The sequence below is a fragment of the Neovison vison genome, chromosome 9 (assembly GCF_020171115.1).
Source record: "Neovison vison isolate M4711 chromosome 9, ASM_NN_V1, whole genome shotgun sequence".
Taxonomy (NCBI): domain Eukaryota; kingdom Metazoa; phylum Chordata; class Mammalia; order Carnivora; family Mustelidae; genus Neogale; species Neogale vison.
The window spans coordinates 26,304,992-26,409,954 of record NC_058099.1 but is presented as its reverse complement, the minus strand read 5'-3'; the positions used below and the strand labels follow the sequence as shown (position 1 = coordinate 26,409,954).

Sequence of the window (104,963 nt, the reverse complement as noted above, 5' to 3'; positions counted from 1 at the left end):
ATAATGATTTATTCTTTTGTTCTTTTAAACACAGCCACATTGTTGACCTTCTGAACAAAATTACAGCACTTCCTTAATATCATCTAATGGCTCAGTCCATATTAAAATTTTGTCTCAAAATTTCCTTGTTGTTTTTTTTAGAGAGAGCAAGCGTGAGCTTGAGCTTGTGGGGAAGGGACAGAGAGAGAGGGCAAATCTCAAGCAGACTCCGCACTGAGCATTGAGACAGATGAGGGGCTCAATCCCACCACCCTGAGATCATGACTTGAGTCTAAATCAGACTCTCAAGCAATTGAGCCACCCAGGCACCCCTCAAAATGTCTCTCTTATGGTTGCTTTCTTCAAATCAGGATCCAGACAAAGTCTATACACTGCCTTTGGTTATAGGTCTCTTTAGGTTTCTGATTTTGTAGTATTTTCCTCCCTCCCTCCTCTTTAAATTCCATTGATCATTTATCTTGTAGAATATTGAACATTCTGGGGCATTTATCTTGTAGAATATTGTACATTCTGAATTTAGCTGATTGCTTCTCTATACCTGGGTTCAATTTTTAGGCAAGAATCCTTCACAGATCAGGTGGTGTGTGATTTCTGTTGCATCACATCATGAAATTCACGCCTGGTTGTCCCAGACTCAATCATTAATCAGTGGAGTGGGTTCAGGGGGTGCTAGACTAATCCACCTACAATAAGTTCCCTATGAAGAAGATTACAAAAATGTTTTAAAGTTTCCCACCAACATTTTAGCTTAATTTTAACATCTATTGATGAATGTTGTATCTTGCATTATCTCATCAGGAGTAGCAACATGGCAATTGTTCTGTCACTCATTTGCTAGCTAGAATTCTCATCAGCATGTTGGCTACACTGAAATGCAGTTCATGCAAGAAAGGATAAATGCTTGATGTTTTTCTCTTGATCAAGTTTTAGAATAGTGATTTGATGCCCTGGCAACCTTCAGTCATGACTAGTGTGTTTCACTTTTAACGAATTATTATGAAGTCAAGAAATTTTATGTATCTAGTGTTTCAATCAGTAAGTTATTCATTTTGGTGCTCAAATTTTCTCATCTTAGGTGTGTCAAGTTAGCACTTGTGTCCCAGTGATCCCTTTAATCCTTGATAACTTCCTTCCTTTGGGTGTTAAATTTTTTTTTTAAAGATTTTATTTATTTATTTGACAGAGAGAAATCACAAGTAGATGGAGAGGCAGGCAGAGAGAGAGAGAGAGAGAGAGAGAGGGAAGCAGGCTCCCCGCTGAGCAGAGAGCCCGATGCGGGACTCGATCCCAGGACCCTGAGATCATGACCTGAGCCGAAGGCAGCGGCTCAACCCACTGAGCCACCCAGGCGCCCCAGTGTTAAATTTTTTGATTAATCTACCAAGTACTACTACTAAGTCTATAGAACTAGTTCTAAGTCATAAGAGGACTTCTACCAAATAAGCTTGTATGTACACAGAAAGTTTCTAGAAGGAAATGAAATGTTTCTTTATATACTGTTCCCAAAAAACAAAGTTTAGAAAACTCAAATATACAAAAGGAGTATTTTTAGTCTTTACTATGGACTAATAGTAATTTTTGTAGAAACAACTTAAAATTACAGTATTTAGTGCTTTATAGTTTTCAATATTCACGTCAAAATGGATACATATCCGATGCTTAACAATCCTTTGGATTACACTGTGGATCCAGAAAGCCAGGGCCGGAACTGTATGCGTGTTTATTTCCAGACGTAAATCGGGCTAAAATGGTCCTCTGGAGCTTGGATGTCATGCACCTCAACCTCACGAGCAATATTAAATGCAGCTGCTATTTCCCTCTACATCATCCGTTCCCCTCCCCACCCCATCTGATGGGTGTACCCTAAACAGAATGCAGGGAGTTATTCTGAATCTCTCTGCGTAGCACACGCACTAAAAAACTATTCGTTGTTTATCTGACATTCACGTTTTTCACTGGCATCCCATATTTTATCTGGCAAATTCACACTCTTTAAGAAACACGGTTCAGGTGGCGCCTCTCCAATTCTTGCTCCCCTTCCTGAAATTTCATGTCGCCTCAGTGCGCTACTGCAGTTGTTACGTCGGCAAGCGATGAAAGGACTTTGGAAAGCTAGGAAATCCTCAGGGATCCGTAAACTTCGGACGGTGAAGAAGAGGCAGGAGACCCGGCCACGTAGTGTCCCAATCAGTTAAACGTGATCGTCTCCGACAGCAACCAGAACCACCGCGGCTCTGCACTTGACGGCACCTTTTGCAGCAGTTGCTGTGAATGCCGTAAAGCGGAGTTGCCGCCTCTCTTGGGTGAGGTAAGGGGTAGAAGGTTCCTTTTGGTTGCGGGGGATGAGAGGGTACCTTCAGACAGGCATCTCCGGTGGCTCGGGTCCCCTCAGCGGGCATCCCCCAGCATTCTGGTCACCTACTTCCTCCGCCCCCCAGGACCGAGGCGGGCCAGAGGCTGAGTGCGCTGCGGGCGGCGGGGCGTGAGGGTACTCAGTGAGTCAGTTCACCACTGGGGCGGTCCTTCCCACGCTCCTAGTTGAGTCAGCAAGTAAAATCCGCATCCTGGGACAAGTTCAGTTTTGGAGGGCGATCGAGACCCTCATAGGACTTTGCTTGGAGTAGTGATGTTTGAGCAGGGTCGTGAGAGCCATCTCAGGATTTGCCAGAGGACAGGCACTGGGGTGGGGGTGTGGAGAGCATTGCGTATTGTAGGACCAGTGTGTGCAAGGGTGCAAAATCATGAAAGGAACGACCGGGTTTGGGCAGCACCGCGTGCATATTAGGGTAATGGCTGGAGGAATGGGTGTCGAGAAGTGAAGGCTAGGAATGCGCTGGCAGCTGACGTTGGGTCTCAACCGGGAAGGACCTTGATGCTCGAGTGTTCGGTTCTACGGGCATTGGAGAACTACAACAGATTTATAGTGAGGGATAATTTAATTAACCATCGCTCATTCTGATGCTTTCCCCGTGGGTTCAACTTTTAGTTCATTTGGAGGACTATTTACTGAAGCAACCCCTTTTTGTGCTTCATAACGGATGGACGCTACTAGCCATGCTAAAGTTTCATATGGCTTTGATGTCTGCTTTTTGTTTGCACTGTCAGTTGGGGGATGTCGGGAAAGACTGGGTATGCGTAGAGGTGGTTGTTAGAAGCTTTGAATAGCAGTGAGAACTGTGTTCAGAATTCATCACCATCAATTTCTCAGGTAACATGAGGCAAGTCCCTTTTCTCAGGGCCTTGGTTTTCTCAGATGTGAAAAGAGGACCTCCATGATACCAGATTCTTTTTACTTTTGAAGATAGAAGATTTCCAAAGAATAAAGATCAGCCTATGAACAGATGAACAGCCTATGAACATGGCTCAAAATGAGTGATAGAGCATTGCATTAAGAATTGGGAAAAGAGGGACACCTGGGTGGCTCAGTCAGTTAAGCCACTGCCTTCTGCTCAGGTCGTGATCCCAGGACGATCAAGTTCTGCACCAGGCTTCTTGCTCGGCAGGGAGCCTACTTCTCTCTCCGTCTCTGCCTGCCACTCTGACTGCTTGTTCGCTTTCTCTCTCTTTCTCTGACAAATAAATAAAATCTTAAAAAAAAAAAAAAGAATTGGGAAAGAGGGGTCCCTGGGTAGCTCATTTGGTTGGGCTGCTGCCTTTGGCTGGGGTTATGATCCCAGGGTTCTGGGATCGAGCCCCGCATCAGGCCCCTTGCTCAGCGGGGAGCCTGCTTCTCTCTCTCTGCCTCTGCCTCTGAATGTCACTCTGTCTTCTGCTCTCTGACAAATAAACAGATTAAATCTTGGGGGAAAAAAAAGAGAGATTGGGAAAAGAGAAGCCTTGTAGAAAAGATTGGGATACTCTGGGGATGGATAAAGCTTGAGGGTTTGAATCATCAGGAACCATCTCAGTTGAACACCTTGGGTAAAGATAGAAAAGGCAGGAAGAGGCATTCATATTTATTTATTTATTTATTTATTTATTTTAGAGAATGGGGGAGGGTCATAGGGGAGGGAAACAGAATCCAAAGCATACTCTGCACTGAGGTGGAGCCAGTGGAGGTGCTCAGGGCTTGATCTCATGAGCTGAGATCGTGACTTGAGCCCAAACCAAGAGTTGGATGTTTAACTGATTGAGAGACCCAGGAGCCCTGAGGCATTCATATTTTAGAGTCCATTTCTGGTGGTAGGTTTCAAGGGCATAGAGGACTTGGGAAGAATGGCACTGGATATCAAAGGAATCCTAAGTGGAAAGAAAGTGCAGTATGTCTGAAAAGGAAGAAAAAGGAATAAGACATGTCAGCAATATGCAGGACTTGATTTCTTGGATCTACGTGATATTTAGAACTTGAGTTTTGAAAAACTGAATTTAAGTGTCGTTGACAAAAATGAGCATTTTATCAGAAATCCAGCATGTAATAGTGTTTTGGCAGTATGGAGATTGGGGTTGTAGCTCTGGATATTGCCAATAATTAGCCTCTTGGGCTGTCATTTAATTCTTCTAGAACCTGGTCTCTGTAAGATGATATTGTTGGACGAGGTGGTCTCTCTCCTCTAAGACCTGTAAAACTTGAGTCTAAGAATGGAGAGCAACCTTTTCTGAAATAGGGGAGGGAGATGTTTGATGGAGAATAGAATTGTTACTTTTTATTTTTTTTTAAGATTTTATTTATTTATTTGACAGAGAGAGATCACAAGTAGGCAGAGAGGCAGGCAGAGAGAGAGAGGAGGAAGCAGGCTCCCCGCTGAGCAGAGAGCCCAATGTGGTACTCGATCCCAGGACCCTGAGATCATGACCTGAGCCGAAGGCAGCGGCTTAACCCACTGAGCCACCCAGGCGCCCTGAATTGTTACTTTTGAACATACTGAATCTGAGGTGTAGGAGATAGAGTTGGAAATACAGGCAGATGGAGCTCATAGACTGGAACTTAAATAGTAAGTTTTCTCTCAGAGGTTGCAGTTAAAAATCTTGAAATATTTGCTTTATTTGCTTTGAGGGATAGATTCTAGAGTAACTAGAGGATGTGCCTATAGGTGGGAGGCTAGAAAAATGTGGAAAGAGCCAAGATGCCTTTCAGCAGACAAATGGACGAAGGAGATGTGGTCCATATACACAGTGGAATATTACACAGCCATCAGAAAGGATGAATCCCTAACTTTTGCATCAACATGGATGGGACTGGGGGAGATGATGCTGAGTGAAATAAATCAAACAAAGTCAGTTTTCATTTGGTTTCATTTATTTGTGGAGCATAAGGAATAGCATGGAGGACATTAGAAGAAGGGAAAAATGAAGGAGGAGAAATCGAAGTGGGAGATGAACCATGAGAGACTACAGACTCCAGGAAACAAACTGAGGGTTTTAGAAGGGAGAGGGATGGGGGAGGGGTGAACCTGGTGATGGGTATTAAGGAGGGCACGGATTGCGTGGAGCACTGGGTGTTATATGCAAACAATGAATCATAGAACACTACATCAAAACCTAATGATGTACTGTTTGGTGACTAACGTAACATAATAAAAAAAAGATGGGAGGCTAGAAAAATGACTAAAGGAGACACACGGCTCTCAGAGCAATGAGCAAGGACTCGTTTTAGAAAAGATTACACGTAGCCTTGGTAGATTGTTTAGGCCAACATTTTATTAAAATAATTTGATGTATTGCAGCAAATACTAAGCACCCTTTTCTAGGAGCTCTGGCAGAAAATAAATAAATATAATCTCCACTGTCTTTCTAATTGTCTACTCAGAAGTAATATCATTTACATATTTATTCAACAAATATTTATGTGTTTCATAACTGGGTCCTAAGGAAGTACTGATGAACAAGACAGATGTGATACTGTTCTTATTATTCCTGCTTGTAAGGGTCTTAGCTTCTAGGTCAGTGCTTTTCAGATTTACACATACATAGGAATCGCCTGAGGATCTTGTTAAAATGTAGATTCCTTTTTTTTTTTTAAATTAACATATAATGTATTATTTGCTTTAGGGGTACAGGTCTGTGAATCCTCAGTCTTGCACAATTCACAGTGCTCACCATAGCACATACCCTCCTCAATGTCCCGTCACCCAGTCATTCCATCCCTCCCACCCCCCTCCCCTCCAGCAACCCTCAGTTTGTTTCCTGAGATTAAGAGTCTCTTATGGTTTGTCTCCCTCCGCGGTCCCATCTTTTTTCATTTTTTCCCTCCCTTCCCACACAACCCCTTGTCCTGCCTTTCAAATTCCTCATGTCAGAGAGATATGATAATTCTTTCACTGATTTATTTCACAAAGGCAGATACCCTCTAGTTCTATCCACATCGTTGCGAGTGGCAAGATTTTGTTTTTCTTTTTGATGGCTGCATGGTATCCATATATATGTGTATATATTCACACATATATATGCATATAAATAAAAACATAAAATACTATAAAAATAATAAATATATAAAATAAATATATGTACATATGTATATGTATAAATATATATATGTGTGTATATATATATATATCAATCACATCTTCTTTATCCATTCATCTGTTGATGAACATCTAGGTTCTTTCTATAGTTAGCTGTTGTGGACATTGCTGCTATAAACATTCAGGTGCACGTGCCCCTTCAGACCACTACGTTTGTATCTTTAGGGTAAAAACCCAGTAGTGCGATTGCTGGGTTGTAGGGTAGCTCTATTTTCAACTTTTTGAGGAACCTCCATGCTGTTTTCCAGAGTGGCTGCACCAGCTTGCATTCCCACCAACAGTGTAGGAGGGTTCCCCTTTCTCCAAATCCTCTCCATCACCTGTCATTTTTTTTTTTTTAAAGATTTTATTTATTTGACAGAGAACACAAGTAGCAGAGAGGCAGGCAGAGAGAGAGAGAGAGAGAGAGAGAGAGAAGCAGGCTCTGCACTGAGCAGAGAGCCCGATGTGGGGCTCGATTCGAGGGTCCTGGGCTCATGACCTGGGCCAATGGCAGAGGCTTTAACCTGCTGAGCCACCCAGGCGCCCCCACCTGTCATTTTCTGACTTGTTAATTGTAGCCATTCTGACTGGTATGAGGTGGTATCTTACTGTGGTTTTGATTTGTGTAAAATGTAGATTCTAAATCAGTAAGTTGTTATGTATTGTTTTAAGTACTTAATACATTCTGAGCCCTGTGTTTGATTCTGTTATACAATTTTACTAAGCTCAATATCCACATGTTAACCAACCAATCAAGTACTTGCATTTTTTTTTTAAGATTTTATTTATTTATTTGACAGACAGAGATCACAAGTAGCAGAGAGGCAGGCAGAGAGAGGGGGAAGCAGGCTCCCTGTTGAGCAAAGAGCCTGATGTGGGGCTCAATCCCAGGACCCTGAGCCAAAGGCAGAGGCTTTAACCCACTGAGCCACCCAGGCGCCCCAAGTACTTGCATTCTTGAGGGGAAGACTCTACTCAATTAAAAATAACTTGGTTTAATAGCAGTATGCTTCTCAAAAAATGGGAAGAGATTAACAAAATTAAAGCTTATAACATGTAAGCTGTAGTAAATGAGTACTTGTTAAATGACACAAAATGAAAGAAAACTTTTAAAAGTTAAAAAAAATTTTTTAATATTTGAAAATCAATTGATGTTCACATAGGATAAAGAGAAAAAAATACCTTCACTCCACCCAACCCAAAGATTACTCTGGAGTGTATGCTAACTAAAGTAGCTCTAAATGATCCCAAGGAATAGCCTATATATATAATGGTTGGGTCGAAAAAAAAAAAATTCCTTGGTTCCTCAAGTTTCCACTGCCTTTGAAATAACCATAATCTTTTGTCTATGTGACACAGAGTCTTGTGACAGGGAACTGCTAGCAGCTTGCCCAGTGTCTAGTACATGGGGTTCAGCAATATCTGTGAAGTTAATGGAAGAATGAATGAACGAGGTAGCACGGCAAACTGACCTCTGTCGTAAACTCTGGCTGTCACTCTTCACCTGCACCTGCTTGCATTCATCTCTCATCTCATTCTTTTGTACTCTCCTGGCCACACAGAACTCTTCTCTTCTGTAAAAAGTTGCTTTTAAAATCTGTGTTTGTGCTTAGATTCTATTGTGGAAGAGTTGGAAATGCAGAAGAATACCATGGGATAAAAAAGCATGAATGATAGCCTCTTGTCTCAAGGGACTGTAATTTAAGACTAAATCTGTACTAAAAATAGTACAGATATACAGTGGTGTGGGAATATGAGAGAGGGGGACTTTAATTGTGTGAGAGCAAAGGAAATTATTTGAGCTTTAAGATGGCTATTATTAATTATTGCTGGCATTACTGTACACTCTGATGTTCTAGGTGCTGTTCAGTGCTTTACATGAATTGATGTGTTCAATCCTCAGAAGAGCCTTTTGCATCAAGTACAATTTATAGATGCACTCTGAAGATAGGGGCACAAAGACGTTAAGTAACCTTCCCAAAGTCCTACGGGTTGCAAGTGTCAGAGCAGGATTTGAAGAGAGCAGTCTGTGTTTAAGCCTGTACTTTTAACTACTCAGTAGACCGTGAGAGGGGCAGGGGGGTGAAGGGAGAAAGCATTGTAGATAGAAGGAATAGCATAGGTGAAGGCACCCAGGTGAGATGGCACTGTATCAGCAGATTCGTATAGAAGAATAGTACAGAATAAGCCATAGAAGGTCTTAAAGCAGCGGAAGTGACACAAAGAGGTATGCTAGAAATAATTTGACTTTGATCCCTAAGATGAGTATTTTGAGGAAAGTCTGATAGGATATTCATGTAGGAGGCTTTCTATCTAGACAGAGGTAATAAGGCCTTTAAACGAGGCTAACTATGTGCAAATGGAAAAGAAATGATAGCTTTTAGAGGCACTGAGGATACACAGTTTGTTGACTCATTAGATGCAGAGTTAGAACCGCAAAAACTATTTTGTTTTGAACATAAGTAATTGAGAATATAGGGATACTGTTAACAAAATAGATTGTCAAATTGTGGAGGAAATTTAGTGTGAAGGTGGACAGTGATTCGCTTTAGGTGGTAGTGGTGTGTTCAAGAAGAAATAGCCAGCAGTCAGCTAGAATATTTATAAGTCATAATTAGCCAGTAGATTAGGGAAGTATCCCTAATAAAATGATTAAGAGCAAGAGAAGGGGTGCCTGAGTGGCTCAGTGGGTTAAGCCTCTGCCTTCAGCTCGAGTCATATCTCAGGGTCCTGGGATCGAGCCCCGCATCAGGCCCTCTGCTCAACGAGGAGCCTGCTTCCCCCTCTCTCTCTCTCTCTGCCTGCCTCTCTGCCTGCTTATTATCTCTCTCTCTCTCTCTCTGTCAAATAAATAAAAATCTTAAAAAAAAAAAGAGCAAGAGAATGTAAAGAGAACATCCATCTGGATTTTATATCCAGCAGAGAATCGTAGGCATATTAAACAACACCACTTCCTTCACCTTTTTACTTTGCCCTTGTAATATCCCCTCCTATCTTCACTTCCTTTCTCAGCTAGACTTTTTTTTTTTTTAAGATTTTATTTATTTATTTGACAGAGATCACAAGCAGGCAGAGAGGCAGGCATAGCGGGGTGGGGGTGGGGGCAGGCTCGCTGCTGAGCAGAGAGCCCTATGCAGGGCTTGATCCCAGGACCCTGGGATCATGACCTGAGCTGAAGGCAGAGGCTTTAACTCACTGAGCCACCCAGGCATCCCTCAGCTAGACTTTTTTTAATCTAGGTTTTTCATTTCACACACTCTTTGCAGAACCTTATCATTCCCTAGTCATTTAGAAAAGAGTCACTATATATTTGCAATTTTTCTGGAGTATCAGATCGACTATTTTTTTTAATCCCACGTGTCAGCATGTTGAATTAGAGGTTATATTGCAGAAGGTTAAGAAGTAAATGAGTGATAAGCAGATAAAGAGAATTCTTAACTCTGTGCAGTCTAACAACTCCCAGGCTACTGATAACTATTAAGAAGTTAGCTGTGAAAGAAAAGGAAATGAACAGCAAGAAAGACTGGCAGTATTTAGGGAAGATGGGTAGCATCTTTTAGTTATAGCAGCTGGAAATGTTGATTTTTTTTTTTTCATGTCTTACCTTGAATACATTTGCAGAAGCATTTTCTCTTTGAGCTTTCTAAAATTCTACCTCAGCTCTTTAATTGTGCCTTTGCCTAATTACACTGTTCTCTTTTCTGTGGGTTAGTCTGTTTTATTTTGCAGGGCAAGCCATATTTGAATTTCAGTTCTTTCTGATTCATACCAGCAATGCCTCTCTCTCCTTTCCCTCATGTCCCTAAGAAGTTGCGACCTAGCAGCATTGAGGGGAACAGGCTAACACACATCATCTGTGAACCTAAATTAAGTGTCAAGGCTGACATTTCTTGTTGGAGGGCCTCTCATGTCAAGAGAAATGATCCAGAAGGCAGGAATAAAAAAAACCAAGGCACTTAGACATTCTTTCAGGCAGATCCTTACACAAATGATTCTCAAACGAGTGGTGGTGGTGTTCATGGGATGTCAGGTAAGCCGGGTGTCAGAGTCTTTCATTGCCATTACCTGCAAAAAAACAAATAATGTAAAATGGGCAAATGGGAAGCTGAAAGAACACGAAATACTGCTCTTGGCTATAGAGAGAGCCCGAGAATTTGTCTTGAATTTCCCATCTTTTGTATTTCCCTTCACATTTGTGTATGGCTTTGATCTACCACCCATTTTTTCCAAACTGTTTCATGTCTTGACACATAGTGAAAATGATAATAAAGGATATAAGAATGTGTTTATTCTTGGCTGGAGATGGCCAATTTTTGGGCTCGGGCTACCCCAGGCCCAAAGACAGAGGATTGATAGCTCTGATGCCCATAACCCATTAAAGGTCCGTTGGGAAGCAGATCTACCTAATCCTTTCATTGCCCATTCTCAGTTTATGGCACTAGGGATGGCAAGCTTCCATGTCATCGGAGCCACATTCTTTAATATACCATACTTACATTAACCTTCTCATATTTGCATTAGATCTTGAAGAACCTTGAGTTGCTTAAACCTCCTAACTCCCCTTAGTGTCTGCATTATATATTTTTCTTTCTTTCTTTCTTTTTTTAAATTTTTTTTAAAGATTTTACTTATTTATTTGACAGACAGAGATCACAACTAGGCAGAGAGACAGGCAGAGAGAGAGGAGGGGAAGCAGGCTCCCTGTTGAACAGAGAGCCCGATGCGGGGCTCCATTCCAGGACCCTGAGGTCATGACCCGAGCCGAAGGGAGAGGCTTAACCCACTGAGCCACCCAGGCGCCTCTGCATTATATATTTTTCTGAAGACATTTGCTGTCTTTTCCCTTTATTTTCCCCTCATTTTAATTTATTAACTCTATAATACTCATCTCTTTTTCATTAGACATGATATCCTGTCTTTTTTAGGAAGCTTTCCCTAAGTATAAGTAAAAAAATACATTACTTATCCTCCCCAGAGCTTTTATTATGATAGGTAAAATGTCACATATAAAAAGAAATGTATACACAAAGAATGTTTTTATTTTGCTTCTATGCTATATTTCTCCATATGATATTTTTAAGTGTTTCTTCTTCAGGATTGTAACAAAGTATGGTCTTTAAATTCTAATAAAAAATCACTCTTTCATATTTCATGTTTTGTTTTAACATAAAAGTTCCTGCAGGACAGAGAACTTCTTAAAATAAAAACTTTAAAAAATAATTTTGTGTACTTGAGTATTATGCAAAGTATTAGTATACTAAGCATACATGTTATTTCTTAATTCAGTCAGTTTTAGGCTGGTGAGGGGAATGATTCATCTGTACTAATAAGTATCATCCAAAATGGAAGGTAGTTAAAGCCCCTCCTTGTGCTCCCATAGTAACTTGTGCCTACGCCTTCATAGCAATAACACCGTTTACATTGCCTCCATATTTGCTTCTAATAGAGTCTATCACAAACTCGATGTGGGGTGGTAAGGAATGAGGTTTACATTTTGGAAAAAACTTCCCATGCTGTTCTGTAGATCCATCACACCTTCCATCACCATCAACACCATTCTTCTGAGAACTTCTGTTCATCTCTAAAGTCTTAGAAAATAGGAAACTATCTTACTTATCAAACAGTAAATGTTCCCAGAAGGAAGGTAAAACTAGGGATTTAGAGATAGGAGAGATTAATTTTGACTCAGAAGAGCATGAGAAACTTTATACAAGGGTTACTTGAGAAGAGTTATGAAAAGAGGTGTTGAGCTAGGTTTATGGAAATGGATGAGAGCATTTCATGCAAGAGGGAATGAGCAAAAGCAGAGGCAGAAAAGTGTGGTATGTATTCTAGGGATTCTTGGGCAAAAATTTCAGGGTGTATGAAGTGGGAGAAGCCTACAGAATTTGCTTGTGTTCAGTCGGATTGTGAATTCTCGTTTGGAATTGGAACTTTATTTGTAGGTGGTAGAGATTCATTGAAAAATTGTTATCGTGGCATATCTTGATTCATCTATCAGCAACTTGGTGTATCTGTTACTGTGTAAGTGAGGTTATGGGTAGGTAGAAAGTGGAGACTAGGGGTTCATTTGAAATTGCAACATTAGGTACAATTAGAGTCTAAGTTAAGAGTTACAGTGAAGAGAGAAGAGGGAGTTGATGCCAGAGATATTTTAGAGGTAAATTCAATAAGCCTTGGCCTCTCTTATACGTATCATATTTTTCATTTTAAAGTGGTAAACATTCCTAATAAAGAGATCGTGCTAGCGAAAAGGAGGTTTTTTTTTTTTTCTTAAAGATTTTATTTATTTATTTGACAGAGAGATCACAAGTAGGCAGAGAGAGAGGGGGAAGCAGGCTCCCGCTGAGCAGAGAGCCTGATGCAGGGTTTGATCCTAGGACCCTGAGATCATGACCCAAGCCGAAGGCAGTCGCTTAAACCACTGAGTCATCCAGGCACCCCAAAAGGAATGTTTTGAATACTCTTCCTTTACAATTGAATTGCCTTGGAATTTATAGAAAATAATAAAGTTAACTAGATATCATCTTGATAACAGTAGAATTAAGTGATTGATGATATGTGTTGGAGGTTTGTTTTATGTTAAGAATTAATTATAGGTTAGAAACATGTTGTAGTAGTATATATAGGCCTTTTATGCTTTCTTTCTGTTTATTCAGGCATAGAAGAGTCTCAGTTATGGCACACTCTGAATATCACTTTAGAAAATTACATAGGAATCATTATACAATATGTTGGTGCATTATTATTATTTTTTTAAAAGATTTTTATTTATTTATTTGACAGATAGAGATCACAAGCAGGCAGAGAGGCAGGAAGAGAGAGAGGGGGAGGCAGGCTCCTCGCCGAGCAGAAAGCCTGATGTGGGGCTCGATTCCAGGACCCTGGGATCATGACCTGAGCCGAAGGCAGAGACCCTAACCCACTGAGCCACCCAGGCGCCCCTGTTGGTGCATTATTTAATATAACTACAAGAAACTGCACTGAAATATTGAAAGTGAAGGATATTCTCCTTATTATCTTGTGAGTTACTTTTATCAGACTATTTGTTTTATTTTAGCAGATTTAAGCTGACAGCAAAAACTAATGTCATCATCAATGTTATTTTTTTTTTAAAGATTTTATTTATTTATTTGACAGACAGAGATCACAAGTAGGCAGAGAGGCAGGCAGAGAGAGAGAGAGGAGGAAGCAGGTTCCCTGCAGAGCAGAGAGCCCGATGTGGGGCTCGATCCCAGGACCCTGGGATCATGACCTGAGCCGAAAGCGGAGGCTTTAACCCACTGAGCCACCCAGGCGTCCCTCATCAATGTTATTTTATATGTGTTGCTAGTTTTTATAGTTTGAGGAAACCGAACATGATCATGATTTACTCATTTGTTTTTGCTCTGTACATTATCTGTACATCAAATGGATTATTCGTATTAGTGTTGGTATCATTTGTCTTTTAAATAGTGGTGTTCTTTTTAAGATTTTTATTTCTTTATTTGACAGACAGAGATCACAAGTAGACAGAGAGGCAGACAGAGAGAGAGGAGGAAGCAGGCTCCCCGCTGAGCAGAGAACCCGATGCGGGGCTCGATCCCAGCACCCTGGGATCATGACCCAAGCCAAAGGCAGAGGCTTAGCCCACTGAGCCACCCAGGTGTCCCGGTATCATTTGTCTTAAGTAGTTTGTTGACTTTATATAATACCATGTTTGCTTCATGTAAACTTTGACTCTGGAAGCTCATTTGTGGTTTGTTTGTTTGTTTGTTTTTAATTAATTAATTTATTTATTTGGCAGAGAGAGAGATCACAAGTAGGCAGAGAGGCAAGCAGAGAGAGAGAGGAGGAAGCAGGCTCCCTGCTGAGCAGAGAGCCCGATGCGGGACTCGATCCCAGGACCCTGAGATCATGACCTGCACCAAAGGCAGCGGCTTAACCCACTGAGCCACCCAGGCGCCCTCATTTGTGTTGTTTTAAAACTAAGCCAAGACTTTTGATTTTTAAGATGGCAGAGTAGAGACATTGGTTCCCTCTTCTATCTGAAATTACCCTGAAACAAGGAGAATGAGACACAGAGATTACGTCTTTGATGAGACCAGAAATCCTATAACCCCAAACCAAAATATTTGAGAAATATTGTCCAATGTAAGCAGGAAGAGATTAAAAGAGGGAAGTAGTAGGAAGAGATCTCAGAGCTTGTAGAGCAACATGAGAGAGATCTGTTTACAGTGGGATCAGGATGTATAGGAGGGCAGTGAGAGCTTCCTTGGATCGTTTGGCTGCATGAACTGCCTGGAAAGGAAGAGCAAAGGAGAAAACAGAGATAAACTGTCTTTGCAGAACACACTTTCTTGGTGAAGCAAGAAGTCATGGCTAAATAACTTTATCTCATTTGTTCTCAGACACATTCTCTTTGTCTCTTTTCTCTCACACACACAGGCACAAAACACTCTGTCATAAAATGCTTTCTTGTACTCAACCAAGTCTAGAACCAAGCCTGCTTCTTCCGTCCACATCCTCTTGCAAATAACCGATCCTAGTAGAGTTCACATCATTCATGGGTAAATAATAAAAAGGAAACAAACACAGTATCTACACAAAAATGCTGTGAGAAAAAGGAAAAAAGAAACGGAAAAACAAGTGACATGAGAAACATGAGGAAACTGTATTGGCCTAACAAATTTAATGAAACAATCACTTCTTTAAAATAATAGACAAGGTTTATTGGTCAGGGAGAAATAGTAAGTTAACAGGAGATGATAAATCATATTCTGGCAGAGCTCAAGAAAGAAAAGGAAGAAAAATAATCAGAAATAAATGGCCATCTTGGAAGCAAAAGGGAGAATTAATACTGTTGAAAAGTCAGTAAGGGGCATGACAACAGGCTTTTGAAAGTTGAACAAAGTGAAATGAGAATGAAAAGAGATGAAACGAATGCTCAATTTTGTTCTGGAAATGGAGAATTCAACATTAGAACAAAAAAATATTGAAACATCTAACTTAAGAAACTTCCTAAAAAGAAATCTTAGTTCTACAGATCAAAAGGGCAGGTAATAAAGAAAAATTAGTATACATTAACCCTTGAACAGTGTGAGGATTAGGGACACCGACCACCCCCCCAATGCAGTTGAAAATCTGTGCGTTAACTTTTGACTCCCTAAAAATCTTAAACAACTGATAGCCTACCATTGACCAGAAGTCTTATTGATAACATAAACAGTTGATAACATAAGTTATTGATAACATTATAACATTAAGTTATTGATAACATAAACATAAACAGTTGGCTAACACATATGCCAAATGTATTATATACTGTATTTATATATATGATATATATATAAATATATATATAAATTATATATATACTGTATTATAAGGTAAGCTAGAGAGAAGAAAATGTTATTAAGAATACCATAAGGAAGAGAAAATGAATTTACAGTACTGTACTATAAAAAAATCTATGTATAAGTAGATCCATATACTTTAAACCCATGTTGTTCAAGGGTCAACTATACAGTCATCAACATCATTATGTGGCCTAGTTTTTAAAAAATTGGATTTCAGAGGTAAGGAATGCATTCTCTGTTCATCCCATTAAAAAGGTTAATTTACCTGTAGGGGAGACCTAGGGGAAGGATCAGATACCATGAAGGGAATATTTAGCATTATAGAACAGTGGTACAAAGCCTACAAGTCATCAGCGGAAAGAAAGTATCATCTCAATCCAACTATCAGCTGACTAGTTTATTAGAACAATGTAAGAACTCAAGGTAAATAGTATTTGTAAGTTTTTTGATTAACTGCAAGAAGATGAATATCAGCCATTCAGTAGATGAACAGAGATGATTCAGCAAAAGGATTGACAGGGAAGATATAGCAAAATAGTTGTGAGATTTGTAGTAACAGAATATGATAGAACTGTAACATGGTAGAAATAACTAATAAAAGTCCAGATTGAAGGAGGAGAAAAAGCAGGAGGGTAAGTATAACTTTGTTGATTTCCTCTTCTTATTCAGCTGGAGAACAAAGGATAAAAAGTTTAGACATCAAGTTATAGAGGTGTTAGTATATTTAAAGGATTAAAGATGAACACTTGAAGACTAAATATAATATGTTTAACCAAAATCAAATAGTGCATAGGAGGTTCAAAGAAGTAGAACTGTTTTAAATTTCTTATCCTAAATAGTCAGATGCAGCCAAAGATGAAGGAATAAAATTTTTTATCTTTGCACATTATTTACATTGGCAAAAAACTGAAAACATATATGGGATACTTATCAAGACTGTCTATATCCTAGATCACAAAAAACAAAAAGCTATCATACAGAGGAAGTTTCTTGACCAGAAGTTTTCTCAATTTCTTCTATGGAAGTGGTTCTTCATGTGGTCAGCAACATCAGCAAGGCATGGCCACTTGTCAGAAGTGCATACTTGGAAGCCCCATACCACGGCTACTGAATCAGAAACTAGGTGAAGTCCCCAGATCTCTGTTGGTCAGGTTTTACAGATATCCCATTTATGTTTATTATTTGCAGTTGTTGTTTGTAGAATGCCATGATAAATATTTTTGTTCTTTCATATTTGGTCTTGTATGTGTTTATTTAGGAGAGGAAATTAGCAAATCAACGAATGTTCTGTAGAACTTTAGGTAACTTTCTTTGTTGTGCTGGTTATTAGAGGTGAAAAATTGAAAGTAGGTTTTTGTTTCTTTAGAAATATCTTTTTTGTTTACAGAAAAAAAAGAGTGTCTTCTTTTCCAAAAAAGATGAAACGAACACGGTTACTCTCAAAAGACAACCAAGTGAGCACCGCAGACTAATGAGTAGAATCAATAAGAACGTGATTTTGGCGCTTTTAACTTTGGCCAGTTCTGCATTTCTGCTGTTTCAGTTGTACTACTACAAGCACTATTTATCAGCAAAGGTAATATTTTTTCTCTTTTCTCATCATTAGGCTTCATTTTAACTGTATATTTTCCGAACCTAGCTCCCTATTTCAGTATATAAAAATAATCTCAGTTTTTCAGATTCTTGCAGAAATAGTTCCTACTGAGATTCTCATCTTTGTGAAGTGTGGCAAACAATTTACCATTGCAGTTAAATGTTACTATAATAACATGCTATTCAAAGATGCCAAGTTTCAGTAATGTTTAATCTATTGAAATTTTTTTCTGATACAGTTATATAAAAATTGTTACTCTTCTAAACACATCATCCCTTATTGGAAAGAACTGAATAATAAATAATTTTTATAAAATACCAAAATTAGTTTATTTTAGTACAGTGTACTTCTCTCTCCCATTCTAGGGGAGGATACTTCTCTGCCCTAGTTGACCTTGACCATGGACTTACTTTGGCTGGTGGAATGTAACAGACATATGCACAAATTTCAGAGGGGCTGTTATATGACTTCCCCTTTGTTCAACCCTGACCTACCAGGAGAAGAATGTGCCCTGGGTAGATTCTGCCCCTCCAGTCTGGGCCCTGGATGGAATGTATGAAGCAGACCAAGGTGTAGCTGCCTGGCTGACTTGCAGATCTGACAGAAAGTAATGTGTATTAGGCTTTAAGATTGGTCAAGTTAATTATGAAGCATTGTTATGTGGGATTGCTGGATGTCATTGTACAGATGAGAAAACCAAATAACAGAGATGTTAGCTAACTTACCTACACAAATCACCCAATTTCTAATATCTAGGGCTGACAGTCTATACTTTACTCCATTCTTTCCAGGCTTAATTATTTTTAAAAAAAATTGACAAATACTGAGGCTACCAGCTATCTTGGGTGTTTATCCAACGAATGTCTGTGTGTGACATCTCTTATCCCTTTCTGATTATTTTCTTAGGAAAACGTCCTAGAGTGGAATTTCTGGATCTCATATGCATGTGTTAGGTTTTGTCACATATCGCAGGGTTATATTCCTTAAGGATGAGTAGTGTGCCTGATTTCCTGTACCCTTTCCAAATATGGAAATAATAGCAATAGTAAGGACAGTAATGGCATCTGTATTAGTTAGAGATGCTTTGGATGACTACTAGTAGCTTAAACAAATAGAGGGGTATTTGTATTTTCTACCTTTAAGTTCAGAGCTTCTAAACTTCTCTTGACATTTTCCTTGTGCTAGACAAGGCTGGAAGAAGAAATATTGCATTCTAGAAGGCTTCTACTTTTGTGACATTAGCCAGCAGATTTCCAGATATAAAATAATCTGGGAGAGCAAGGTTTTACTACCGTGTTGTTCTTGTTATTTAGCTTTTCCACACTTTGTAATAGAGATTGCAGAAAAAAAGTGTGAAAGTGGGTGTCAGGTCAGCTTACACAGTGTCTGCCACAGCAGCTAACATCTTTTTGTTGCTTAGATGCTTGGCATTGTGCTAAGCATTTCACATACATTTAATTCTTATAACAACAAATTGAGTATATCTTGTGCTTTGTTTTCCCAGAGAAAAAAACTGAGGTTTGTTGAGATTTATTAATTTGTCCAATGTCACATAATTATTAATTTCTTTTTAGAGAGAAAGAGAATAAGCAGGTGGAGGGGCAGAAGGAAAAGGAGAGAGAGAATCCTAAGCAGCCTCCTTGCCCAGCGTGGAGCCTGATTCAGAGCTCGATCTCATAACCCTGAGATCATGACCTGAGCCAAAATCAGGAGTTGGACACTTAACTGATCCACCTAGGCACCCAATGTCACATAATTATTAAATGAGGGAGATAGAATTTAAACATAGGGAGTCTACCCCAAGAATCTTGTTCCTAATACTAAACTCTATTAGTGGTCATTTATTTGATTACTAATGGGGCTAAACATCTTTCCATATGCTTATTGCTTCTTTTTATTTCTTTTTATTCTTATTTCTTTGTATTTCCATCTGCATATTTTTCTGGTGGTGTGTTCTATGTTGTTTTAAGGATAATATACCTTTATCATATATATCTCAAACATTTTTCCTGGTTTATTAATTTGCCTTTTAACTTTATATTCATGTATAACTCTCCCAATACATTTGTATTTAATTTTTTGGTAGACAGCTTTCTTCTTTAGGGGATCTGGTTTTTATGTCATAAGTAACCCAAGACTGGAAATAGTCATCTGTATTTTCATCAAAAATTATTTGTATTTATTTTATTTTTAAAGATTTTTTTTTATTTGACAGAGATCACAAGTAGGCAGAGAGGCAGGCAGAGAGAGAGAGAGGAAGGGAAGCAGGCTCCCTGCCGAGCAGAGAACCCAACGCGGGGCTCGATCCCAGAGCCCTGGGATCATGACCTGAGCTGAAGGCAGAGGCTCTAACCCACTGAGCCACCCAGGCGCCCCATATTTATATTTATTTTTTTTAACTAAATAGAATTTACTTTAGGATAAAGTATGAATTTAAGTATGAATTTAATTTAAAAACTAACTTTAAGTTTTTCCCAGATGGTTAACAATTTGCACCAATATCACTTTTTGAATTCCCTTCATTAACTTAGAAATCCCATCTTAATTATACATTAAATTCCTACAAATAACTACTATCCTGACCCCTTCCCCTGAATGTATTATAGCTTTACTTGTCAAAAGCACAAACTCAAGCCTGGGATTAAACCTATCTATACTGTTTATTAGCTGTGGGATCTTGGGTGAATTACTTCTAAATGCTGTTTCCTCATCTATAATACAGGGAAGATAACAGTATCACCTTGTAGACTTGTGAAGCTTAAACAAATGAATGCATGTAAAACATTTGGAACATTGGGACGCCTGGGTGGCTCAGTTGGTTAAGCAGCTGCCTTCGGCTCAGGTCATGATCCCAGCGTCCTGGGATCGAGTCCCACAACGGGCTCCTTGCTTGGCAGGGAGCCTGCTTCTCCCTCTGCCTCTGCCTGCCACTCTGTCTGCCTGTGCTTGCTCTCGCTTCTCTCTCTATGACAAATAAAATAAAAAAATTAAAAAAAAAAAAAAAACATTTGGAACAGTGCATGTCACATACAAATCAGGAAATATGGGCTTTTTGCAGGGGGGGTGCTTTTTTTTTTTTTTTAAGGAAAGATGTCACCTAATACAAGGTTTATTTTTTTTTTTCAAGTAATGTCTTTCATTCATTGATTCATTGATTCATTCATTGATTCGTTTCATTTTGCTTCAAGTTTTAATTTAAATTATAGCTAGTTATCATATAGTGTATTACTGGTTTCAGGAATAGCATTTAGTGATTCATTACTTATATATAACACCCAGCGCTCATCAAAACAAGTGCCCTCCTTAATACCCATCATCCATCAAGCCCATCCCCCAGCCACCTCCCTCTATCAACCTTCAGTTTGTTCTCTATAGTTAAGAGTCTCTTATGGTTTGTCTATGAGCTATTTCTTTTTTTTTTTTTTTTTTTTGAAATTATAAAGCCCTTTTATATTGCCTCTCATTGTTTTTACCACTCAATGAGTCTTTGTCTTCTCCCACCCTTATGGAAAATTCAGGCACACTTCAAGACAGTTTCGGCAAAATTCTTAAGTTATAAAATATTGTTTCAGCTTAAGAACTGAAATGTCCACTTCCATGTGTGTTCAAAATCCCAATGCTCTTTGGGTTGAAACATGAGGAATAAAGAGAGAAAAAGAATTAAGGATGGTCCTTACTGGACGGATGGCTTTTCTCCAGAACTGGCAGATGTCTGGACTGATCATTTCTCCAACGGTGTTCTCATGGAGTCTGTGGGGGCCATTCTGGGGTCCCTTGATCTCTGTTCTTGTTCATCTGTCCACGTGTTCGATCTTCACCCTCTGAAAATTGGGTGATACCTTCAGTTTCTCTCCGTGGATAGCTCTACGTCCCTCCAGGCAACCCTCTGACTTTTCCCCAACTCCATCTTATCCATCGCTGCTCCATGAGAAATAAAGTCATGCATTCTTCCCCCGATGTATGTTGGGGTGCAGACGACTCAGTGTAGTCATCTCTAGATCTCCTGTCTGCAAGAGTCAGACCATGTCTTACACTATTCCTCGCTCAGGCAGGAATTAGACCTCGGGTCAGTGTGTGTGTCAACTCTCTGCATGGACCTAGTAAGACTCTTTCATGGGCACAAAGTGAAGGGCAGGCACAGCCCAGCCCTTTCCTCTGAGATGGGTAGGAGAGATATGAGCTATTTCTAAAAGGTTTATTTGTTTATTTATTTGAGAGAGAGAACACCAGCAAGGGGAGGGTCAAAGGGGGAGAGAGAGAGAGAGAGAGAGAGAGAATCCTCAACCAGACCTGCTGAGCACAGAGCCTGACATGGGGCTTGATCCCAGGACCCTGAGATCATGACCTGAGCCAAAACCAGGAGTTGGACGCCCAACCAACTGAACCACCTAGGCACCCCATGAGCTATTATTTTTATTAATTATCTTCAATTTTATAATCAAAAGTTGTATTTGTTATATTGTGTCCATGACATACAAACTCCTTTAGTAATAAGCACCATATTCATTAATTACACAAAATAAGGCATAAAATTAAATAAAGTTCACTAAACCTGTATACTGTTAAATTTGAAAATTTCTATTATTTGTACTAGAGTTCTTATTTTTTAAGTTCACTATTAATAATAGGTAGAAATGATAACATCTAAGTTCTGAAATATCAAAGGTTACTTTTATTAAAAATACGGCAATTATATTAAACTATTCCTAGACGAGTAATTTTGCATTCTATAAAATGAAGTTTTAAACTTTATTATCTCAAAAATTTTTATTTGAAAGTCACCATTCACCAGGCATTTTGACAGGGTGATAGAAGCAATGAGAAATGGTTTCTTTCTTCCATTTATTTATTGGGGACGGATGCTACTGGAAGTATGGATGCTTCTTGCATGTTATTAGTGTGAAGATAAAATACAATCCGTAAGGAATACAAGTAGTTTATGCCAACAGAAAAAAAATGCTTTATTTAAAAATAGTAGATGTAGTTAGAGTAATAGATACTGAAGCTCCCAACTTTTTTTTTTTTTTTAAGATTTATTTATTTATTAGAGAGAGAAAAAGAGAGAGAACAAGCAGGGTGGGAGAGAAGCAGACTCCCTGGGAGTCTGATGCAGGACTCCATCTCAGGACCTTAAGATCATGACCTGAGTGGAAGGCAGACGCTTAACTGACTGAGCCATCCAGGTGCCCCTGAAGCTCCCAACTTGTAAATTTTTTTCAATTTTGTTGAAAGTATTTACCCTTTTAGCTTTTTATTTAACTTCAAGATCTCACTTAAACTTTAGGGAAATACAGATGGATCTTGAGTATTCTAGTATAGTTTCTTGTGACACAGGAAGAGAACTCAGTTTTATAAACTTTGTTTACTGATTGTATCTGAATTACATTTCTTATTTGTTCAACATTCTCATATACTCAATCTTAGATAAAGAAAATTCACGCAAATAAAATGATTTCTAGTTCAGTTAAATTAGTTTGATTTGTTAGCAGGAGATTACAGAATGGTAGCCGTGATCAGCCCTCACTTATAGGTCAGTAGCATCAGTATAAAAACCATGATTTTTAGGTCATGTTTGAACTTCAAGGCAATTTAGAATAGGACATTTGAGATTATGTATTAAAGCTAGGACAGGAATGAAAAGTTGGTTTTATCTGTGATCACAGCCCACTTGTAGTAGTGAATTCCTGCAGCAGTAAATGTCCAGGACTACAAAGCTTTTCAGGCTTTTTTCAGGAGAGAGTACTTTTATCATTGGTTAGGGAAGAAGGGTTATTGCTATCTTAGAGTTAAGGAGATCTACTTTTGATCATTTCTAGGGCTTCACCACAGAATTCCTTTTGGCCTAGCTGGTTAGACAAATTTAGTCTTTCAAGATTTTCTCAATGAGGTCTGAATTATCTAGTTACTTGTCAGCATTAAAGAGAAGGAATTATTATAGCTCTTGTGTTGGCTACAACTCCACACATGGGTGGATTTGACTTGTCACATTCCAGAGAACAACTCTCTAGATCTTTGAAACACAAACTCTTGTGTGATGACCCTGTGAGCATTTTCTTTGAGCTCCAGTTTTCAAGAAATTGGCTGACGGTTTGCATCACAAAGGAAGGGGTGTCTGTAGGACCCACTAGGGAATGTCAGTTGTTCATTGTTTCTTTACTGCACCAACCAGGACTGTGATTATAATTCTGTGTGTTCATTCAGTCTGTGTTTATTGATTACTTGTTACATACAGGCCACTTTACAGGAATACAGAGATAAATAGAACACAGGTCCTGCTCTCAAGGAACTTACAATTTGATAGAGGAGGCAACAGCATTAATTCTTGAGTTCAAGACCCACATAGTCCCAAGTTCAAATCCTCATTTGGTTGTTTGGCTTACTGCAAAGTCACCTAACTTTTTTGAGCCTCAGTTTCTTTAAATGGGCCTAATAGCAACATTGCTGGTTGAGATAATGCATGAAATGCATCTCACTTAGTGTTTGATATATGATAGATGCTCAGTAGATGATAGTTGTTAGTATTTCCACATTCTAGTCTTTTTAAAGTTTACATTGCTGTTTGATACGTGAAATTGTGTTTAATTATTACTGGCTTCTCACAAGCCTACATTTATCATTTTTTCATAAGTAAGTTATCTGGGGCCCAGATATCTTAAGCTTCTTGCTAAAGATTTCCAAGTTCAGGTCCTAAAACTTACATCTTCACTCATAGAGTCTTCTATGAATATGTTAAAACAAAATACTGTAGCACTGATAAGATATGAAATGAGATGGCTTTAAGGTATTATGGGTCACAGTAGAAAATTGTAGAGTATTGCTGCCTCAGTGGAAGGAAGACAAAGCCAATGGACAGTGTTTGTGTAAAGCATTGAGTGAACCAAACCTTAGTGATGTTCTTAACTTAGAACCATAAGCAACACCAGTGCCTGCAGTATTCAGCTATTCCTATTACCTGGAAAGCCACTTACAGGGTTCTGTGCTAGGATGCCTTTATTTGCTTTATATGTAGTGACCTCTGTGTGTTTGGTTAGAAGGCCAGGAGGGAGTGGAAAAGGGAGTTTGGATTTCAAGTTCGGCAATACTCATTCACAGTGAACAATTTCATGTGCCATTATTAGACATGGAAATTAATCTGGTAGCCATTTTAGATCATGTGTGACAAAGATTTTTTAAATATTTTGAGTTGGTCAGTTGCTTGCTAAAATCATGAAAGAAACATGATTGTAAAAAAATCTTCTTTGACTATTGGCTGATTCTCTATGCTCTGAAGGATAATATATGGGTCATTTCTTGAGGAAGAGTATTCCATGTGATAATCTGATGTAGTATGATAAACTTTGATAAATACTGTTGTTCCTTTCTTCTTATCCTTTCCTCTACCCACCCACCTCCAATTACCACCATCGTTCAGGAGAAATGTGGAAGAATTTCTTCTGTTAGAATTGAGGGATATTTAAACAGTACTTCCATGTATTCCCAGACTTTAGACTTTTAGGTATTTTAGCCAAACACTTTGTCTTCCTAATAAACAAAGCTTTCCTACTGTCTCAGATCACATTTATGAGTCTTAACAGTAAGAACTTCAGTGACTTGGGAGTAAGTAAAAGAACAGTGCATCTAGTGGAAGGAAAGGCACTGAGATACAGAAGGGGAAAGTTGCCTAGAGGGTTGGTAAATTTACCATGGTTAGTGTTTCTGATCCTTAGGATTGCAAATTAATTTTTGTAAAGACTTTATTTATTTGACAGAGAGAGAGAACACAAGCAGGGGGTGTGGCAGGTGGAGGGAGAGGGAGAAGGAAGCCCCCTGAGCAGGAAGCCTGACCCAGGAGCTCCAACCTAGAATTCCAGAATCATGACCTGAGCTGGAGGCATACACTTACTAAGGCATACACTGACTTATGCCCCAGATTGCAAATTTTATAAACAATTGAAAAAGATCAGGTTTTTAAGTCTGACTGTTTGATTTTTTTATAGGCATGAGTAATAATCATGCTAGGTTAACAATTCTGGTTTTTGGTTTCTGCAAGCAACTGGTTGTTGGATACTGTCTTTAAAAAAAATGAAAGGATTTTTCCTTAAATATTCACCTCCTATATCCCAAATATTTTCTCTTTAATGGCATATCTTAATTTGACTCATTTATCAGTGGAGTTCAATAGCCACCAGACTTTTTCTACCCTGCTTTTTGGTATCTGATTCTATCTTTCCATTTATTAATTCACTTCACATAATTTTTACTCTAAATTCCTACAGGACTATCTTTAGGCTTTAAATTTTTTTTTTAAAAACTACTGATTTTATATAACATTTCTTTTAGAACATTCAGCCATTTATTTCTCAAGTGTTCATTGAGCACTTACTATGTGACAAGCACAGTACTAAGTTGTGAGAGTACTAAGTTACAGTACTAAGCTGTAATCCTTGCTGTATAGGAAGTCACAAATGGAGTCATAATCTTAGGTCATAATCTCAGGGTCCTATGTCTAGCTTTGCACTCAGCACAGAGTCTGCTTGAGATTCTCTCTCTCCCTCTCCCTCTGCCCCCTGCTTGCTGGCTCTTTCTAAGATAAATAAATCTTATTAAAAAAAAAAGAGAGAAAGAAACCTATGAAGAGACACACAAGCAAATGACAGTATAATATGTTACTTCTTCAAAGCACACTTCATAAACCCTGTTCTGCCTACTTTACTAGTTATAGTTTAAGAACTCATCTGTTCTTTAGTCTCTAGCTTTTGTAACCCTCTTTTGTACAGCTGTCACAGTTATTTTTCTTAAGATGTGATTCACTTATTCTCTGCATAGCATACCTATGGAATAAGATCCTAATTTATTACCATGGTATGGTAGATAGTCTTTGCTACTCAAGATCCTGTCTTCCCCGCAGTCTGGGCTTCAGGAGGTAACCTGTATGGACTGCATTAGCTGAATTCCTTGCCTTTTCTAGTTGAGGTCAGCCAATGGGAAACATCACCTAGAGGGTGGAGACCAGGAGGAAAGAGAGGCCAGGTTATTTATTCTCTTGGTTCTCTCTTTCTAGGATCATTGCTCCATAGGGACTGCATTCCTTCGAAACAGTTACAGTGTAGCCACTGGGTGCCAGTAACTGTTCCTCACCAGAGATAGATTAACCATTCAGACAAATGAAATTTCAACTGCAAGGCCCCTCACTTCCAAAGGCCCTTGAAGGGGCCTTAGGAGTATGTTACAAAGCTATATATTTTGGTGACGTTCGCAGAAGATATTTTTGCATTCCTTTTCTTAAAAAGGACCACCAAAATTGTGTAATTTTCAGGCCCCTATAAAACTGGATCTTCCTGTGTCCTTATCCTTGATCCTTCAAGCTTAGGTAATTGCAAAGTTTATAGGGAACAAAAAACAGCTGAATAACTTACTTAGGGAGGTTATGGTTGAATATTTAATGGACGAAATAATATTTTGAGTTGGTTTTTATGAATATAAGTTTTATGAGTAAAAGTTTTCTGGGTAAAGAAGGGTGGGAAGGGCATTACAAATAGAGGAAACAGCCTATTTGGAAAAGATGAGCTGTGTGGAATCTATGTGGATATCTAGAAAAGGATGAGCTATGTGGATACCTAGAGACCAAAGGAAGCACAGAAGTCTTGAGGCAGGAACATGCCTGGCAGTTTTAAGAATAGCAAAGAGATGAATTTGGCAATAGAGAACTTTTGCTTTTATTTCAAGTGAAATTGGGAGCCATAGGAAAGATTTGAGCTGATATGTGACATGATCTGACTTAAAAAAAAAAAAAAAAAGTAGTAGTGAATGCTCTGTTGAGAATAGACTGTTGGATCAAGGGCTAACACAGACCAGTTAGAAGGCTGTTCTAGTAATTTGCAAAAGAGAATGATGTCTTGGATAAGGGAACTGGTGGTAGAGTTCATTGAAAGTGGAAAGTAGAGCTATCAGAATTAGTTTATGGGCTAGATGTTGGGTATAAAATACAGAAAAGAATGAGGGATAACTTTAGTATTTTGGGCTTAGATAATTGGAAAAGGGAAGTTGCTGTTTACTGAGATGGGGAAGACTAGGAGAAGTAAGCTTGAGGGATGGTTAGAGATCTGGAGTTTTTTGTTTTTTGTTTTTCATACATGTTAAGTTTGAGATGCTTATTTGACAGCCAGATGAAGAAGGTGAAAAGATAGTTGAATAAATTTGTAATTCAAAGGACTGGTTTGGTTGGAAATATAAATTGAGAGTTATAAGTGTATAGATTGTATTTAAAGTCAGTAAGAGTAGATAAGTTACCAAGAAAGTGAACGTAGAGTAAAGAAATGGGAGAAAAGTCTCCTTGTGTGAGTTTTGGGACCCTCCAATACATCAGAAGTGGAAGACCTAACAAATGAGAGTTAAGAAGGAGCAGCCAGAAAGAAATAGCAGGAAACCAGAAGCAGTCAGGATTCTGAGAGCCAACCAACTGAAGTGTTGAGTGAGACAGACGTGATCTACAATTCTTGATAGATCAAAAAAGACAAGGGTAATAATAATAATAATTGATCATTGGGTTTAGCAACATGGAGGTCATTGGTGATCTTGATGAATACTTGGAGGAGTGAATTTAATCTTGTGAGCACATGAGAGGACTTGGAGGCAGTGAGAACAGACAGCCCATTAAGGGTTTTGCTTGAAGGAGGACAGAAAATTGTTAGTTGGGAAAAGAGGGGTTGTTTGTTTGTTTAAGATAGGAGAAATACTATCATATTTATATATTGATGGAAATGATCCAGCAGAGAAAGCAAACAGCTTGGAAATTCAGTCTCATCTACTAATGGAGAGCTATGGTGAGCAACAAGGGCTATGTTACAGAGTTTTCAGTCTCTTTTGAGGATGAAGATTACAAAGCTGTCTCTTAGTGCTTTATTCTCAAATATCCCTTGGTGTGAAAATGTTATTGTCTAAGTTGCAGAGTTTATGAGAGACCAGTTCTGGCTTTACCTTAATAACTCAGTATATCTCTACCTCTTTTCCTGCTTCCTTCCCTGCGTTTAACAAACATCATTAAACATTTACTCATTACTAAGCTCTACACTAGTCACTGTCAATACAGAGAAGGATTGGACTTGGTCCCTGCCCTTAAATATGCAGTGTAGGGGGGAGATGAGTCTCCTTTTTAGGAAATTGGGGTATTTTTCATTTTTTAGGGTAAGGCTATTCTTACTGTTCCTCAGCGTCCTCTCATCTATATCTTCTAGGTCAAGAACATATTCAAGGCATAAGAAACTTCCCTGGATCTTCTTAGGGCTTGAAACATTCTTCCTATTGTCTCTAGACCATCAGACATTCTTTTTCAAAATACTTTCAAAGTATTTTGGAGCTTATCAGATGAAAACGCATAATGCTTTCTTCTGATCCTCTAGACCTGAATATTTTTAAAAATTTTTCTTTTTTAGTGGAGTATAGTTGACACCTAGTGTTACATTAGTTTCAACACAGTGACTCAGGAGTTATGCTGTGCTCACCACAAGTGTAACTACCATCTGTCATGCAGCACTATTAGAGTACCATTGATTGTATTCCCCATGTGTCCCTTTCACCCCATAACTAGAAGCCTATATCTCCCACTCCCCTTCACTCATTTTTCCCATCCTCCCACTCCTCCCCTGTACCCGCCACTAGTTTGTTCTCTGCATGCCAAGCCAAATAAGTCAGAGAAAGATAGCTTTGAATTTACTAAAAATTTTTTTGTTATCTTCTTAGAATGGAGCCGGTTTATCAAAATCTAAAGGAAGCCGACTTGGATTTGATAGCACACAGTGGGTATGTATGATAAGCATGAGTGAAATTCCTCCTTTACAATGTTCATTTGGTTCATTTGTTTATGTACTTGATAAGTATTTGTTGAATGATGACAATGGTAATAGCTGTCTTGGTGGGCAGTGGGAGTGGGTGGTAGAGGGGAAGAGGTAGGCCCTGGGTCAAGTACATTACATGCAGTATCTCATTTAGTCTTTATGGACACTTTATGAAGTCGTATATACTGTTATCCTCAGTTCACTAAAGGGTTTAAGGCTAGTTGGCTAATAAGTGACTGAATCTAGATTGTAAGTATTTGCTTTCAAAATTCTTACTCACTTAACTATGGTACATCCCCAAATGAAAAAATGTATGAATCAGAATTGAACTATGAATAAGGGACAATGATGATTAGGAATAAAAATCAATTCAACTGGCTTCCTTTTTTTTTTTTTAAAGATTTAATTTATTTATTTGACACACAGAGATCACAAGTAAGTAGAGCCGCAGGCAGAGAGAGAGGGGGAAGCAGGCTCCCTGCTGAGCAGAGGGCCCAATGCGGGGCTTGATTCCAGGACCCTGGGATCATGACCTGAGCCGAAAGCGGAGGCTTAACCCACTGAGCCACCCAGGTGCCCTTCAGCTGGTTTCCTTTATGTATACGATATATCCCTGTTTTGATTTATAAATTTCAGAACCTATACATTTATAAAAATAAGTTTTCTTACCTTTTTTCTAGGCAAATTTAGAATGAAAAAGGATGCTAGGTTACTAGTTACTAATAAAAAGTTACATTTCTCCTGTTAGTATACACTTTGGATGTGACTAGTTATTTCTTTTTTTTTTTTTTCTTTTTTTTTTTTTAAAAGATTTTCTTTATTTATTTGTCAGAGAGAGAGGGAGAGAGAGTGAGCACAGGCAGACAGAGAGGCAGGCAGAGGCAGAGGGAGAAGCAGGCTCCCTGCCGAGCAAGGAGCCCGATGTGGGACTCGATCCCAGGACGCTGGGATCATGACCTGAGCCGAAGGCAGCTGCTCAACCAACTGAGCCACCCAGGCGTCCCGTGACTAGTTATTTCTTGTGGATGACTTCAGTCTTTGGCATCTCTTTAACCAGAGACACGAAGCTTCTAAGATAGAAAGTAGATTTTCAGAATCATGAAGCAGCAATGAAAGAGTAGTAATTCTAGGTCGTTGCTGGCACCAGTTGGTTTTGAACTATTATCTAAAAAGTAAAGTCTGGGATATCCTATACCAGGCTCCTTAACTATGAAGTATCAAGATGAACTTGTAATTTATTAAAAATAGTAGAACAGGAAGCCCCATCTTTTTCATTCAGGGAAAGATCCTGAGGTGGGATAAAATAATGGATTTTTTTCTAAAAGAGTTTACTTCCAAGATAAGTGAGCAAAAATTAAAGAATGGCTCACTACATTCAGTGAGTTCTCTTTGTTAATTACATTGCAAGGTACTAAGAATCAGTCTTTGTAATTGCAGAATCATGAGGAAGGGGAGAAGTACTAAAATACTTCTGTGATAGTATTTTAAAAGGAAGGAGGGGCGCCTGGGTGGTTCAGTGGGTTAAAGCCTATGCCTTTGGCTCAGGTCATGATCTCAGGGTCCTGGGATCAAGTCCCGCATCGGGCTCTCTGCTCAGTGGGGAGCCTGCTTCCCCCTCTTTCTCTGCCTGCCTCTCTGCCTACTTGTGGTCTCTTTCTCTGTCAAATAGATAATTAAAATCAAAAAAAAAAAAAAAAAGGAAGGAAAAGTGAAATCTGATCAGTAAGTGTGACTGAGCCTGATAAAATTCTAGAATGAGTTATTAAACAGATGAGAGCACTTAGGAAAGAAAATGATTATTAGGAGCTAGCCTTTCACAAGAACAAGTCCCACCAAGCCCTGTTAGATGATGAGGCTATTACAGTCTTAGTACACCCTGTTTTTCAACAAGACATTTTTCTTTCTTACAAACAAAATGAAGGTCAGATGGTAATAGTCATGTTTATTTAGAATTAATTGGATTTAGAATCAGTTGGCCATCTGTTTCCAAGGAGCATTGATGATTGCATTGATAACAACCTGGAAGGCATATTTAGAAGGTGAGTTAGAGATTCTCTTCTCTACCCTGCCCTAATCTATATTTATAAAAATAATTGTAATGCAGCCATAAATGTGTTCATTATGTTTGTATTTAACACTAAGCTGAAAGAGATTCATTCAACAAACATTTATTAAGCACCTTATATGTGCTGGTGTCTGTCACTTCATCATCTTTCTTTCAAAATCTTTTATTTTATTTTCCTGGTATAAAACACAGACAGCAACAACCATAAGAGAAAAAAAAAGATAAATTAGAATCTCACAATTTAAGACTTCTTTTTTTTTTTTTTTTAAAGATTTTATTTATTTATTTGACAGAGAGAGATTACAAGTAGGCAGAGAGGCAGGCAGAGAGAGAGGAGGAAGCAGGCTCCCCGCTGAGCAGAGAGCCCGATGCGGGACTCGATCCCAGGACCCTGAGATCATGACCTGAGCCGAAGGCAGCGGCTTAACCCACTGAGCCACCCAGGCGCCCCACAATTTAAGACTTCTAATCCTCAAAAGACTCCATTAAAAAAAGTGAAACAAGATGGGATCAGGAGGGAGACAAACCATAAGAGACTCTTAATCTCACAAAACAAACTGAGGTTTGCTGGGCTGGGGGAAGGGAAAGGGTGGTTGGGTTATGAACTTTGGGGAGGGTGTGTGCTATGGTGAGTCCTGTGAAGTCTGTAAACCTGGTGATTCATGGACCTGTACCCCTGAGGCTAATAATACATTATATGTTAATAAAAATTAAAAAAAAAAGACCCCATTAAGAAAACGAATAGAGATGCCATGGAGGAGGAAGTATTTGCAAAACATGTATCTGACAAAAGACAGGGTATTAAGAATATATAAAGAACTCCTACAATTCAAAAGCAGATTTTTTTTTTAAAGATTTTATTTATTTATTTATTTGACAGACAGAGATCACAAGTAGGCAGAGAGGCAGACAGAGAGAGAGGAGGAAGCAGGCTCCCTGCTGATCAGAGAGCCCAATGCGGGGCTCGATTCAGGACCCTGAGATCATGACCTGAGCTGAAGGCAGAGGCTTTAACCCACTGAGCCACCCAGGCGCCCCCAAAAGCAGATTTTTTTGTTTATATTCTTTATCAAGTTGACGAAGTATTCTATTCCTGGTTTGCTGAGAAGTTTTAATCATGACTAGGTATTGAATTTTGTCAAATGCTTTTTCTGAATTGAAAATATCATAGCGTTTTCCCTCTTTATTCTGTTGATATAGTAAATTTCATTGATTGATTTTCAAATGATAAACTAACCTTTCTTTCTTTTTTTTTTAAACCTTTCTTTTCTGGGATAAACCCTGCTTGGTCAGGATATTTACTTTTTTGGTTTTTTTTTTTTTTAACTATTGGATTTGATTTTCTAGTATCTTGATAGTGGTTTAGAATTTTCTTTTTTGGAATATTTTTGTTAGGTTTTGGTATTAGGATTGCACTGGCCTTGTAAAAATGATTTAGGAAGGATATCTCCTTGCTCAGTTTTCTCGTAAGTTTTGTAGAATTGGAATTATTACTTAAATCTTTGATAGAATTTACCTGGGAGCCATCTGAGTCTGGAGTTTTTTCTTGTTGTTGCTATTATTTTGATATATAACAAATGTATGTATTACATATAAATGTATAACAAATACATATGAATATAAAACCAATATATATGTTTAAATTCAATTTTGGTAATTGGTATAGGGCAATTCAGATTTTCTGTTTCATCTTGTGGTAATTTGTTAATTGTGTCTTTAAAGAAATTTGTCCATTTTATCTGAAATTTGTGTTTTTAGTAGGGGGCTCTACTTACTGCCTTAAAGAATTATATTTTAAAATATCACATTATTACTTGAAAATCAAACTATATATGGGAATAGTAAAGCAGGCTATATATTTTAGTTTGAATTTTTTGCTTAGAAAGATTAGTAAGCAGTATTACAAATATGAAGAAAAGTGGCACATACAATTGATTTTTTATTTTGAAAAGGTTGACATGACCAATTTTTAAAAACTGACATCTGGTATTTCCTTTCCCACTTTGGCTCAAAAAGATTTAGTTAATACCAAGGGAATAATTTGTAAGCCCAAAGTTTTCATTTGGGATACAACTTCCCCTATAAAGATTTTGTTACTCTTTTGATGTATAATTAGTTAGTAGCTTACTGTTCTCTAATAGTGTGTTGCATATATTTTTGTTATAGCATATTTTACCTTGTATTATAAATCTACTGAGTGAAATATATATATATAATATATATTCTTATAAAATTAATAAAAATTTAATAAGATGGATTGTTGTATTGGTTTAGAAGATTTAAAGGGATTCTTTTCCTCTCAAACAGCGTGCAGTTAAAAAATTTATTATGCTAACATCCAGCCAAAATGTACCAGTGTTCCTTATTGATCCTTTGATTCTGGAATTAATTAATAAAGACTTTGAACAAGTAAAAAATACTTCTCATGGCCCCACTTCAGAATGCAAGTTTTTCTGTGTTCCAAGGGACTTTACTGCATTTGCACTACGGTATCATCTGTGGAAGAATGAGGTAAGATGATTGGCTTTCAGATAATAGAATGTGTCTTTTACAAATTAGTGTGGGGTTAAACCAGTTTAAAAAGTAAAAAGTAAAGTTCATAGAAATTATAACCTGTCTACACACATAGTCCACTAAGTCAATATAAGGTCTTAACTATAATATAAATTAAAAATAAAAGGAAATGTTTATTTCAGTATGTAAATATTTAGTCATGACTACATTAGAAAGCATAATGAAGTAATTCAGATGGTTACACTTTTTAGTAGGATTATTAAATATGATTAGCATCAAATATAGACTCATTATGAATGATATTGTTAGTAATGTGGTTTTTTTTAAAATAGTAAACAAGTTTCCAACAACAGAAGAGTAAAATTATCTCTCCTTTAACATAGCTATTGTAATCCTGGGAAATAGAGACTCAGATCATTATGAACAAGGTTTTCACTGCAGGACTCCCTGATAGAACATTTGAGATTATTCAGGACACGGGGCAGATTTTTGTATTTTAGATTGTAGGATATCTAGTATTCCTCACCCATGCCTCTAATTGCCAGTTGTGTCTTCCTCAATCATTATGATAATCAAAAATATGCCCACAGATTATTTTTAAAGACTTTATTTATTTGAGAGAGAGTGAGAGACAGAGGGAGTAGAGTATGAGTAGGGGGAGGGGCAGAGGGAGAGGGAAAAGCAGACTCCCCTGAGCACGGAGTCCGGCATGGGCTCCATCCCAGGACCCTGGGATGATGACCTGAGTCAAAGGCAGACGCTTAACCAACTGAGCCACCCAGTCACCCCTGTCCACATTTTTAAAATGTCTCTTGGATACAGTACCACTTGCTTTGAAAACCAGTCCTTTAGAAGAAAGAGAATGTGCCACAATTGGCAAAAACCAGTAGGACCGTAGCTGGTGGAAGAAGCAAAAGGTCAGAAGGGAGAAAGTGTGGAAGATTTTATGAAGATTGTAAGGCCAGGCCTAGAAGTATTATGTGGTATTTCCTCCACATTTTTTTTTTTTTTAAGATTTCATTTATTTATTTGACTGAGATCACAAGTGAGCAGAGAGGCAGGCAGAGATGGGGGAAGTAGGCTCCCTGCTGAGCAGAGATCCAATGTGAGGCTCAATCCCAGGACCCTGGGATCATGACCTGAGCCGAAGGCAGAGGCTTTAAACCACTGAGCCACCCAGGTGCCCCTCCTCCACATTCTTTTGACTAAGACACAGTTTAACTCTATATCCATAAAGGAGAAGACATTGGTTATTGCTAGGTTAGGGTTCTCTACCAGAATTAACACTTTTTCACGTGTAACAGTATGAACAACAGTAACAACAAATATCTATTTTGACCTGCTGCGTACTACTCACTCTTGATTCCTATGGTTGAGGAACTTGCAGTTTATTGATAGTTTAGACAAACAATTAAAAAGCAGTATAATCAATACTATGATAGAGGTCTGTATCTATAATGAAATGAGAGCATGGATGAGGTTATACCTAATCCAAATGACAACATTCAAAAGCAGTAAGTGATGTGAATAATGTACTCTTGGAGAATGTTTATGAATGTTATGGCTGTTAAGATGATAAACTTACAAACACAGCTCCGTAATTTAATAACATTAAAGTCTGATATTACCACTTAGGGCTTTGTTTTCCTTAACTATAGACTAGATATAATAATATTTTTCCTTTCTAACTTCAAATAGTTTTTAGGGACATCAGATGAGATAATGAATGTGAAAGAGCTTCAGGACATTATATAAATATAGACTAAAGAGGTAGTATTAAGAATACAAAGAACCATGGCCTTTCTGAGTGGCTCAGTCAGTAAAGCATCTGCCTTCGATTTAGGTCATGATCCTGAGTCCCTGGATCGAGCCCCACATCAGGTTCCTTGCTCCACAGAAAGCCTGCTTCTCCCTCCTCCTGCTTGTGAGCTCTCTGTCTCTCTCTCAAATAAATTAAATCTTAAAAAAAGAAAAGAATGAAAAGAACCTTAGATTTGGTTGGATAAGACCTAAATACTGGCACTGGCTTTGCCTTTTATTAATTTCGGGTTTTTAGACTTCTGTGAGTCTGCTTTTTAATCTAGCGTACCTGTGCTACTTATTTTATAAGATGGATGTCATGTGTAAATACCATAATGGTTATAAAAGTTGCTTGGAAATTATAAAGTTCTGTTAGAATCTCAGGTGTTCTCAATAATTAATACGATTTAATCATCCATAGCACTGGCTGTTGACATTAGAACTAAAAATCTACAATATAGATTAATCTTGTTACATGAGATTTATACCATAACTAATAATGTTGGAAAATACACTTTGTTTCATAGTTTTCTTTCTTTTTTTTTTTTTTTTTTTAAAGATTTTATTTATTTATTTGAGAGAGAGACAGTGAGAGAGAGCATGAGCGAGGAGAAGGTCAGAGAGTGAAGCAGACTCCCCATAGAGCTGGGAGCCTGATGTGGGACTCGATCCCGGGACTCCAGGATCACGACCTGAGCCGAAGGCAGTCGTCCAACCAACTGAGCCACCCAGGCGTCCCTGTTTCATAGTTTTCTAATGATTTGCATTATGGTGGACTTCTATTGAAGTAGCAGTTGAAGGTGCTGGGATATAAACTATGAGATGAAAGTACTCTTTTGAAGCACTTTTTTTTTTTTTAAAGGTTTTATTTCTTTATTTATTTGACAGGGGGAGACACAGCAAGAGAGGGAACACAAGCCGGGGGTGGGAGAGGGAGAAGCAGGCCCTGTGCCCAGCAGGGAGCCTGTTGTGGGGCTCAGTCCCAGAACCCTTGGATCACTACCTGAGTCAAAGGCAGATGCTTAATGACTGAGCCATCCAGGCACCCCATAAAGCACTTTTGAAGATAAGAGATTAATAGAAGTTAAATTGAAAATTACAAATTTTGGGCACCTGGGTGGCTCAGTGGGTTAAAGCCTCTGCCTTCGGCTCAGGTCATGATCCCAGGGTCCTGGGATGGAGCCCCACATCAGGCTCTCTGCTCAGCAGGGAGCCTGCTTCCTCCTCTCTCTCTCTCTCTCTGCCTGCCTCTCAGCCTACTTGTGATCTCTGTCTGTCAAATAAATAAATAAAGTCTTTAAAAAAAAAAGAAAATTACAAGTTTTATTTTAAGTGTCATCCTTATATTAACATTTACTTTATAGATCTTAATCAGAGAACACTAACCTGAGCATTCTCTTTCCAAGGGAGAAATTGGTATTAATTTGCATAAAGGGAGTCTTTGAACATGTCCACCAAGCTATGTATTCCCTTTTTGGTATTCTCCTTTATTCTCCCACCACCACCTTCCCCCTTACCACTCTCAGTTTGAAATCTTTGGGCAAAGAGCAGATGAGCAAAAAATATGTGTGGCTTAATTCAGTGTAAGAATCACTTGAGTTTTGCTACCAGTATTTGGTTAATATTTAAACTTGATGTTTCTTTGGTTTTTAGGAAGGCTGGTTTCGGATAGCTGAAAATATGGGATTTCAATGCCTAAAGATTGAGAGCAAAGATCCCCGGCTAGATGGGATAGACTCACTTTCTGGAACGGAAATTCCCCTGCACTATATCTGCAGATTGGCCAGTCATGCCATCCACTTGGTGGTCTTTCATGAGAGGAGTGGCAACTACCTCTGGCATGGCCATTTACGACTCAAAGGACACATGGATAGAAAATTTGTTCCTTTTCGAAAGTTACAATTTGGTCGTTATCCTGGAGCTTTTGACAGGTAAATTCAGGATCTGAATAGGTGTTCTGAAACCTCTATTGTTGAGTCATGAATTCTTACTCTTTGTTTACACTTAGTAACTAAATCTAATATGTAATTCACACAAACCAGTTTTGAAATCTTAATGTTCATTGGGAAGAAATTCATGGACATGTGCATCAGGAAATAGATATAAGAATGTTCATAACAACATGGTTCTCAATGCCGTCAAACATTGTATATTCATACGATGAAATATTGTAGAGCATGGAATAAATGAATTAGTGCTCTGTGTAACAATAAAGATGAATTCTACAATGTTGAGTAACAGAAGCAAGATGTAAAATAGTACAACTCTTGTTTATAAAAAGTACAAGCAGAGGAGAAAATATGTTCGTGGATATATGCTTACATAGTGAACATGGTCAAAAGGTACAAACTTCCAGTTATAAGAGAAATAAGTTCTGGGGGGTATAATGTGCAGTTTGGTGACTATAGCTATCAGGGCTGTATTATATATTTAAAAGTTGCTGAGAGAGTAGATCTTAAAAAGTGGTATCAGAGGTTAACTGAGGAAAATGTGCTTGATGTTTAGCTGTTTTACTTATGTTGTATATTTTGAAGAGGCAGCCAGTTTTCTGGGTTAAGTCCTTGTAATAAATCTTAACTTTTGTTTTCAGGCCAGAGTTGCAACAAATTACTGTTGATGGACTAGAAGTTTTCATCCCAAAAGATCCAGTGCGCTTTCTAGAAGAAATACCACACTCTAGGTTTATTGAGTGTAGGTATAAAGAAGCTCGAGCATTCTTTCAGGTTAGAAATAATTAAATGTACTTTTTAAATTAAACGACATGTGTTTATTTTTATTATTTCTGGGGAGGGGTAGGAAATGAAGGGACTTATGGAAAATCAGTAAGAAAACGTGTTTTTGATTCATCTGTTTTCTTCTAGATTGTTTATTTTAATTTTTTAAGTAGATTAAAGATTTACTTACTTACTTATTTATTTATTTATTTTTGCGAGAGAGATTGAGTGTGAGCATGAGCAGGGGGATGGCAGAGGGAGAAGCAGACTTCCCACTGAGCAGGGAGCCCAATGCAGGACTTGATCCAGGATTGCAGGATCGTGATTGGAGTCGAAGGCAGGCGCTTCACCAACTGAGCCACCCAGGTGCCCTAAAGTAGATTAAATATTAACCTTAAAAAATTATTTCTTCCCTATTTGAACGGCGCAATGTTTATGGAGCCATTGTTTTATTTGGATAGACTTTTGGTAGGTTTGGCACTGGCTCTGCTTTCAGTTGGGATATGCCATTCGCTTTATCAAAGGTGGTGTGTTCTTGAAGCCACCCCCGTTAGGATGAAGCTGCTGTGGAAGACAGAGCATGTAGGTTTGGAAAAGATTTCATGGAAAATACAGTTTTTCTCTTAGGGCTGGCAATGAATATGAATTTTTTTGTATTTATGAAGATTTTTGAAGGTAAATGCTATACAGAGACCAGTGCTTTTTGAACTTTACTTTATTCTGCTGCTGTAGCTTTCAATTCAATAAACATTTATTGAAAGCCTGTTTCCCAGGCACTCTGCTGACCTTGTAATGTAAAGATGATTTTGAGAGACATGAAGGTTCAGCTCTAAGATATGACTGGAAGCAGAAATACAATAAAAACAGATTTATGGAGGGGTTTTAGTACCCTAATCCTTCCACTTGCCCTTTATTTTCTGGGATTCCCTTCCAAAAAACCTGTAGACACATGGACAGGAGTGGAATGGGGAAATGAAGTACCAGCTGTATCATTATTGGTCAAGTGCCCCATACCCGCAAATGCAAGGTTTCTCTGGTAGGCTGTGTTATTCCCCTGGACTGAAGCCTGCCAGCCTTCCTGGTGGGTCTTCCCAACCCCGTCCCCTTAAATCTGTAATCGTGGAGCTGTGAAATGTACCCCAGTCAGCCTCATGGATGAAAAGCTGGCAAACTACATGGATGGATGGGTGGACTCCTAGGCAAGTGCTGGTCATCATTTATCACACAGTAGTAACAGGACACAGAGTAGATACAGCCTGGTGCTTGGACTTGACCACTCACTCTTTGGGCCTTAAGGGGGTTTTTTTTGGTTGCCACCTCTGTCAGAGCTCTTATCACAGTGAATTGTGAATGTATGTCTTGTCCCATGAACTTACTGATAACAGGCATCTTCTTTATTCACTTCTGTAACCCCAGTATCTGGCACAAAGAAAGGATCCTAGAATTATGGAAAAATGTATGGAGAATAAGCTGCTCATCTGAATCAAAGCTGCTCATCTGATTTTTTTTAAATGACACTTATTAGGACTACTCCATTACCTAGCAAGCATTTGCCCAGACTCATTTTGTTGATCTTTGTGAGAAAGTATGAAATGTAAAATGCTTCAGAATATTGATAGATTATTAGGATAGTATCAAATTTTTCTATTCTGTATTTTCATTCTTGCTTTTTAAATTCTCAAACACTGAATCAGCATTTGAGTAAAGGATATGAATGACAGATGCTCAGAGGGCTTATCATATATAGCCTCATAGTTTTGGTGAGAAGTACCATCATACTGGAGGTTTATATTTATAGTAGGAGGTTTATATTTATAGTAGGATCATGTGTGTCCTTCCCTTACAGTAAGGTATACTTGTGATTTCTAATTTGTTTTTCTCTTCTCCTGTTGTATTGGTATTACTGATGTGGGTGCCTAATTAGGTTGATAACTCTTTATTCTTATTATCTTAAATGTTTCATTCTTCATCTAAAAGTACCAGGAGGGTCAGTTTTCAAATTGAAGTGAGTATACATAACTTTGAACACTTGATGGCGCCAAACAATCTGAAATATAATGCCTCATGTATAATAAGCAATGAACTAATCTATTAGAGCTCATAAAACAACCTTCTTTCTATATATAATTTTTTTTTTCATTGGGAAACATTCTCAAACTTTCAGGAAAGTTATAAATAAAATACAAATAACTTTCCTGAACCATTTGGGAGTAAGTTGGTGAGTATGTATCCTACAACCTCAAATAATTTAGTATTTTCTAGAAACAAGAATATTGTCCTACATTGTCTTAATAAAAAAATCAGGAAGTTAACACATAGATTATCACCATTTAATCCCATTCAAGTTTTACTATGTAATAAAAGGATCCATTCAGAGTAAAATATGATAAAAGAATTTAGAATCACGTGTTGTATTTAATCTTTCTTTTTCTCTCTCTTTTTAAAAAAGATTTTATTTATTTTAGGGAGAGATAGAGAATGTGAGTGTGGAGGGGGCGTTGGTAAAGGGAGAGGGAGAAGAAGAAGAATCCCAAGCAGGCACTGCACTGAGTGTGGAGCCTGACCCTGTGCTTGATCTCAAGGCCCTGAGATCATGATTTGAGTGGAAATCAAGAGTCAGTCACTTAACCGACTGAGCCACAGGGGCCCCCTGTATTTAATTTTTCTCTCCGTAGTTTCCTCTAGTCTGTAATGATTTCATAGTCCTTTTTTTTAAACTTTTATGACTTGGATGCTTTTGAGGATTACAGGCCAGATATTTTGTAGATTGTCCCTTCTTTGTGGTTTGTCTGGGTTTTCCTCAGGTAATATACCTCAGGAATAACGCAGAAGTGATTTTGTGCTCTTCTCATTACATCCTGTCAGGTGCTGCATGGTTGTGATTTGTCCCATTACTGTTGATATTCACACTGAGCACTTGATTAAAGTGGTATCTCTAGCTTCATCCCTGTGAAGTTTCTGTTTTTTCCTTTGTAACTAATAAAAATTTGGTAGGAATCTTTTTTAAAGGTTTATTTGTTAGAGAGAGAGAGAGCGCATGCACGAGAGGTGGGGAGGGGCAGAGGGAGAGAGAAGGAATCCCAAGCTGGCTCCCTGTTGAGCATGGAGCCTGTCATGGAGCTCCATCTCGTGAACCATGAGATCATGACAGGAGCCGGAACAGTCAGAAGCTCAACCGACTGAGCCATCTAGTGCCCCGAAGGTACCTTAAAAACAGGTAAATGTTGTCAATATCCTCAGGCTCCTGGGTAGCCCAGTTAGTGAAGTGTCGGACTCTTGATTTCAGTTCAGGTCATGATCTCAGGGTCCCACATCAGACTCTGCACTGGGCATGGAGCCTGCTTAAGATTCTCCGTCGATTCCTCCTCACCCCCCTACTACCGCATGTATTCTCTGTCTCTTAAAAAGTAATTGTCCATAGGGGCGCCTGGGTGGCTCAGTGGGCTAAAGCCTCTGCCTTCAGCTCAGGTCATGATCCTGGAGTCCTGGGATCGAGTCCCACATCGGCTGTCTGCTCGGTAGGGAGCCTGCTTCCTCCTCTCTCTGCCTGCCTCTCTACCTACTTGTGATTTCTGTCTGTCAAAGAAACAAATAAAATCTTAAAAAAAAAAAAAAAAGTAATTGTCCATATCCTTATCAATCTTTCAGTGTATTTGTTTACATCAGTCTGAACTCAGGTTTCCTATTTTATTCAATAGGTTATAGTCCATTATTTTCTTTTTAAAAAAATTAATTAATTCATATTTTTTTAGTAATCTCTACACCCAGCGTGGGGATTGAACTGACAACCTGGAGATCAAGAGTCACATGCCCTTTAGACTGAGCCAGCCAGGCGCCCCCTTTATTTTCATTATTTATTTTGATCCTCAAATTGTTCCCTGTTTGGCCAGTGGGAATTTCTTCATGATGGTTTCCATTTCTTTTTAACATGTCTTTATTATTTTTTGAGTACTTTTTTGCTCTTTGGAGCAAGATGCTCTAGGTCCATCTTGTAATTTCCCTGCAACAACACTGGAATCAGCCATTTCTCCACGTCCTGGTTCCTTTTAGAAGCTAAGGTTTGGATGCCAGGTGTGCTCATTGCTATATGGTTTTTGTTGCACACAGGCCCTCTCAGTGACAGTGTGTATGTGTGTGTGTATTTATTTCTATATCCATCTATCTATCAAGATTCATGAATTCACAGTGATATAGCCAGTCCAACTACTTCATGTTTCAGTTAAATAGCATAGGGTTTGTTTCCTTATTTATGACTCCCTTCTCAAACAATGAGAAACTTGACTCCTATTATTATTAATATATTTGCTTATTTGTTCAATCTCCTGTCATTGCTTCTGTCCCCTCTCCCATATGGTTGCTCTCCTCACGCTGCTTGAATGTTGCTAATCTCCCTCTGGGGTGCCCCCATCTGTGGACACACTTCTCAAACTGCTCAGGCTCTGACTCCCCACACTGGACATGGAGGGGGTGTCCTCTCCATGTGGATTTCCTCACCACTTGCTCAGGCTCTGATACCCATACCAGGCCACCCATGTGCCTTTTCTTGCTCTGCCTTACCTAATAGTGCTAGTATTGAACAGTTCAGGAAGGGAGGAGAAGAAATGCTCTCTTGGCTTACTTCATTTACTTTTATTTTTTTAGTCTACCAAGAAGTTTAGAAGTAGGATAACATACATTTTCTTGAACTTGGTTTTGTTTTAGCAGTAACCATCAAAAAATAATTAATGACTTTAAGTCCAGTCTCTTGAATTCCAGTGAAAAACCAGAGGGAAATATGGAACTATCTGGACACCTGGCCTAGGGATATCTACAGAGCTATATTATCCTCCTTCCTCTACTAATTTTTTTCTGAGACTTTGGAAAAATTTCTAAGTCCCAATTTCCTCATCTATAAAATAAATGGGTACCTTCTGTCATGTTTTTTTCAGTCTATATTTTGGGGGAAGTCTGGGGAAAGGTTACCTGAATAGCAAAGATCAAATGGACACGATGTTTAAATTAGGATTTTGTCCTTTTCTAGAGGTGTGATAAGCCCAAGATTGATATAAGACATTTTTTTTAAAAGATTTTATTTATTTATTTGACAGAGAGAGATCACAAGTAGGCAGAGAGGCAGGCAGCGAGAGAGAGAGGAGAAAGCAGGCTCCCCACTGAGCAGAGAGCCCGATGCGGGACTCGATCCCAGGACCCCGAGATCATGACCTGAGCCGAAGGCAGCGGCTTAACCCACTGAGCCACCCAGGCGCCCCAAGATATTTTTAAGTAGAAAAAAAATTCATACTACAATTTAAAAAATCCCTAACAGATGCAAAAGGTTTATAGGTGTATACACTTTAATATATGTGCAGTCAATTCTAAGAAATGGAATTTCTGGGAGTATCATGCTACGAAAGGTATATCAGAGGTAAGAGTATGTCTATGCAGGGGCAGTCTCAGTAGGACATAACTATCAGAGTAATATTTTTATCAAGCATGGAGTTTTCATGTCTGTTACTTAATTTGACCCTTTCAGTTACTCTTTGAAATAAGGCAAGTATTTGCCTTTAACAAATTAAAAAAAAGAGAGGTTTCAGTGTGCTACATAGTCATTATTGGCTGAGCATAGACTAAATCCTGCATCTTCAGTGTTTTACACCACACCCAGCATAAGAACATTTGCCTCCTATTCCAACCATGTGTTCTAAGAGAAGCTATGGCTTTGAGAATGTTTTCATGTTGAAGACATCCTGTAGGATTTGTATGTTCTAGAGAGAAGGCAACTTATCTTCTGGGATCCCACTTTCTTCCTAGGGATACTTTTTTCTTAAGATCCTTAGAGTCTCTCCAGCAACTGTATTTTCTCCTGCTATATTGTAAAAGAATGACAGGTTATTATAGGATATTACAGACAGGGGCGAATGCAGGAGGGGCTTAGTCATTTATTCATTTACCCATTTATCACTATGTGATACTCACTTATTATGTATTGGGCACCATTCCAGATTTGTACATATGGTGCTGGGGAGGTTTAGTACATGCCCTCAAGGAACCATCTTTACAGCCTAGTGGAGGAAACATAAGTAAAACCAACAATATGAATTAAAAAAAAAGAATTATAGTGGAAGTGTATATAAGTGGTAACTGTTATAAACTCATTAGACAGATTCCTTCATCTTTGTCTAGATCTAGGACAAATATTATTCTTTGTTCCCTAAATGTTGAACAAAAGGGTAGCATTGGGAGAATAAATACATCCTCATAGGAAAATTAGGGAATGCTTTTCGAAAGGTAGAACTGAAAGATTTTGTTAGTCAGGAGCACTCCAGATAAAAACATGTATAAAGGCACAGAGGCTTGAAAAGTTGTGGAATATTTGGGGATGTAGAAGTTATTGCTGTGTTCTAAAGTGTGAGGACAGTGGCGAAGAGACCGGACTAGTAGTCAGGGACCAGAATGCAAATGTCCTTGTCTGCCATGTGAAGGAGTTTAGATTTTGAGTCGTAGATAGAGAAGCATCACTAAATTTACAGTGTTTTCCTCAGTGTAGACTACCCTAAAAATGAAGAAAATTAGAAAAGGATGACTAGGTAAATGATAGTAATAATATTTATATAGAACTTCATAATTTATGAGCCATTTTTCTGTCATCCATTGTCTCATTAACTCTCTACAGCAGTCCTACAAAGTGTAACTATTATCCTTTAGTGACTGATGAGGAAATCGTATCTAAGAGAGGTTTGTTCTTTCATTCTCTCACTCATTTAGCAGATGTTCAGGTGCTGCTCTGGGCACTCAAGATAAAGTGATAAAATGAAGTCACTTTCCTCATGGAGCTTATGTTCTTCTGAGGTGATACGCCCAGCATCACAGCTAAAAAGAAGCGGGGCTAGACTTGAACACGGATAATCTGAATCAAAATCCCAGGCTCTTTCTTTTATACTCTATAGTCTCTAAAAACCAATTGGATCAGTGAATCATGAAAATGGCACTAAGTACATTTTGTTCAGATATGCTTATAGCTCTCAGAATTAGTCTTCTTCTAACTGTCCTATCTGATAAATTGTGATGTGAAGGGAGTTCATAAATGTCTCATCCTTTGGGAATTTTGGTTATACTCCTTCCCCTTTAACTTGTCTTTTCTAGAATCCACTCCTGTAGTCTCATAGATAGGCAACTAACAAGAAACTCTGAAACTTGATTTTTTTTATAATAGAAAAATTATGCATACTGTGGGGTTAATTTAGATTTAATTAGATGTCCGATTTAATTTCGATATCATGGAGATATTTATATCAATTTAGAAATGGCTGTAATAACTGACTATTTGTTCTATCTGTAGCAGTACCTTGATGATAACACTGTGGAAGCTATGGCCTTTCGGAAGAATGCAAAAGAATTATTGCAACTGGCAGCCAAAACATTAAAGAAATTGGGAGTACGGTTCTGGCTGAGCAGTGGAACTTGTCTAGGTAAAATTCTTGTTGCTTTATATTTGTCTTTTTGTCTTTTCATCCTCTTTGGCTTTAGGGATGACTGCCCGAGATGACAAAACATCAGTGATATTTGAAGTGTCATACTTACAGACACAATAAACGTAGTGCATGGAGCAGGCATTTATTGATTTCTTTAAAGAAATTAATTTCAGAAACATAAAAGAGAGTTAGGAAGGCCATGTTGTATTTACCAAAAACTGTAAGTCATGTATAAAACTTATATCAGAATGTGTAGACTATATTTGATCCTGAGGCAATCCTTGGATTAGCATTTTATTATTTCTGTCCCAAAGATTGTTCTGCCATTCAAAAACAAAAACAAAAACAAAACCTCTGTTCTATTTCTTCACTTACACACCACACAAATGAGAGGACGACTGAAGGGGTGTCATAAGGTCTTCGCACAAGTCTTCTCCAGGTCACTGATGCTCTCACAGGTTGAACATCACGGTCTTACCACATTCCACTCATCCTGAGATGGGGAAATGTAGACATTTCTAGAGTCCTTATGCGACTAGAATCAGAGAAAGATTTATGAATTTCTTTCCACTCTATGTTAGATTGAATTTCTTGGAATTTAGAATTCTTTAGAATCTAAGTTCTGTTGTTTTTATTCCCTCTTGTTTATAACTATAGTTGGTCTTAACTGTATTCTTTTTTGAGTATAACTTTATTTATACAAAATTAATTCTCCTGTTTTTATATGTTACCATATAATTTATTGTCCAATTCAAGAGTCTTTTGAGAGTGAAAAGGAATGCCATTAATAATGTTCACGTGACAGATGTAAACTGGAATATATGGTTATCTTCTTTATTAGGCTTTGTGGAAATTCATGTGTTCTTCTGTCATGGAGCTTATAGTCAGAGTAAGCCAAGAAAAAAAATACATTTCACATATGTATGTGATATATGCTTTAAGGTTTAACTTTTTTTTAAAAAAGATTTTATTTATTTATTTGACAGAGATCACAAGTAGCAGAGAGGCAGGCAGAGAGAGAGAAGGAAGCAGGCCCCCCAAAGAGTGGAGAGCCTGATGTGGGACTCGATCCCAGGATCCTGGGATCATGACCTGAGCTGAAATGCCCAACCGACTGACCTACCCAGGCCAAATGACTGAGCCACCCAGGCGTCCTGGCCCAATTAACATTATTAAAACTAATAGTTTATTTAGAAATTAGAATACATCATAAAATTTTTGAGGATGCTAAGTCTTCAGCACAGTAAAAATGAAGGAAAGAAAGAAAGAGAAAAAGAAAAGAATGTTCTTCAACAGATGGCTTCTTATAACCACAGATTTTAGTTTGGGATTTAGTCTTTTAAAAATATTTTTGGTAAAGCACTGTAAGTCTAATCTTAAGAAATACCTTAAGAAATAAAATATACTCTTACAAAGATCATACAATAGTGACTAATTTTTTCCAAACTTAAATTTTTAAAAAATTTTCTTTTTTTTTCTTCTTTATTTTTAGGGTGGTATCGGCAATGCAACATTATTCCATATAGTAAAGATGTTGACCTAGGAATTTTTATACAAGATTATAAATCTGATATTATTTCAGCATTTCAGGATGTAGGACTTCCACTCAAACACAAATTTGGGAAGGTCAGTAATAAAAATCTGCTTTACTTCATAAGTACCATGTCTCAAAAGAAAGTTTATATTAAACAGCTCAGAGATGGTTAAGAATGTTGCATGTGTATTACTCAGTATTGGCCAGGATAAGCTCAGCAAAGCTTACTATATGACTTTTGCACTACTTAAGGAAACTAGAAAATCTGGCTTACTGTTGACCATGAGAAGGGGAAAAGGGTCTTGAATTCTTACAATATAATTAATATACCATATAATGTAAAATTAATACAGTTATTAAGAATCTCACCTACCCTACCTAAAGTTATAATGTTTCTCATAAGTCACTTAATTTTATATTCACTTAGGCATCCTATCATCAACATGAAATGGTTCTTTGGGGCTAAGGGTTAGAAACAGAATCATTTCAAATGGTACTTGAATTTCTTATTTATCTCACATATTCTAGGTTATAGCAATTTTCTCAGAGTTGAACTAGGAATAGGTCATCATGACTTAAGTGAAATCTCTTTTTAGACAATTTGATTTTCATGCCCTAAGCCCATGATTCCTTGCAAACATCTTACTCTTTTTTTTTTTCAAATGACGTCTTACTCTTAATTTGGTTGTTCCCAGGAAGGTGTTGTCCTGGAAAGCAAGTAGAAGTATGTTTAATACTGAAAAATTACTTCTTTATTGTAATTAGTCTAGTTTATTAAAAAAATTTAATAAAATATTCTCCAGAGGTCAGAGTCAAAGCAGTTGAACTCTAGGCATGCAGCAAATGTTATACTCACTTTCTCCCTGGCACTGCACTCTGCACCTGGGACACAAAGATCAGTATGTTGCAGTACTTATCCTTGAGGAGTTCACTGTCTAATTGGGAAAAAAAACCTACATAATTATTATGTGATTAGTACTATAACAAGACAGATGCACCACGTCTAATGAGAACATAATTATTTGTAGGTTAAGTTTCTTTAGGGAAATGCTCTCAGAATTCTTTGTATCTTTAACTTTTATTTTTTTCATATAATATAATTTATGGAATATTGGTAGGTTTCTATGATGCCATGTTTATTTAAGTACTTATTATTGATTGAGATGAGAGACTTATTTCCTAATAGTTTTACTTGATTATTAAAGGGAGTTGTTTTTCTTTGATTTCTTTCCTTCTTTATTCAGAAAGGGGCTCAGGAACAGAATGTTCTGCAGAGTGGTAATTTAGCTACTGTAAGTCATTTACTCTGGGTTTTCATTAATTGTCAGAAGTAACATTATTTTATATGCATTTAAGAAAGAAATCAAATATTGGCATGCTACTGATAAATCCCAATTTCAGAGATGTTCCAGCTTGAAAAAACATATTATCTTAGAATCAGTATTCTCTCTATATAAAACAAATTTTTTCAAAGAATATATATTTCCTTTGTTTCAGTCTGTGAAGGTTTTCATCTTCATCCTAGGTAGAGGACAGCTTGGAACTATCTTTCCAAGGAAAAGATGATATAAAACTCGACATTTTTTTCTTCTATGAAGAGACTGACCATATGTGGAATGGAGGCACCCAGGCCAAAACAGGAAAAAAATTTAAGTATGAACCAGATAAGTACTTATAAAAGGGTCTAGAGAAGTAACTTAGGAAGGTAGAAATAAGGAAGTAACTGAAAATGAGAAACAAATGAAAGACTGTCACAGCTTCACTCTTAGCTAATACTTTCTCAGTTTACCCATAAAGCCCAATTATGTTTGGAAAGTATGGACTATTTATAAGGACAGTGTAAGAGGAGGAAGTGCCCCTGGGACTTCAGTCCAAAGAGTCATTATGATTAGAAGCTCTTGAGTCATCAGAAAGGGAAAACCAAAACGAGGAACACAAAAACCAAGCTCAGAGCCTTAGCCGAAACACTGATTGGGTATTAGAGTTAATGGAAGCATGTTAATTTGATGGAAATGGGTAAGGGTCCATAGGAAGGAGATAGTCAAGAGACGTTTAAGTGAAATGAACTGGAATTGAACTCTGAGGCCAGGAATGCTCGGCAAGGTCTGGAATGTGCCTTCAACAGTAACTGAGGGCTGATCCTTAAAGCATACTCGTTGAGCTTAACAGCTACCATATTTTGTCAAACGTAAGATGATACGGATTGTAAGACGCACCATTATTTTATGTGCTACTCAGAAAGGAAAAATACTGCCAATTATAATTCTAAGACACATGATTCACAGATGGAAAAATTTGGGTGGGGGAAATGTCTTGGAATTGATGGAGTACAGTATGTTAGATTGACGTTTTTAACATTTTTTTTTTAATGCTGCTACAGTAAAACTCTGATGAGAAAAGACAAAAATGACATTAGAGTAACAATGCTCTCCTTTATGAAGCAGTTGACCTATTCTTAATTCTGAGAGACAGAGGAGAGGTGAATGAATGGGAATGAGAACCCAAAGAGCATGAGCTTTGGAGTCAGGCAGAGCTGGGGACCTTCGCTGGACCCTAACCTATTTGTGGCCTTTAGCTTTTCTCTGAACATTAAGCTCCCAGTCTGTTAAGTTTGGGTAGCACTACTGTGAGTTTGACTATTAAGAACATTTTGCATGTGTTAACACGTCTGATCGTCAAAACAATCTTAGGAGGCAGGTATTCTGTGAGGGGCTGGAAAGTAAGTAGTTTGTTCAAGACCACATAGCAAATAATGGAAGGACTCAGACAGTTGCCTGTCCTGTAACCACTGCTCCCCACTGCCCCCCAGTATACCTGATGATATTGAGGCACCTGGCATAATGCTCAGCACTTACTAAGTTAATCAGTAAATGATGGTTATCATTGTTATTATTATGATTACTAAAGTGATTATCATCATTATTCTCATTATTATGATAGTTACATGAGCAGAAGCTTCAATTTGCCTCACTAACTAGCTGAGATTGGAGCTTCTATCGTTGAATAAATTTGAGCCATTGAGCTGAGTGGGGAGTGTTCTGTGACATGGAAGAGAAATGCTGGATTCAGACTGGTTTCTCCAGGCTACATCGACACCCTTTTGGTTTTGCTGAATCTTTATTTGAAGGCAAGGAGTCTTCATATACTGTTAAATTCTGGAGGTTTGAGAATAATCCAAACCTTTTTCTCAAAGTCATAAATATATCCCCAAATTGACATTGACCCCAGAGCATATGCTTGAAACTTTTATTTAATATGAAAAATTATTTTGCTTTATGACAATAACAAATTCATGCTGGGTAAGCTCTGAATATAAGACAGAAATTAATAAGTTAAAGAATGTATAATTGACATTCTCACTGTGGCTAGGTGAATGTGGCTAAGTGTTTATGACATTCAGCTGTAGTTGTTTTATTCAGATATAATAAAGAAGGTGAATTTGGGGGTGCCTGGGTTGCTCAAATACTTGAATGTCCAACTCTCGGTTTCAGTTCAGGTCATGACCTCAGGGTCATGAGATGGAGCCCTGCATCAGGTTCAGCGCTCAGCATGGAATCTGCTTGGGATTTTCTGTCCCTCTTTCTCTGCCCCTTCCTCTTGAGCTCCCTCTCTCTTTCTCTAAAATAAATAAGTAAACCTTTAAACCTTTAAAAACACACCCACACACCCAAAAGCTGAATTTAACATATAATTTAGAGGCTTCTTTAAAAACTGTAATGTAGCACAGAAATGAAAGGGATGGAGCCTGTTTGCTTGCTTTTGAATCCCGGCTTTATACTTACCATCTGTATTACCTTGGGCAAGTTATTTAACCTCTCTGTGCCTTAGTCTCCTCAAGTGTAAAATGGGAATAATAAAAGAAATTGCTACATGGAATGGCTTTAAGGATTAAGTGAGTTAATACACAAAAAGCATTTTGAAGAGAATTAAAGATCTCCTGAGTGCCAAGTAATTACTAGCTTCTATTACTACTACTGTATTAGTAGGACAGGGATAAAGAAAATAATTTCTCTTCTTAGTCTTATGAGAAACTTACAGATTAGATACCTATAATAATTTCTCTTCTTAGTCTTATGAGAAACTTACAGATTAGATACCTATGTAATTAACTCAGTATTAAACTGCCAAATCTATTCTTAAAGAACTCATATGAGGATGTCACCTATTTTCTAAGAAAGATACTTTCTAGAGCCATTATTATAATTCTGTTATTCTTAAATTTTCCTTCTAAGTCTTGGATTTCTTTCTTCACTGACATGATCTGAAATGCACAAACTTCAAAAGAATGGTTCATTTCTAACCACTACATTTCTGCATAGAAAGAGCTTCTTTCATTCTGCTTTAACTGCTCTTTATGGTAGCAGTGTTTGGGAAGTGTGAAGTGTTCTGATTATTTAACAAGAGAAATGAGCAGTGATGGAACTGTCTGGACAGATGGTGTGAGTCCCAGATTTTCTATCCTGTTACTGTGACCTTAAAAGGCAGAGAAAAGAACAGGGGATGGCTGTGTAGAGTATTTCTTTGGAAGATTCCCGCAGCCATATGCCATTTTCATTCTTTTCAGCACTGTTTACTTGAAGGAACTATAGTATTTTCACCACTACTGTTCCTAGAGGGGGGAAGAAAAAACCCAACTTTTAAAGCTAGTCTAAAGGTCTTCTTATCTGTATAATATTTTACTTGTATTCATGTATAGTTATTTCTGAGAAAAGCTTAATAATATCATAGAACACTTACCATTTAAAAAGAAAAAAAACAGACTAAAGAGGAACTTAGAAAGGAAGAAAAACGTTCCCCCTTTTGAAACTTCACTCAGCATGCCTGCAGAATGAAGTTTTTGGCCCTCAGATGTAATGATAATATTAACATTATCAATAATGTTAATGTAACAATAATAAAGACACAGCTACTAGGGTATCAGCTGGTTATCTGGCACATGCTGGGTACTTTGTGTTTGTTATCTCAAACAGTCCTTACATTATCCATGTGGGTTAGAAGTTCTCACTCCCAGTTAGATATGAGGAAACTAACGCTCAGAGAAGTAAGGTAGTTTGCTCCTTAATGGCAGGACCAAGATTTAACTCCAGAGCTGTTGGACTCTTCAGCCTACATGCTTATTTCAAAGACTTAATAGGTTGAATGAGTTAATACATGAAATGCGTTTAAAAATAGTACCTGGCACATAGGGAGTGATCTATAAACATTACTGCTGCCACTATCATTACAATAGTATTATTGCTATTACTGCTACTCTGTTGCTCGGACACAAGGCATGGGACCTTCAACACAGTGGTAACTTGGATTAGTTACTCCAGTGGGTCTCTGAATTTTTTTTTTTTTTTAATATTTTATTTATTTATTTGTCAGAGAGAGAGCACACAAGCAGGCAGAGTGTCAGGCAGAGGTAGAGAGAGAAGCAGGCTCCCTGTGGAGCAAGGAGCCCGATGCGGGACTTGATCCCAGGAGCCTGGGATCATAACCCGAGCTGAAGGCAGTGACTTAATTGACTGAAACACCCAGGTGTCCCAGGTCTCTGAATTTTTTATACTTAACTTTTCTTCTCTGGAGTCCCTGTCACTAGTAATAAAAAGCAACCTGTGCCACCAGGATGTGATGTTTTATTCTACACCTTCACAGTTTCTGCAGATACTGCCCAGGTTTCATGGGGATATTTCTTTCTTTCCCATCTGAATCAGCAGATACAAGTAGAGGCAAGAAGTTGGAGAGGTAATAATAAAAATTAACTTTGAATATTTGCGATGTGCCAGGCACAATGCCAAGCTTTTATATGCATCATCTCATTTAATCTTCACAAGTTTATGAGGGAGATCTTAATCTTCTCACCTTCATTTTATAGATGTGGAAATTAAGGCAGCGCTAAGACTCAGACGTGGAGCCATATTACTTCAGAGCCTAGATTCTTTTCTTTTTTTTTTTTAAATTTAGAGAGAGAGGGAAGCAGGCTCCCTGCTGAGCAGAGAGCCCGATGCGGGACTCGATCCCAGGACCCTGAGATCATGACCTGAGCCGAAGGCAGTGGCTTAACCCACCGAGCCACCCAGGCGCCCAGAGAGCCTAGATTCTTAAAGTGTAGACAATGTGTGTGTCAGCATGATCTATCATATTGTGCCTCATCCTTGTATGAAAATAGACCTTCTATTCAGTGATATTATCAGGGTAATATAGCTACCTCTATCCTCTAATAAGAAATATGCTACCTCCTGGGATAGTAGTGGTTCCTTATGTCTTCTTTTAAAAAAAATTTTTTTTAATTTTTAAATTTAATTTTATTTTGTGTGTGTGTGTGTTCCAAAATTCATTGTTTATGCACCACACCCAGTGCTCCCTGCAATATGTGCCCTCCTTAATATCCACCACTAGGCTCACCCAAACTCCCTCTCCCTTCCAAAATACTGAGTTTGTTTCTCAGAGTCCACAGTCTCTCCTGGTTTGTCTCCTCCTCTGATTTCCCCCAACTGATATTTGTGGTTTCTGCTTATTAGACAGATCTTCAGAAAATTTGGATTTGTTCTCTGTGGGACTAGACTCCTGTCCAGGTGTGGCTCTGATATAATGTAATGTTTCATTTCTGCAGAATGTATTTACTAACTCTATGTGCTAAGGATTCTCACGTGGACATACTTAGGTTCTGCTCTCAACGTTCTCATGATGTGGACCACGAAAAAAATTATTAAAGTACTTTATCAGTAGTGTATAGTAATTGAAGTATGTGCTGTATATAATTGAGATACCAAATCAAAGTCTGTCTAGAAGCAACAGCAAGAAAGTGTGGCTTAAAAATAAAGAAGTTTGTTAGGTAGACTTGGTAGGAATATGGAGAAAGTCCTGATAATAATTTTGCTTAACTATTTTCCTCTTTAGACTATTCCTATTTTTTTTTCTAATTAAAAACTCTAAGGTGTCTTTTAAAGTAAAAGCTTTATTAGGGAGTTTCCTTGACTAGATTCCTAGAAATGAAATTGTTATTGTTTGTGTTGTTTAAGAAGTAGAAAGGGTAAGTCGGCAATGTTCTGATATTAGTAAAGTCCAAGATTTTATTCCCTCAGTCTCTACTTTTTCCTTTGACTTCTTAGGACTCAAAAGTTGTATGGCTTCCTCAATCCTTTTTTCTCTTTTATAGGGTCTAACCCAAGAAACCACCTTGCAATTTAGATACCCAGCCTTTTGCAACTTTATTTGAGACAAAAATTTTAAGTATGTCATTAAGTAGTACCAAGTTATACATCATCACATGTCCCAGTTCTGCCCATTCAAAGGCATTGAGTTGTCTTTTTTTGATATTGCTCCTCAGTATCTCTAACTGGAAATAATCTCCCCTTCCTCTGAATTTCCTTATTTTTTTTCCTAGATTTTTTTTTCCTTTATTTTTATCATCCCTTATTTGAGGACATCTGCTGATTTGTCTGTCCTTTCTGAGTTACAGATAGAATCAGGCCTGGCAAATCTGTTGCAGCTGAGTGAGACCTGGGCCCTTCATGAAACCAAAGTCAGTTCTTAAATGTATTTGTTTTGTTAAGATGATAAGGTGATGTCAGATTAATGTGTTGATCCAACCTATCTTCTCTTTGGAGAATCAGAGCCATAAGGTCAAGCCACCCGGTTTTTTAGTCATTTTGCTTTACCAGAAGCTAAAAATGAGAGTTTGTTTTTGAATCCCCACTCATACGTTCTCTCAGCTTCATAGATTGATACCAGCCAGGCTCCTGTGGTTTTAGCTCTCAAAGATACACTTGCCTTTTGAGTTAAAAAAAAAAAAGCTGGGAAGTTAAAAAGGCAAATTTGGATTCTTTCTTTCTTTCTTTCTTTCTTTTTTCCCAGTAAAAGCTTGATTTATTACAGAATTCTAGGTTGACTCCCTATATCTTCTGGCCTCTGTAAGCCTATAGCCAGTTAGAGACTTTTCCTTTTTTGGATTCTGTCATTTCCTGACTGGTTAATTTTAGCCATTCTGTCTGGTGTGAGGTGGTACCTCCTTGTGGTTTTGATTTGTATTTCCCTGGTGGTGAGTGATGTTGAGCACTTTTTCATATGACTATTGGCCATTTGGATGTCTTCTTTGCAGAAATTTCTGTTCATGTCTTCTGGCCATTTCTTGATTGGATTATTTGTTCTTCGGGTGTTAAGTTTGATAAGTTCTATATATATTTTGGATAGTAGCCTTTTATCTGATACATCATTTGTGAATATCTTCTCCCATTCTGTCGGTTGTCTTTTGGTTTTGTTGACTGCTTCCTTTGCTGTGCAAAAGCTTTTGATCTTGATGAAGTCCCAATGGTCATTTTTGCCCTTGCTTCCCTTGTCTTTGATGATCTTTCTAGGAAGAAGGTGCTGCGGCTGAGGTCGAAGAAGTTGCTGCCTGTGTTCTCCTCTAGGATTTTGATGGATTCCTGTCTCATGTTTAGGTCTATAAGCCATTTTGAGCCTATTTTTGTGTGTGGTGTAAGGAAATGGCCCAGTTTCATTCTTCTGCATCTGGCTGTCCAATTTTCCCAGCACCATTTATTGACAAGAACGTCTTTTTTCCATTGGACATTCATTCCTGCTTTGTTAAAAATTAGTTGACCAAGAGTCAAGGGTCCATTTCTGGGCTCTCTATTCTGTTCCATTGATCTATGTGTCTATTTTTGTGCCAGTACCATACTGTCTTGATAATTATAGCCTTATAATAGAGCTTGAAGTCTGAAATTGTGATGCCACCAACTTTGGTTTTCTTTTCAACATTCCTCTGGCTATTCGGGGTCTTTTCTGTTACCACACAAATTTTAGTATTACTTGTTTCATTTCTGTGAAAAAAGTTGGTGGTATTTTGATAGGGATTGCAATAAATGTGTAGATTGCTCTACATAGCATAGACATTTTAACAATATCTGTTCTTCCAATCCATGAACACAGAACATTTTTCCATTTCTTTGCATCTTCCTCAATTTCTTTCATGAGTATTCTATAGTTTTCTGAGTACAGATTCTCTGCCTCTTCAGTTAGATTTATTCCCAGGTATTTCAGGGGTTTGGTTATGAATGTAAATGGGATTGACTCCTTACTTTCTCTTTCTTCTGTCTTATTGTTGGTGTATAGCAATGCAATTGGTTTCTGTGCTTTGATTTTATACCTGCCACTTTACTGAATTCCTGTATGAGTTCTAGCAGTTTTGGAGTGGCGTCTTTTGGGTTTTCCACATAAGGTATCATATCATCTGCAAAGAGTGAGAGTTTGACTTCTTTGTCATTTCGGATGCTTTTTACTTCTTTTTGTTGTCTGATTGCTGAGGCTAGGACTTCCAGTACTATGTTGAATAGCAGGGGTGATTGTGGATATCCCTGCCATGTTCCTGACCTTAGGGGAAAAGCTCTCAGTTTTCCCCCATTGAGTAGGTTATTCACTGTGGGTTTTTCATAAATGGCTTTGATATTAGAGTATGTACCCTCTATCCCTACAGTGTGAAGAGTTTTGATCAAGAAAGTATGCTATACTTTGTCAAATGCTTTTTCAGCATCTATTGGGAGTGTCATACAGGTCTGGTTCTTTCTTTTATTAATGTATTGTATCACATTGATTTGCGGATGTTGAATCAACCTTGCATCCCAGAAATAAATCCCACTTGGTCGTGCTGAATAATCCTTTTAATGTACTGTTGGATCCTATTGGCTAGTATTTTGGTGAGAATTTTTGCATCCATGTTCATCAGGGATATGGATCTGTAATTCTCCTTTTTGGTGGGGTCTTTGTCTGGTTTTGGGATCAAGGAAATGCTGGCCTCATAAAATGAGTTTGGAAGTTTACCTTCCAATTCTATTGTTTGGAACAGTTTCAGAAGAACAGTTATTAATTCTTCTTTAAATGTTTTGTAGAATTTCCCTGGGAAGCCATCTGGCCCTGGGCTCTTGTTGGGAGATTTTTATTACTGTTTCAGTTTCCTTGCTGATTATGGGTCTGTTCAGGTTTTCTGTTTCTTCCTGGTTCAGTTTTGGCATTTTTGTTTCCATGAATTTTAAAAAATTCTTCTTTAATTTCCTGGTTGACCCATTCATTCTTTAGTAGAATGCTCTTTAGCCTCCATGTATTTGAGTTCTTTCCAACTTTCCTCTTGTGATTGAGTTCCAGTTTCAAAGCACTGTGGTCTGAAAATATGCAGGGAGTGATCCCTATCTTTTGGTATTGGTTGAGACCTGATTTGTGACCCAGTATGTGATCTATTCTGGAGAATGTTCCATGTGCACTGGAGAAGAATGTGAGTTCTGTTGCTTTGGGAGGGAATGTTCTGAATATATTGTGGTGTCCATTTGGTCCAGTGTGTCACTGAAAGCCTTTATTTCCTTGTTGAACTTTTGCTTAGATGATCTGTCCACTTCAGTGAGGGGGGTGTTAAAGTCCCCTATTGTATTATTGTTGATGTGTTTCATTGATTTTGTTATTACTTGGCTGCCCCCATGTTAGGGGCATTAATATTTAAAATTGTTAGATCTTGTTGGACCAACTCTTTAAGTATGATATTGTGTCCTTCCTCATCTCTTATTATAGTCGTAGGTTTAAAATCTAATTTGTCTGATACAATGATTGCCACCCTAGCTTTCTTTTGATGTCTATTAGCATGGTAAGTTGTTTTCTACCCCCTTACTTTAAATCTGGAGGTGTCTTTGGATCTAAAATGAATTTCTTGGAGACAGCATATCGATGGGTATTTTTTTTAAAATCCAGTCTGATACACTGTGTTTTTTGATTAGGGTATTTCACCCATTTACGTTCAGGGTAACTATAGCAAGAAATGAATTTAGTGCCATTGTATTGCCTGTAGGGTGACTGTTACCATATATTGTCTGTGTTGCCTTCTGGTCTATGTTACTTTTAGGCTCTCTCTTCACATATAGCACCCCTTTCAATATTTCTTGTAAGGGTGGTATGGTGATCACAAATTCTTTTAGTTTCTATTTGCCCTGGAAGCTTTTTTCTCTCCTTCTATTTTCAATGACAGCCTTGCTGGATATAGTACTCCTGGCTACATATTTTTCTCGTTTAGTACCCTGAATATATCATGCCAGTTCTTTCTGGCCTGTCAGGTCTCTGTGGATAGGTCTGCTGCCTGTCTAATGTTTTTGCCATTATAGGTTACAGACCTCTTATCCTAAGCTGCTTTTGGGATTTTCTCTTTGTCTCTGAGATTCGTAAGTTTTACTATTAGATGTCAGGATGTTGACCTATTTTTATTGATTTTGAGGGGGGTTTTCTGTGCCTCCAGGATTTTGATCTTTGTTTCCTTCCCCAAATTAGGGAAGTTCCCTGCTATAATTTGCTGCAATATATCTTCTCTCCCTCTCTGTCTTTCTTCTTCTTCTGGGATCCCATTTATTCTAATATTGTTTCACTTTATGGTATCACTTATCTCTCAAATTTTCCCCTCGTGATCCAACAATTATTTATCTCTTTTCTTCTCAGCTTCTTTATTCTTCATTTGGTCTTCTATATCACTGATTCTCTCTTCTGCCTCATTTATCCTAGCACTTAGAACCTCCATTTTTTTATTGTACTTTATTAATAGCCTTTTTTGATTTCCACTTGGTTAGATTTTTACTTCTCCAGAAAGGGATTCTCTAGTATCTTATATGCTTTTTCCAAGCCCAGCTAGTATCTTTATAATCATTATTCTGAACTCTAGTTCTGACATCTTACTTATCATGTCCATGTGGTTTAGCTCCCTGGCAGTTGGTACAACCTCTTGTCCTTTTTTTCTGAGGTGAATTTTTACATCTTGTCATTTTGTCCAGAGAAGAACAGATAAATGAGAGAACAAAATGCTAAAAGGATAACAACAACCCTAGATAAATATTCACTAAACAAATCAGAAGAGACCCACAACTGGGGGGAAAAGAAAAAAAAAAGAAAGAAAAGAAGAATATGATCAGGCTGGTGAACAGAACAGAGCCATACACTAGAGTTTGGGTGTATTTTGGTCTGTTAGAAGAAACTGACACCCAAATTTTTAAAGAAAGAAAAATTTGTATCTATATAAAAATAAGGGTAATTACAATGAAGGGATGGATTATGACTGTAAAAATGAAAATTTAAAAAGACTTTTATAAAGGAATTGATAAGTTGGCTGAAAAAAGAAAAAAGAAAAATTTAATTTTTCAAAAAAAAAAAAGAAAAAGGAGAAAGAGAATATGATCAAGTGGGTGAATAGAAAAAGCCATGCAGTAGATATAGGGTATATTTTGGTCTTTAGAAAAATCTGTATCCCAAAATTTTGAAGAAAGAAAAACTTATATATGTACAAAAAATAAGGTTAAATACAATGAAGGGATAGAATATAACTCTAAAAGTGAATATTATAAATGATTTTTTTAAAAGGTATTGATAAGTTGGTTGAAAAGGGGAAGAAAGGGGCGCCTGGGTGACTTAGTCATTAAGCGTCTGCTCTTGGCTCAGGTCATGATCCTGGGGTCCTGGGATGGAACCCCACATCAGGCTCTCTGCTCAGTGGGGAGCCTGCTTCTCCCTCTCCCACTCCCCCTGTTTGTGTTCCCTCTCTCACTGTCTCTGTTAAATAAATAAATAGAATTTTTTTCTTTCTTTCTTTCTTTTTTTTTTTTTTTTTGACAGAGACACAGTGGGAGAGGGAACACAAGCAGGGGGGTCAGAGGGGTCAGAGAGGGAGAAGCAGGCTTCCCACTGAGCAGGGAGCTGATGCGGGTCTCAATCCCAGGACCCCAGGATCATGACCTGAGCCAAAGGTAGATGCTTAACTACTGAGCCACCTGGGTGCCCCAATTAATAGAATCTTACAAAAAAAAAAAAAAAAAAAGAAAAGAAATAAAGAAAGCAAAAAAGAAAAAGGAAAGAAGAAAAATAAAAAGAACAGAAAAAAATGATGAAAATTAAAAATACTAACTTTGAAAGCTAAAGAATCATAAGAAAAAGCCATGAATTCTGTGTGCTATATTCCTCTAGCCTTGAAGTTTTACAGTTCTCTTTGATCAATAAACTTGGTCTTGGCTGGATGTTCTTGCTGATCTTCTGGGGAAGAGGTCTGTTGCAGTGATTCTCAAATGTTTTTGCCTCAGGCAGAATTACACCACCTTTGCTAGGGGTTAGGCTAAGTAATCTGCTCTGGTTTGCTCTTGGTAGCTTTGGTTCTCTGAAGGCTTTCTGTGTAGTTTTAGAGGATGAGAATGAAAATGGTGTCCTCCCAGACTCTGGCCCGGAAGAGATTGGGGGGGTCCCCTCTCTTCATTGTGCTCTCAGAGAAAAGCAGTTAATCACTCCTGTCTCCCTGGTCTGCGGCCACACTCTGTACTTACTCAGCCTGTGAGCAAAGATTATTTCTTTAAATTAGTATATTTGAAACATTGGCCTTTCTGAAAACGACTCACATTTCCTACTCTGTTTATGCCTTCCTATCTTACAACAGATATATTGTCTTAGGTTTCCTTAATTATATCTCCAAACCTCTAGTGGGTAGCAGGTACAAAGTATATCATTGAGGAAAGAACTTTGAATGAATTTTATATGGTAATTGTATATAAGGTACAGAAGTGGGAGTTATTTATATAGTTATCTTTGCTTATTTGTTTTTTTAAGAGCAGATTACCTTAGGGGCGCCTGGCTGCTCAAGTCAGTAGAGGATGTGACTCGAGCTTGGGGCTGTAATTTTGAGCCCCACATTGGGTGTAGCTATTACCTTAAATAAAATAAAAATAAAAATGCTGAAAAAAATTACCTGAGAATGAATAAATGGAAGACCTTTCATTTATGTGACATAAATTATATTTTTTAAGACTGCCACATGTCTTGTTTGAATGTAATTCTATAAAGTCTTTTATAAGGTAGTAGTCCAAGAGAAATAAAAACACATTTTCACCAAAAGAGTTGACATGTATGTTTGTAGCATTCTTATTCATGGTAGCCAGAAAAATGGAAACAACCCAAGTGTCCATCTTCTGGTGACCAGCTAAATTATACTATGTTCAGGCAATAAAATACTACTCTACAGTAAAGAGAAATGAACTGCTGATATATGCAATAGCATAAATGAATCTCCAAAATACGCTCAGTGGAGGAAGTCAGATAGGAAGAGTACATACTATGTAACTGCATGTATTTGAAATAGTAGAACAGGCAAAACCAATAAAGGATATAGTAAGATCAGTGATTGCTAGGGGCTAGGGTGGATCTCCTCTATGACTTGCCAAAGAGCACAAGACCTTTGGGAAGCAGGGTGGTAGAAGTAGTCTGTGTCTTAATTGCCGTGGTATTTACACAGGTATATGTGTTTGTCAAAACTTAAAATGGGTGCAGTTTGTTATATGTAAATTACTTCTCAAAAAATGTATTTAGAAAAAAAGTTTATTTACACGTTTAAAAAATTTATGGGGCACCTGGGTGCCTCAGTCAGTTAATGTCTGACTCTTGATTTCATCTCAGGTCAGGATGTCAGGATCATAGGCTTGAGTCCCACATCAGGCTCTGCATTCAGCGAGGATTCTGCTTGTTTCTCTTTTCCTGCTTCTCCCCCACTCATTCATGAGCGTGCTCTCTCTCTCTAAAATAAATAAATGAAATCTAAAAAATATTATGACTTAGAAAACCAATGTGAAGAGGAAAGAGCCCAAGATTACATACTAAAATAGAGGGATACCTGGGACCAGAGGGATGAATTTGATCAAGGCAGGCTTAATTGCAATGATAAGCTTTGAGCCTTTTGCATCTGATTTGACAAATTAGGTAAGCTGAGTTCAAAATAAAACAAGCTTTTTCTATTTAGTATAAAAGTTGAAATCAAAATTTAATCTCTCTTTAAAATTATCTATTAGATCCAAAGAGAAATACTATTACCATTGTCTGAGAGAAAGCAAGCACAGCTAAGTCCGATTGTTGATAAACTATAGATCTAATTTTTGGAAGTTATGCAGTAGAAATAAAAATGTCCTGGGGTGGGCACCTGGATGGCTCATTTGGTTGAACGACAGCCTTCGGCTCAGGTCATGATCCTGGACTTCCAGGATGGAGTCCCGCATTGGGCTCCCAGCTCCTTGGGGAGTCTGCTTCTCCCTCTGACCTTCTCCTCCCTCATGCTCTCTCTCACTCATTCTCTCTCAAATAAATAAATAAAATCTTAAAAAATAAATAAATAAAAGAAGTCTCGGGGCGCCTGGGTGGCTCAGTGGTTTAAGCCTCTGCCTTCGGCTCAGGTCATGATCTCAGGGTCCTGGGATCGAGCCCTACATCGGGCTCTCTGCTCAGCGGGGAGCCTGCTTCCCCCTCTCTCTCTGCCTGCCTCTCTGCCTACTTGTGATCTCTCTCTGTCTATCAAAAAAAAAAAAAAAAAATCTTTAAAAATAAAAAAAAAAAAAAAAAAAAGAAGTCTCAAAAGTCCTCAGATTCTTAAAAAGAAAAAAAAAAATGTCCTGGGGCTTTGGGGCTTTGTTTCTGGCATTAAAAAAGAGTTTTGAGCATGCTTTAAATGAATAGTTTTTGATATAGTCATGGAGCTACATTCAAGTGTTACATGATAACAACCACTTATGCAAGCTTTAATTTGTCTACTCATTGATGATATAAATTTTTTCTTGTTTCTCCTATGGTATGGATGATCAGTAGTAATGTCTTATGGAGACTGCATAGCAGAGTTTAAAAGTCAGTAGGATAAATGGAGTCACTCAATTTCCACGGAAGTTAGTGGGAAAATGAGGTTCAGTGGGTAGAATTTTATTATATAAAACATGTATGTGCTGTGTATATTGCTTATATGTTAGAAGTTTGGGATAGGAGTGGAGTATGGGATGAATGAAGATCTCAGCGATTATATTCTAGTTTAGGCTCTGAAAAGTATATTAGCCATTTCAGTATTACTTTTTGCTTCTGTGTTTTCTGTGGTAGAATTTGAGGGGCTTAGTGGAAGAGATCATTTAAAAAATGCTAGTCAGCATGCTGTAACCTTGGTTCTCAATAGATTGCAATTCTTAGAGAATTGGGCAAAATTGATGGTAGGGACTTAATGACTTACTGTGCACAGTAATTCCTCACTTTGCCACATTCCCTTTGGTTCAGTACAAATCACCGATGAGTATGTCTAAAAGATATACCTAATTAACATCACTGAGTATCAGGGAAATGTAAATCAAAAACCACAATGAGCTCTCATTTTAGGCCTGTCAGAATTTAAAAACACAAGAAATAACAAGTGTTTGCAAGGATATGGAGAAAAAGGAACCCTCATACACTGTTGGTGGGAATGTAAATTGGTCCAGCCACTGTGGAAAACAGTATGGAGTTTCCACAAAAAATTAGAAATAGAAATATCTTATCCAGTAATTCCACTATTGGATACTTACCCAAAGAAAACAAAAACACTAGTTTGGAAAGATATATGTACCCCTGTTTATTTCAGCATTATTTATGATAGTCAAGATATGGAAGCAAACTAAGGGTCCATCAATAATGTCTCAGGAAGATATAAAGAGTATACACACACAGACACCCACACACACGGTAGAATATTACACAATCATGACAATAGATGAGCTTTTGCCATTTGAGAAAACATGAATGGACCTAGAGAGTGTTATACTAGGTGAAATAAGTCAGACTGAGAAGGATAAGTACTGCATGATTTCATGCTTAAGTGAAATCTAAAACAAACTAAACTAAATGAATGAACAAGCAGAAAACAGGATTAGGCCTATAAATACAGAGAACAAACTGAAGGTTGCCAGAGAAGAGGGCTATGGGGAGGTGGACAAAATGGGTTAAGGGAAGTGGGACATAAAGACTTCCATTATGTAATGAATAAGTCATGGGAATAAAAGGCACAGCTTAAGGAATATAGTCAATAATAATAGAATGCCAATGTGTTAGGACAGAAGGCAGCTACACTTGTGATGAACATAGCATAATGTATAAACTTGTCTAATCACTGTGTTGTACACATGAAACATAACATTGTGGTCACCTATACTCAAATGAATATAAAAAATAAATATAAAAATCAAAGAAAAAAAGATATAGCTGAGCTAAAAGAAATTGGAGTGAATGGTGAAAAAGCAGTATTTAAACAGAATTCCCAAATTAAAGACAGATAACCAGGATAAATAATAAATCTACATCTAGGTACTTCCTAAGAAAACTGTAATGTCAAAAACAAAAATTTGGGGCTCCTGGGTGCTCATTCGGTTAAGCATCTGCCTTCAGCTCAGGTCATGATCCCAGGGCCCTGGGATTGAGGCCCGCATCGGTCTCCTTGCTGAGCAGGTAGCCTACTACTCCCTCTCCTCCACTTGTGCTCTCTCTTACTATCTCTGTCGCTATCTCTGTCACTCTCAAATAAATAAATACATCTTTTTCTTTTTCTTTTTTAAAGATTTTATTTATTTATTTGAGAGAGAGAGACAGTGAGAGAGAGCATGAGCGAGGAGAAGGTCAGAGAGCGAAGCAGACTCCCCATGGAGCTGGGAGCCTGATGTGGGACTCGATCCCGGGACTCCAGGATCACGCCCTGAGCCGAAGGCAGTCGTCCAACCAACTGCGCCACCCAGGCGTCCCCATCTTTTTTTTTTTTTTAAGATTTGTTTTTATTTATTTGAGAGAGAGACAGTGAGAGACAGCAGAGAGGGGAAAAAGTCAGAGGGAGAAGCAGATTGCCTGTGGAGCTGGGAGCCAATGTGGGACTCGATCCCAGAACTCTGGGGTCATGACCCAAGCCAAAGGCAGTCGCTTAACCAACTGAGCCACCCAGGTGCTCAAATAAATACAATCTTTTAAAAAAATTTTGTTTTCAGGCTACAGACAAAACAGATTGTTCACAAAGGAGCAGCAAATATACCTCTTTAACAATAGAGGCCAGAAGATAATGGAGGTTTTCAAAAGCTGAGGAGAAATAACTAAGTTATGTGCAGTTAAAACTAACATTCAAGAGGGAGGTCAAGTAAAGACATTTACATGTGTAAAAAGATTAAGAAAGTTCACAACTCAGAGATCCATGCTTAAAGATCTATTAAAGGACACAGAAGGAAGACATAATATATGTCACATAATGGTGAACAAAAAAATGCGTACAATATGTCAGTAAATTGGTGAGCCATTGTCTATAAAAAATAAAATGATAGTGTTTAAAAAGAGAAAGGTTAGAAAGGGAAACTCTTGATGATAGTAAATTGAGGAGGAGATGATTTTTCAGTGTTGAGGGAGTAAAGTGTATCTAAGTTCTGTGTAGTAGGAAGAGGGTCGAGATTCTGCAAATATTCAGTTTTTATTAGAAACTCTTACAGTGATATATATAGGTTAAAAAATAGACAGTAGCGGGTTCCTGGGTGGCCCAGTGGGTTGAGCCTCTGCCTTTGGCTTAGGTCATGATCTCAGGGTCCTGGGATTGCACCCTGTATCGGGGAGGGGGTGGGGGGTCTCTGCTTAGCAGGGAGCCTGCTTCCCCCACCTCTTTGCCTGACTCTCTGCCTACCTGGTATCTCTCTCTCTTTGTCAAATAAATAAATAAAATCTTTAAAAACAATAGTAGCTATTTCAAATAGTAACTACTGCTAGATAGAAATATTATCTAAAACTTCCAAATATGGGTGCCTGGCTGGCTTATTTGGTAGAGTGTGTGACTCTTGATCTTGAGGTTGTAAGTTCAAGCCCCATGTTGGGTGTAGAAATTATTTTATCTTAAGATTTTATTTATTGGGGCGCCTGGGTGGCTCAGTGGGTTAAAGCTTCTGCCTTCGGCTCAGGTCATGATCTCAGGGTCCTGGGATCGAGCCCCACATCAGGCTCTCTGCTCAGGGGGGAGCCTGCCTCCCTCTCTCTCTGCCTGCCTCTCTACCTACTTGTGATCTCTCTCTCTCTCTCTCTCTCTCTCTCTGTGTTAAATAAATAAATAAAATCTCTTTAAAAAAAAAAAACTGCTGATTCAGGCAAAGAAGAAATTCGTAAACTATTGAAAACATGAAGAAAATCAACAAGCTTTATTTATTGGATATATAGAAAAGTCTTCACCCAATAAATGCTGAATATACTTTCTTGTCTGCTATAAATAGAACATTTGCAAAGCTTGATCATGTATTATATCAAATTTTGTAGTTCTTGTGTATTAGTGTAATTTTCAACATTAAATGTTTAAAAGATCAAAGGGAAAAAACCCTCCATTATCATTTGATGACATTAAAAACTTTTGATAAATTTCATAATTAACCAAAAGTGGGGGAAAGGCCTTTTAGCAAGCTTGGAGTAAAATGGATTTGGAATCAGGAAAAAAGAAAAAAAAAATGTGTGCTCTGCCTGCCTCTATTAAGCAGAATGCTAGAGGGCTTAGGCACTGGAATAGCACAAGAAAAAGAAATTAAGGATTGGTAATGAGAATAAACCATTTGTGTTGTTTTGTAGGTCATTCTTGTTTGAAAACATGGCTCTGCTGTTCCACTTCCAGAGTTTAATGCAACTTATGTTTAAAAAGGTCAAATTCAGTTATAAATGATGGTGTCTGTCTTTCACTTAGTCTAGCTAACTAGTAATAATAAAAACAGTGTTTTCCATCTAGCAATTATGCTTATGGGATGTACAATTAAAATGATGAGATTACTTTATCTAGCCACCGGTAAGTAGTTTTACAGATTATAAGGAATTTTGTGAGGAAAAAAATGAAATAGTTTACTCCAACTCTTTTTTTTTTTTTTTAAGCTCCAACCAACTCTTAATTCTAATCTTTCATGCAGAGATAAAAATGAAGTAAACATGCTATGACATAGAAAATGTGAATGGAAAGATTTGTATGTGTGTGAAAAGATCCCTTGAGCTTACAAGGGTTGCCTTAGTCTGAATTTAAATCTGTTCACATTTTGGATCCTGTCCCAGAGCTCTAAAGTACACACTGCTTAGCCAAACTTAACCTTAGCTCTAAAAGCTAAGGTAATGTCCCAGACCCATGGTGTGTTCTAGTTTTAGTCATTGTTTACTGGTAACCTGGACAGAGTACATGGTATGTGGTGTTCTGTGCCACCCACCCCCTCTCTGCCTCTCCTCTATCCTATTTAACAATCAGCTTTCACATTTTATGGTTTATCTTTCTTCTTCTCCTAGGAAGCTGGAATATTCTTTTTGCTGATTGAATTGAAAATTTTTTAGTGAAAAGAAAACCACAACAATTTAGGGATGTTTCCCTTTAGGAACACAAATGAACATTGGAGTTAAATTGTCTTTGAATTATTTTTCACATTGCTTATTTTTAATGTTATGGTTTGATTCGTTTGAACATTTCATTGTTTAAGATACTGCTTTCATTAAAATTTGTAGTAGTCTCATCTACTGTATCTATCCTAGACCTCTGATTTTTCTTTCTTTCACCTCTTTGATAGACTGTAGAGGCTAATATTTAAGAGACGAGTTTCCTGCCCTATGTTATGGAGATAGGTCATAATTTCTGCCTCATTTCAACTAGAGTATGTCAACTTGATAGGATGGGACAGGTGAACATTCTTTTGACCAGTATCTGATAGGGGAGGGTGGAGGCCCATGATGGATGGCTGGTCTGATGACAAAATAAGCAATTCCATGAATATGAGTGTGCAGAATAAAATTGGGACCAGCAGATGGTGGAGCTCTGCTGTATCTTATTTCTTCCTCAGCTAAGAGATTTGCTGTGGCCGTCTTTTCACAGAAGCCAGCTGGGATTGTCTATTAACTGCCAGCACCCATTGGTTTGGGTAGAAGGGACTTGTTGCTTTCTTTTTAATTTGTTCAGCCCCTCATTTTCATATATGGCTTTATGTTCATCTGGTGGTAAAACATGATATTTAAAAGCAGAATATTATGAGAACTGACCTTTCCTTGGAGAACATCCCAGCTAGATCCCATTTCCACAATATGATTATGCTTTGACATCTGATTCCTGTTTCTTTTTTCTTTAATCCTCTGATAATTTAAAGTTCTGTGATCTCTGCTATTGTCACTTCAAATCTCATTACTGAAAGTTTTTTTCATGTTGTGAAGAGAAGAAACATTTCTCAGAAAACACCAACACAGGAAATCGCGCTATAGTATAAACTTAAATCTAACGAAACTGCTTGTTTTAGCTTTCCTTTATAATATATTGAGTTTAATTCACTGATCTAGAGTACCTTTAAAAAACACATTTTGGTTTAATTTCTTAAACTTAGTTGCTAGTTAAAATAGTTCCACTAGACATAGAGTAAAATTCATTGTAACTAACACTGCCTGAGCTGGTGTAGAGATTCTTTAGCATTTGAGATGAAAAGAAAGCCAGGAACTACATGTAGGTTCATGTGAGGGACAGAGGTCTGGGAATGCATCTTGGAGTCATGCTTGCTGTCTTCCTTGGAAGTCCAGGTTATGAAAGAAAAGATTCACCTCACACATATGCTGCTTATTTTAGTATTCTGTAGAGTCACTCAGTAGCAGTTTGAATTTAATGAGGATTTAATGATGTGTGAACTGTTAAAAATAAGAAAGTAAGTTTGTGGCTGAGAACAGAGATTTAAAAAGGGCAGGTGGTAAAATAATAGAGCAGGAAGAATGTGGTTAGTATAGCTGTCTTTAAGGGACATCTTGTTGAAGTACAGGACATCCAGATGTTCTATGCCTGCATTGGAGGAGGGGGGAGGGGGTGTGAAGCTTTCCTCAAAAACCCATCTTAGTGCATCCTACCGTGTTCACATATCATGAGAAATTTTCACTGCAGTATGAGTTAGGAAAGGAGTTTGAAGAATACCCTGGCTGACCCAGGGAGTTTCTTCTTTAGCTAACTAAGCTAAGTAGGTATCAAAAGCCATCTAAAAACACAGTGAAACCCAAGACACAGGAGTTAATAAGACCTGCCTCAAAGGCACAAGCATATGTGATGCTGTTGTCGGAGAATGTCCTGTATTGCCAGAGTTGATTCAGGTTCTCTGGCAGACTAGAAGAGTTGTTTCCTTTCACACTGCTACATGTGCCTCCCTCTGTGTAGGAAGAATTGCAAGTATTAGAAATGTATATAAAAAAAAGAATTATATATATTCATTGGTTTACCTGAGATGTTTAAGGAATGGCCACAGCCAAATGCAAGTCCTTCCCTACAGTTTTCTGAGCTGTATCATTTTCCTCCGCCTTTTGGGCGCTTTTGACTTTGACTTCATTCTCAGACAGTCTCTCCCTGCTGTTAGATAACAGATGCTCAGCTTCCATCCCACCAGCTTAGAAACCTCCGCAAAAAGGATGCCTTTTTCTTTGGTGTTTCAGCGGAAATCCCACAGCTGACTTTTATTTGCCTAATTTGTGTATATTCTTATCCCTGATCCAGTCACCATAATGTACTGGTTAGGCCTGGGTCCTTTTTACCCATCTCTGGGGATTGGGATTAGGATGCTGTTAACATTATAAGAGGAAGGGGGTGCTGAACAGTCAGAAACCACAAAATGTCCACTGTATCTCTCCCCAAAGCTGTCTGATGGGGGAGGACTTTCCTTGGGCCCAGAGTGCACTAGCAGCAGGGTTCTTTAGAGCGAACGTGTACTGTTGAGCCTAACTCCTCTCCCCATTGCCTCTGTTTTGCCACAGATACCTGTTTCCCAAGTTTACACTGTGCTGGACTGAGTTTGTAGACATGAAGATTCATGTGCCCTGTGAAACTATTGAGTACATTGAAGCCAACTATGGTAAGACCTGGAAGATTCCTGTGAAGACATGGGACTGGAAGCGCTCTCCCCCCAATGTGCAGCCCAATGGAATCTGGCCCGTTTCTGAGTGGGATGAGGTTATCCAGTTATACTGAGACAGTAAGTTGAAATGGTAGAATTCCCCTTCTGACACAAAGATGGATAATTGTTTAAGAAGATAAATCTCTATTTGTCAGACGCAAGTAGGGCCAAAGATATATGTCAAGTCTGAAGATGCAGGAAAAGTCCTAACTTCTGAGCCATGTGATTTAGTTCTCTCATTTTACTTTTGTTAAGGAGTCCCTTTACACTGTCCCAGGTACAGTGCTAGGTTTGAGCAGAGAAGCAGAGATGGGTGACATCATACCTGTCTCTCCCATTCCTTTGGTAAGCATCTCAGTTTTCCTTTGAGGGAAACGCCCTTACCCTTTGAAGCTCTTACAGAATATGATATTCTTTCAAAAATGTTAGATAACATTTGGACTGGAAGATGGGTTCATCGGGCAAAGCTAATGAAGGATATACCAGTAAAAAAAAGAATAACCCATTCCTGTAATCAGCAGTTAAGCTTGTATGTTAGTGCTGCTTTTAAGACTGTAGAGTTGAAAAAAAAAAAAAAAAGACTGTAGAGTTGCAGTTAATATTTAAGTGATCATACTTTAGGTGGCATCAAGAAAGGATGCAAGCAGATTTCATTTTACCAGCAGCCCCATATGGAATTAATTTAGAGTACAGAGCATCATTCTCTTAGAATGAGAGCTGCTTTCTAGCTTTGTCAAAGATATGCAAATTTCTGTAATTTTCTATTTTCATATTTGGAATGAAAAGGAAGCTTGTGCTTGTGTGGTGCTTTAATTTCAAGCCATTGTGAGAATATTTTCACTGACCTCTATAGCACTTGTTAACAAATCATTCAAGCAAGATCATGCTACCAGACATGCTTTTGAAAGGGTTGTGATTTCACAAAACTTACTTTACTTGTTTCATTCCCAACCATCTGTTAGGTAAAAATATGAGCTATTCATAGACTTTAATATTTTCTAAACTTTTAATCCTTGTATCCCCAATTTTGATGTTAACACTAAAATATTAATAGAAATTACCTGTAATTTTTCTAAGATGTACTCTTCTGTACTCATGTATTCATTCATCAATTCCAGCTCTGTATCTTTCATTTATGGCCTATAAACCAATTTAAATGGTATATAAGCCTACCTGTTCCCTCTCCTCTACACTATATCACATCTCCAGAGTGAAGGTCAATGGCAAATCTGACAAATGCTTTCTCCGTCATGGTATTTGTAAAGTTTGTGTCCCGTCTCATTGTTCCATCTAGATGTTCTCTCTGTTGCATATTGATGGGATGAAAACTCAGACTTCCCTTTATCAGCTTTATCAAGTACCACCAATTAAAAACCCTTCAGTTTCCTTTTCCCCCACTCAAGATTTGTTTCTGAGTGGGCTGGGATGGCCCTCCTCCTCCATCTCTTCGTGAGTCACTTTAATGGTATATTCCAAGAGAGAGGTAAAGGTATATGTAGGTACAGTAAGCACTGCTATCTTTTTCTTTGTCTAGAAAAGGAAGCTGGGTCATATATTTTGTCCTCAGACTGCTTAGGACAACTTTCTGGACAAAATCCCAGACTTTCCTCTAAAACCAGAGAATAATAAGAGTGTCAGAAATGGAAACCAGAGAGTCTGAGGGAATAGTAGACTGACTGAGTTTTCCTAAAACAAAGTTGAGAAAAGTGACCTACAACCACCCACTCTATATTTTCAAAACACCAGAAACTTTTTTTGATAAATGATAACCACTGATCTTTCTCTCTTAGGACAAGCTTTCAATGTGTACTCATTGGATCTTTTCATAACTAACATAATGGGGTTTTCAGGGACTCTTACAGATTACCAGTAAACTTGTCCCCAGATGATAGACCATTGTAATCAGCTTCTTTTTGCTGGAAAATTAGCCCATAGAAATCACACCCAAATTCTAAATAGCCAAACCTAATTTCATTTTTCATAGTTGAAAAAATATCAAATACTAATAGTGTTTCTGGGTAAAATCTGCCATTTAGTGAGGACCATTTTCTTGTGCTCAGCATTTAGAAGTATATATATACTTAAGTGCATACACATTTCTGCCCATTTCAGATTGGGGCTTCCACTGTTTGCCAGGGGGTCCTACCCACCCCTATTTAGGTTATTTTTCTTTTATCTATCACTGGAGTCCAAGGTCTTGAAGAATCCAAAATCTAAGATATCTTGGCTGCACTGACAGAGATTCTGTATCCTTCCCTCCACAGCCCACTGGCAGCTGAAATACCTTTCTTGACTACCTTCTGGTTTTACAGGCTTCTGCTCTTGCTTGGTTCCTACCCTGACTTGAGGGTGTGAAAGCCTTTCCCCAGACTCTGAAGGCTGGCCTTGCTTCTGCTACAGGTTCAGCCATACTTTATTCCGTCCTCCTTGACGATCCTTAACTGTGCGCAGTGTCCAGTGGCTCTACCATCAAACGTCATCAGATCAATTTTCTTTTTCACCTGAGTATTCCAACAACAATTCTCCTAGTATGGCCACTTTGAGGTCCACTCTGTCTGTTTTACAGGAGAAAACCGCTTACATTAACTAAGTTAGGCACCCATGGCTGTCTCCAGACAGATCCTGAGAGGCAAGATTGATAATCCTTCCTTTGACAAGCAATGACCACTCTGTCCTTCTCTAAGTGGGGAGCCCTTGGCCTTCTCCCCTCTGCTGCAGCTCCTGACTTCTGGTCGCTGGAATAAAACTGCAGTATAACTGCAGTTCTTAAAATCGAATATCTCTAAGAAGCTGGGCAGTGAGATGGCCAATTTCTTTGATTCACTAGCTACAGACCCTGAAATTTGACCACTAGATGGCAGAATGTCTACCACTATCTCCTAAACAAGTTTACTCAAGTGAAAACCCATTTGCTCTTTTTTTTTTTTTTTAAAGATTTTATTTATTTATTTGAGAGAGAGAAACAGGGTGAAGAAGAGCATGAGAGGGGACATTAGAGGGAGCAGCAGACTCCCCATGTTGCTGGGAGCCTGAGGTGAAACTTGATCCCAGGACTCTGGGATCATGACCTGAGCCAAGGGCAGTTGCTTAACCAACTGAGCCACCCAGGTGCCTCATCTTGCTCTTGAGTCTTAAAAGCTATAGGGGTCACATTCATTCTGTGCCTTTTATTTTATAGGTAAATCAACAAATGATAACAGTGACTTGAGAAACACCTGAAGTTAAAACACAAGAGTGCCATGATTTTGGCCCAGTTCCCATGTCATGCATCACAACACAGTGTTTTTAACTTTGCTTGAGATGCTTCAAAGAGAAGTCATCCTATGCCTCAGGAGTCAGTTTCAGGGTGTTTCTGCCATTCCCTACTTAATAGGTTTTTGCTCAGATTGGGAGCCTAAGGTGACAAAGAGATCAAGAAGGAGTATTTCTTTCTTCTCCAAAATACTTAGGCTGTCTTCATACCTTTAACTGCAAAATGCCGTATCTCCAAAAGGTGAAATAGTTCATGTTTGGAGACATCAGCCTTTGATCATAATACTCTTAATATCCAGGAGTACTTGATTCTCTTAAGCTCAAGATGTGTCCCATTGCTACTTCATCCCTTCTGCTTCCCCGGGAAACCATTAGCTAAGCACTCATTTCCAAAGAATCCTTCCTCCTTCCCTTATTGATACTCTCTGATGGATACAAGTAGTTGAGAATAAACTGTGTTCATTGCTTTTCTTCTTCGTGACCCCAAACCATTGTATCTAGCCTTAACATGGCTCCAAACTTCAGATGGCACATAGGACAGCAAGGTGTTACGTAGAAGAGCAGTGGTTTGTAGGAAACACACTTGGAATGAATTCCCACACTCCAGCCATATACCTCATCCAGTATCACAAGCCTAAGGCTTCACATGTTTCTAAGTCTCTCCCAAGTTTTCCTTTCTGGAAGATGAACAGTTCTTTCATCGTTAATATTATAAATCCCCACGGGAAGATTTTCCTCAAAGACTAGTAGTCAGAGAAAGTACCACATTCCCAACTTCTAATATATAATTATCTGGAAAAACTCCAGTTCCTGACCAGACAAAAGGATATCTTTGAAGGAATGTCCCAGCAGCAAATTGTCTTTCCTTCTCTTCCTCTCTCATTAAGACCTGGCTAGGTCACCTCTGACATTCACTTAAGGGAATCAGCATGTTGGTATAAAAAAGATCACAAATTTCTGAATTAGGCCTGAATTTGCATCACAGGTTCATCATGTGGGATTTGTGGCAGAGGACCTCTCAGCTTCAACTTCCACATGAGTGAATTGGGGAAGTGTGTACGTCTCAGGGTTTTTTAGTTAGGATAAGACGGAACATAAAGTGCTTAGCATCAGGCCTAGGATTAAGTAAGTACTCAAGGAATGTTCCATTTCCTAGTTCCCAGTTGCTTTTCTAATTATTGTTCAAAGGGGATTTAAAAAAACTATGGTTCAGAACACAAGCCTGACTCAGGAGGTTGGGTAACTGAATTTAATTTACTTAGGGGAAAAAAAATTGTTTCATTGTATCAAGGCATTAAAGGACAAATTGTATGGTTCATGAATTCAGAGACATTAACAAGTTGCCTCCTTCTCTAAATAGAACTAATATTTTCATTTTATTGGTCAAGCAGTTGTTTCCTAAGGTCTCCTTGTATGATCCCTTATGTTGCATAGTTCCTTGGTTTCAAGCAATTCACTCTCTCTGCTTCCCTAGATTTGGTACTTGTTCTGCCCTGGACTTCTTCAATATTCTAGCTTTTTCTAGAGGTAAAACCCCATCTCTTTGTTAGTAAATCTCTACCCAGCCGCAGATATAAGTCGTGATTTTCAGAAGGAGAGAACTTGGAATCCTTAGTTTCATGTAACTGTCTGTGCTGATGAAGGCTTGTATCTGTGTTTGAGTAAAGGAGAATTGAAAATACTTCCACCTTCTTCCATCAAATTTGTGTTTCTGTCTCAGGCAAGAATCTACAGGGCATGTTTCAAGCTCTTTTAAGCTTCTCTGCATAAACTAAAATCTAATTATCGTTTATAAGTCAATCAGATCAATTCAGTAGTGATAGCTTTTCACAGGACCAGTAGGCAGGTCTGCATTTTTCTAATGAGAAATCTGTGCATCTCTATTCCCAGAACTTCTAGTTAGAATGCCCCTTTGCCATCCCCCAACCCAGCCCAATGTAGAGATGATGTAGGAACCTGTTAGCCAACCAAGCTGCTACACACTTAGGAGCAGCTCTCACAGTGGGGTTGAAAAGGATTATGAGGAGAATTAGAAGTAGTGTATCTTGTTGTATAAAACAATGTACTGTCTCATGCACCATCAAAAAAAAAATTACAAGGTTTTACGGTCTTTTGATGACTCATTCAGAGCATGGGTTTGTTAAATGAAAATCATATATAGCTATTTGTGTGCTCCCTCTACTTCATAAGCAGAAAAACATGTATGTGGGTTTTTTAAACAAAATGATATTTTAAACATGGGTAAATTTCAGTGTATGCTTACCAGTTGACTATTTGGTTTTATCTTCAGGTACAGGTAGTTTGTGGTACTACTGAAAAAACCTTTAATATTATTATTTTGATCAGAATTTGTAATATATAATCATTTTGGGATGATGAATAAAACTTTTTTAATCACTTGAGATGTTTTGTATTTATTCTTGAAGTTTGCAGTAGATATTAGCCACTAATATTCATAAGCAGTCTGGTAAAATAGTAAATCTTGCCACCAGTACAGTATTTCTAAGATTAAGGTAAAATGAAATCGTATGCATCGGCCCCAATCAGATATGACTGGGGGTCCTTTATAAGAAGAGATTTAAGAATACAGACAGGCACAGAGGGAAGACTATACGAAGATTAGGGAGAAGATGGCCATCTACATACAAGTCAAGGAGAAAGACCCTCAGAAGAAACCAGCTCTACCAACACCTTGATCTTGGACCTCTAGCCTCCAGAACTGTGAGAAAATAAATGTCTGTTTTAAGCCACCCAGTCTGTGATACTTCATTTTTTTTAAAGATGTATTTATTTATTTGAGAGAGAGAGAGCACACTAGCATGCAAGCAGGGGAGGGGCAGAGGGAGCTCACGCAGACTTCCTACTGAGCTCAGAGCCTGACACAGAGCTCCATCTCATGACCCTAATATCATGACTTGAGCCAAAACCAAGAGTCAGACACTTAACTGACTAAGCCCCCCTCGCACCCCATCTGTGATACTTTATTAGGTGGCCCTTGATTAATGCAGTAATCAAGACTGTGGTATTAGTAAAGAGATAGACACGTAGATCACTAGAGCAGAATAAAGAAACCAGAAACTGACACACATATGCTCAATGGGTTTTTGATCAAAGAGCAGAAGCAATGCAGTAGAGGCTAGGCTAGCCCTTTCAACCACAACAAAAATAATCTGGACTTGCACCTCATACTTTAAACAAAAATGAACCCAAATGTCTCCTGTACTTAAATGTAAGACTATGAAACTTTCAGGGAGGAAAAAAAAAATAGAAAATCTTCATGATCTAGAGTGAAGCAAAGAGTTCTTAATATTTGATACCAGCCAAAAGCACAATCCAAAAAAGGGAAAATTGATGAGCTGGACTCCACCAAAATTAAAACTATAAAAGCCTACAAAAAGAGGCTGGAAAGTCAAGCCACAAAGTAGAAGGAAGTATTTGCAAACTACATAGCTGACAAAGGAGTAGCATCTAGAATATATAAAGTACTTGACCCTCAACAGCTTAGAAAAATCCACTAGAAAATTGGCGAAAGACATGAACAGATATTTCACTGGAAAAGATCCACAGGTGATAAGCAAACCAAAAAGACATTCAGGACTGTTAACCAACTAGCCAAAAGCAATCCAGAGAAAAAAGAACAAAGATGGAGGCATCAGATTTGCTGATCAAAACAGTATAGAACTAGCATAAACATAGACACCTAGACCAATGGAACAGAATTGAAAGCCTGGAAAATAAACCCATTCATATCCAGTCAACTAATATATGATGAGGGAGCCAAGAATACTCAGCAGAGGAAATACAGTCTCTAATCAACGGGGCTGGAAAAATTTGGATAATCATATGGAAAAGAATAAAACTAGATTCTTGTCTTCTACCACTTTAAAAATTAACTCAAAATGGATTTAAAAACATGAATGTAAGGCTTTAAGCCATAAAACTCCTAGAAGAAAATGGGGGAAATCTCCTTGACATTGCTTGTATCAGTGACTTTTTTGGATATGACACCAGAAGCACCAAAGGCAACAAAAGTGATAATAAACAAGTGGGACTATATCAAACTAAAAAGTTTCTGCACAACAAGGGAAACAACAGAATGAAAGGCAACCTATAGATTGGGAATAAATATTTGCAAGCAATATACCTGAGAAGGGGTTAATATCCCAAATATATAAGGAACTCCTACTCAATAGCAAAAATACCCCATAATTCAATTAAAAGTGAGCAAAAAAACTGAGTGACATTTTTCCAAAGGAGATATTCAGGTGGCCAACGGGTACATGAAGAGATGCTCAACATCACTAATCAGGGAAATGTAAATCAAAACCTCACCCCTGTTAAAATGACTGTTATTAAAAAGACAAGAGCTAATAAGTGTTTGTGAGAATGTGCAGAAAAAGGAACTCTTACTCACTGCTGATGGGAATGTGAATTGGTGTAGCCATTAGAAAGAATATGAAGTTTCCTCAAAAAATTAAAAATAGAGCTGCAACATGATCCAGCAATTGCACTTCTGGATATTTATCTGAGGGAAATGAAATCATTATCCCAAAGAGATTTCCGCACCCCCTGTACATATGAATGGATAAGAAGATGTGGTATATACAGAGAATGGAATATTACTTAGCCAAGTAATATTGGGCCCAAGAAATAAAAGAAGGAAATTCTACCACTGTGACAATGTTAGTAGACCTCGAAGCCATGTTAAGGGAAATATCAGACAGAAAAATAATTGTATGATCTCATTTTATATGTGGGAACTAGAAAAACCAAACTCAGATTGGTGATTGCCAGAGGCAGGGGGTAGGGACTGGACAAATTGGATGAGAGTAGTCAAAAGGTACAAACTGCCTGTGTAAGACAAATTTGGGGGATATAATATCAAGCATGATGAGAATAGTTGACAATACTCTATTGTATATTTGAAAGTTGCTAAGACAGTTTCATCACAAGAAAGCATTTTTAGCTATGTGAGGTGATGGGTATTAACTAAACTTGTGATCATTTCATAATACATATATCAAATAATTATGTTGTATACTTTAAACTTATACAATATTGTAGGCATTTATATCTCTATAAAACTGGGGGAAATGTTGCCATTTTTCCTTGTCCTAATTTCTTCCATGAACACCTCCTGAAATATAACTGAAGCAAATATTAATAAATCCGTCCTTACTTAGCTGATAATTAGAAAGCATTTTCTCTGTTGTCACTGGTATGACAAGTGACTGTGGTAGGGGAGCTTACAGGTAGTTTATCCTCTGCCTCAGCTCTGCTTCATCACACTTTGTGTTGTGGAGGCTCTTACTTTTTTGCTTTGGATGCAAACATACAAAATCTGCTGGATATCAGCATATTCCTCTTCCAAAATGTGTCATTTTCTAGAAATGTTGTGGAAACGTCCATCTTTACTAAAACTTAGTACACTTTTATCTCTAACCTAACTTTATAACTTTACTGTTCTTCCCATAAAGAATGTATCCCTAGGACTATTCTCCCCCTGCAAAGCTATCTATAAACTGCTGAGCCAAGGTGCTAAATGTTAACAGCACTTCCTGGAGGGAGTCAAAGCTATCATTGATAATAGAGAAGTAAAAGGAGAGGGCTATAATATTGATTATTAATACAACTTTTTAAAAAGGATGTTCAACAGTGTTGATCATCAGGAAAATGCAAATTACAGCCACAATGACTTATCACTGCACACCTATTAGAATGGCTAAAATTTTAAATAGTGATAACAACAAATACTGCAGTTGTCTCTTTTATGGTTTTCTTTTTGCCTGTGTACTGTACACCATGGTTTGTACTATGATTTTACTAGAGAGTACCCTTCAACAATGTGTAAAAACTCATATAACACTCTTTATAAAAAAAGTAACAACACAATCATCAACAACATCACAATTTTTTAGAAGACAGATTTTTAGGTTTTTGTTTTGTTTTTCTCCTTTCTTCCCTCCAGTTCTTCATTGATTTGCTCTGTAAATTTAATAATCCTCTTTAAAATTTATTTTTATTCTTTTGTGTCATTTTTAGTTGACTTTTCCCCAATTTACCAGCAAAAGCCTTTTAGCAGCTGGTGTCATTATTCTTAGGCTTTTGTAAGTTTAATTGATTTCATATTTATCACCAGTTTTTTTTTCCTCATCTAAAACTTTTAAATTCCATCTTTTTCTATAGTTTAAGTAATTTGGAGAATATTTTCTAGTGAATATTACAGGAAGGGTGATTGGAGGACTAGTTTTCTGAATGTTTATTACCACAAAATGTCTTTCAGGTCACTTAGAAGAGTGATAGATAGTTACAGTGTGTAGGCGTTTGTTTTGGACCCCACACTGCAACCGTCTGATCCATCTGTCTGACTTCACAGACAAAGGGAAAACCTTTGCTCTTAAGAATCTGTCCTCTCCTCGTATCATGCCAGTTATAATTTACTAGGAGCCATCCTTCCCCATATCCTAGTGGAAGACCAGAGTGTCTATAGCAGTGCTGTCCAAACAGAGCATCCTGTGATGCTGGAAATGATCTCTGCACAGTCCAATGCAGCAGCCACTAGCCACGTGTGACTACTGAGCACTCGAAATGTGGCAAATGTAACCAAGGAAATGAATGTTTAATTTTAATTAGTTAAATAGCATCATGTAGCTAGTAGCGAGCATAGATAATGCACATCCAGAGAGTCTGATGGAACCAGGAAGGGCTTTGCTATTGTATAAATCTGGACTCAAATCCAGGGGTGTCACTTTCTAGTTTTGTGATCTTGGGCAAGTTATTTAACTTCTGAGTTCCAGGTTTGTTTTTTGTTTGTTTGTTTGTTTTTAATCTCATGGGGCTAAGATTAGTATCTACATATAAGGGTTATTATGAGAAATCCACAGCATCTAGTACACTGTTTAGTACATAGTAGATGTTTAATAAGTGATAGCTATTGTCAATATTATCTTTACTTGCTTTTATTTCTGCTTTTGGAATAAATCCTATGAACTTATATCTTCCTGATAAACCCAAGTAATAATTTTTCTGTAAGATTAGGTATTTAAGAGTTCTCCTGGGTATAGGGCCCTGTCCTGAGGTCTGGTGATAAGAAATGACCCTGGCCTCCAGGGCACAGGTGCATGCTTGGGGAGACAGGACATGGGATTAAAACAACAGTTAACAGAATTGATTCACAAAGACCAAGCTTAGGTAAGGAGACCACAAGTTCCAGGCTTTGTAGAAGGCAGCCTGAGCACCCAAGCCTAGAAGAAAGCTCCATGAAAGAGGGCAGGGAAGGGACAATGTGGTGCAACTGGATCTTAAGGCATTGTTAGTGAAATGATCAGTGGAATCATGGCATGGGCTTTATAGGACGGTACTTACGACCACCTGGTCTTAGATGGATAAATAGAAAAATTAGACACATACAGAGACACACATACATACACACACAACTAGAAAAGTGGGAAAGGAGCCGATTGGGGGTGAGGGACCAAATATCCTGCTGTGAAGTTTGGAGAAGAGAAAGCGTAGAAAGTTTATTTGAATAAGAACATCATGTCTTTAATGAGCACTCCTGGCTAAAGTACTATCCAACAGGCACTGTGTTGAGAGCTGAGGTTCATTCATTGACTCAGCAAATATTCATGAAGGCTAGAGTGGGAGAATTTAAGTTCCATGAGACAGATCTCAGAAACCCTGGGATCCCTACAGTTTCAGAGATAGAGGACAGAGGCTTACCCAAGTGGGCATAAGATGCCAAGTGGCTCAGGTAAGGTGACTCTTAGGAATTTCCAGCCAGTGCCACACACAGACACAGGGCATCCAGGAACAGGAAAAGCATAAGGCTGAGGGGCACTGGGTACTGTTCTGGGAAATGGGGCTCAAGAGCTGTGCTGCAGACCACAGAGAAGTATGACAGGACTGAGGTAGGGTGTGATCCAAAGAATTCAGGGAATTAGAGAGCCAGGACAAAAGCTTAGTCAGATGAATTGGGGCAGGAGAGTTGGTAGTGAGGTCCCAGGTTCTGGAGAAGTTAGAAAAGCAACTTCTGGAAAGGGGGTGGAGGAATGAGATCATAGTGGCCAATGTCAGACCTGGAATAGCACACTGCATGCAGTGTGGGGGATGTGGGGAAGAGGCTGGAGCCATTTCTACACCTGTTACTTCAGCTAGAAACCACGACAGGACATACTCTCTGTGTGAGGACAAGGCTTAGCTATGGGAACTGGGGAAAGCAGAAGTCAGAAAGGAGAGGGCTCAACAGAGATGTTAAATCCCAGGTCTTAACTTGGTTCTCATTTCCCTATTGTCTGTTTACTCTGGAGACTCTGGTCTCCAAAGAGGAAGGAGGAGCTATTCTAGTTGTACAAGGAGGGCAGCTTATGGTAACAACAGACTTTACTCTCCCCACCCTACCTCCTATCCCCATAGGACAGCTTGGGTCCCCATTGGCTTTCTGGGCCATTCTAGGCTTCAAAATCAGGCCAGGCTAAGTCCATCTTGTTTTCACTCTTCTCCATTTCTACCCAGCCAGATTCTTCTGCCTGGGTCAGATTGCTGAAGCCAGGACTACTCACTGATAAGGTCTGGGCCAGGCTTAATGCCTGCTTGGATCCTGTGTGTGTCAAGTGTAGGAGGAGAGGAGCCAAGCACAGGTTGTATCCTGTTAAACAAACAAACAAACAAACAAAAAACAGTCTGATTCAGCTACTGTGTGAGTTTTGGAATCATGTCTGAAACTCTAGCTGGTAACTGACTGATTTAAGGCAACTTGCAAGGAAACCAGATCTCCACCAGCTAGAAAAAAATTGACGTGCTCTTGGGTAGCACAGGAGTATCTGTATTAAAGTGAACGTGAGAACTGTGGCAAGAAATCAAGGTTTCCTCTAGGTTTTTTATTGGTTACATTTAAAATAACATCCTTGGGGCACCTGGGTGGCTCAGTGGGTTAAGCCTCTGCCTTCGGCTCAGGTCATGATCCCAGGGTCCTGGGATCGAGCCCCGCATCGGGCTCTCTGCTCAACAGGGAGCCTGCTTCCCCCTCTCTTTCTACCTGACCCTCTGCCTACTTGTGATCTCTCTCTCTGTCAAATAAATAAATAAAATCTTTAAAAAAAAAAAAATAACATCCTCTAATTGTCCTAAGAGACCTCCAGTGGAGCATCCTGAAAACATCTGCTGAATTTGAGGACTAAGGGGGTGCCTGCCTTATCCCCTCAGTGGATATGTTTGGTTTGGGATTTGTCAGTCTGGAGTGCTGAGGGCGCTGGGCAACTCAGGCCTGGCAGATTTTCCCCACCTGCCTAAAATATAGCCCAAGGGGGCAGAGGCCCCTTCCCAGCCCTATCCTGTGCCTCCATTCTCCAGGCCCTGGAGCTGTGGCCTTTATTTCAAGTCTGGTCCCCAGGGGGGTGAGTGGAGAATGAGGACAGCTGATAAGCCTGACATTATTGACTTTATGGGGGAGTATCCAATAAATTTACTTTCTGCAAGAAGGCTGCACTCTTATCTGCTGCCCACAGAGCATCCAAATCCCCATCTAGGGGACCCATTTGATGAGTCACGTCTCTCTCTCTCTTTTTTTTTTTTTAAAGATTTTATTTATTTGTCAGAGAGAGAGAGGGAGAGAGAGCAAGCACAGGCAGACAGAATGGCAGACAGAGACAGAGGGAGAAGCAGGCTCCCTGCTGAGCAAGGAGCCCGATGTGGGGACTCGATCCCAGGACCCTGGGATCATGACCTGAGCCGAACGCAGCTGTTTAACCAACTGAGTCATCCAGGCGACCTGAGTCATGTCTCTTAAACAAAGACCAGAAAAAATAAAGAGGAGAAGAGGAGTCACACCCCACCTCTTTCTTTTCTCCAGTACCTGGTTCTGCTCACTCCCACCCCCTTTGCTTTCCTACTGCCCTTGAGGTTATTGGCTGGAAGTAGCACTCTCTGCTCCAGGTCTAGAGTGAAGGCCAAACAAGCCTGGTCTTAAGAGTGTGAGCAGCTGGGCACGCCCGGGGCTGTGTATCCCTCTAGCTGTAACTATGGGAAGAAAAGCCTACTGACTGGAGGCAGTTACGTGCCCCGCTTTCTGTTGCAATGGTCAACATTTGTGCTGGACAGGCCTCAACACCAGGTGCCCTGAAGGAGATATGTGTGTGCATGTGTGTGCCTGGGTGTTACCAAGGGATGCTGGGCCTCGGGAGCTGGAGAGTGGCAATTAATTGTAAGAGAGAGCCCGATGCTCAACAAAAGCTTTTCTTTCCCCTCTTTGATATCTCCCTTATCCAGCTCTGGGCTCTGTTTGCTTCAAATTCTAGAAGGAAATAAATGCTTCTTAGCAGCACAGGACCCAAAGCAACTGGAAGGAGAGAAGTTGGAGCCAGGATGGGTGGGTTGGGCAAAAGAAAAAAAAAAAAAATGAAAGCGCCCTTTGGAGGATATTAGAGGCATGTGTTTAGACTCTCCGTTTAGTTTTTGGATCGAGTTTTTCTGGCAACAAAAATGAAAACACAATTGTTTACTGCAAAAGTATGATTTTTGTTAGATGTCTGTTCTCACCATTTTTAAGAATTTACTGCTAAAATTCACAATAAGCTATGAAGCTGAGGTTTCCGATTCACAGCTGAGAAATTGAAACTGGGAGACGAATGTGGGAGGAGGATTCAGACACTGGTCGGTCTGCCTCTGCGACCCCAGTAAAGGCCTCCTCTTACTGTTACGGACTAGGAATTGCTTAGAACTTCATCCCATGAATTCATGGCCCACCGGCCCTATTCCCAGGTTATAGAAACCAGCCTCAGAAGGGTAAAATATGTGGGTTTTTTTTTAAAAAAACAATTAAACAATTCAATCAGTTTTTTATTTCTTAAATAAAATTCTTAAAAAATAATTCTTAAACATTTCTTAAATAAGTAGCCAGTTTACCTGAGAAGGCAACAAAGCAGCATGGACCTGTAAAACAAATAATAAATTCCTCTCCTTGCCATCAGAACCAGTAACCTTATCATTGTACTTATCCCAGGCAAGCAAGGCACAGGATTAGACAGCAGACAGAGAAAACAGAGGAAACAAGAAGAGGTATCAAGAAGGGGGTGTTACATCAGTGCAGGAAATCTTTGCAAATCTGACTGTGGATGAATCATTCACCTTTCCCCTCTTCTTTATTCAGACAGGGTCTTACATTTGAATCTGGTGGAGGATCATCCCTGAGATTCAGTGTTGGCTGCTTCTGAAATGCGGGATGTCTGGTGGCAGCCTATGGCAGCCTTCCAAGTAAGGATAACTTTGTTTACAGAGTGATACTGTTTCTCTTCCTTTGTCAACTAAAGTCACTGTATGCTGCAGGGGAAAAACCCAGTGGACAGCAGGTTTGTTTCCTTCTAAAGCAATACCATGTTTTCCTTGACTGTGTCTATCGTGAGTATGTTCAGGGCCTTGAGACCAGTGCACATCAGAAACTGGTCCGCAGATTCCAGCATCTTTCCTTTGCTGTCATGACTAAAATAGTGATAAAGCAGCCAAATCTCTCTTTCCCTGTGAGAGAAGACCAAAGCTCTCACTCATCCAATGCCCTTTCCAGAGCTCCGGTAGAGAGGTGGACCATGTCAGCTTATTTGTCTTTCCAGATGCCCTGGTTTCCTACGTCACCCGCTCTTCTCTGCAGCCACTTGCTTTATTACTTTTTTATTTGCAGGAGGTTAGAGAAGGGGAGGCAGGAAAGCTTCGGAGGAGGTGAGCTAATCACTAAGTGGCTCTGTGGGTCCTGTGAATGGAGTGACATTAATGTCCACGAGAATTTACAGCCTCTGCTGGCTCTGCAAAGATGTTTGTCTAAGGACCACTGGTAAAACAGTCAGCTGCAGGTGAAATCTTGCTTCTGTGGGCATACTTTTTGGTATTTCGCTTGTTTGGGAGCAATGTTTTGTTTTGTCAAGGATGATAACTTGTTATGTCACTTTATAATCAAAGCATATAATTTGTCATGTGAAATGGAAAAATTGGCTGTAACGCCTTGCATCACACCTAGGACCCCATGCAAAACAATGGGATAGAGAGTTTGGTACTTGGCCCCCAGTTAGGGCTCAATATCACCCCCGAGGTCAAAGAGTATCCGCTCTCCTGTCACAGCCTGCTAGCTAGTCTTCTCACATCTTTTCTCGCCCACCCTGGGTACAGCAGCCAGAATGCTCTTCTCTTCTCCTTAAAAAACCAAACAATTACCAAAACCCTCCCATGGCCTTGGAAACATTCATTCCATAGAAACAAGCTATGTGTCTTGGGACAGAAGGCTGGGGGCAGCTGTTTGGAGAAATGAGTCAGCGCTGTCTTGCATTCATTCAACAAATGTCTTATCAAGCAGCTTTTATGAGCAGCGAGCACAGTTTGTGGGGTTTAGTGATTAACGAAGCTAAGTCCTTGCCCTCTTGACATTTACAGTGTATAGCAGGCAAGCCAATGAGCAAGTAAACCAGAATGAGATTTGCTTTGAAGAATTCACCATGGTGATGGGGCTTCCTTAAAACACCAGAGTCTAAGGAATTTTAATTTACCAAATAAAGTTTCACAGAAAGATAACACCTATGACCAAGAGTCACACCCACACACCTATGAATTAATTGTAAAATAAAGAGCACAGTTTTATTTGGAAAATGCAGAGTAGGTTATCATAATATAAAATTCATGACAAGAAGCAAGGCAAGGAAGGCCATTTTTGTATTGATATGGGGTTTATTCTCTTAATCAATGAAGCTTCCATGAGTCTTCATGTTTCAAATGCATTGTATCTTAAAATATAAAAATCTAAACCAAGTAGTCCTGGAAAAACTGAAAGGAGGGAACAGACATGAAGCAGTGGAGGGAGATTTTCATACAGCTCAGTCAAAGAGATTAAAACAGACCAAAACCTCCAAGAAGGAGGTGAAGAATCGATTTACTGGAGGTATATAAAAACACTTTATTTTTCAAACAGGATATTTACCTCCTTTTCTATTGCTTATGGATCATTTATAACAGTTGATCATATGTTTTACCAAATAGAAGTTCTCAATGAATATCCCAAAGCAAAAAAATAGAGAGCATATCTTTGAGAATACCACAATGAAATTAGAAATTAGTGGAAAATTGTTTCCAAAAAATACCACCATAAAGAAATTTTAAAAATACTTTCAAAAAGAAAAATTAAAATAAACAACAGATGTTAGAAACTAATGACAACAATAGTATAAATGGAAACACAGAGTGACACCAAAGGTATGTCAGAAGAAAATTCATAGCCTGAAAATTAATAAAATACACATTCAATCTAAGAATGGGAGGTGGAGAGAGAATGAAATAAACATAAGCAAATGAGAAAGAACAGATTTAATAGAGTAGACATTGATACATTAGAAAATCATAAAAATGTTGGAACCCAGGGGTAGTTTTCAAAAAGAACAATAAAATGTATAAGATTCTGCAAAGCTAATCAAGAAGCGAGAGAACACATATCGTGAGAACTGTGAAAGGCAACACAAATACCGGTAGATATATTTTTTATTTTCATTTTTTAAGAGATTTTATTTATTTATTAGAGAGAGCATGAGCAAGAGGGAGGGACAGAGGGAGAGGGAGAAGCAGGCTCCCCACCAAGCAGGGACCCCAACATGGGGCTCGATCCCAGAGCTATAGGATCAAGACCTGAACCAAAGGCAGACTCTTAACTGATAGAGCCATCCAGGTGCTCCAGATATATTTTTTTAAAAAAATCATCAAATAGCTGTATATAACACTTTATTAATGATTTTGAAAATGTCAAAGTTTATATGTCAAAGTACCAAAATTAACATAAGAGAGCACCTGAAGGAACAAAACCTACCTGAAAGGATTTACTAGTGAATTCTATTAACTATCAAGAACTAGCTAATCCATATGATGAATAAATTGATGGCTGCATACACAGTAGGTGGACGGAAGAAGGGATGGATGGATGGATGGATGGAGAGATAGATGGATGGATTGGGTCCTGGAAATGCAGAATTGGGGATTGGAAAGGGAGTTAGAAATGAGAGGGGAGGAAGGAGTTTTAAGATTGGATAAATAAGGCTGATGCTTGACCTCCAGCCAAAATGACCTTGGCCCACAACCACCTGGGCTGACAGAAATCCCTTCTGAAACCCTCAGGTTTGGTCTCTCCTGAAGCTGACAACCCCTGCACGGAAGACTAGAGGTCCAGTGTTCACAGGCTAATCCAGACAGATCAATTAAGCCAGTAGAACCAGGCTCTCCTAGCGACCTGCCTTTCCCTCACCAGGGGTCTGCAGGTGCAGTCTCTCCAGGGGGCAGTGAGAGCCATGAATAGTAAGGGTTTTAGCTTGAGCACACAGAGGCGTTTAGCTGCCCAAACTTAATCCCCCAATAATCGGATTATGTAAATTCCTCCTTCAACCCCTTCCCCTGGGGAACCGGACCTAGCCCCTAACTCCCAGCACTGGGAGACTGGGATGGGAGAGGGCCCATCATCTGAAGAATCACTGCTGGTGGCATGGTGCCCCCAAATGTTTCCCCATTTTAACAATGATAAAGGCAACAATAGTGTGTAAGACAGGTTTGAGAAGAAAACAGATGTCAACCCTGGTCAGTTGTGCCCCTTTCTCTGAAGCTCGTGTCCAGCTGTGCACAAGATCCCACTTACAGTTTCTTGTTTTATTTTGCATCACACATTTCTGATCTTGTGGTCCAGTTGCCACTATTCTTTTTTTTATAATCTCAGAATATGCCACTAAGCACATATATTCCCTTACAAGCTTCCGGCTAAGATAAAGGTTGTATAAGCCCTTGGTTTAAAATATAACCTGCGGTCTATCAGAATTGTGATATACCAGGGCATGGTAGAAAAGCATGGGCAGTGGGAGGCCACAGTTCCACTTCCACAGAGCACAGAGAAGACAGAAGAGTAGAAAGAGGACAAATTGGGGATGTTTGCTGGAAATATCAAGTTGTGTTTCTAAAGGCCCCCTTTGTGCACAAGTTGACCAATTAATTTTCTCCAACTCACCCTCCAATTTATCCTTTGCATTGCCACCAGAATAAGCCTTGTATCCTGTAAATCTAAACGGATGGCTCCCATCTTCCGTCCACACAGCTGGCGTCACAGGACTGTCTTCTCCACTCCTACCAGTGTAATTCCTGCAGTCTTCCCCATCCTTCACCCCAGATACCCAGGCAACTGGGACCCCTGCCTTTTTAGATGCACTTTAGATGGCCCTGTACTAGCCCTCCTCCAGTACCCAGCTGGGGCCCATTTCCCACATTCTGGATCACGTTCTGGGTATCCAGGACCCTGGGATTTAGACCAGGTATCTAGGACCTGAATTTCTGCTCCAGTGGCCATTTTTAGAACCTACACAGGGCTCTTCATTAGGTCCATGTGACCTGGGAGTCCATATCATACACATAAGGCCCTTCACAGAGTAGAATAGAGCTAAGCAGTGAGAAAAGAATGGGAATGGGTCAGTAGTCTCCATTTGTACCTTTCTCCTGGGTCCCACAAATGTCAGAGGCAGCCTTGTGTCAGGGCCTGGTTTAAATGCCATCCCTCCCACAAGCAATCTCTGATCCTCCCGCTAGAATTAGTGTTCCTCCCCATTTCCAAGTTCATACTCTCTGGCACTCAGGACTGTCTTGTATTTAGTCATTTTTGTCATGTCTCTCCCTCCCAAAGCCTGTGAATTCCATGAAGTTAGATGTAGCATTTTCTTCACCTTCTCGCCTCCTGAGACTCTAACAATTCATGCAACAGCTTTTTAAATTTATAATTAGAACTGCATTTTTTTTTTTTTTTTTGAGGAGGGGGACAAATAACCCCAAAGTCTCGGTGACTTACACCAGGAAAGATTTAGCCCTCACTCATGTTACATGAGGGCCATAGCTGGTTATGGGTTTGCTCCATGCCTTTCAGGCCGAAAGAGCAACCCCAAACATAACTTTCACATGATAGCCCAACTATCTTAGCCCAACTAAGAATCACTCTTAAAGCTCCCACTCCATCACCCAGACATCAGGTCTGCTAACATTCCATTGGCTGATGCAAGTCACATGGACAAGCCCCGCGGTGGTTGGGGAAGTCCCCTCCCATCCCCTACAGGGAGGCACTGTCAGTCCATGGCAATGGGTGGGGCTATATAATCTTCTCCCAGGGAAGCGAGCCAGTAGCTGTCCCTACAATCCTATCACTGTCCCTATTTTCCAGATGAGGAGACTGAGGGAGGAAGAAGTTATATAATTTGCCTAGGATCACATAAATGGGGTGGACCAGAGATTTCTTTTATTTCTTTTTTATTTTTTTATTAACATATAATGTATTATTTGCCCCAGGGGTATAGGTCTGTGAATCATCAGCACTTACCATAGCACATACCCTCCCCAGTGTCCATAACCCAGCCACCCTATCCCCCCCACCACTCACACCCCCAGCAACCCTGTTTTTTTCCCGAGATTAAGAGTCTCTTATGGTTTGTCTCCCTCCCGATCCCATCTTGTTTCATTTTTTCCCTCTCTACTCCCCACGGCCCACTTGCCCTGCCCCTCAAGTTCCTCATATCAGAGAGATCATATGATAATTGTCTTTCTCTGATTGACTAATTTCACTTAGCATAATACCCTCTAGTTCCATCCACGTCACAAATGGCAAGATTTCATTTCTTTTGATGGCTGCATAGTATTCCATTATATATATATACCACCTCTTCTTTATCCATTCATCCGTTGATGGACATATAGGTTCCTTCCGTAGTTTGGCTATTGTGGACATTGCTGCTATAAGCATTTGGGTGCACACGCCCCTTCGGATCACTACCTTTGTATCTTTAGGGTAAATACCCAGTAATGCAATTGCTGGGTTGTAGGGTAGCTCTATTTTCAACTTTTTGAGGAACCTCTATGCTGTTTTCCAGAGTGGCTATTTCCTGACTGGTTAATTTGAGCCATTCTGACTGGTGTGAGATAGTATCTCTTTGTGGTTTTGATTTGTATTTTCTTGGTGATGAGTGATGTTGAGCACTTTTTCATGTGTCTTGTTGGCCATCTGGATGTCTTCTTTGAAGAAATGTCTGTTTGTGTCTTCTGCCCATTTCTTGATTGGATTATTTGTTCTTTGGGTGTTCTTTGGGTGTTGAGTTTGATAAGTTCTTTATAGATTTTGGATACTAGCCCTTTATCTTCTCCCCTTCTATTGGTTGTCTTTTGGTTTTGTTGACTGTTTCCTTTGCTGTGCAAATGCTTTTGATCTTGATGAAGTCCTCATAGTTCATCTTTGCCTTTGCTTCCCTTGCCTTTGGCGATGTGTCTAGGAAGAAGTCGCTGCAGCTGAGGTCGAAGAGATTACTGCCTGTATTCTCCTCTAGGGTTTTGATGGATTCCTGTCTCACATTGAGGTCTTTCATTCATTTTGAGTCTATTTTTGTGTGTGGTGTAAGGAAATAATCTAGTTTCATTCTTCTTCATGTGGCTAATTTTCCCAACACCATTTGTTGAAGAGGCTGTCTTTTTTCCACTGGACATTCTTTCCCGCTTTGTCAAAGATTAGTTGACCATAGATTTAAGGGTCTGTTTCTGGATTCTCTATTCTGCTCCATTGATCTCTGTGTCTGTTTTTGTGCCAGTGCCATGCTTAGACCAGAGGTTTCAACCTGGGTAATGCAACCCCAGAATCCTTTACTCTTATCTACTATGCTGTAATGCATTGTGAGTTTATTGTACTAAATTCTATGCTGGGTCCTTCAGAGAATGTGATGTCTAGAAATTAATTACTTATTCATTCATTAATCAACCAATGTTTGATGAATGCCTATTCACTGGGGTTGGGAGGAGATAGAATATATAAGTAAAATATTACTAAATCGGGGGTGGTGGTGGTGATGCCTGCATGGCTCAGTGGGTTAAAGCCGCTGCCTTCAGCTCAGGTCATGATCCCAGGGTCCTGGGATGGAACCCCACATCAGGCTCTCTGCTCAGCAGGGAGCCTGCTTCCCTTCCTCTCTCTCTCTCTCTCTCTATCTGCCTGCCTCTCTGCCTACTTGTGTTCTCTGTCAAATAAATAAAATCTTTTTAAAAAAATTACTAACTGGGAATGAGCACTAAAGAGAATAAAGCAGGGTAGGTTGATGAAGAGTCCCTATGCGTGTGAAGTACAATGTTAGATGTGATTCTCAGAGACTCTGCATGAGAAGATGACGTTTGACCAAAGATCTGAAGGATCTCAGCTCCTTGAGGGCAGGGATTTGTGTCTGTTTTGTTTGAAGTTGTCTCCCTGCACCTGAACAGGGTAGGCCATAGTAGGTGATAATGGTGGAATGAATGAATGGAGATGGGGGTGGAGGTGGGAAACTATATGGATAACTTGGAGGCAGAGTGTTGGAGGCAGAGACAGCAATGCAAAGGCCCTGAGGCGGGAGGGTGTTTGGTGTGTTCCTGAAACAACAATGGTCAGGGTGGCTACATTTGACTAAGCCACAGGACGAGAAGAAGAAGACAGGTCAGGTGAAGAGTATTTTAGGGGCCATTGTGAAGACTTCAGATTAACTCTCAGTGAAATGGAGAGCCACATAAGGGTTCAGAACAGGAAGTGACATGAATCCAAACTGGATTTTCATAGGTTTCTTCTGGGTGATGCTGGATAGCAGAGAGAGCATAGAAGAAGAAAGCTGAGTAGAAGTCCATTGAAATAACCAAGCTGTGTGCTGAGCACTGTGGACCCGGAGATGCATGAACCGGGTGTCTGCCCAGTGCAGTAACCGCTGTATATCACTGTGCATCTTCATCTCTTGGAATGCTTAGTGAAAACGCAGATTTCGGATCCCACCCCCAAAACCGCTGATCTAGTGGGTCTGGGTTGTGGGCCTGGGAAGCGGGGCGACAGGGAGTGGGGAGGGAAGGGGCCCCGTGAGTCCCGGAGACAAAGGACCGCCTCCTATAAAGGCAGCGGTGGCGGCGCGGCGTCCAGGCGAGGGCGCACACGGCCAGCCACAGCGACAACGACGGCGCGGTCTCCCGGTTCCCGGCGAGGAGGTGCGTCGACCCCGGGGGGTGAAGTGGGCGCTACCCGGGCCAGGTTCGTGGGCCAGCGGGTCTCCCGCGCAGCCCCGGAATCCGAGCCTCACTCGCCCGGGAGGACAGAGGCGTGGAGGCGACTTGGTAGCAGCTACCAAGTCGACTCAGTGAGAAGACCCGGGGGTTTCTGAGTAGGGGTGGTGGCGCGACTCCGGGGGAGCAAAGCGATGCCCTTGTGCGTCGGCCTGGCTGCTTCACCTTGGTATGCGATGCTGAACGCACCCCGCACACCCCCGAGGGCCGTTAGGGTAGCTTCTGCGTCTGGGTGAGCTACTCCCCCCCACCTGGCAGGTGCGAAACTTGAGCGCGGGCTGCTTTCCTGGATGCAGACTTCAGGCTAGGGGGAGTGAAGGTTATAAAAAGGAAAAGACAGAAGTAAGGAAGTGAAGTGGGCTGGGGCTACAGGTTGGGCGGGGTGGGCGGAGAATTCAGGTGCGTCAGGCGGCGAGGCGCAGGTGGAAGGGGCAGCTCTCCGGAAGAGCGGGATGCCCTCCCGAAGACAGTTACTCACGGTAAATGTATTTATTTAGAGCATCAACGTGCAGAGTTGAACACATACTATTATGTGTATGTGTTCCGATTTTTAAAGGACATATGTATTCTATATAAAGGATCTATATTATATTTACGCACACCAAGCTGGCTACTGCTGGGGAGTAGGATTGAATAGATAGATAGAGACACTACTATTTTTTAACTTTATGCACTTGTGTACTGCTTGTTTGTCTGTTTCTTGGATGAGCATACTTCTATAATGATTTCAAAAGGCAAAACTATTCCCAGTGTTGGAGTTTATGTACCTTTCCCTAACCCAATTCTATAGGCCACCTTCCATCTCTTTCTTTCTGGAGTCTGTTTTCACTTATTTTCAAGAAAAAGACAAAAGAAGAGACAAATGCACATGACCAAATGACAGGAGGAAAAATTTTAAGTCTTATGAACAAAGAGCCATGTGAGTCCGAATGCCTGGGACAGGCCACTGCAGGAATGTTCTTGGTGCCCCAGGCTCTGTGTGCAGAAACCACTGTCACAAAAAAGCAGCAATCCCTTTCGGGGGCATTGGTCACTTTCTGTAGGTGCGTAACTGTCTTTCTTCTCTCTGGTAACTTGTTAACTTCAGTGGTGACAATATAATAGAGAGAAGTTTGTGCACACCTATATTCCTATATTCCTATTATATTTACCATTACATTCCTCTTGCCTAGGCATTCCTAACCCCAGGTCCATGACACCTACCCAACCAGAGGCATAGAACTAAAAATCAGGGGTTCTATATGCTTGGATGGGAAAAAATTACATCTTCATTTCCAGTAACCTTTGATCTAAATTTAGCATTTCCTTTATTTACTAATGTAGGTAATAAAAAGTAGTACTAGTGATGAGGTCACCAATAAAAATCTTAAATACCTTCATCCACAGACATTGCATATCTTTTGATTACATATCACTGTGTAGAAATTATAGTAATAAATACTTTATATGTTAAAAACAAAACATATTATTACTGTTTTGCCTTTTAAAATTATTTTAATAATTATTTGGTGATTTTATGTGTTATGTATTTGAGTTCATGCATTTAAAATAATTATTCTGAAGAGGGAACAAAAGGCTTTTTACTTTATGTGTTTTGAATCATTGTTCTGGGAGATTGAGTCCTCTCTTAGGCTTCCCCAGACTCCCAGAAGAAACCATGGTGCAAAAAGTTTATGTACTCTGACCTACCAAAAGTCGGTGGTGACGAAGATGCATCAATACAGAGGCGTGGGACACAGGCTGTGCCACTGACTCCCCATGTGACCTGGGACAACATGTTCTACCTCTGTTTTGACATCTATCAGATGTTTTCTGATTCTGTGGCATCTGGTGCATTTTTTAAGCTCTTAAATTATTCTGAAATCAAGCTTAGCAGTAATCAGTCCTTACAACTGGAAAAGCACTAAGTGCAATTTTCCTTTGATTTAATGAGTACGTTAGTAATTTCCCAGTGACCACTGCTTTGAATTTTCCCAGCTTGTTAAAGAACTGATTTCTATTTCCCCCTGCGGAGGAGAGTAACACCCTTGAGGATAAATCAACAAGGCATTATTAAGCTCCTTCTAGGATGGCATGCTACATTTCTGAAGCCCATCTTTTCCTCTCCTGATTTCCTCTGTCTGCTTCTAGCACAATAGAATCGAGCCCTCTTAGAAGAGAACACCAGTTAGTTTATCCTGCTTAATCTTTTTCTTCCAGCTTGAAAAAGACGCCCCCACCCCCACCCCGACCACAAGGGACCAGAGTTGACTTAGTGAGTGAGCTAAACCCTCTTTTGACAAGAGAAGCTTGAAAATAACTTTGCTCCCACAGTCCCGGCTGCAACGCAGCCAGCCTCAGTGTAAGCTAAACTGGATAGTTTTCTATCTTAAAATCCCTTGATTTAGGTTCAAACTGCCATATGTTAATTTTACTTGGTTACAGTTCTAACAGCACTCATATTTTTCATTGTAGATAAAAGACGAGGCTATTTAGACATGACCAAATGAGATCAAAGGCAATAGGCAGGGCACTGTGGCCTTTTAGAGCAGAAAGAGGCCCCCCGGATCACCTGTTCCACCCCCTTCAGTTTGGAAGGATACATGGTATGCCTGGAAGGCCCCTAGAATACCTGGAGTAGGTGCTTCTCTCTCCATTCACAAGGCACTGGTTTCCTCAGGATCCAGCAGGCAGCACCATGTCCGCCACATATGGTCAGTAAGTGTTAATACGTAAGCTCAGAGTGCTTACTGCTTGTAACTGGATCATGATTGTTACTGGATCATGGGTCCTACTAAACGTTTCTCCACAGACACCCAAGTGGCTGGTGGAAGGAGCCTGAAACCAGCCAGTGAGCTTGGGCTGCCATCCCTTTCCCTTATCACTGGGTTCTCACCAGAGCCCTCTGTCTCCAATATAGACAGAAGCAGGAAAGGCAACAAGCACAGGGATGGGGAAGTGTCCTGGGGCCATACGGATGACTGAAAAATGCTATTCTTTGGAGTAATGACCCTTCCCATCTGCATAGGGAAGAGAAGCCTTGTATTTATTAAGCACCTATGTAGCAGGCATGTATTGCCTCATTTATGTATTTATATGCTTTACAGAATGTGTTATAAATCCTCACAAGAACCCTGGCAATGGCTTTATTTCCATTTTCTAGACAAGAAATCGAGACTTAAAGAAGTTAAGTGATTTTCTCAGAATTGTATAACTAAGAAATTGGGAGCTGAGACAGCCGGGTCTTTCTACATTAAAGCCCATAAACTTTCTTAGCTTTTGTCTATTATGAAGCAAATAATATATGAATCCTTTTTAGTTATAAAAATGTAAAATATTACCCACCTATGTCAGATAAAACACACCCATCTCCTTTTTCTATCTTCCCCCAACCCTTGGTCCTCCCCCAGGGAACCACGGTCAACAGTTTAGCCTGAATCCTTCGAGGTATTTTGCTCTGCATACACACACACACACACACACCCCAACACACACATCCATAGACAGATAGAGCAGAACAAACAAATCCATAAATCAAGCTCAGACCTTTTCTACTGCACTGTAGCTGCTTCATTAGGAAAGAAAAATGCTAAGTTGCAATGAACATTTACTTTTCCCTGTTTTATTGGTAGAGATAATAATTGTGATTAATATTTATTGACCACTGGCTGTGTGCCAGACCCTTCACTAAAGTGGTTTATGTGGATCATCTTATGTGTCTTTACAGGTGGCACCCCGAGTCCCCTTTTACTTACGAAGGATTTGATACACAGAGAGTTTAAGTAGATTGCTCAGCTAAGGAGCAGAACCAAAAAATCCAAACCAAGTTCTGGCTCCAAAGCCTCTGTCCTTACCCACATGCAGATGGTTCACAGAATGCTTTCACATCAAACTGTGAAGAAAGGATGGTATAATTCATGCCCATTGTATAGCTGAGGAACAGAGACTCGGGTTGGTGAAGTGACTTAGGCAGTGCCTCACAGCTGGTTCATGTTTGCTGCTGTGACCAGAACACACACCCTCTGACGGAGATGGTGGCGTTTCCCTGTGCTGAGCTCCTGCTGGACCTGCCTCCAGGACTGCAGGGATCTGGTGAAGGTACTGCTTCCTTATCACCCAGAGTTTCAATAGGGATGACGGGTTCCTATTTTCAGAGTAGAGCGCCCACTGCACGCCAGATCTCTCAGAGGGCTTTGTTTGCTCCTGCATCATCTGCGTTCCCATTAACGCATGTTAATCCAGGCTGCCTGGCAAAAGGGGCCTGTGCCTCTATGGATTAAAAATGGCAAAGGAAAATTTGGCAATAGATGGTGATAATCAGCTCTCCCCGAGTTGGAAAGGTCACCCAAGCACAGGCTTGTGGAGGGCTGAATATTTTTCGTAGCACCCACCTGTCTTGTCTTTTCTTCTGGTCATGGCAAACAGCCCCACTTCTGTCTTTCATACAACAGGGGTTCAAGACACTTCATCACTCTGTTCATCCTCTTCTAAACGTGGTCCAGGCTGGATATTTTAGGTCTTGTGCAGTGAGGCCCAACTCTCCAGGTGAGGTCTGTCCGCTAAGAGGGGAGCTGCACTATTATCGTCATTCCCCAAATTATCTTATTAGGGAAACCTAGGACTACAGCTTTTTTTTTTTTTTTTTTAGAAAGATTTTATTTATTTATTCGACAGACAGAGATCACAAGAAGGCAGAGAGGCAGGCAGAGAGAGAGGAGGAAGCAGGCTCCCTGCTGAGCAGAGAGCCTGATGCGGGACTCGATTCCAGTACCCTGGGATCATGACCTGAGCCGAAGGCAGAGGCTTAACCCACTGAGCCACCCAGGCGCCCCAGGACTACAGCTTTTATTTATTTATTTATTTTTGAGAATCCATACTTAACTCCCTATTGGCTAAATGTATATTTTATCTGTGCAAGCACTAAATCGCATACTATGCCTGATTCTGAATAATGTGGAGGAGTTGGTGATAAAAGAAATTGTGGAGATACTGGGATAAAACCACATGCAACAGGAGGCTTCAAAACAGCTCGGGAGAAAAAGGCCGAAGGGTATTGTTCTTACCCTGTCCTTTTTTCTGCCACATTTTCTTATTTTATTAGAAATATTTTATTTATTTATTTAGAAGACCCAATAAATAAATAAATAAATAAATATTTAAAAAAAAAAAAGAAAAGAAAAAGCAAGCAAGCAAACAAACAAAACCCCCCAAAACTAAAAATGAGGACGTGGAATTTCCTAAATTTTGACGTGGGTCAAAAAGATCTAACATCTCAAATCCTGGGCAGGACGTGGAACACCCACCATCGCTTACATAGTACTGGCCCTCAGGGCCCTTTCTCTTTCCTGTCTCAGGAGCTCAGACATGAGCAGGAAGATCTTCACAAACACCAGGGAGCGGTGGAGGCAGCAGAACGTCAACAGCGCCTTCGCCAAGCTGAGGAAGCTCATCCCCACTCACCCTCCAGACAAAAAGCTGAGCAAAAATGAAACACTTCGCCTGGCAATGAGGTACATCAACTTCTTGGTCAAGGTCTTGGGGGAGCAAACCCTGCAGCAAACAGGAGTGGCTGCTCAGGGAAACATTCTGGGACTCTTCCCTCAAGGATCCCACCTGCCGGACAGGACTCTACTCGATGACTACCAGGTCCCTTCACTTGACCCAAGCCATAGCATTGCGTAGTGGGGCTCCAGCTGTCATCACCCAGGGCAGCCCTTGCTCTGAAGCCACTGGCTGTTGACAGCCCTTTGCATGTTCCACTGTCAACTTGATGAATAATTTGTGAGGAATGCACTTACGCTTCACAGGAGGTGGCTCAGGGACGGCTGCAGGGAGCCAGACAGAGGCCATGAGGAAGATGGCTTTGGAGTCTGCTACCCCCGGAGCTCCAGACAGAGCAGCCTGCCTCTATTTTATGTATCCAAGATTTGCATAAGATGTTGTTTGGGAGGGGGGAAGCGTAGGTTAAAAACGGGCTTGGAAATCACTGTTTTACTCAGTCTGTTTTCAATTATAAGGAAGGAGTTTTCCCATAACAGATCTCAAATGGATGAGTAGAAAATGCTTCCCTCAGAAAACATTTTACTGTTTGTTTTGAAAAATGAGGTATATGTGATCGAGGGTGAACAAAATAAGGTTGATAAATGTGAAGAGAGCCCTCACAGAAACCAACTTGGAGACTTGTGGAAACATGAGAGAGACCCTTCTCACACGTGAGGATTACAGGAACATAGCAGATACACGTGGAAGAGCTCTGCATCCTTTATCCCTGTGGAAATATGAAGTATTACCTGCATTGAACCATTTATATCTTTGTTATCTCTAAAGCTGAATGGTGGATTATATCTATTAGAGGAAAGGACTTGATAATTTAAGAATTAGAGTTCCTAGTTTTCTTATGAAAAACAGGTAGCTAAAATAGGTTATCTAACCCCTTAGTTGCACATGTCAGACATTAAAACGTTTAATTCGGTCCAAGTTCCTGCTGATTTAAGACCTGTAAAATTCAAATATAATTATGAAAATATGAAAATAAACACTACCATTTAACAACTCATTTAACAGAGAGCTTAGTTTAAACAAAAGATCTAGAGTAGACAATAGGAATGTAATACCAGACTTTAATTAATTAATGACTTTGTCATTTGTCTTCTTTGCTATGGAGCATTAACTCAATCCTACACTGGGAAGGGTGGTACCTACTAGTCAACGAAACAGCGTGGATCTGGCAGAACTACTCACAACCATGTGCCCCCAATGGTTGGATTCAAAGATGGATTCAAGGATGAGTCCCATAGCTGAGCCCAGAATACAAATAATGTCATTTGATTGTCTCTGGGACATGTTATTACCCTAAAGTTCTTGACAGTACATTGGTTTCAAAACCTTCTAAAGCACAGGTAGGAAATTGATGGATTTGCAATTATGGGAGTCCAGTGTATACATAATAGATGAACTTAAATTTCCTGTGACTCTAGAAAGAAGGTATTGATTTATGGAAGGTTGAAGTAAGCCTCTTTGGTTTGGTGATCAGAAAAAAAGCTAGATGTGGCTCCCCCAAAATCTCATTCCCCACAAATAACAAGGTCATAATGCCATTAACATCTACACAGCATTCCCACTCATAGCCCAAAGCATTTATCCAATGCAATATGTTTTCCTTCTAGGTCCTTTTTTTTTTTTTTAAGATTTTATTTATTTGAGAGAGAGTGAGAGAGCATGAGAGGGGAGAAGTTGAGAGGGAGAAGCAGACTCCCCATGGAGCTGGGAGCCTGATGCGGCACTCGATCCTGCACCTCGGGATCATGACCTGAGCGGAAGGCCGTTGCCCAACCAACTGAGCCACGCAGGCGCCCCTAGGTCCTTTCTTTAAACTGTGTTCTGTACACTTCCCTATGGACCCAGAATAGTCCGGGGAAACACATACGCACAGAGACTAAGGGACTTCCTCCACATGTGCATTTCTTGCTCATGAGGTTATATGGACTTAAATTTGTCCCCAAACTACCAATCGATAGTATATCTCAAAGCTTTGATGACAATTGTCAATTGAACAACATTACTTACTCTCTCATCTGGCATTAAATTAAAATAACACTTTTGACAGTATTTTTTATATTAGCTTCCTATTAACGTGTTGCTGAGGAGGACACAGAGGACCTCTTTGCCTGAATGCAGGATTTTACTGTTCTTCTCAGAATTAGGGCCCTTTTCTGCTGTTGGAACCATGCCTGTGAGTACAGAGTACCTTTCCACTGAAGTGTAAGAGAGTGCTCCTGAAAAGTCATGAGAGATTGAGTTATCATTAAACTGTATGAGGGGGATAATGATTTAAAGAAACCCTGCAGGAAATTCCCTTGATAAATGAATAAACACTTAAAATATTACTTGATGTAATTCACCTCTTAAATTATTCTGCAAGCTTTGATTTTGGCATATCATGTTGTATGGGGTTAAAGTGACTGTCAAAAGGAACTGTAGGGACACATGGATCAAAACCTTTGGCAGGGTATTCCTAAGACTGAAAGTGAATTCAAACATTACTCTGTGGTCTTCCTTGGATTCTTATACTCAACTTACACTACAGATTGCAGTGGTAAGAATTTTCCATTAAAACACATTCTAGTTCACTGATGGTACATATCTTTTTGGATGACCAAAACCCAACAAACAAGTGTAGGCGGATTATATCATCTATGCTACTCTGTTACTTGAAAAAAAAAATGTTTGGTCTGCTATGGACACTACTAGAAACTTCTGGAAACCAGATATAAACAGGGCGCTTGATTTATATCAATCGTGAGATTGGCTAGTTTCATCCTCATTTTATAGAGAAGAAAATAGGTCCAGAGTGTTATGAAGTGACTTTCCGGAGGTCCCATGGACAATTAATGGAAACTCAAGACATGGGTGCCTGATTCCTTGACCCAGTGTCCAAACTTTCTACAGCCCTGTTCAACCTCTAAGTTTTTTAGGATTGAAAACAGGTAAGCACCTTATTGTCATGCTTACCTCTTTTCAACAGAGTTCAGTAATCTTCATGTGCTTTTTTATTGAAGTTGATTTATTGTGCTTTATAGAATGTGATTAGATGTATTAACCAAAGATTTTTTTACTGATGTGTTTTATGAGTTTTTAACCATTGAATTTGCTATTTATTAATTTATTGCAAATAAATTATTTAAGAAAAGAAATTCTTCTTTTTTTTTTTTTTAAAGATTTTATTTATTTATTTGACAGAGATCACAAGTAGGCAGAGAGTCAGGCAGAGAGAGAGGAGGAAGCAGGCTCCCTGCTGAGCAGAGAGCCCGATGCGGGACTCAATCCAGGGTCCTGGGATCATGACCTGAGCCGAAGGCAGAGGCTTTAACCCACTGAGTCACCCAGGCACCCCAAGAAAATAAATTATTCTTAACAAAAAGAATTTCATCAATTTACTAAGCTTTTCCACCTATTCTCTCCAGCCTCACAACCACTGTTCTGGCTTTGACCCCCTCCCTCACCATTATCTTTAGTCTAGAAAAAAATTTAACATGCCCTGGTTAATCTTTCTTTTCTCTCTCTCTCTCTCTCTCTCTCTCTCTCTTTACCTCTGGCTCTCTCTTCATTTCACCTTACATACCTTCACCCTCACTATCCTCAAACCACAGCTGGGATCAGATCACTCCCTAGCTATCAAACCTTCAGCATCTTGTGTACATGCTAATGAAACTACCTCACTTGATGGTCCCCAGACATGTTCCACTTCTTAATATCTCTGACTTTTCTCTTGTGATTCCACTTGCAGGCATGAATGTTCCCATTCTCATTCTACTCACCCTTCCACCTGCACCAAATTCCACTCAATACCATCCTTCATGACTGATCTTCAACGCCACTCCTTCACAAAGCTGGACTCCTCTTAAAACCATCTTTTACATGAAGTCCTCCTAGATTTCCACCATTCAACTTGAACTTTCCTTTCTTAGAATTCCCTTTTGTGCATCGTGACCCTTGCTTCTTCTACTCGAGGTTACAGACTTCTGTGTGTATTCTCTCCCTCTTCTCCAGTAAGCTAAGATCTCCTAGGGAAAGAGACGGTTTCTAACATTTACTCCTCAGAACAGCCCTGCAAGAGACCTCACTTTCAAAAAGAGAAGACTGTATCAAGACGGCCTCTGTTAAGAATAATCCTCTAGCCTCCCCTAAAAGAGGACATTGAAATGAAATTTGAACAGGCTGAGTATTCCTGAGAAACCCAAAGTCTAATGTTCTTCTTAACACTTTGTTTCTCATTTCTATTCAATGTGCCCCTGACAGCACCTGCCTTAGGAGGTTTCCCCACCTAAGAATGGCTTGAGATGGCCAAAATATGTAAAAGTTATGCACAATTGGCTTTGTCCTTAAAAAGGCAAAAGATGAAAGGAGACTGGGAGAATGGACAGCTTAACTGCTGACCCACAGGCCAAAGGTTAGTTAAAAGTCACATCCTTAAATAAAAAGGTCAAAGATAAGGAGGGAATCTAAAAGTCCAATGGCCATGCAAAGCAAGGGATTTAAAGTGGCAGGTGTTAGAAAGGAAAGCCAAGGAATGAATGCACTCAAAGGACCTCAGGAAGCCAGGGGCACAGTCTCCTAAAACCACTTTTGCTTCTGGTACTGTTTGGTTTACCAGAAATAGGGAAATGTTCTGTCTTACCTTCTCTTTCTTGCTAATGACCTATCACAAAGAGATCTTAAAGAGCACTCAATTTTAACATAAATATGCATACATTTAGTTAGGTTTATAATCTGCCAAATAAATTTAACAATTTAACTTCCAGAGCTCGAGAATTTCCTGGTAGTCAAGTGAAGCAAACTGTTGAATTGCCTTTTCTGGATAACTGACAAAACAGGATTATCACCCAGTATGTTCAGACGCTTGGACCTAAGTAATCATCCTTCTAGGAACTTATCATAAAGAGTTAACTGGAGTTACGGTCAGAGACGTAAGTACATGGATCTCTACTTCAGAATTTTACAATATATAAAAAATCATAATAATAAGAGTAAAAGCTCAGATTCTTGGGGTGCTTCCTGTATACCAGGCACTGAGCCAAGAGCTTCCAATGTATCAGCTCACTTAATCTTCATAACAATGTTGCATTGTTAACATTATATTAATGGTGTGTGGTGTTCTCACTTCACAGAGGAGGAAACTGAAGTTTAGGAGATTATTTATCTTGCTCAATTTTCCACTGCAGAGTCAGAATTTGACTCAGTCATTTTTACTCAAAACTACTGCTTTTCACATTTATTTTGCAACAAAATTCTTAATTCTCTTTTATTTTTAAATTTAAAAAATTTATTACCTTTTTCTAATTGAAGTATATTTGACATACAGTGTTGCATTAGTTTCAGGTGTGAGAATTCTTTTTGTTGTTGTTGTTGTTTTAAATTTAAATGTAAATTAGTTACCATATACTGTATTATTTGTTTCAGGGATAGAATTTAGTGATTCAGTTGCTTATAACACCCAGCACTCATCACATCACATGCCCTCCTTAATGCCCATCACCCATTTACCCATCCCCTTACCCACTGCCCCTCCAGCAACTCTCAGTTTGTTTCCGATAATTAAGAGTCTCTTATAGTTTGCCTCCCTCTCTGTTTTTGTCTAATTTTATTTTTCCTTCTCTTTCCCTGTGTTCACTTGTTTTGTTTCTTAAATTCTACATATGAATGAAATCATATGGTGTTTGTCTTTCTCTGACTGACTTATTTCACTAGCATCATACGCTCTAATTCCAACTATGTCATTGCAAATGGCAGGGTTCCATTGTTTTTTTTTTTTTAAGATTATTTATTTATTTATTTGACAGAGAGAAATCACAAGTAGATGGAGAGGCAGGCAGAGAGAGAGAGAGAGAGGGAAGCAGGCTCCCTGCTGAGCAGAGAGCCCGATGTGGGACTCGATCCCAGGACCCTGAGATCATGACCTGAGCCGGAGGCAGCGGCTTAACTCACTGAGCCACCCAGGTGCCCCGGTTCCATTGTTTTTGATGGCTGAGTAATATTCCATTGTGTGTGTGCGCGCGCGCGCGCGCACCATCTCTTCTTTATCCATTCATCTGTCAATGGACATCTGGGCTCTTTCCATATTTTGGCTACTGTGGACATTGCTGCTATAAACATTGGATGCATGTGCCCCTTCGAATCACTGTTTTTGTATCCTTTGGGTAAATACCTAGTAGTGTAATTGCTGGGTCATAAGGTAGCTTTATTTTTCACTTTTTGAGGAAATTCCATTAAGTTTTCTAGAGTGACTATTGTAGACATTGCTTATATAAACATTGGGGTGCATGTACCCCGTCAAATCACTATTTTTTATCCTTTGGATAAATATCAGGTGTGGGAATTCTTAACTTTTAAAATCCTGTCCACTTTAATGGAACATCATGGGGCAGGAATATTACTCAATAATGCTACTGAGTAATCAAACAGCGCCCAGAAGAACAAAGCCTCCTCTTTAGAAGCACCAAGCTGGGGGTGATACCTGAGTAAGACACTCTGAGGACAGTGTCCTGCAGAGGCAGGCTTGAAAGTGAGCCTGCAGGAGAAACTGTTCCTCTGTTTAGACTTGGCTTCTACCTTCCACCTTGGCTTGAGCGTGAGCTATGGTTCAGGGCATTGGTACTTGTGAGTAACTGTGTGTGTGTGTGTGTGTGTGTGTGTGTGCGCGTGCATGCACAAGGTGGGAAATCTACTCCACATCCACTGTCCTTCTGGCTTTAGCTTCTCTGGAGTTGAGGAGGAAGGAGGGTCTAAGGAAACAGACAATGTTTTTCTTCACTGGGTATGAGATTGCATTCTCTTCCTTTTTTTTTTTTTTTTTTTTTTTTAAAGATTTTATTTATTTATTTGAGAGAGAGAGTGTGAGAGAGAGAATGAGCGAGGAGAAGGTCAGAGAGCGAAGCAGACTCCCCATGGAGCTGGGAGCCTGATGTGGGACTCGATCCCGGGACTCCAGGATCACGCCCTGAGCCGAAGGCAGTCGTCCAACCAACTGCGCCACCCAGGCGTCCCTGCATTCTCTTCCTATATTCAGTTTTGACTGTTGGTATCAATTCTTTTTAACTGGTGATACAAGTCCCAGGTTTAGAAACACTGTGGAACAGCAGAGAATTAAATCTCTTGGATTCAGCAAGACTCTGCCT

At 39.2% G+C, this 104,963-nt stretch overlaps 2 protein-coding genes across 6 annotated transcripts; both read left to right on the top strand.

The window, feature by feature from the left end:
* Positions 1-2,279: 2,279 nt before the first annotated feature.
* On the top strand, positions 2,280-84,393 carry FKTN (fukutin). Of its 5 annotated transcripts, XM_044265210.1 has the most exons (11): positions 2,280-2,308; positions 17,169-17,357; positions 29,094-29,153; positions 33,561-33,764; positions 37,221-37,498; positions 38,158-38,290; positions 45,600-45,729; positions 47,225-47,358; positions 48,792-48,919; positions 69,824-70,041; positions 84,362-84,393. In XM_044265210.1, exons 2-10 carry the CDS (start codon positions 17,253-17,255, stop codon positions 70,035-70,037), a joined length of 1,386 nt encoding a protein of 461 aa, XP_044121145.1. In that variant the 5' UTR covers positions 2,280-2,308; positions 17,169-17,252; the 3' UTR covers positions 70,038-70,041; positions 84,362-84,393. The 5 variants fall into 5 exon arrangements, with proteins under 5 accessions (XP_044121145.1, XP_044121146.1, XP_044121142.1 ...); XM_044265211.1 differs by lacking the exon at positions 84,362-84,393 and having other exon boundaries at positions 45,603-45,729; positions 69,824-72,921; XM_044265207.1 differs by lacking the exon at positions 84,362-84,393 and having other exon boundaries at positions 69,824-72,921.
* Positions 84,370-98,002, top strand: TAL2 (TAL bHLH transcription factor 2). Its single transcript, XM_044265212.1, has 2 exons — positions 84,370-84,465; positions 97,620-98,002. The coding sequence occupies exons 1-2, from the start codon at positions 84,434-84,436 to the stop codon at positions 97,969-97,971; spliced, it is 384 nt and encodes a 127-aa protein (XP_044121147.1). The 5' UTR covers positions 84,370-84,433; the 3' UTR covers positions 97,972-98,002.
* The last annotated feature ends 6,961 nt before the right edge of the window (positions 98,003-104,963 follow it).

Coding starts and splice junctions, on each gene's coding strand:
- FKTN (XM_044265210.1), top strand. CDS start 17,253: ATGAGTAGAATCAATAAGAACGTGATTTTGGCGCTTTTAACTTTGGCC. Junction 17,358..29,093: donor AGCACTATTTATCAGCAAAG/GTAATATTTTTT, acceptor TTATCTTCTTAG/AATGGAGCCGGTTTATCAAA. Junction 38,291..45,599: donor AAGCTCGAGCATTCTTTCAG/GTTAGAAATAAT, acceptor TTCTATCTGTAG/CAGTACCTTGATGATAACAC.
- TAL2 (XM_044265212.1), top strand. CDS start 84,434: ATGTCTGGTGGCAGCCTATGGCAGCCTTCCAA. Junction 84,466..97,619: donor AGCCTATGGCAGCCTTCCAA/GTAAGGATAACT, acceptor ACTGGCCCTCAG/GGCCCTTTCTCTTTCCTGTC.